Consider the following 127,996-nt stretch of genomic DNA (forward strand, 5'->3'; position numbering starts at 1 on the left):
AAAAGTGTTTAAATATTTTAATAGCCATAGAGTACCTTACCCCATGAAATTCCATGGCACATTCTTAACTTGTTGCCAACGTTGTAGACTTTTACAATAAACAGGTAGAGGTAGATTCCCTCGACCAGCATCCAGCAGAAGGCGGCCATCAAAAAGTACTGCATAAGGGCCGCCACTATAACGCAACTTTCCTGGAGAAAATAGAAAACGAAAACGGATTTTTGCAATCTGCCTGAATGATACATAAAATGACACATGATTGATTTGCTTCGTAAATATTAATAATGCTGTCGTCCTGACTAATTTTCGACAAAAATAAAAATGTAAAAAAAAGAAAAAAAAATCGAAATATTTAAAACTGCCCAGTTTTGGACTGTAAACACTTCAATTTCCACGGAATTCTTGCCTTGCTCCCAGTCGCTCTAATCCCGGCAAGAAACATGATTTGTCCTGCTCCAAGAGAAGCGACGAGACTCACTCGAATCTGGGATAAAGGTCGTCTCATGTCTCTGGCACGCAAAGAAAAACGAGAAAAAAAATAGACCAGAGAAGAAAAGAAAAAAACATTAAAAAGAAATAAAAGAGACTTTCGTTATTTACGATGTAGGTGATTGTTTTTTCCCTTTATTTTATGAATATAACTCTTTCTTTCTTTTTAAGAAGTTAGGACTAGGATATTGTTAGTGATACGGGTTCCCCCTTTTTTTTTTTTTTTCGTATCATTATTTTTTTTTCGAGGAATACAGTAGATGGCTCCAGGTCTTCTCGTCATCATGGAACTTAAAGAAATGAGGAAACAAGGAGCAAAATACGATTAGTACGGTCTGAGTATCACTCGTGTCTGTCCTTTGACAGAACCCAGCATACTTGGAAACATTTTTGCGATCAATTGTCCACTTTGTCCATTTTGACTTACACACATTTCTAATATCTAACTACTTAACTCACGTGAGGGTAACATAGCTGATTATCGTCAATGAGATCCCAATTACAGAGAGGGTCAGCCCGACGTATGTGAGAATTTCCAAGTTCTTTTCATCATTCTTTATGGGTGAAAATATAAATGATAACAATACTTTAAAAGACTTACAAATCTTAATACATCGACTTAACCAAGTTTTATTCTACCTTAACAACTAAATGTTAAATTAATAGGTATTTGTTTGAATGTACCAGCAAATACCATCGTACAGGGGAGTTGCAGGCGTTGTGGTGACACTTACCGCTGATATATCGGCAGTCTGTTCCAGAAGATGTGCCCAGAAGAACAGCAAAATGAGTCAAATGATTGCAGGTGCACTCTGTTTGGTATGCATCAGTAGATTTGACATAGCGCCCTTCTCCTGACCAGCCAATGGAACTGAAACGTAAGATAGATCATTTATCGATCAAGTGAGATTTTAGTGCACAAGTCATGCGAACGGTACCCCATATCTTTTAATGAATGTAACTTATCAAAGTGTGAAAATCCGGTTGTTAGACGATGATTCCTGTGAGAACTTTCATGTATTTCACTAGTTCTCAAAACTTTGCTCTTCACGCATGGAGAGCTTTACGTGAAAAAAATTTGAACAAAGGGCAACACAATTTAGCTGACTGGATAATTTTCGCGACTTCACTTAATTTAGATATAAGTGTCCGCATCAACCTGAGACGACGCCGGTAAGCATGAATCATACATTATTCCCACTTAATTAGCCCAACGCTAGCCTCATGATAAGAGTTGAATAGAAAAAAAGAAAAAAAAAAGGAAAAAAAAAAGAGGGACATCCGAATAATATTTACCTATCATCCAACATGTTCCAGAACATACACTTTTTCTTGTTATTTGAACTCTAAAATAATGAAACAATAATAAATTATACAATGAAACACAATTTGCACCATAAATCGAAATCTAGCGAAATTGGAATTCATAAACAATACATCCATACTGAAAAAAGGCGAATTTCATTTCGGACAGCTAATAGAGTCACTTAATCTCAACCAGAAATGACAAGGTATAACAAAGTCGGCAGGAAAGAACAGCGTAAGTCTCGCTACCTTAATGTTTTTGAACTTCAAAGTTATATTTTCCTGTAGTTTCTTGGGTAGAGGAGTTATTGTGGCAGCCATAATAATGGAGGTGACTTCCCTATTTCGGAGCGATGAAAGTAAGAATCACTAACTTCAAATGCACCGTTTCAAGTATACAGAAGAGAAGTAGATATAAATTATCTAACGTAAAAAACCCTTCAGTTTCTAGCGTGAAGGAAATTTATCAGTCGTTTATGCATACAAAGATGGAAAATAAACGTATAGTTATAATTGCCGGGTGACCTGGAATTGTTCAGAGTACTGTTCTCTGTCTGGTTAGTGATGAATAGTTGATGGAGGTCTTTGTATATCATTCCGAGTACTACTGAACCTGAGAAAACGATAAAGGTGAAACGATTTCATGAATTTCGCTATATCGACTAACAAAATTAAAATGAAAACATAGCTAAATGCATCAATAAGTAAATAATATTGGAACACGAGATATTGAAATAAACTTTTTTAACCATTGTCCAAGTTTCCCGATGGAATGCTTAGGGAATTTTCCCCGTTAGGTTCTTCCAGACGAAAGTGGTGGCTTTCATTTTGGTAGAAAGTTTTCCTGACCAGAACATCTAACGGAAAGGTGTAAAAATGATATCAATAATAACAATTAGTAATATCAACAATAAAAATGATCAGTTTGACTCGATAGGGGAAAAAGGTTACCTAAGCCTTTTTAAGGGAAAAAAATTATCAGGTTTTAATTGAAACAGATAGAACAGTAAGAACTAGTTTATTGCATGCTTAGTATAATTATGTTGTCCTTAAATGTTATTGCGAGGCTATTTCATGTAATGAACATCTCTTCATGGCCAGCCCTTGAATCGGAACGACAATGACGTTCAACATACTTATTATATTAAAAAAAATGCCTTACCTGCATAAATGCTGCTCATATTGAATTCGCTTGTTGTGTGATTGAATTTGAGTTGTGCAGTTTCCAGCAAGGATGTTTCTAACGCGGTCAATTCAAAAAACATTTCCTCTATCTTTTCCTTCTTATCTTCACTTTTGTTGCGTTTCTCATCGGAATAATACTCAGTAACGGACTTCAAAGAGCTGAGCAAGTACTATCAGTAAAATGGTTTAATTTTAAAAAGGGCAACGGACTTCAAAGAGCCGAGCAAATCCTCCAAAAAACGGTAAAATGGTTTAATTTTAAAAAGGGAACGATAAACCTTATCACACTAAAGTTTGCATCTAGTTTAAGTTTCGTGTTGAAAAACAAAACAAAACAAAACGGAATTGTGAAAAATATAGCCAAACTGGCATAACTGTTAATATTCATACAAATCAAGCCGGTGCCAGAGCGAAAGCGGTCATGCTGAGGTCTATCGCGGCAGTCTCCGCTCATCGCAGTGAAGCAAGCATCAGAAATTACATAGGCCGCCTAAATTATTCCAGGTTGTGATCTATTGCAGAACTTTGGTATTTTATGAATTTGGATGGTTTTACATTTATTAAACCTTGTCCAACCAATCAGATTGTTTGAACCTTTCTGATAAGGATTCTGATTGGCTTATTGTAGCAAGTGTATTGGAGGGAGGGGGGGGGGTGAGAGGGGGATAGGAGATAACTTCTCGTGCCTTACTGCTTCCTGCATGCGTTACAACAGAAAAGAGCAAACTCAAGGCTTCTCCATTTGTAAATAGATCCCATGATGTTTTTTATCATCCATCATATCTATTACGGTCTGCGTGTGCGTTAATATCAACATTCGCATTGCTTCCGTGTTATAAACACAGCAGCGTCCTTTTCATGTCAATTGTGGGGATGCAGACAGTTCTGCGTAAAGGAGTTTCACGATGAAAAGTGACGTAATCTATGCAGGCTTATCAAGAAGCGAGAATTAACTTCCTACCCAAAAAATTAAAAGCGATATATATGTTTTTTCAAAAACATAAATAAAGTACCTCTTTGCGTAAGTTTTCCCCTTCTTGCAGATCACCTATGTAGAAAGGACATATAAGTAGCACTCATCATAATCCCGAAAGATGGTTTATTGATTTGAATAAACGAGGGGTCAATAAAAAAAATAATAATAATAAATAAATGAATAAGTAAACTGATGAGTAAGGAAAACACGAGATTGATAGATGACTGACTGAGATCGAAAAAGCGAAGGAGCGATCGAGAGATCGGACGGCCGGATGGATTTATGAATAAACAAATTAATGAAATTCTTAATGAGGAATGATCTCATGTTTAAAACAAAAGGAACCTTATACATACCATTTTCTTGCGATACGCTATCAAGCAACTTAATGGTGTAAACTTTGTAACGACTCTTCCATCCACAAAATTTGACGTCAATGTTATATGATGACTGGTTTCCTCTGGCATTCACCTTGATCTTTGTCCGGCGATGTCCCCTATAGAGTTTTTTAAACTTCTGTGCGCATTTTTCCCGCCACTCAAAGGATTGCTGGAGACAATCACCGAAGGTTTCGCACCATTCAGCACAATTCCCTCTGCGGCATTTGATTTTTAACGGAGGCTCCTTAGTTATGTCATCAACCCGCAGACAGTTGTCTTTTATCCTCGGAAGTTTCATTTCTGCGTGTTTTCTGGAGCACTGGTTACTATGACCTGAAAAACAAACATGTATTAAATTTGAGAGAAAATACCTGACTGTACCTAACTCTCAATGACGACTTAAACATTTCTTTTTTAGCTTAAATTTCCTGTTAGATTATTACTAGGGGGCAGAACATTCGTTGGTGACTGTCACAATTTCCATTATTCATTTCAGTTACTTGCTCGATAAAGACGATGCGATAGTCACTAAAAAGAGTACAGAAATACATATCCATGCGATAGCCTGTTTCAAGTATCGTTGGGCATACCCTTTGGTATCCTTGGGTTCAGTGCGTAAATTTCAACAGAAAAAAATCACACAGCTGTACCTAAACACAAGAGGCCATCGTCCACGTCTATACGTATATTGCCAAAGTACAGAACAGGTAATCGGTACTTGACGGTAATACTTTGCTAAAACATAAGGTTTCTTTTTGTATCATACAAAGTTGTTTGCAAGCTAGTCTGATGCAAACCGGAGAAAAAACAAAAAAAACAAAAAAAAAAACAGTGGCAGTTTATTGTCAGCCTTTTTATTAAAAGTGGTGTTGTAATCTTTTGACCCAAGGGTGAACTTCACCGCAATATTTATAATGGTAATGATGAGTGGAGTCCAATTCGGTCTGTAATCATACAATTGATTAAGAAAATCGGACGACCACGAAGCGGGAGTCCGATTTGTTAATTACGAGTATGATTGCAGACAGAATTGGACGACACAGTCCTGTTACCAATTAATCAAAACTATAACAAAACTCGAGAAAGAAACTAGACATCGGATATACGTTTTTATATTAGAAAAAAAAAACAACAAAAGAAAAAAAAAACATTAGTTAACTCGGGGAAATGCGAGACAATAGCACGCGGATATGACGCGTTCTGTCCACTTACACAGGCATGACGCGTAAACCGTCCTATTACACTGTCCAATTACAAGCATGACGCGTACACTGTCCTATTAGTGCTCAAATCGGGCTCATGATAACCAATCACGTTCGAGAATTTTGTTATAGTTTTGATTAAACTGTAAATAGACCTTAATAGCTTGTATGCTTTGCTTGCCTAACGTAGGTCATAAGACCAAGGAAATTCACTCTTTTGCTTTTGAAAATTATGACTAAATATGGAAGTAAACAAGATAAAATTGAAAGTAAGAGTACTTTAGAGAATTACCACATAACCTACTTTGGGAAAATTTAATATAGGAGGTCTCCTATTCCAAGTTTGTTTGATATATATAAACAGAGCCTCATGTTACATGGAGAGCGTCAGGAAGTCTCCCGTTGTCGAACATTGTTAGCTTAGGATATCAATTTTACCACAAATGACGTCTCAGTGCTTGGCGAATTGGAATTTGTTTGTTTCAACTGCATTTGTGTGGGTTCCGTTCCGAACTGGACAAAACGGGAATTATTTTCGGATTCCTAAGGAAGAGTTCTTTCACTAGAATTAAAATTTTCTATACCGTACTTTTCCTTTAAAGAGCGTCTAAGAGAGCTTTAAAGGGCTCCGTAGAAAAACAAGCGAAATTGAAAGTACAACATAGAACCAATAGCCTACTTAACATATGGACTTTTTTAAGAGTTTACATATATAAAGGTTACCATTTTACTTTTTCATACTCACCAACCATTAGTGCAAGAAAAACCGTTATCCGGAACATTTTGACTAGAGTTTCTTTTCTAACTTTCAGATATGAATTCGGCATTGTTGAGATCACCGTCTCGTGAAATAGTGATGAAGGTATTAATTTTTTTTAATGGCTTTGGGTAGACACAGAGATACGTTCGACCTTGAGCGAACAAGGAATAGAGCAGAGACCAAACTAGGTGTGAGTTTCTAACACATTATTCCTTAGGTTTGTTGGCTCTAAATTGACTAGCTGGGTCTGCATTTACTTTATAAATTGAGACAATAGCAAGACATGACAAGAATAATTATTTCTCCTACCCAAAAGTGTCATGGAAAATAGCAGGTGGATGTTTTTTTTTCATTGTGTTCGTTATAGAGGAAACGAAAATTTTCTCACCCTAGCTACTTTTTTCCAATAAAATTCCTCACCAACAAAATAGTTTTCAAACTTGCTATGAAATAGCTAATGACAAGTCAATTAGTCGCACCACTGTTTTTTTCCGGTATTTTTTAAAATTCTAATTCACCCATAGTTTAGGCCCAGATTGGTGTATTTGTGTTAACAAAATCGCCAATGAGAGATGTGTAATGAATGAGGATTAAAACAAAACAAAGAGTGTTCAACTCAATAGGTGTCCTTATTGAAAACTGGGCTGAATTTCCTAGTTTGCATGACAAACTGTCATGAGGTTGAGCACATTTTTGGATGAATATTTTATCATTTCTACCAGGGGAAATTCTCTTATCACAATATATTTCCCTTCTTTTTGTATCCCTAAATGAAAGAACAAAAAAATTATATTTTTCCTTTGACAATTTGAAACGTAAAAACCTTTTTTAAGATTTAACTCCTCAAACTATTTGATTGGCGTTATTACGAATATAGACATTTTTAAAGACAAAAAATTAACTAAGTTGACAGCAGAGAGCAATTGAAGGATATCAAATAAGGATTTTAAATCTTATTCTATTGGTATTAGAAGGAAATAAAATATTTCATTTTAATATCGACAAAACGAGAATTATTAGGTCAAGGATATAGAGGAAAAGGAGAAAACGAAAAATTAAGAGGGACTCAAGGATGTGATAATCATTGCGATTTTTTTTCCTAACGTCATCAAACGTCTGCGAGGCCATCAATTATAAACATACTAATGAAAAATTCTCGCATATTTTAGCATTTAAATAAATTGTTATTTCTTCTTTCGCTCACAACTCTATTTTTAGCTTTAGTTTTCTCGAAATATTGCTTATTCAGACTGCTTCACCTAGGCCCTACGCAGCGATGTAAAATGATTTGATGCAAGTCTCACTTAGTGCGGAGTGAGACTGTAAACGGTTTGAGTCCGAATCTTTTCCACTTATGGCCTAAAAGGAACTTAGCTTTTAAGCTCGTAGGTTCATTATAACATGTCCAAGGTCAAATTGTCATAATTACGTACATAAACAGGTGGATGACGGGTAGATCAATATCGCCTTACACACTGGTGGCAAAGGCTTTATAAAAAGATGAGGTTTTCCATAATAGAGCATTCCATTTAGGTTCAATATTTTTTTCGGTTTTCGCATGCATATCAAATTAGAATTTGTGGTTATGACCAACGGATCTCCGACAATTAATCAAACAGAAAACAATACAGACACGGTACAGAAAACATACCTGATATTCTAATTCTACCATTCTTTTATTTTTAAACGCTCGTAACGCTAACACGTAGTGTCTCAAGGACGATTGATTTTATCGCCGTTATCGGCTCACATTTAATGGAGGAAATATATGCAGCACGGTAAATAATCACAATTGCCAAATCACTATCTTGACTAGAAAAGCATTTGGTTCTTTGTGTGCTTTTTGTATGGATTTTTTTTGTTTGTTTTTGTTTTGTTGAAAGGTGACAACAAGACAGACGGTCTATAACGTGCACATAAAAGAAGGGAGCAAAATTGGTTGGGGTTAAACTTCTTCATTCAGCCACGCCACGTCCAGTACTTTGATGACCCACGCATGCGTAAGCCACGATAAGTCATAACACTCCATCATTTATCTTATCCTTGTAGTGTTTTGCGGAGCGAAGGCAGTACAGTAACCCCTAAAGTGGTGATAAGAGACTATATCGACCAAATTACAAAGCCTAAACTTTGCTTCGTTTTCCTTAAGGGGGGGGGGGGGGGGGAAGGGGCACCGAAGGTGTTTTTTAATAGAGGAGAACAGACCTACGCTGTAAAGAGACATGCTAAGATCAATATGGTCTCAATCTCCACGGAGAGCTTTTATTACTAGCTTTATATGTTGGCCGTTTCCATCTTTTTGAAAGCAGCTGCAAATGTCATACCATGGATTCATCAATTAAATAAACATTCTTAGAACACGAAATGCTCTACGTTTGATAATTATCAGTTAGCAGAAGTAAATTCAAAATGCATATGCATCTACAAAAAGCAGATCAAAATTTAAACGTACAATAGTTTCTTGTATAGAAACAGAGCTCTGGTCACCGACAATGCACTGGCAAGCCAACTTAAGGTTCGGCATAAGCAGCTTAAAAAACTTGAAACAAATTAGGACTTTCGTCACAAGAGATAACGACTTTCTTCCCCTATTATTTATTTATTTTTTTGTTTTGGTTTTTTTTTCGTGGCTTTTCTGTAAGAGTTCTATTCTGATATTGTATTAAATAATTAGCTGCCGGATTCCTAACTTACAATATTTTCCTTGTATATGCCGCACTACGAAGTTATAGTTGTTATGTACAATGTAACAAATTGACAACTACACAGAGGTTTTGCTCGGAACTTTTGTAGTTTTTTCGCCGTTACTCAGTGGCTGAACCTTTATTTTTCTGGGCGCAGCAATGGCTGTGGAATCCTCATTTACTTCCGAGGGCACAACGGATGTTCGTTTTGTACTAGTCCCATCATCTACAGCTGGGAAGATGGCCTGAATCCTTCTTTTAAAACGAGCCCTTACCTATAGAGTGCAAGTTAAATTAGCCACATTATTGCATTCAAGGAGTTTGTAAGTCGTACTCTTTGTTTCTTTGACTTTATGATGTATGGGCTTTCAACAACAGCCAGTTTTTACAAGTTACAACTAAATTTGACGTCATTCAGCTATCTGGAGTTAATCTAGACAAGTATCGATATAAAATGAAAAAAAAAATGGTGTATAATTCTTCCTTTTTTGCGCTTAGGAAATATTATCAACATTAACCTTATATTCTAACATTTTACGCCGTAAAAGAGACTGATCTGAAACCCATGTCTTTTCTCCATTCTTCCCACACCCCCATCCTCGGACACGGGAATTTGAGCGGAGCTCCTGTGCACGTGTGGAGCTCCAAGCCCATCAGAACAAGTGAAAATAATGATAATTTTGGTCCTACATTGCTTCCTTTTGTCATGTTGCTTTTGCTTTTCCAGGTAGTCCGGATCTAAGGACGAGCCCTTGGAACTAGGGCTTAATTTCTTTGATATGACATCGAAATTAAATAGAACTTTCTGGTTTCCACTGTAATTAAAAAAAAAATCGATATAATACCAGACATTGTGATGCAATTTTTAACGATAAATCACTGACCTTGCTGTTCCTCACGCAGTGAAGAAGAAAGATCAAGAAACCCTGTTGAAATAAATAGAAGTGAGGCAATTTTTAAACCACTGAGCTGGCAGAGTAATGAATTCAACATAACACCATCCCAAGGTTCCCGGGATTGTGCATCTGACAGAATATAACATTTATGGATCTCCACCGACCTTTATCTACATGTTACCTGTGTAGAGTTGAGGATCGTGAAGATGTAGGCGAAAGCTTTATGTGATGGTGCCAATAACCCAAATAACCACGAGATCCCCAGCAGAGGAATCATAACTATGCATGCCTTGACACCAAGTCTGGAAAAGAACAAAACAAAACAAAATAAAAAACAACAACAACAATAAAGCAAAAAAAAACAAAACAAAGCAAAACATTGGGTTGTTGATGATGTGATTGCTGATGATAAAGCACTATTAGGTAGCAATTCTATCAAGATGGTTTCTCGTTGTTACTGTTCCGGATTTCGGACTCTTCCTCAGTAGATTTGTGAAAAGGTTAGATTCCAGAAATTCGTTATAAGAGAAGGAGCTGATTCAAAGACCCAATATTCCTGAAACCGGATTTCCTTTTATGGAGGAGACCATACCTTATTTGCTCGCTATGTTTGTCCTTCTCTTGTTGCATAGTCACCATCTCCTTGATAACCCGCCCGAGGATCAGAATGTTGAACTTAAAGAAGGAAATAAACCTATATGAGCCCCATGAAAGATTTTTTTAGTTTCGATAATGATAATCTTGGTTATTTTCACTCACAAATTCAATCAGCACAATAAATACTATAAATATCCAGATCAAGCTATTGGCAGAAGACATCCAGCAGCTTTAATGAAAAAGAAATAAAAGATGATAGTAAATAAACAAAGTAAAACAAAAAACGAAAAGAAAACAAAACTATAAATAGATGCTTTGTTTGTCAATGACTACTTGACATACCAATATGGATTTTCCACACATTGAAAGCGTTGATCGCGCCTTTTCTGTATAATATTGACTGATGGAATCCATAATTGCAGCCTGAACAATCCGATTTAAAACCGATTTTCAGACTCAGAATTTTTAGGTTTTCTATCTCGAAACACAATAACAGTAAGCCAATACATAAAAACGGAAAATAATTATTTTTTAATCCACACGTGTATTTGGTTCAGCTCTAACAAGATAGTTGCTCGTTTTCCAAAATACTTGCGTCAGATCACTTCTTGGAAAGCTGGGTGGGATGACACTAGACCAGTACAATGAAATTCTCCTCACTATTTATCAGCCACAAAACTTTCGATCCCATCTCTTCCAGCTGCAATACTTAGTGATATGGCAACGATGAGCGCGGGAAGGCCTACAGGATTAAAAAAAATCAGACATGAAACTTAGCTTATTCCCACCCGTTAAGGGTAGAATTTTCCTTTCGACATTGGATATTAATCTTAAGCACCGCTATTCAGGGATATTTAGGACTGAAGTATGCAATATAAGTGACAGATTATGTTCCTGGCCCCGTATTCTTGAATTCGGAGAGGGGTCCTTACGGAACAAGGACGCACAAAAAATATGGTGTGAACGAGAACCGAAGACAAATCGTTCGAAGAAACTGCTACTTAAATTAGTTGGACTTATGAGACATAGGCAACTATATCGTAAAAACACAAAGGGGTGGTAATTAAAAGTGTTTAAGTATTTTAATAGCCACAGAGTACCTTACCCCATGAAATTCCATGGCACATTCTTAATTTGTCGCCAACGTTGTAAACTTTCACAACAAACAGGTAGAGGTAAATTCCCTCGACCAGCATCCAACAAAAGGCAGCCATCAAAAAATACTGCATAAGGGCTGCCACTGTAAGGCAACCTCCCTGGGAAAATGGAAGGCGAAAGAGGAAAGTTCTTTTAATTTGCAATTTGCCTTAATGATACATACGCCATGATTGATTTGTATCGTAAATATTGATAAGGCGTGTCGTCTTGACTCCTGTTGCAAACTGACCGATCCAAAAGCCATTTTCACTAAAATACAAGAAAAATAATATTCGACCAAAAAACACGATCAAAGTACTTAAAACTGTTCGAAAAGCCTTTAAATCGCGTTAGTTTCATTTTCTTCGAAGTTGATATTCATCGCAGTCTTCTGCGTGTCAATTGGCCTCTTCGTTTCTGGACAGTAAATATTTCAATTTCCACAGAATTCTTGCCTTGTTCCCAGTCGCTCCAATCCCGGCGAGAAACATGATTTGTCCTGCACCAAGAGAAGTGACGAGACTCACTCGAATCTGGGATAAAGGTCCTCTCATGTCTCTGGCACGCCAACAAAAACGAAAGGAAAAAAAAGAAGGAAAAGAAAAGAAAAGGAAAAACATTTAAAAAGACATAAAAGAGATATTCTTTATTAACAATGGAGGTGATTGTTGGTTCCCTTTATTTTCCAAAATTTTACCCTTTCTTTCTTTTGTAGAAGTTAAGATAGGTATGTTGTTAAGGATAATGATTCTAGGTCTTCTCGTCATCATAGAACTTGAAAAGTAAGCAAACAATGGGCAAATCGGTTAGTACTACACGATTATCACTTCTGTTTGTCCGTTGACAGAACTCAGCGTATGTGCAAACTTTTTTCGATCAGTTATTTACTGTTCTGACTGACATACATTTCTAATTTCTAATCACTTTACTCACGTGAGAGTAAGATAGCTGATTATCGTCAATGTGATACCAATAACAGAAAGGGTCAGCCCGACGTATGTGAGAATTTCCAAGTTCTTTTCGTCTTTCTTTAACGAGAAAATATAACCAATAACAATACTTCAAAAGATTTACAAATCTAAATACATCAATTTAATCACGTTTTATTCTACTTTAAAAACTAAAATGTTAAAATAATACGTATTTGTTTGAATATACAAGCAGATATTATCGTACAGGGGAGTTGCAGGCGTTGTGGTGACACTTACCTCTGATATATCGGCAGTCTCTGTACCAGATGATGTGTCCAGAAGAACAGCAAAATGAGTCAAATGATTGCATGTGCATTCTGTTTGGTGTGCATCAGTAGATTTGACGTAGCATCCTTCTCCTGACCAGCCAATGGAACTGAAACGTAAAATAGATAAGTTATCGATCAGCAAGACTCTAGTGCAAGTCATGGGGACGGAGCCCCATATCCAATAATATTGATAACTACTCGAGGTGACAAACTTTGACTGTTAGACGATGATCCTTTTAACCCTTTAACTCCCACGAGTGACCAATACAGAATTTCTCCTTACAATATCAATACAATTTCAAGCAGAAAAGTGATGAGAATAAAGAAGATTATCAGTGAGGGGATTTTGAGTTGATGCAATACAAAATTCTACAAACTAACACCACAAGAACTGTATGGCACACATTTAGGAGAATTACTAGTGAGATCTTGGGAGTTAAAGGGTTAAGTACTTGCATGCATTCACTATTTCTCAAAACTTTGTTCTTCACGCGTGGAGAGCTTCATGTGAAAAATTTGAACAAAGGGCACCACAATTTATCTTACTGGAACTCTTTCGCAGCTTGACTTCATTTAGATATAAGTGATCGCATCAGACCGAGAAGAAACTGGTAAGCATAAATCATACATTATTCCAACTTAATCAACCCAATGCTAGCTACATGACTTGAATAAGAAAAAAAATGCTAGAGAGACAATCAAGCTATATTTACCTCTCATCGAACATGTTCCAGAACATACATTTTTTCTCGTTAGTTGCATTCTAAAATAATGGAAATAATAGCAAAACACATAGTTCATGAAAGATACATAACATAACGCATTGTGGACTATATATCAAAATCTAACGAATTCTGAACTCATAAGCAACGCAGCTGGGCTAAAAATAAGCGAGTTTCATTCCAGACAGCGACTCAATCTCAACCAGAAAAGACACGGTATAGTAAAACTTTTCATGAAAAGAAAATCATATGTCATACTTCCTTCATGTTTTTGAACTTCAAAGTTATATTTTCCTTTAGTTTCGTGGGCGAAGGAATTATTGTGGCAGCCATAATAATGGAGTTGACTTCCCTATTTCGGAACATTAAAAAGTCAGAATTATTAAACTTCAAATGCACACCTCCACGTATACATAAAAGAAATAAATATAAATTGTTAAGCGTAAAACGTTCCAGTTTTTAGCTTGAGGAAATTAATTAAGCATTTATGCATACAAATATGTGAGATACACGTATAGTTTAAATAGCTGGGAGACCTGGAATTGTTCAGGGTACTGTTCTCTGGTTTATTTCTAATAAATAGTTGATGGAGGTCTCTGTATACCACTCCAAGTACCACTGAACCTGGGAAAAGGATAAAAATGAAACAATTTCACGAATTTTGGAAAATTTTAATATATCAACTAGAAAATCTAAATTAACATATAAATAAATGGATCGCGAAAAAAACAAAACGTTTAAACACGGATATTAAAAATAAAATTTTCAAACCATTATCCAAATTTTCCGAGGGAATGATTAGGAAATTTTCTCCGGTAGGTTCCTCTAGACGAAAGTGGTGGCTGTGATTTTGGTAGAAGGTTTTCCTGACGAGAACATCTTGGAGAAAAGAATAAAAATGTTATTATGATGATGATAATGATAATGATAATGATAAAAAATAATTACAATGATAGTAAGGATAGTAATACTACCACTAATAATAATAACAACAATAAAAATAAAAAGATCGATTTAAAAGAATGTGGGTAATGTCAATGGGCGATAAAGGTTCCTTACAAGAGAGTTGTGAGAATTAACTTAATATGTATTATGCACCTCATGCGATGAACGCTTTTCCATCGCCATGCCTTGAACCGGTAGGACCATGACGTCGAATGTACTTATTATATTAAGAAAGTGCCCTACCCATGTGTATACTGTTCATATTAAATTCACTTGTTGTGCGATTGAGGTTATATTGTCCGTATTCCAACAGGGATGTCTCCAAAGACGTCAATTCAAGAAAGACTTCTTCTATCTTTTCCTGTTTTTGTTGACTTTTGTTACGCATTTCTTCTGTAAAGCGCTGAGGAATGGTGTTCAAAGAATTGAAGATATCCTACACATACAGCGAAGTGGTTTAAATCAAAGAAAGAAATGATAAAACATACTAATCTCATGATTTTATTTTATCACCTATCATAAATATTAGGTCAGCATGTGCGATGAGCCATAAATATCAATTTTCATTGCCCCAATAAAATTAACAAAGCAACATACTCTTTTTTAAATGGAATTTCACGTGTTTTTTTTGGAAATACGTTTAATAATCAAACAATGGTTTAATTTATAAATACATATCATGGAGCAGGAACTAACAGTGGCAACTTAGTAATGTATTACAAAAAACAAACACAAAAACGAAAAAAAGATGAATAGAAGAAGAATACCTCTCTACGGAGACCTTGCGCTCCTGACTTAGCACCTATGTGGAAAGGACACATACCTATTACTTATTATACTCCAAAAGATAATAAGTCACTAATTTGAATAAATAACGGCAATAAATAGCTGAATAAATGTATGAATAAATGAGTCAATGGCTGAGTGAGGAAAACGCTTAATTGTTAAATAATTAATTCTCACAGAACAAAGGAACGAAGGAATTATAGGGTGAACAGAGAGACTGATGGATTTAATGATAGACATATGGATGAGAAAATAAATGATAAATGGCTCCATAATTAAATTAAAAGGAATCTTATACATACCATTTCCTTGCAGTGAGCTATTAAATGGCGTTATCTTTATTACGGTGTAAACTCTGTAGATTCTCTTCCAGAGGTTTTCATAACAGTATTGGACGTCAAAGCGATATGATAAGCCATTTGCTATAGAGTCCACGATTATGTTTGTAAGACGACGGTTATAAATTCTCCGTGCGCATTCTTTTTGCCAATCAAAGGATTGCTTGAGACAAAAAGCGAAGTCTCTGCACCATGTCAGGATACAGCACCCACGAGATAGATGATGGCAGTCGATTCTTAACCAAGGCGGATCAGTTCCGTTTCCTATTCGCAGACAGGTGTCTTGTACCCCTTTAAGTTCCAAATCTCCGTAATTCTCAGGACACTGATAACTATAACCTGAAAATGATTACGCGGGTAAAAACGTTAAATTCCAAAGAATATGCTTGACCGTACCCAACTTCCGATGATAAAATTAATTCTGTAACAGAGATTTTAACTGCTATAGACTACTTTAGGTATCTTTTAGCAAGAGACCACTCACCAATCATTAGTGCAAGGAAGAGAATATTCCGGAACATTTTGGCTGGAGTTCCCTTTGAACCTTCAAATATTAATTCGGCCTTTTTGTATCTTAAGATCACTGTCTCGTTAAACAGTGATGAAGGTGGTGGTTTTAGTCCGATGGCTTTACGTAGAGGCTATATCAAGAGGCTAAATCTTGAGAGAGCAAAGAAGAAAGCGATGGCAAGCTCGGCGTGAGTTTTTAACACTTAATTCCTTGACTTTGATGGCACTAAACTGACTATCTGGGTCCGTATTTACTTTATGAATTAAAATGCGAGGACAGGACATAAATACTTATTCTTTTCATTAGGAAAGTGTCATGGAAACCCACGGGCAGCAGCAGGTGGCGGTTGAGTGAAAAATTGCTCCAAGTAGAGTTAATAATAGAAGAACCGACATTTTTGTCGCCCATATCACTTTCCTCTACTTATCCTCCCCTTGACACCAACGTAATAGTATTTAAATTTTACATTTCCCTAATATAAAATAACGGATGACAAGTCATAGATTTTCATAATATTTTTCCGGTGTGTTTCAAAATTAAAATTCACCTGTATGTCAAGGCACACTTTTTTAATTTCAGCTGACTTTGTGTTAATGACATCGCCTTGACAGATGTGTAATGAATGAGGATTGAAGCAAAACAAAGAGTGTTTAACTCAGTTGGCGCCGTTATTGAAAACTGAGACGAATATCCTAGTTTGCATGACGACGTGAGGTTGAGCACGTTTTACCTGTGTAAAGAGCAAATTTTCTAATGAATATTTTATCATGTTTGCAAGGGGAAATTTTCGGGTGATGCTTCCATCTAATTACATTATTATTTTTTTTCTGTTTTGTTAGCACCCCTAAATGAAAGACCAAAAAAAATTTTTACCTCGACTATTTGAAACAAATATGCATTTTGAAGACCTCGGTCACAGTTTTTCACCATACGGACCGACCCTTAGCCGGTAAATAACATATATATATATATCATGTTATATTTAAAAAACTATGTATCAGCTAGGAATTGGAGGAATAAAAAAGTTACGTATTCAGTGGCTTTGATAATAGCATTTCTTGCGGGTGAGAACGAAAATCGACAACCGGTAGATTTATCACAGGCCAATTTTTCCGTTTATCTGAAATTTTTCTTCTATCAGTAAGGACAGTTTCAATGAATGAGAATTCTGTAATCATGATTCAAAGCATTTTTCCATCTTGAGCCTTAGCGCCAACCCACTGTGTGATTTTCATGCGGGAATTGTTGATTCCTCTATTTTTAGTCTTTAATATAATCGGCTTTTCTTGTCTGTAAAGGGCTATTGTATTTATATAATAGACAAAATAATACATGGTTGCTTGTAGATATGGAATATCTGTTCTCGTGTTTGACTCGACATCTCACTCGTTCACTGCACTCACTCGCGAGCTACCAATTTAAACAGCCGAAGTGAAATTCCATATCTACGCGTGCCATGGATTATTCTCTCCATTTATGATGATAATAATTATAATAGTAAAAAATCGATGTAATGAATAGTCTCCTTATACGACTATCTCTATGTGTCACAATCATGGCTCGAATCTTTCTGCTTCAACAATTAAACTCAAGGATGACACGAAAAGCCAAAATCATTTCGCTTGATTGAAGTGGGTAGTACTTCAAATTCAAGAAAGAAAAAAAAAGCGTGTGAACATTTGAAAACCAACAGAACTAGTTTGGCAAGGACTATCACGACAATGTTTTCTTCAAAATCAGTCAATGATCTAACGGAAAGTATTATTCACTCTCATCGACCATTCATTCATGTACGGAGATTTACCTCTGTTCATTAAGTAAACGGCGAGGAAAGTAACTGTGAGTAAATTAATTTTTTTTTTAATTTTGAAGTTTAGAGAGTTTACTCGTTTGTTTGCTGTAATGGCGTGTTTAACTCTGGTCTTTCTTTCACAAAAAGTAAATTCGAACGGCACACTCCAACAAGACACAAGGGAATTTAATGCAGCCTATTCTGAAAAAATTCCTTCAATTTCTGTTGTGCAATTTACGGTACAAATGTCCAAATTGAACGGAATTGGAAAGACTCACCGGGAGCGTATATTTGTTGTAGAACTTAAATTAAAACTTCGCTCGCTCTTTCACTAGGAACAAATTGCTCGAGAAAATTCAGATATTAAATGAATGAAAGTTCCATCGTTCAGTTTAACTGTAACCAAATACCTCACGTTTCAACTTTCTGGGTACTGTTTGTGAACGATTAAAATTTATTCCAGACGGTTTTTAGGCTGCTTGTCAACCAACGTAATGACACTATTGTTTATACAAATTCATTCTGAAACCAATATTTTTCTGTCAACCAAGTGATTTGATAGAGAGAAAAGAGAGGATTCATAAGTTATTTATCGGCTTGAAGTAGTGACCGACGTGTTTGCTTAAAAATACTGCCCAACCGGAAAACGAGGTATATTTATAAAAAATGACAACGAAAGTTGGGATGTACTCGGCGACTCACGAAAGCGTTACCGTGGCCCGTGGGCAGAGATAGGAAAATACTGACCGGGTAAAGAACCAATCAGATTGCAAGATTCGTTACCGTGCCCTCTAAAAAAACAATAAAACATAATACCAGATAAAGATTTACAAAGGAAAAAATGCGTAGAACAGAAATTACAACACTTAAATTGAATTACATTGTATATTGAAGGAGAGAAGAGGGGCACATCTAGATAAACTAATATTGTGCCCCTTAAAGTTATGTATAACAAAGGACTTGAGATTTTTAATAAAAAGTAAAGGAAAAATGACAAAATAGCTCAGAAAATTATAAAAGAGATAATGTTTCGTTAGTATTGAGCAGGGTACCAGCGCAAAAGTGCTTGTCTAAATATTTTTTTAGATGGTTTGTCTCTAATGGATTGCGGAATATCGTTCCAAAAGAAACTTCCAATAATGCTGGGGCAAAATCTCCTAAGATAAGTGTGAAATAAAGGTATTGTAACTTGATTGAATAATGCACTGCGGGTACTGTAATTATGTAGTTCAGATACTAAAGAAACAGGTATATTAAGGAACTTTTCATGGTGGAAATAATCATAAAAATGTATACATGTGTTTAGTTTAACAATATTAGGAAATTTCATTTATAACACGAACCGCTTTGTTTTGTAACTTTTCGATTTGAGACAATGGAGCGTTATAATTATTTCCCCAAAGTGCACAAGTATAATTAAGGTAAGGATAAATAAGAGACTAATACACAATGATAAGTGTTGCTTTTGATACATAATGCTTCAACTTAACCATTATATTTATGTTTTTGCTAATTTTGCCACATATGTAGTCAATATGTTCATGCCAAGTAAGGTGACAATCAATATATACACCAAGATATGTTACAGAAAAGGACTTTTCTAAATGAACATTTGCTACAGTTAATGGTGGATAAAGATGGTAGCTTTCCTTTTGACGAGGCATAAAAATAAGAAATTTAGTTTTGTCAAATTTAAGGTCAATTTATTACTGCATAACCATTCGTAGACAGCTGGTAAATTATTGTTAATTTCACGCAATAAACTATCAAAATCATTTCCAGAAGCAGTTAAAGATGTATCGTCAGCATATAATCTAGTAGAAAAGAAGGTGGAAGACTTTGGAAGGTCATTAATGAAAATAGTAAACAGCAAAGGTCCTAGTATCGATCCTCGAGGCACACTAGTGGGGATAAAACGGGTATCAGAAGCAACAGCATTTGCATGCACCTGCTGCTTCCTGTTACTTAAGTAAGATTGAAACCCGTTGTATTCACTTTGTTGTAATCCATAGTACCTAAGTTTATTTAGTAATATTTGATGGTTTACTGTATCGAATGCTTTACTTAGATCTAAGAATAAAGAAATCACATAAAGTCCTTTATCAAGAGAAAAAGTTATTTCTACAATAAGGTCAATTAGACAACCAGAGGTTGTAAAACCTGGTCTAAATCATATTGTTTTGAGGAAATCATGTTATTATTTGTAAAATAGAACATCGGCTGATTAAAAATACATCTCTCAAATATTTTACTTATGGGAAAGAGAACTGAGATAGGTCGATAATTACTACATGCAAAACGAGAGCCTCGTTTAAAAACTGGAACAACTTTGTATTTAGACTTTCCAGTAATAAGAATACCTCTATTTCAGAGACTTATTTGAAACGAAATTGTTTATGAGAGAGATAAGAGGTTGCACTCTTATCAGATTTAGGAAGTTGTGCTGCTTGGTCGCTTCTTAATATATAAAATATATAAACAATGATATCATGACCTTACCATTCATTTGGGCCAAGCTTAAAATACTGAAAGGCGAATGAATTCTGGATCAAAACGGATTTGGAAACACGCAACACGCAAACAATCATTTAAACCCACCATACACTACAAAAAATAACCGAGGCCCTTAAAAAAATGGTGTGAAATTGAATTTATCAAAACTGGCCTGAGATTTGTGGGAACTGCTCCATGTAATGAAATAAGGAAGGAAAGGAATTTAGCGCATCGTGATTGGAATGAATCGAAAGTTGTGAATGATTTATTAGCCTTAAGGTCCAATCAGATGTGTAAACCAAAAATACAAGCTATGCCATGAGCAATATTAATCCTAAATATCTTTTTTAAATATTTTAGAAAAATACAAATCCCTAAAGATCTATGTAACACTTCCAATTCGCAAGACCTTGTCCCTTTCTCTTTAACAGAATCTTTAGCGAACGATGTAAAGGGTTACCCTCAATCTTTAGAGGTGGGGCGGCGAAGGGGGGTGGGGAGGTGTTCTGTCTATGTCCATTTGTTCATTTCTATCCAAACTTTATCAGTATTAGTTTAAAATAAAGGACTGACATATATAAGTTAAAGTACTCGACAATCAATCCCACTAATGGAACAAAATTAAATGGGTTGGGCTGTTCATTTCTTTATTGCTTCCGCCCCTTCCCCCTCCCCCTCTCCCCAGTTGCTATAAACGTGCTGGTTATCACTTTTTTCTTTTAGTATTTCGAAACTCGATTTTCCCTCACGAAATGGAAAGGTCTCTGCGAGTAAAGATGTTTCACTTTGATCCTTTTGGGAGGTTTTCATTTGCAGCAGGCAAATACACTGGTCATTCTGAGCAAGATGTCGCGCGAGTGCCAACGCTCAGTCGGTTTGCTCTTTGCTGTCTTTGTTGTCATCTTCGTTTCTCCAGCAAGTGATGTTATGTCGATACGGTTTTCATCTATATAGCCATAAAATGGCTGAAAGGGGATTATTGACGTGAAATATCTATTTTACACTGATAACAACGCGGGTTAGAAGAAAATAAAGAGGGAGAGGAACGAGGGAGGGGCGCACTCAGAAGCAATAAAACAGTTTACCGGATCGCAAATAGAGGTTCCATTATAATTCTTGGACAACTGCAAATGATAATATCTAGTATTTGAACGCGTCTTTATTTATTTCTTAACAGCTCTTGGTTTCAAGGTCGGAAAGAAAATTAGTTACTACTACCACACCAGGTCTGTTCACTTGCAAGAAATCTCCTTTCAGTATCATTTCTATGGTCGACAGAAAGTAAAGGTATCTTTACTCCGTTGGCCATACAGAGAGGAGCCAAAATCCTCGTAATGGTTGCGCGATCTGGGTTGACAATGTTATTGAAAGTGGATTCACAGTTTGCGTTGTGGAGTTTGGCGACAGCTCGAACAGTATTGGATTGCTGTTTAATCCATAGCCTCACAGAACCCCATTTAGTTTATTCATACATTTACTTAGTTTAAAATTTATTATTATTATTATTATTATCATTATTTTATCGTCATTATTATTACTATTATCGTTTGTCGTGATGTTTCCTACAAATGTTTAAATATGGTTTGATTTATTCCTTTTGAACTTCTTACCCTTAAGTCTGTCGGCAAGGCCTTAAGATGTGCAACGCATCCTCTTATGTTTCAGCGTTTTTCATCTCCTCCAACCATTTTCGTGACTGTCGCTCATGGTGTTACTAACCGAACTCAGGATGCCATGGCCTTGTGGGTCGAGGACTTGAAAGCAGAAAGCTTTAAGATTTGTTTGAGAGAAGCCAAGATCTTCGATGGTCCAAACAAAAACTTAAAAATAGTAGGCGACCCCGAGTTTTATAAGGGCTGTTCATGGAAAATTTTTGAGCAGTATACAACTTGCCATCTCCGCAGCATATTTACGCCCTCTGTCAAGTAAGTCATATTTATCCGGATTGAATGAAAGCTCAGATTTGTGTCAAAACGTTTAACAGCGATTCCAACAATAAGGACGTCATCACCGTTGACTACATGGTGACTGGAGGTGAGCAGAAAGTGTCATGGTTATTTTCATGCTAATTTTCATGCTAATTTCAAGAAGACTAAGTTTTCACTGTTTTGAAAAACGAGGTATTTGCACAAGTTTTAGCTACTGCACGTCAATCAAATTATAACTCTGTGGAGCGTAGCTGTAATTCTTAACTTAAGGCTAATATCTTATTCTCTGATCGTTTTTTTCTTCCGACTTGATACCTAACGGCAATGCCGTTAGGATGCTGGTTACAAAACGCAGTTAGCTACAAACAGGGCTCAGGTAAATTCATTGACATAGTTAAAATCATGTTTAAAATACTTAAGTCAAACGCTGAATACAACATTTGGATACCTTTTTCCAAAACACTTATACTCTCTTAGTACTTGAACAAGTGGGACGGGAGTTGCCAATATAGGTTGCCATTATTACTGTTTGTGCAAAGCTTTCGGGCCTCATGATGTTAGATGCGTCTCTGTAAAGAGTTCTCGTTCATACCAAGAACCTTTCTGCTCATCAAACGGTTCAACATGTTGGCTTCAAGCAGAACACTTTAGGACAGCTTAAATACACTAAGCCGCTGGTCTCGTTGTCTGTTTTCTGTATTTTGAGATGCTGTGTTTGATAAAAGCACATGGCATTTTTTTTTTCATTTGTGTTTTCGAGCTTATTCGGTTTCTCCATGATCCAGGCACGAAAAACTTGTAAGTACATCGTATATCTATCTATTTTGTTTGTTAGTTTCTTTGTTCGCCGTATTATTTCCTAATTTTAGGGAATCGTTCGTTGGTTAATCGTTGGTTAGCTAGTTTATTTGTTCGTTCTAGTTCATTCGCTCGGCGTGATGGAAGTTTGCTTGCCAATTTACATGGAATAATAATACAGTTCAACGCATATCAAAATATTCAGTTGTCCTTGATCACGCAGTAGAGACACTGGCTCTCTACACAACATATACATACAGTGTATGTCTGTTTCAACAGGAAATGTGTATTCTTCGACTTAACTACACTGTACAGCACCCTGGTAACTGTGAAGGTGAGTTATTTTGAATAAATACTTCCTTCCTAGAACTTTCTTTGTCAGAAAATCCGTCTTCAAACACCTGCAGAGAAAATAAGAGCGAAAGTGTCACTGTTATTGTCAGTGTCAGTGCTAATGGCACCATCGGTGTTCAAAGCAAATCTTGGTTTTCATGGTTATCATGCTGCTGGTTGTCATTTCGACTGGTGTCAGCAATAATGTCCGATTTTCGTTTTGGTGTCTGTGGTACAGAAGCAGTTTTAGCGCCAGCAGAAGTGACATTGTCCTCTTGTTAACAACGCTTTACGTTATAGGGGCGCTTTTGGAAACAATGGCCTTATCTTGTGATTTCAGTAAGTGATAGAGATGGTTGGTACAATAGCTTTAAATTAGACAAAAGTGAATTCAGATTACGCGAAGTATTTTTGAATTCATTTTTTCTAGGATTTCCTTTTTAGAGAGGTCGTCAACACATGCCGCAAATCCTCTCCCTTGGTTATTTCCATTGTGAAGTCATTTGCCTCAGGCCATTTGTGTTTTATCCTGACAAAGCCCTCGGAGTTCAGGTCACGGTTAATCATATTGAAACTAGTGACAAATCTTATGTATACGATGCCGTTGTGTCCTGGGTTGAAAATGTCAACTACGATAGATTTACTGCACGTATGATGGCGGCCGTTTACAACGAAAGACACGCAAATGCTAATGTGACAGTTGATTGGATGGTTTACCAAGGGACACCAGTGGGTGGAGTTGCTGATGAAGTGCGGTTGTCGCGATTGTGGACTGGAACGACTTGTAAATCTCTCAGTTTTCTCTCGGTCGGTAAAATGAATAATCTTATTATAAATGTTCTAAAAACGAAGAGAAGTTTCTCCGAAAAACTGGAGCCGTGCTCAGCTCGCAGTTACGACCTTGCATGATTCATCCATTCATTATATATGCCTAAAGAGATGAAGTCGTTTAACTTAAGTGTTTCAGAAGCCACAAATGTTTTCACACATAAATGCTATTGACTACAATAGTGTCGGCCTCATACCAAAATCTTCAAAAGAAAATGGCTGGCAAAAAAATTTCTCAGGCAAATTTCACCGTCACGAAAGACTCACGCGTTGTTATCAACATTTCGAACGACATTATTACGAACGGGACCTTAGGTCCGAGATGCTTCGAACACCCGGGAAGTACAAGTTGGAGGAGGATGTTGTCCCAAAAATCCCGGGCTATTTATGGTGAAACACTCGATCGACCTTGGTATCAGTTATCAGGGGAATCAAATTCGCCAATAAAATATAAACAATTCTCCATAATTTGTTGCAGGAATATCTGTATCTTGTGTTTCAGTATGGATCTGCGTGTGAAGAGATAGCATTACCTTTTTGCCAGTTTTCTTCCTTCTGAAAGCCATTCAACTCTGGACAACTTCAAATAACCAGAAGCGAAAGAAAATAAATACCAAGAATTTATCTTATTCCTCTAAGGCTACCTAGAAGTAAATGATAATAAAATGACGATTTTACGCTTCAGTTTCTGTTCCTCTGAGAATTGCTACAAGGTAGCACTGTTGTTGCTTTTGTTGGTATTTTAACATGTAAAATTAAGACCACAAGAATATAAAAAGTAAGGAGGGTTGATTGCTCATTTATTGACAACAAAAGGCTTACACCGAGATTATTTGAAGTTTCTCTCTGTTATACCGCGAAAAGATTCGATCGAGACATTACATGCTCCTCATTAAAATGTTATTAGTTATGTACTTTTGAATGAAGTTTTGGACATATGACAAATTGAGAAAGCTTTTTGAATGGATTAAGTTCCATTTCTTAACCGCCACTCTCAGGGGAAAAATTCTGAAACAATAACACGAGTAAAAACGAGACTGCCTAGAGAAAACACTATGAATAGTTTTTATTTGTTTTTGTTTTTATTTGTTTCTTGGTTTGTTATTGATTAATTCTTGCCTCTATTGACAGTAATAATATCTTGATTACCATTACTGGTCTCCATAATGTTTTTTTCCTCTCGGTTGTGGGTTATGTTTCTTTCCTCTCATGGTGGGTTATGATGTTTCATTATTCTGTAAACTGATGTCTTGGATGTAGACCTTCTTAACATTAGTGTATCCAATGCCCTTTTCTTTCCACAAGGAGGAGACCTTAAATCATGATTACTTGAGATGTTCTTTTCTAACTTTTCGTATCGATACAAAGCTGTCAGAGCCTTCTTAAGCTGGTTATCCATACCTTCTCTAGAATTTTCTTATCGAACTTAATTCAAGATATACACAAATCTGAGCTAAGGAACAACACTACTTGGACTACTCAGATTTCATATATTTCAATGCCACTTTCATGGTTATTGCGAGGCTGGACATTCATTTTTCTTGGCAATTCACGTTGATACTTTCATTTACTTGCGAAGCTCGCTTAGCACCCGTTACTTCATCTGCAGTTGGGGTGACACCAGTGATCCTTCTTTTGAAGCGAGATCTAATCTGCATGAATAAGTTGATATCAAAACGATCTCAAGAACTGTACAACTCTATGTGCTTTGCATTTATACAGTCATAGAATTTAACTTCTTATTTCAAAGTGGAAGCCTTGCCAGGTAAAAATCTGAGCAAAAAATCTAAAGCTTATAAAGAGACTTTAAAATAAAATTTAATAACATACCTCTGAGTTTCTCACACAGTGAAGGAGGAATATTATGAAGCCCTGTTAAATGGCAATTTCAGAAATCACATTAACGCCTTTAGTAGATTCAAAGTGCTTCCATACAAGCTCCCTTAACCCTAAACCTCTTAGTATTAAATATTGCTGGGCAGCAAAAATGTCCAAACCTATACTGCTATTAATTATAGGTTCTCTACTTTGTCTCTGAATTACACTAAGTTTACCACCTGGTAAACTTGTAAGGAAGGGTTAGTACAACTTCTTGCTTTTACGCGGTACTTTTCACACGATTCAGGAATATCGAGAGGAATACAATTAGATGAAGAAAACTTTTGTCATCTCGGGTATTCGATTGTGAGGCCTTTAATGTCATGTCCTAAATCGACTTAGTCTCAATAAGCAAAATTGTGATCAGTGATGCAAAATAGATATGTGTTTTGTTATATTAAGGTTTGGTTTTTACTCCGGAAAACTCAGTTGCACTTTTTTATATAATTGTAAAGAGGGTCTTTGTTTTTATGAACAAATCTTAGAATCATGACCTGATTCCCTTTTTTGTGTCTTTTTCAACCCTTTAATTCCCATGAGTGACCAGGACAGAAATTCTTACAATATCAATACAAAATCAGGAAGACGAGTGACGAGAACCAAGAAAAGTATCAATAAGGGGATTAAAAGCTGATCTTATAACAAATTCTCGGAAGTAAAATCAGAAGAATTGTAGAAGAGACAGTAAGGAGAATTACTAATAATATCTTGGGAGTTAAAGGGTTCAACACTCTTTACTAAAGAACGCTGTAACTGTTAAAAGTTGATCAGCCACGTAGCGTGTGTTTTCCAAGTATGTCTTAATGGGATAATTCGAAAGTTGTTTTTATGTCAGGAGAGACAAATTCTTAGCAGACATGGGCTGAGTAAACTTGTACCCTGAAATGAGGTGCACTTTCAGCACCGACTTTTACCTTTGTCAAGATTCATTCTTAAATCAGAGGTGAATCCACCAACCGCCCGTTCACCTTCATACTGTATGAGCACGGATTTCATTCACTAAAAGGTGTATTTAGTTTACCTGAATGGAGTTGAACATTATGAAAATGTAGGCAAACGCTTTCTGCAGGGGCGACAGAAGACCAAATAGCCACGTGATCCCAAGCAAAGGAATCATCAACACGCATGCCCTGAAATCAAGTCTATAAAATCATGAAAAAAAGAGAAAATCAACTTGTTGTGAATTGGCATTATTCGTGTAACATAACAAAGTAAGAGGCTAAGGGCTTAGATGCATCTTCTACTGACGCCACAAAAATACTTACCTTATTTGTTCACTGATTTTGTCTTTTGCATGCTGCATGTTTGTCATCTCCTTGATAACTCGCACCAGTATCGATGTGTTTAACTGAGAACAGAAGAAAACGAGAGAAAACAAAAAACAATCTAACTATACAAAGGAAAAGAGAAGTTTGCACTTGAGCTAAGTTCTCCTAGTGGCCTCATTGGATGTTCGTCAAAAGTTGAACCCTTCCCTTCCTCGTCATTCCATCAGACATTTCCCAGGTTTCCTTGACCATTGTTTGGTAAATATCCATAAAGCTTGGAGGAGAGGGAGAGAAGCATTGTGAACGCAAAATGTTTCGCCTAACAACACAAAACAACAACCCAGGAGAGACTCGAGCCAGGACTACTCGACCTGAAAATCTTTCGCGGTAACCGCTGACGGGATCTTCCTACAATAGGGTCACTTCAAGCAAAATTTATATTTCATACATATTTCAGCTTTCGTTGGCAACTATTGATTAGAGTCTACTATTAGAGTCTAGATTAAAAAACCGGCGAGCGAAAAAAATGCTCACGATAACCGAAGGCAAAGCGTGAAAGAGGGGAACGAAAAAATTTTAAGAATTTAACCTACCAACTCGATCAGTACCACGAATACAACAAATATCCAGATCATGCCGTTAGAGGATGACATCCAGCAGCTGAATAAAAAATGAAGCATCCGAAACTTTGATAAATTATCAATTAATTAATAATTTTTTGCGCATGCATGTACGCAGTACCCTCCATATCGGGTTTGATGACTAGTAATAAAAGGCAACAAAGAAATAACAAAACAACAACAACAGCAGCCACAAACCAATCAATTAAACCAAAAAAACAAACAAACAAACAAACAAAGTACAACATAAAACGAGGATTCGTGACAGGGAAATCACACGAGGAAAAAATTATTCACTTCTTACAAATTTTCACTGATATAGCTTTTAATCCCTGGCCCGGTTCCTGCTGCAATGCCCAGCGATATGGAAACAACGACGACGGGTAGACCTGTGGATTCGAAATTCGAAGTAACAACAGAGTCAAATCATGATGTCTAAGATGATAATGGCGATGGTAATGTTCATGGTAATTAATGTCTTTCTTTTCAAAAGATTATCAAATAGAGAATGGGTTTTTAATTCATAGTTACCCCATGAAAATCCATGTGAAACCTTCATCTTGTCGTTGATATTGTAAACTTTTACAACAGACAGGTAGAAATAAACTCCCTCCATCAACATCCAGCAGAAAGCGGCCATTAGGAAATATTGCACAAAAGCTGCTACTGTAACACAGGCAGACTGCACAGGAATGAAAAAGTTGAGTTAAGATTTGGATTAAGGTCATAAAGATTTACTGAAAGAAATTCTTCTCTTCTTACCTTGTTCTCAACAGCACCACTTCCAGCTAGGAAGGTAATTTGACCTGCACCAAGTGAAGCGACTAGACTCACTCGAATCTGAGATAAAGGTCCCCTCATGTCTCTGATCAAAAATAAACAACTGATTTTATTCTACATCAGTTCAATTCTCATTTTATACAAAGTCTGATTATATTTTTATGATTCTACTTGGCTGCTTAAATAAATCTAAACTTTACACATTTAAACTGATATAATCTCTTGTTGGTCTACATGCTCAGCTTGCTTTGGAATTCTTGGGTGGAACTATGTCATGTACTTACGTAAGAACAGCATAACTGATGATTGTTAAAGTGATTCCAACCAGAGAAAAAGATAAGCCCACATATGTAAGAATTTCCAGCGCTGTTTCGTCAGTCTTAAAAATGAATGCAAAAACAGTGATTCAATACCGGTAACGGAAGAGGGCTACACACCATTTAACCCAATGCTGTGTAGTCTAAGTTCCTTCTGAAATCAATGCATGTATATGCTTATCAATATTCCTACCTTACTTATAAAGTTAATGCTGGTTCCCCGGTCAAACTGCATAAGAACTGCAAAGTGAGTCAAATGATTGCAGCTGCACTCGGTATAAAATTCGTTCCTCGATGTTAGGAGACACCCTTGTCCTGACCAACTAGAATGAGAGCAGAAAGATTTTAGAATCAGAAGGAAATAATGAAATTAGTTCATTAATACCAAATGTCTCGATAGATGGATGATCTTGAGATAAATAAGATACTGTTCGCAAGAAAAAGGAAGGAATCCACGTAACATGTGGTGTAATGGCACAGAAAGTTGAGATAATGAAGGTTGACTGATGATACAAAATTTTCTCTGATCTTTAGATTCCAAATGAATAAAACTAAAACCAAAAAAAACTGCCAGCTTTATAGACCGCTGAGCACACGGAAGCCTGAGAAGGAGAAAAAAAAGGAGTAAGAGGTGACCACACAATGTGATGTACCAGAAAATAGGACCTGAAAAAAAAGTTAGGACCGCAAGGGATTTGAACCCATTACCTCTGCGATACCGGTGCAGCGCTCTACCAACAATTTTCAACTAACAGTTCAGTAGTGTTCTTAGCTGCGAGGATCTCTTAATTTCCGTTCTTGATCGCAGTGCAAATATATGAATTTCATATATCTAAAATCATCATTCATCACTTGGATGGTTTATTTGGATCCAACACATTGACAAGCTCTCAGTTGGCTAGTTAGCTCAGTTGGTAGAGCGCTGCACCGGTATCGCAGAGGTCATGGGTTCAAATCCCATGGGGGCCTGAATTCTTTTCAGGTCCTATTTTCAACTACTAGTATAGTAGTGTTCGTAGCTGCTATGATATCTTAATTTTATTCAAAGCTGTTTACCTGTTTTTTGAAGTATTCCAAAACACGCAGCTTCTGTTTGGTGCATCCTAAAACCGTAAAGTACCGTTATTATTACCTAGTACAGCGACTCGATGGCTGATGTGGAGGTGAGAGTGCTCTCGCCGGAATTTTTCAGAGCCCTCCTTATCACTTTAGATACATGTAAATATTGTTTACAAAGGACCTTGACTTGATACGATGATAATGTTATTAATAATAATAGCAATAGAAATGATAATAGTAAAGATAATAGTGATGATGATAATATTTATAATGATAATAATGATAATGATAATAAGAAGAAGAAGAAGAAGAAGAATTAGAAGAAGAAGAAGAAGAAGAAGAAGAAGAAAAGAAGAAACAAATTAGATCAAATCAAAACAAAAGATAAAGTTACGAATTCAGATGCAACTCTTTCTTGATGAATTGTAACTTACCGCTAGGTTTCGAAATCTCAACGTAACATTCTTCCTGAGAGTGTGGTTCTTCGGCCATATCGTTGCAGACAGGATATTACTGTTGATAGACAAACGAGAAAAAAAAAAAAAAAAAAAGAAAGAAAAATAATTTAACCAACAAACAGACCGACAAAATAAACAAAGAAAATTTAATAAAAAGACAGGAAAACAGAATCAAGACGAAAGAAACTAAAATAAACGAGAAACCCAAGTCGAGGTCGAGGAAACTTATGAACATGGCCTATAACGTAGGTTATTAGCACACCAAAGCAGATTTATTTGAGATGAAAGATACTAAATGTAATACTAAGTTTTAGCAAACCTGTTTGGCTGGCCTGTTTGGAATACCTCATGGAGATCTTTGTAAATGACACAAAGTACAACTGATCCTAAGATGTAATAATGAGAACAATTTTAATGCTAATTGCGAAAAAAGGACAAGTTATCACGGTTTAAAGACCCTGCAAGTTTACCGGTGTGTTTCATTGGCATGCCCAACTTTGTAATAAGAGTGAAATATTTCGAACAAAGGACACATAAACAGGTAAAAGAAAACGAAAGCAACTGGATTAAGATATCAGCTATTCGGTTTGAATGTTTGTTATAACTTGAAACCCAGTCCCCCTCTAACCAATAACAGTGATAATCGCAAGAATAATTTGAGTAATACGACAAAAATATATTATTTTCTATGCTTAAAAAAAAAACAAACAAAGAAAAGATATAGCTCTCTAACCGTTATCCAAGCCTGTAACAGGGACACTGACATAGTTTTCTCCTTTATCATCCTCAAATTGTACTCCAGTCTCATTTTTGTGGAAAATCTTCCTGACCAAAACATCTAAATTCAAAACCGCGACTTATATTAAGTTAGGGCCGAAATAAATGCAGATGCTTTCGTAGCAGTCTCAAGTCATCGTCCTCAAAAGTTTTAAGACTAAAATGCTGGAAACCATCACTTAGAAATATATTAACTGCAAGTAGTTTGCAAGGATCCTCAGTCAAAGGAGTGTTCTCTGTTCAGTTGTCAATGTCTCAGCGACTGCGCACCTACCCCTCCCGTTACCCAAAACAGTCAACTGATAACAAGTTAGGATTAAAGTTGGGTTAGAGGTGGAGTAGGTGCACATTTGCTTAGATACTGACATTGATTCCAAACATACCATTTAGTTTTGATTCAGAGTTGCACCGAATCACATTAACAGCAAAGGTGTAACGACCGCTACAAACGTAATTGACCTGGATCCGTGTGTGAGGTAAATAACTGAGTATTTCTACTGTAAAAGTTGGTGGAAGTCGAAAGTAGAAGTCAAAATCCCGACGGCATCAATTTCTGAGATCGTTAGACCCATAACAGTTCCGAAATGCATCGCACCATCTCAGTGAAGAATGATAACCCAAACCAACTGTGTACCAGATGTTGTTTGTTCCATTTTTCAGGTAATTGCAGGTATTGGAACTCTTTTTCCATAACGCGGTGTTCAAACATGGGGGCACTAAATATCAGAATAAAATGTTTTTTTAATGATTTTATAAGATTTTAAACATGAATCAATGATATATACACATAAATTCAAATAATAAACAAGTTTGGCACAAACCTTTTCCTGTTTTTCTCGATTGGCATTCTATGGAGGTAATCCTGATGGCGAATGTCTTCAAAAAGTAGTTTCTTCCGTATTTTGGTATACCGCAATACTTGAAGTAAACGTGTTTGAAGTGAGAGACGTCATTCACTCCTACCCCTGTACTTACATCGAAGAAAGATGAACGGAGTCTATAAAACTTTAAGGAGCAATAGCTTTTCCATTCGGTTGTTTGATGAAGGCATATTGAAAAGTAATCACACCACAACTGTAAACATTGAGCAAAGTCACGTTTCCGGTATCCCCCAGAACTTCTTATTTTACAGTCAGCTTTTAACCAATGTTGAGAAGTGGCGTTCTTGATTTGCTGGCAGTTACCTCGCTTTAGCTCTGCGATGTTAAGTGATTCATAAGAATAACAATATTTTCCTGTTTCAGAGAAAAAAACAAAAAAGGACCCCTTAGTCCAAATAATACACACCCAGTGATATAATCTTAAGAGGCAGATTATATTTTAGCAAAGGGACTTCGAAAAAGTAAGGTGAAAAAAATAAATAGTCTTTTTCTGAGCCTAGTGGCCCAGACAGCCTTTCCCTCCCCTGGATGAGACGCTACTTCATCACAAGGTAACCCCCAGAATCTCATCAATCTTCCCTGGAAATTTGCCAGTAACCATTTATACTCTCAGGGGGAGAGACACACTGTGAAAGTAACGCGCCCTACCAACGAACACAAGACAAGGTCTAGAACCCAGACCACTCGACACGGAATCCAGTGTTCTGAGTATCAAAGAGGAAGAAGAAAGAGCGAAGAAGCTCACAGCAGGCAATATTTAAATTGCCAGGACTAAAACAGTCTAGATGCTCTTCTAACTAAGACTGTCAAAATCATTTTTAGATTTTTAAGTTTCGAGGCTCTTGGAGAGTTTTTTTTTTTCGTTTTTTTTCCCAATATTTCACGATTTTGACACATTTTTAATCCACCATTAATTTCCTCGTGATTTCGTTGGCCACCTTACGTCACGAATGACCCCGCGTAGGTCGACATTTGCCCTACGATTATTTGCGTCGAAACAAAGCAAGGAGGAAAAAAATATCATCACATTTCTACTATTTTATATGGAAAAAAAACCAAACTTGATCCGTAGAGTCTAATGATAACGTTATTAAAAAGCTGGTCGCCAATAAGCAACACTGGCTTTTTAACTAGCGGTTTTTGCGCGATATGAGGATTAATTTTATTATATAAATAAACCCCTTTTTTCCTTGCCAGTAGGTCGGCTGTTATTTTATTCGGCTGAGAGATTGCCCTCCAAATTTCACCATTTCTCTTGAAGCTTTGCTTCCTGGCCAAGTATTCAGTTTATTTCACTTTCAAATCCGCGAACAATATCAATTGCGATACCCACTGCCCGAAGTGGGTCTAACTACTGAATAATTTTAAACTTCTTTAAATTTAGAAGCGTTCGGTCTTCCTCACCTCTTGAACGAAAAAAAAATGGCATTCGCAAAGAAGATACATTGCCAAATGGATCTTTTTTGAATAAACTAAATTCATGCAAAATGAATGTTAAGTTGAACAAAAAAAGCTAATTTTTTCCTGCTCCTGGCTTATACTCGGTTGACAGAGAACTAAAACGTATTCAAAATGTCTTTCAAGGCACGAAATAGAAAGCAAATACATTTCCCAGTATTGGTCATTTTCCTCTTCTTTCATATCGTCTGTCACTAAAACTGACTTACCTTGAGCTATATTCCGAACATTCCAAATAACTGCAAAAGAAAGGAAACACAACCGCGGCAAAACATGACAAAAGTAAACCATTCTTTTTAATAACACGGCAGTGTTGCACTCGAGTCGTTGAGGCATTGCTCAAGTGGAAAAGAACAGGTGGAATTTTAAGCAAACAAACGATTTGATCTGAATATTGGGCCACGGCCGAATTTATTGTTCAGTGCTACCTGTCACCCTGACATGTTTTTCGTCACAGTCAATATCGATTCCCTTCACGGTTAATTCTTGAGGTAAATAATTTGGTATGCTTGAGAGACTGTGGTCTTATTTCCTCAAACTGCAATCACAGAAACACATTTTGTTAACCTTTCCATATATTATCAGTAGAGTATTCGTTTCTGTTTGGACCTGTTATAACTAACGCATTTTTCCTGGTGTAAGAAAAATAATTAGGTTGAATAGGAGATATAAGCATGATAAAGCGATGGAAGAAAACCAATATTAAGGTGTATTAGAAAGCACGTTTTAAATTGGTATTAATACTGGCAGTTATATGAATAAGTTAGTTTAAACAGCTATTTTAATTTTTAATTAAACCTTCGCCTTGAGGTAAATAATTTTATCTCCTAAAATCACCAAGATAGAGCAGTCCATCAATTCCAACTGACCTGAAAGTTCAGTATTGGTTGAGTACTAAACGGAAACATTACCTTATCATAATGAAAAAAAAAATATGGGTAATATAAGGGGCATAATGCATATTTGATAATGAAAAGAATGGCATATACCATATATAATTTAAACGTAGTCGAAATTGGCTTTATATTCGTCTAAGCGTTTTACGTTAGTTTTGCAGAATTTATCAGACGATTTATGCAACAATAAACTTTTTACGCTGTCAGTTAGAAACTCACTCTACGACCATTCTAATCCAAATGAATAATAGAGGACTACATTGTATTTTTATTACCTCATGTGCTATGAAAAATTTTAAAGAAATAATGATTAAAAAAAGCAAAATCTTTACCAAATCAAAATTAGTTGAAGCAAAAAGGCTTCTTGAGCTATTGTATAGAAAGGAATCATTTTGCCGTAAGCGGCAGCTATCAAGCGTTCCCTGTAACCAGTATATTTAAGATTATTAGCTTTGTTGTAGAGGAAAGGTCCAATCGTTTTATATGTCTTGGTTCTTTCTACACAGAATTCGAAAATCGTGGCGTTCAAGAATCATTTCGCGTCGTTACCGGGTTGGATGAATACCTTATGGCGGCTGATTTTCATTTGTTTTCACTCAATCATTACGCGACTGTATTGTTGTATTGATTCCGTGTATTCGTCCTTGGAAACTCGACATATTCAGCCAGCAATTATTCACAATTAGCCGGTTATTTACTTTTTGTTTCCACAATGCTGATAAATAAATGCTAAATGCTCATCACATTTTCCAGATTAATTGCATTTATGCGGTTTTATCCGGAGGTAAATCTGCAGTATTATGTTTACATCTAAATTGGCTTTCATTTGGTATGAAAGCAGCGACTCTTGGATCACGTAGCTTTTGATCGGTTGATTTTTATTGAAGTTTTCACCCTACGGAGAAAAATCTTAGAGCGGTGGAAATTTGGTTCAAATTACAACGTAGTTTTATATTTAGTCTGGTGAGAGAATTTTTTTCTTTTTTTTTTTTTTATTATTCTTAACTTTTATACACGAGTTTAAAAATCAGCCACTCAGTATCTATTTATGGTGCTCCTAGAAGCAGACGAAGGTTTCGCTCATCAGTTGTTAAATAAGAAGAGAAAAATTAATAAAGGCAATTCATAAAGATGCGGTAATATTTACAGGAGTTGATTTAAGTGCTTCGAGACGTCAACAGAATCCATAAGCAAAATCAATAACTACAGCTTCAGAAGTCTGTAAATAATTTAGTGAGATCAAAGAAAACCTTATCAGTTGAATTAAAGTTTTTTGTTAATATTTAGATGAATGGAATTTAGCTCTTTTGAACTACTTCTGACCTTGTACACAATTTTAAATCTACCACAAAAATTAGAGCAAAATCAAATGATAATTATTTTGGATTAAAGAAGTTTTTTTACACTGTCAAATCATAAGTGCATGGCTTATTCAAATTTCTTACTTAAGTGTTATCAGCCACCCCAATGGAGACTCCATTGGGCGATTGCCCCTCGCCCGATAGCATTGTTATCATCCTGGGCCCGGTTGTATAAAGGTTGGATAACACTATCCAAAGGATTAATCGCTATCAAGCGGATAAGTGATCGCAAAACTTATGGCATTATCCACCGGAAAGAGATTTATTTAGCGGATAGTGTTATCCGACCTTCGCACAACAAGTGCCTGATGCATATCAGCCGTGCTAAAATTATTCTCGCTCATAAGCCATTGGACCGAGCCCCGTTAACCCATAATGTTTTGTATTAATCTAATTATGATCAAATAAAAAGGAAGTACACTTCAGGTATGTAAAGTAGAGAGTGATGCCATACTCTCGAGAAAGTGAAAAAAGAAAAGAAAAACAAACACCCAAATAAGCAGGATATTCATTCTGTTTCTTGCCTTTAGCTCTCAGGCCAGGTCTTTGTTTATTATTACTGGTTTTTTTTTTTTTGCCTTTTTTCACTTAGGAAGTGAAAATAGATTGCATCAAGAAGTGAGGTGCATTTATTCTAACAATCTACGCAATGTGATAATCCTTTATTCAGAGAGCGAAACACACGGCTCGAGACTCACGTTTTACGCATATGATACGCCACACACCTCACGATAGACTCAGCACGCATGACGCATGACGCACGTTTTTTAGTGTTTCTTGTTTTACGTGAAGAATCATAATAGATAATTACTATTTCCGCGACGAGCTGACTAACAAACTTGTAAACTCTATCTCTTAGACTCTGCCATTCCATTAGGCTCTATGGCTTGGCGCTTGTTGATTTTGAATCTGGAATAAACTAGTTGGCTGCATTTGAATTTTTGTTTCTTTTTTGTTTTACTCCATCGGCATCACTTTTGGCTGGTTTCTCTCTTCCGTGGCAGGGTAAATCATGCCAATTCTTTGTTGCAGTCGATCTCGAATCTGCAGGTGAAGAAAAATAGAAAAATCAAGCAAATAATTGATTATAATAAATTCCCTTGGCAGATAACCCTGTTCATGCATGTAGTGTTCAAGAATGAAGTTTACGAGAGGTACCATTAATACATCGCATCATAATGATAATTAGCAGGTAATTTAGTCTTAAAAACTGAGTTGAAAACGCAAATTAGCCACCGTAAATGTTAAAAAAGCTGACGTTTCGAGTTTGCTACACTCTCCCACCGACGCAGCACCACAGTTTCTTTAGAAACTTATCCCTTTATTCATAATGATAATTAAGTTGATAGATTAATGATGATAACAAAACCAAGAGCAGTTAAATTCGGTCTGTAATCATACGAGTTATCAACAAAATCGGATCCGGACGAACGCGAAGCGGGATATGGACACTCGTATACAGAAGGCAGTAGTAATATACTTACTCAGCTACAATAAGAGATATTTTTTTTGGTAGCTTAGTTTTTCATTTCATGGATTCATGTATAGGGAAATATTGCATCATTTCTTGGAAAATCTCACTTGAATGTTCCCAACGCAGTGCAGATACATTTTTTTTGCTACCTTAGTTTTTTTCGGTCAAATACACGACCTTTATACATTATACACTAAGACTACCTTGTTTAGATAATTATCTTAATGACGTGGATTCATTTATAGAGAAATATTGCATCATTTCTTGGAAAATCTCAGCTGACTGTTCCTAACGCAATGAAGAAGAAAAATCAAGAAACCCTAATAAAGAAGAACGAACCTTAAATTATACGTCGTCATTTGGGAATATAACGCACCGATCAAAAGCTGAAATTTTTTATGTGATCGTGCTCTTCGGGATATACTTAAAAAACATTTATTATTACCCGCAAGGAATCAAAAGGTTGGGAAACTAACAAGCACAATTTTCAGTAAATAGCGAAAGTTTTGCTCAAGCCCAACCTTAGCCGTTGTCCCTAACACTTTCTCTCTCTTGCCAGGGATGGGTGATGGCTAAATGCCACGGAGACATTAGGAAAAAAACAAACAATAAAAAAAATAACAACAACAACAAAACATAACAAAACAGAAAAAAACAAACAAACAAAAAAATAACAAATGGATGATTGTCTCTACCATATGAGCGTTTAATGCACATAACGATATTCGTTAATCATGTCAGAGAAACAAGTATGAGCAATACACAAGATCTTCTTGGTCTGAATTGTGCCAACTTTACAAGCTTCAAGAAAACATGAATTGCAAAAATTTAAAAATGTAACATAAACAAACATAGCTACACAATGGTTTCAAACCTGAGTAGAGTTAAGGATGATAAAAATGTAGGTGAATGCTCTAGGCACTGGTGACAAAAGGCCAAACAACCAAGTGAATCCCAGAAGAGGAAGCAAAATAACACATGTCCTTATACCAAGTCTGAAAGTAGGAAGGAAATATGAAATGAGCCTATAAGAAAGCTTGTTTAACTAGATCAATTTTATTAACCGGTCGCTGTGTTTAGCTAGATACGTAGTTTCTTCACATTAAGCCTTAGCTGTGTGATTTGTTTTGTTAACTTCCAAAGTGGCTGTCTCCAACCAAGAGCATAACTGGGTATTGACAAACTGTCAGAGAAAACTGAGAAAACGCTAAGAGCTTACTTGAGATGGAAAGTTGACTCAAGGAAAGTTGCAATTTACTTAATACTACAAAATCCCTTTAAAATCTCGGCCGTGTGAGCCACTATGCTCGAGAGTAGACATTACCTGGTTTAATAAGTGAATTCAAAATCGCATGCTACATTATTCCTAAAGAAAGATGTTTTAATAGAAATTTGATTTTGATAGACCTCGCTTACCGTGGAGTGACAGAACGAAAAACATCTTTCTTTATTTCTTTACCGAGCTCAAAACTTACCATCTCTCTAATTCCTATCTACATACATTATTCTTGGTTAACAACGTTGCTCACCGTACGTGTTGAATAGTTCCCCTTTTTTGCTGCATTTTGGTCATTTCTCTGATGACTCGCACAAGAATCAGTATGTTCAGCTTAAAATGAAAACATCTCAATGACTGACAACGAACGAATTGGTGGGATACAGATAGGTAGAAAGAGGAACACAAGCAAACACTAGGACACAAACATGCAGAATGACAGCCCATAGTAAATAGTGCTCAGTAGAAAAACAACGATGATAAATTGTAGTCCATTGATTGTAGTAGAGAACACTCCTTATCAAGTATGGTTTTACTTACCACTTCAACTATTATCACAAACGCAATAAAAATCCAAATAAGATTGTTTGCAGAAGACATCCAGCAGCTATTCAAAAAAATGAAAATGTCTTATAAAAAACCACAATTGGAGAGAAAATGGCAAAGGAATTTCAGGGTTTTTTTATATCTCTAAAGATTTCTCATTAACTGTTCATCGTCGACAAAGCTCTTGATTCCGTCTTTTCCTGCAGCGATACTCAAAGAAATAATGACCATTACTGCAGGAAAAACTGCAAGAGAAAAACAATAAGTAACTCGGAGTTGTGACAAGATACAACTGCAGACACTGAACACAGAGATGTGAGTATTGCTACTGAAACTTACCCCATGAAAAAGCATGATAGATAGCCATCCGGTTTTTAATGTTGTAAACTTTCACAATAAACAAGTAAAGGTAAATTCCCTCCACCATCATCCAACAAAAAGCGGCCGTAAAAAAGTATTGCATCAGAGCCGCCATAGCGACACAGGTAGACTAAAGAATTGCCGATACAAAAACGCAGTTAAGAGCTTTGTGCTGCAATGGCAATAAACATCCGTGTTTGTCACTATATCGAGTAATTCAGGAAGTCCAGATTATGAGAAAATCATGATTGAAAGTGAGTGCCCGCCGAATGCTTGCCACCCGTTAGGAGAGTCGTGAAAGTGCTTCGCTATATTTTGTTATAGAACTGCAGGTCAGGGAACCATGATGAGTAATTTCTTGATCTCATGTAATAGATGACATCAGGACTAGCAAATATGAAAATGGTTGCATTATGAAATTGCTGCGTGGTTACACAGTTGTGCCGATTTTGAAGCATTCGTGGTTTCAGCCCGCTAAATTTGACAAGGCCGTCCATTGTATAAGTAGCAGAATATCTAGAATTGTGGCCAAACAACAACTGGATGATGATCATGATGAAAACAATGATAGAATGTAAAGAAGTGAACGAAAGAGGAGATGAGACATGAGTCCATCAGCCATATTATTTCTAAAAAAAAAGTCTTGCACCGCATAAATAGCGCATTGTCGTCTTTAGCAAACAGATCTTACGAATTCTTTTCATCAATGTTCTCATATTTAGCATCGTAAAACAAAAGATCATTTTTTTTTTGCCAAAAAATTATAATGGGTAAGTAAATGCTTGGTTAGTTAAGTATAAAAGAGCACAAACCGTGATTGTTGATTTGTTAATTCCAGCAAGAAAAATGACTTGCCCAGCTCCAAGAGATCCAGTCAGACTCACTCTTATTTGAGAGAGAGGTTGGTGCATATCACTGTAACAAGAAAAAGCGCTCAACGACGGAATAAGTTATCACTTAAATAATTATTAGGAAACATTGAAAAACAGCCCCTAATTTAAGTGGTGTTACACTTGTCTGTATTTTGACTTACCTCAGGATAATGTAGGAGAACACAGTAATTGTTATTCCAATGAGGGAGAGAGCTAAGCCCACGTACGTAAGATTGTTCAATGTTTTTTTATGTGTTCCTGTTATCTGCTTTGCATGTGAATAGAATACGAAAAAACAAACCAAAAAACAGCAATAACAAATAAAAAAGTTATAATGAAAGAAAATAAAAAAGTACTATTTAAAAGTTGCATGAACGTAGTAGACACGAGAGACGCTCTCTCTTTGAACTCGATCACTGAAAGATTAAGTTCGTTTAGTTCTTAATTTTGCAAAGCAGAGCTTGTTTCAAAGTAGTTACCAGATAAACATCATTCTCTTAGTGTTATGACTTGAAAAGATGTCCAAACATTTTGAAAGTATGCGTCATTACTGGTGTTCTTTGCCTTTGTTACAGATACAGCCGAGTGTTTCGTTAATTAGATTATGAAATTATGAGATCGAAAACATAGCAACAAACAAACAAACAAACAAACAAAAAACAAGTTAATATGTTTTCACATTATCATTACCGTTTGAGTACCATCGTACTCGAATAAAACCGCGAAGTGAGTCAAATGATTACAACTACACTCTGTTTCTTCTGAATTGCTCTCTAACGTTACCACATGGCAGCCCTCCCCAGACCAGCCGTCTGGACTGAAAAAGGTATGGTGAATGATCAATGCTGATTAACAAAAGAAGAGCTAAATATTCGATAGAACAAACCTGTTCTGTTCCGCTCTAGGATGGTCAGCCAATGAGAGTTAGGGTTAAAAATTTACTTTCAGCAGGTTTGATAAATTTTAAGTTTATAAAGGAAAGAGTTAAAACTTCATTTGGACTGTTACCTCTCTTCATTAAATTCATTCCAAAACACACACTGCCTTTTAGTATCAGTAGCCTGAAAAAGATAGCATATGGAAGTGAAAAGAGAATGTTTTATATGCGTATACAAAACCATTATTGATTGAAAAATAACAATAAAATACAGTTAAAAAAAAAACTTGATATTTCTGAATCTCATGATGACATTCTATTCCAATTGTTTCGGCATTGGATCCATCATCGTTGCTATTAGTTTTGAGTTAAGGCTCCTAAGTGCGAAGTAATTGTGAGGGTAAATTTACTTTGAAATGACTCGTTTGGAGTTCATATTTGCATCAAATGGTTCAATTATCGTACCTTGTATTGTTGTCGATTCGAGTTGGTTTGAAGAGCGCATGTAGATCTGTGTATATGATACCCACCAGCAATGAACCTTAGTTAGAAGAAAAAGGAAAAACTCGGTTCAGTATTTATCTTTAATTTTTTAAACTTACTAATTCCAGTGAAACAAAATTTCGACTTTTTGTGGTTCCACGAGGTAGAAATCTTGATTATTTCCGTGTGAAGCTCTCTGGAGAAGCAGAACTATTCACAAAATAATAAAAAAAATTAGATTGTGTTCATGAAATGTTACCTAGATTAGACAAACAAAGATACATCTAAGGTTAACATAGCTAGTGTTTCGTAAACCCTGTAGATTTGTGCCATTGATTTACTGAGATGATGTTGCACATACTTGAGAACAAAATCCTCAAAAGCCTTTGCAGTTTCAGATATCGATTTCACACGCTCCTCCCTTTTTTTTTAATTCACTTGCGTTTCAAGGTTGTGAATTCTCCTATACTCTTCGATAGTGTCTTGGAACAAATTGACTGCCTCCTAACAGTGAGAATGGAAGCAAGGGAATGAATAAATTAAGGAAAGTATCAGTGGCGGATTCACAGATAGATGAGTAGGTGTTGAAACGGTCACTCTTTTATTTTTATTTGTCTTCCAAAACTACTGAGAGAGTCAGTAAAGAATGTTCAACTAACCTTCAAGCTGCTATTTTGCTGGACATCTACTTTGTTTAAGGTAGAAACAAAATCCTTAGCCTACCATCAAGAAAACTGATGTTAAGCACGTGATCTTAATCTAATAACACCTTTGTTTCCTTTTGCAGAAATAACTGAAATTATACTCTCGCAATACATACTGAAGTTAAGCCCATGATCTTAATTTAATAACAGTTTGTTTCCTTTTGTGGAAATGCTCTCTTGATACAGCTCGTAAAAGGTTAATTCATATTACTATTAGTTTATTTATTAAACGCGCCGTCGAATTTAGATATTTATCTACAGGGCTAAGTCTTTTAGACCCAAAGGGAAAATAGAGTTTTATACAGATGAAACATTTTTAATCCTTCAGCTTTCAAATAAGATTTATGTATAGGTTTAAACCAAAAATATCAAAAACGACAAAAATGAAATTAAAAAAGGCATAAAAAAGGAAAAAAATTAAAAGACATAAACAATTAATAAATAATTTAATAATGAAGTGTGTACCAATTTTTCTGTCTTAGAGCTGATCTTTGGTGCCTCTGGTGTAACTGCCGTGGATGAATCTGATGACTTATCAAAACCTGTTTATAAAATGCCAGCAGAAGCAAATAGTTTGAATTCATTTAGAGGCTACCCTTAGACAGCAGCCATAGAATATCAATAGGCATGCAGAAATAGGTGAGCTACGTTACTTACTCTCTGTGGTCTTAACTAGAATATGAGAAGTTGTAGAACCTTGGATAAATTCTCCTTGAGGAGTAGTGACATCAGTTGCTACAGCTTATTTGGTAGATCCATCAGTTGAAGAGGCCTCGGTTTTCGCCGCCTGTGTAGTAGGCTGATATAGGATACAAACATTTAATTTGGCACTCTTTTGCGTTGCATATTTGCCTGCAGCTTGTTCCAATGCACGTAAGACGGCATGAACTCTGAGCATTGCAAAACTGTGTACAACTTCGCCCACTGCAAATTAGATTACAAGCGCCTGAATTGCAATTCTGTTGACATGTCTGTCCACTGCATGTCAAATTGCAAAACTTGGCAGCTCTGGAAGCAGGTGCCTTTGTCTTTTTGAACACAATTCTGGTTGCATCTGTTTTTTTCTTCGTAGTCACATGTCATGCTTTTTACATTCGTAGCTCTTATGACAATTACTGCAATAAAGAAGTGAGATAAAGTTAACAGATAAAAACTGATTAAAAAATCGTTTCCAACGTATTTTGATCTAATATTAGACTTGCTGATTATTTATTTGGAATCCCTCGGTACCAAAAATAAGTATTTTCTTCGGGTACTTGCAGCTTGCAGGTTAGTTGAACATTCTTTACTGGCTCTCGGTAGTTTTGGTAATATTACTGCGAGGATCGCTTTCATATTCATATCATATTATTGTCTATCAACTTTTGCGGCAATCAACTGATAAAAGTAAAGATGAGATACGTAAGACGCGCACGAGACGGTCAAACAACGAGTCCCGCTATTAGTGCAATAGTTTATCAGACCGATTTTCGCTTTTATTGGCCTCACTCCAGATCAAAGTTACAATTCCTGTACTTATATCAATATCCAAAATTTTACCTATCGGATTTGTAATACAGCATTATTTTACGTGCCCATTCTAGGATCCATTTTAATATGATTTCCTAATATGTTTTGTGGCTCAAGGGTTTCTAGAAGTCAAGTGCGAAAAGAGCGTTTAAGAATACATATTTTAAAGCAAATGGGGTAACCCACCAAGCACATAAAATGCTAAACTTCCGTTTCTATTCCCTTGTAGAGTAAATCAATCCAGATGGCGAGGATCCGAAATTAAGAGAACAGATGATGAAATGAGCAATGTTAAAGGGCCAAGCTCAACCAGGATGCATTGCAGGGGTTGTGGCCATCTTCAGTATTTTCTGTATTATTCGCCTGAGCCTTTGCATTCGTGATCAAGAACCGGCTCTTTTAAACCTCAAAAAGTGTCTTTAATTGTCTATTATCTATTTGCTACGAAAATAAGGAATTTTGGAGACAAGTCAAACAGCACTTGAGCACTTGGGAGACCAACAGACGGAGAAACGTAAACAATCGATTGCAAGCCTAATACCATGTAAGTTTTTGAGTGACATTTCTCTCCCAGTGAGATCAAATTTAGCAATACATTTATGTAAAATTCCATCTTGGTATCCTATAATCTTTAAGCGTATTTTGAACCACTTTATGCTTTGATTAAATTTGAAGCGTGACGAATTTAATTATAGAGAGACGTCACACTTCTCTTTCAACGAATCCTTTCTTTGCACCTGAGGTATGATACGAATAAACATTTAAGTATTGAAAGATCTTCGTCTCTCTGTGATGCGTTAGAAGTCAACTGTCGATTCCCTGATAAACATCCTGTTTCCGTGCACTTTTGCGTCCAAGAATATAAATTCTGATTCTGATATTTCAAGCGTGGATAATTTTCGTATCGTGGTACAATGTACAGAATGTAGCTGTTTATTCGCATTAAAAATTTTACCACTTTGTTTTTGGTTCTGTTCCACAGACGAAAAAAATCGTTATCATACCTCTTTCTAAGTAGGGGTTTAGTTTACCTCCCTCTGTGTAATTATTATTTGTTTTTATTTCTTTTCTCTACTTTCTTTTGCCACAGCAAAAATTTGGACTTACACTGTGCGAAAATATGCTTAACAGCTAAGATGATTTTACGGAAGCAAACAGGCCTTAATAACAAACACAACTTTATTGCACGAAACTCACAAACACTACTTAAAGCACTTTGTTAATAAGCTTTCACATTAGAATTACAATCAAAGGCAAATTTGCGGAGAAATTGAATCTATTAAAATTGATAGGCGAATACTACTTCACTATTACGTAATTAAACAATTTAGAAAAAAAAATTTAAATGTCTAGTACGCAATAATACCATGACCTCACTTTTCCTTTGGGCAAAGCTTAAAATACTGAAAGGCGAATGAATTCTGGATCAAGACGGATTTAGAAACACGCAACACACAAACAATCCTTTATATTCACCATACACTACAGAAAATAACCGAGGCCCCTAAAAAAATAGCGAGAAATGGAATCTTTCAAAACTGGCCAAAAAATTTGTGGGAACTATTCCATGTACTGAAATAAGAAAAGAACGGAAGTTAGCACATCGTGATTGCAATGAATCGAAAATTGTAAAGGATTTAATAGTCTTAAGGTCTAATCAGCCGTGAAGACCAAAAATTCAAGCTATACCACGTACAATATTAATCCTAAATTTCTTTTTTTCTATTTTAGACATATTCAAATCCCGAAAGATCTGTATAAGAACACTTCCAATTCGCACGAGCTTGTCCCTTGCTCTTTAAGAGAATCTACCTTTATGAAAACATTGCGAATCATTTCGTCCCATTTCTAAAGAGTGATCAGTTACCGTAAATCTTTTGGTAAAGAATATCAAGGGTGCCCCTTACTCTTCACAGGTGGGGCAGTAAAGCAGGAGGAGGGGGATGATCTGTTTATGTCCATATGTCACGCAAACTTTATCAATATTAGGTTAAGAGAAAGGACTGACAAATATAAGTGAAAGTACCATGAATCCCGCCAATTGATCAAAATTAAATGGGTAAGGCTTTTAAGTCTTTATTGCTTCCCCCCCCCCCCCTCCCCCTCTCCCAAGTTGCTAAAACCGTGCTGGTTATCACTTTTTTTTAAGTATTTCGTAACTCGACTTGCCCTCACGCGATGTACAGATCTCTGCGGGTGAAGATGTTTGAAATTGATCCTCCTGGGAGGTTTTAATTTGCAGCAGGCAAATGCACTGCTCATTTTGAGCAAGATGTCGCGCAAGTGCCAACACTCAGTCGGTTTGCTTTATGCTTTTTTTGTTGTCATCTTCGTTTCTCCAGCAAGAGGAGGTATGTCGATACGGGTTTCCTTTATATGGTCATAAAATGGCTGAAAGGGATTATTGACGTGAAACATCTATTTTATACTGATAACAACGTGGACTAGAAAGAAAATAAATAAAGATAGAAACGGGGGGGGGGGTACTTAGATGCAATAGAACAATTTACCGGATCGCAAAATAGAGTGTGCATCATAAGTTCTGGACAACTGCAAACAAGAATAACTAGTATTTCAATGCGTCTTTATTTATTTCTTAAGAGCTCTTGGTCTCAAGGCCGAAAAGGAAAACATTACTACTACCACACCAGGTCTGTTCGCATGCAAGAAGATCTCCTTTCAGTATCATTTCTATGGCGGAAAGCAAGTAAAAGTCTTTGCCTCCGTTGGCCATACAAAGAAGAGCCATGTCCTCGTAATGGTGGCGCGATCTGGGTTGACGATGTCATTGAAAGTGGATTCACAGCATGCGTTGAAGACAGCTCGAACGGTACTAAGGAAGTGAACTGGATTGCTGTTCGGACCGCACCGTCGGGATCGCAAATAAGCACCAAATTGCTGAGCTCTTGGACAACTGGGACGGAGTGTGAGAGGATGGATTTCCAACAGGTAGAGTTGTGTTAATCAACGATTGATTAAACAAGCGTGCTTTCGAAAACAAAGGCACTTGACCTTCCATTAAACTCGCAGTATGCAATGTTATTAAATATATTAACTCAATTTACAATTTCTTATCTTTAATATCATTATTTTTATCGTAATTATGATTATTATTACCGCTTGTCGTGATGTTTCCTGCAAATATTTAGATATGGTTTGATTTATTTCCCTTTGAACTTCTCGCCCTTAAGTCTGTCGGCAAGGCCTTAAAAATGTGTAACGGATCCTCTGGTGTTTCAGCGTTGTATTTTCATATTGTGGGCTCACCCAAATCTTATAGTGGCACAAAGAAACCAACATCCTACACACCCATCCATCACCTCCTTACCCTGACGAGAAACGATGATCGGTTCCTGGTTCTTGTATGTTTGTCTTTATGTTCCTTTCATTAGTAAAGTTTTCACTAAATAGTTAATCGTTATATACCGCCAAATTTATTTGTGTACCTAATAAATATTAGTTGCACCAAAATTGATTTATACGGTTCAGGCCTGATTACCGGTTAAATGATCAATCAGTATATCATATACTCGTGTTCTCGGGCAACTTGATTCTAAGACAAATAATTTTTCCATAGAATAACAATGATGCCAGAAATGTTTCGTTAAATATCATTAATCAAGCTAAGTCTGTGATTTAGAAAATTACTTAACAGCTGGACGAAGAAAAAAGCATAAATACAAATTGAATTAATTTGAATCAGCTACAGTCTAAGCAACATAAGTGAAGCTGTTTACAAATTCATATAGTATTTTCCCATTTTATAGGCAAGAGAAAAGTTCAAGGTCCACTGATTACTCTCGATCCTGCGCAGGAATCCTAGTATCATTGTGACTTTGACGGGCTTGAGAGTTTCCTCTACTGTCACCTGGCCTTTGATTAAATGCATCTGGAAGGAGTTTTTGGACTCTTCTTTTGAAACGCCCCCTTATCTAGATACGAATAAGGTCAAATTAGGGGCACTTATTATTTGTAACCAGTTTTCTTGATATGAATTACAGAGACTCAAAATTTATATTTACCTCACTATTTCCCAAGCAGTGAAAGAAGAAAATGAATAATCCCTTTAAAGAAATAAAATATGACTTTATTGGTTGATAAATAAACAAATAGGCAAATATATGCAGAAAACAAGTAGCTTTACCCTTTTTGTCTGCTTTGTTTTTTTTTTCTGTCGTGAATGTAGGGCTGTGTTTTCTAGAACAACTCCGCTGGAGATCTCCTTTCCTTATCATCTATGATCGATTACTTATTTGAGGCTTATTTTTCCGAAAACAACTCTATCCGTCAGAAGTAATCGATTCATGGTGACTTAGGCAGAGCTTTGGAGATAAAAATGCAATTTCAAAAGGAAGGTTTAAATGGTCTTGAGTCGGCTTTTATTCGGAGAGTCACGGGTCTGGCGTCTAAAAGAAAATCTGAATTATCTTTCGATATGGAGACGCTTTTCAGTATTTCTGACACGCATCACGCCGTAAGTACGCCCTTATTTCTACCCATGAGCAAACGGTTGTTGATGACTTTACCTGAGTGGAATTAAGGATTACAAAAATGTAGGAGAAGGCGATGTGTAACGGCGCAAGGAAGCCAATCAGCCACGTAACACCCAACAATGGAGCTAACACCACGCATGCACGGATACCAAGCCTGGAAGATGAATATTCGCCATGAAAACACGAGCTTTTTATCTGAATTCTGGATCTTTTTCCCCTCCAGTAGAAGTAAAGAAAGATTGAAAACTCTTGGCTTAAATTAAACGCAATGAATAGCCAAGATATAACGTTTGGAGTGACATACCAACAAGTTGGAAGGTCCTTCATCGAAAACAAACTATCCTTTATGTGCCAGGGCGTCTTTTAAAGCACGTCCTTTTGAAGTCTAAGCTTTCCACCAAAAACAAAGAAACAAACAAAAATATTGACATTATGTACCCCATTTAGGGGAGAAGCAATTCTTATCATCCCACCTGATCTGCTCAGTCTGGCTATCTTTCACCTGTTGGATTGTTGTCACTTCCTTGATAACTCGCACGAGGATCATCACGTTAATCTTCAGGTATTAAAAAGGAAAACAAAAGAAGAGAGAGAACATGAAAAGACAAAAATGAAATATAACACAAGCTTCTGTTGAAAGTTTTTCTAGATGACTTTCAAAGGCTCATCACGAGAATAGAAACGATTGAAAAAACGTTTTCTAATCAACGTTGAAATAAATATGTTTAGATGACTAAACTCCTATCTGTAAAACTTCAATATGTTGCCACTTACAATTGCGATCAATCCAACAAAGGAAACAAATATCCAAATGATATTGTTAGAGGAAGACATCCAGCAGCTTAGAAAAATAAAAGGCACAGGGGAACAAACTTTTAATTTTTAGACTTTAAGAGCAGCATTTAAGTGGGTTTCGTGGCAGAAGGTCAAATCAAAACCCATTCTTAATGCAGTATGTTGCCTTTTTATTACTTTTCAAAATTACGAAGAGACGTCATGTTGTAAAGTAGCTTATAAATTCTTACTCTCCTATAATAATACATAGAGAAATCCCCAGTCTGAAAGAAGGGGGTGCCTTGTGGGTAACAAGTCCTTGCACTCCCTGGAGTCCTGGTTTAAAAAATTTAGGAGTCAGGGAAAGGGGAAGGTGACACGAGGGCACCAAAGTCCTTCCCCCGTCCGCCGTTTTTTTTTTTTTTTTTTTTTCTTTTTTCTGTCCAGGTTCATGCTTTCAGGCTTCCACCATTTTGTATACAGTCTATAAAATAAACAAACTTTCAAACTTTCAAACTTACCTTTCATCATTAACAAAAGTTTCGATTCCATCATTTCCTGTAGCGATACCCAGACATACAACAACTATGATTGCAGGCAGTCCTAAAGAAAGTAATAACGAAAATAGGTTATAACGCGATTATGTAAATTTCCAATCTGTATTTTATGTTGTTAGTCATGAAACCTTTTGATTGTGAATATGAAATTACTAATAAACCGTGAATTACAAAAGCTGAGTGATTTCAGTCAACTACATCTGCAAGCATGTTTAGGTCTAGTGAGCACCAGAAATATTTTAAGATTGACTAAGGTACACCTCAAGACGATCCAACGGTTTTCAAAAACTGCGCATGTTCATTTGACGAATTAAAAAATGAAGCCATTTTAAGAAAGTTTATTCGTATCGGTTTAAGCCAATCACAATCAAGATATTTTGTCGAGTACATTTTTTAAGACCTATCCCGTTTTTTAACATATTCCTCACCCCAACAAAAGCCATGATAGCGATACATTTTGTCGGTAATGTTGTAAACCTTTACAACAAATAAATAGATATAAATCCCCTCGACAAGCATCCAGCAAAAACCGGCCATCAGGAAATACTGCATAAGAGCTGCCACAGCTACACAGGCAGCCTGCAAGGAAAAGGTTATCCGTAAAAATGTAATAATTCGCCTGTCAAATAGTATTTGTCAAAACAGTAATCCAAAAAACAGAAAGAAACAAAACCAAACAAAACAGAACGAAAATTGTAAGAAAACAGACAAAAATTGCAACATATAAAGAGAATATGCCAACAAAAAAAAGAGCAAAAATATCCAAGCAAAAAGAATCATTCTATGGATCAGTCAGTATTTAAATCAATAAGAAGCTAGATCTATTAAAAAAACAAGCAAACAAACAAATAAACTAACAAATCAGAAGAACAGCAGCATCAACTAAGCAACACGAAAATAGGAGTTCAAAGAGTCACATGGTTTCCCGTGGAGTCAATTCCAGCGAAAAAGATTATATGTCCTGCTCCAATGCAGTAAGTCAGACTAACCCGTATGTGACACAAAGCTGAATTTCTGTCTCTGCAAACAAGCCAATAAATAGTAACGAAATGAAATTCATTTAGCAGTCAGAAAAAAAAAACAAAGCTAAGGTCAATGAATGGCAAAGGAAACCATCTAAAAGATAATTGTAAATCATCCACCAAATGGAGGAATAAATACGCTGACATAATACATGTTTACATTAATTGATTAGTGAATAACGAATGGATAAAAGAATAGTGACTTAAAAGTTTCCATTTTACGGTCACGTTCATTTGAAGCAATTTCCACTCCTTGGCGAAATATCATTTTTAAAGAAAGATCATCTCAGAACGTTTGATTTCTTTTCCAGGTATGAGCAGTCCGTTTTGACATCGATGTAGAACTGATCTAATTCCATTCTTCTAAATATAGTTAATCTCCTACAATTCAGTAATATAGCAGTGTTAGTCAAATGTACTAACGTAAGCTGAAGATAGCTGATAACCGTGAGTATAACTCCAGTGAGAGATAAGGCCATCCCTACTCGAGTGAGGAGTGTCAGAATTTTGTCATGCTCATCTGACGAACGAGTTTTATCCTGATTGAAAAACTGTAAACGTCATAATTATTTTATTTGTATTAAAGGAAATGTACATTTTAATGAACATAAATGAATGCGATACTTTTCATGCCTCTCTGTACCTTTTCAGATCTATATGACATTATTTTGTAGTAAAAAATAATATCCACCTTCCTGTCATCAGCATCGTCGATGAAATCCATGAGTACAGCGAAGTGAGTGAGATGATTGCAAACGCATTCCGTATGGTGATCGGATATCATCTTTGTTTGACATCCTTTACTTGACCAACACCCAAAGCTTTAAAAAAGAGTGTAATAAGGAGAAAGGAGTCAAAGTAGCTAATTGGATTGGAAACGCCTTCCTCCCTCCACCTGAGTAGACTTCAATTCACTCCACTAAATGTTAAGAAATATTTCAGTTACTTTTATATTCCACTCAGATAGTTTTAGCCCGGATGAAAAACTGGAAGAATTCACGCCACAGTGGTGCTTAGTTTTCTTCAGAGAAGCTCTAGAATACACATGTTCTTTTTTTACGATTCACCTAAAGGAAAAAAAATCGAGTGATGTAATTCAAGGAGTAATATAGCGAGGCTCGGCGATGCATTACTAGTAATTGACTCGTAAGGCGTCATAGCTATAGAATGTTAACGTAACACTCAAGTAAAATAGTAACTCTTAATATGATAGTCCCTGGGACCACCCATTAATGAAATCTAACATCCATTTTGTAGTGACTTCAAGGTGACGAAATTTGAAAATTGGTGGGGAGCCTAATGGGGTGTAATGCTAATTTACTAATCAAGTATCGGGCAGTCTTCAAATCGTTAGCCAGTCATTAAATCCCAGTTTGAATTGAGGCAAAAAATGACAACATTATCACCTATATGTGGGATGCATGAACTGTTGGTATTCCCCAAGAAGCAACGCCAATTAAATTAAATTTTAAAAAATAATAACAGATAACGAAAGAGTAGCGTATATACCTGCGCGTTCTTAAAAACCAATGTGATGTTTTCTGCTAGAACGTTGAGCGGAGAGTCTATTACAGCGGACATAACTACACTGTCTAGTATCCTGAAATAAAGCAAATTGAATGATCACAAAACAGTAAATTAATTTCTTTCTATTGTTCTTCAGTTGTCAAATAAATTATACATACTTTGTTTTGTTATCTCCCTCAGTGTCAGCTGAATAGTTTGAAAAAAGCTTAGCAAGGTTGCTGTATTCGATCCCAAGTACTGTGGAGTCTGTTAAAAAGGTAAATGAGAACTGCATTGATTTCGGCCTCCAGAGATGTAATTTTTTTGAAAAATGACGATGGTCTTTAAATGCTCTGGGCACTAATGTCATTACAGACAGCTAAATCATGAAAAAGGGCAATATGCATTTTTTTTTTTAAAGCATAAAGTTTCTTCGTAATGAAGCCTAAAAAAGAGAAGCAAAAACAACAAAAAGAAAAAGAAAAAGAAAGAGACTTGTGAAATTTTAAAACAGAAACCGATTTGGTCCAAGATGAAGGGAAAAGCTCACTGCAGTAAATGCACACTGCATGTGTATTACATATTTGGTAATGCACGTCGGAATGAAATCATTTCCACAGAAGAGTTGGCCAAAAAGTTATGGGCAATCGTCTGGTAAGAAACTGACTCAAAACAAAGAAGGCTTTTTACTTCGATCCAGATTAGCTGACGGAACCTTAATAAAGTTCCCGCGATTACTTCCATGGAACAGAAAGTCATCCCCTCTCTGTAGGACATTGCGTCTAACTCGAAAGTCTATATTGATAAAAAAAAAAAACAACAAAAAAAAAAAAAATGGTACAGCTTCGACGTATATTTTCACTTGTCTACAAAGTACGACTGCATAGAGGTGATGAGCATAATTAGGCAATGACCCACATGACTAGAGTGTGTTCAGTTGCATAACCTCCAACCAATGATTTCGCATGCAATTATTTCTCTTGAGAATTGAAAGCCACAGTTAATGCTTCTGATCCAGCACAGGGAAAAATAATTTTTTCTTCAGTTTTAGCTAATGTAAACGATAGTGGTACTGGCTCTTAATGTACACGTAATGCTTTCCCGAACTCACAAATGAAAAATTTCTTCTCCAAAAAGAAAAGAGAGGAAAGACTATTTTGCACTTACTCAGATCTTTATCGACATCAATAAGTTCGGGACTTGTAACGCCCAGCCGCTTTCTGGCAAAGCTTACTATAAAGCTTTCAAAACGGAACGAAGCAAAAACAGTATCCTCCACTTTTTTATCCTCTGATGACTTGTCTCTCTGTAGTGAATACTCGGACCATATACTTTGGATTGAAGTTCTGAACTGCTGTTTTGCAATCTTCATGTAAAGAGATACAGTTAGCAGATTTCAGGAGTTTTAACAAGTAACTAGGCTATTCTTTTGCTAAACGATATTTCAGGTTAACTTGAGTATACATCGTGGCCTTTAGCTCTCGTCGCACTTAACACAAACAAAGTATGAGAGAAACGGCTGGTGAGCAAGCATTCAAACAGTCAAACACTAAATACAGCGAACTTGCAAGTTGCAAGCCTACCATGAGGAACAAAACTAAGTAAGTTTGAAACCAGCCAATCAAGCCGCAAAAACAAAAACACAAAACAAAACAACAACAACAACAAAAAAAAGCCAATCAACTCATTAACTGATCACTAAGCGATCAATAAAAAGTAAACTGAAACATAAGCTAAAAAAAATAATGTTAGGTGAGATGAACATTGAAACTGCTGCTACACCATCATCTCCTGTGCGTCGAAGGTGTTTTCGGTGTTTTTAGAGCCTCCATTCTGTAGTAAAACAAAACAACAACAACAACAACAAAAAACCAATCAATCAATTAACTTATCACTAACCGATCAATAAAAAGTAAACTAAAATACATGCTAGGTAAACATAACGTAAGGTGAGATACACATTGTGAACATTTTAAACATTGCAACAAGGAACTTATTAACTCATCACTAACCGATCAATGAAAAGTAAACTAAACTAAAATACAAGCTAACAAACAGAATGCAAGGTGAGATAAACATTGAAACTGCTGCTATACCATCATCTACCTGTGAGTCTTCGGTGTTTTCGGGACCAATGACATCACTGTTAATGCCTCTATTCTGTAGCAAAACAAAACAAAACAAAACAAGGAAAAAAACCAATCAACCAATTAACTTATCACTAACCGATCAATAAAAAGAAAACTAAAATAAATGCTAGGTAAACATAACGTAAGGTGAGATATACGTTGTGAACATTGTAACAATGAACTAATTAACTCATCACTAACCGATCAATGAAAAGTAAACTAAACTAAAATACAAGCTAAGAAACAGAATGTAAGGTGAGATAAACATTGAGATAAACATGAGATAAACAATGCTACACCACCATCTACCTGTGAGTCTTCGGTGTTTTCGGGATGAGTGACATCACTGTTATTGTTTCCACCCTTTAGCAAAAAAGCAAATAAACAACAACAACAACAACAATCAACTAATAATTAACTTATCACTAGCTGATCAATCAAGAGTAAACTAAAATAAAAGCTAAATAAACAGAACATGAGTTGAGATACACATTGTAAACTTTTAAACATTACAGCAATTAATTAATTAACTTATCACTAACCAATCAGTCACAAGTAAACTAAATTAAAATACAAATAGATAAACAGAATGTAAGGTGAGATAAACATTGGAACTGCTGCTACACCATCATCTACCTGTAAGTCCTTTAGCGAAAACATAATGATTTGAACTGGAGTGGTTACGTGTTGTGAAGCCCTTAATTAACTTTCTATGCCACCACAACCTTGTAAAACTTAATTGAAACCCAGAATCTTATAGAAAACAATCGATCCAACAGCTTACCTTAGTATTATGGGTTGGATGAGTTGTAGGGAGTGTTGCTCCAGTTGCTTATGAAAAAGTCAAGGGGATAAAAAGCTGCAAATCAAAATTGTATCATACGAAAGGACTAACGGAAGGTGATACTTGTATTTTTATTAGGAATTTTTAATAGGGGTTGACCACTTCTACTCAATTGCAAATTACATTCTTTTGTTGTAGAATTTTGAGCAGCTTATAGAAACTGGGCGGAAGCAAAACTTAGCGCCTTCCATAAGATAGGTTGCAGTATTCCTGACTTCTTTTGACTGATAAGGTGTTGCAAATAGCTGATCGCATGATGCGCTAATCTTAAAGTTTCTGCAAATTACAGTTATCAATTTGCATTTGATATGCTCGCCATCTTGGCTCGAATGGAATCATAAATTGCCTAGTCTCGCATATTTAAATCGCAAGTTAAATTACAATTGCAGTTTCTCGCCATTCTAATATCTTTCGCCAGTTCTTTTTTTATTTATTTTATTTTATTTATCTATTTACTTTTTTACCTCGATTTTCTTACCAGGCGCAACTCGTGTATTTATTCCAAACATCTGGTTGGTGCAGTTCAAGGAGCTGTCTTACATTGTATTAGCATTCTAAAAATAAAGCGAATGAACTTAGATCGACCGCCTCTGAAATTTTCATCGAGTAATTTTTCAATTTTCCTCTAATACATGTAATTCCGTGTTTCAAAGCGATTTCCTGGCCTCAAGAACTTCATTATCAGAAGACAAGAGTATATGCTGTCAAGAAATGAATTTAATTGGTGATCGACTCGATCTGGAATCGAGGATAAATGATTCTTCTCAAATAAAATCTTTGTTTCTAAAGTGACAATATTTTAGTTTTTACTAAAAACCCGCGCAGAGCCCGCGACGGATTTATTTCACATTGCTAATTGAGTGATGTAAATTATCATTGAAACTGTAGGGACCAGGCTTCGGCGTATTACTGAGCACAGATCATTTGGACCCGTGTGTTTACCAGCCAATGCTTTCAAAACAGCCCTTGTTAGCATGCACCAAGAGAGAAATGAGAGACTTGAAGATTATCCTTCAAATGAGTGGGCAACGACAGAATAAAAATCAAAACTCAAAGTCAACTAAGGGTCAACTTCACAGTAGTAAATAGACCTGTATAGTTTGTATGCTTTGTTTTTCTAATGGAGGTCACTAGACCAAGAAAATTCACTCTTTTACTTTTGTAAATTATGAGTAAATATGGAAGTGAACAAGGCAAAATTGAATGTACGAGCACTTAAAAGAATTACCACACAATCTACTTTGGGAAAATAAATATAAGAATATATAAATATATATAAGAAAAAATAAATATAAGAATATAAAATATAAGAAAAAATAAATATAAGAATATATATATATATATATATATATATATATAATTTGCACTATCGAGAATGTGCTTCCGTTTTCAACGCTTTATTCAAGACCCGACGCGTTTCGGCATTTGCCTTCCTCAGGGGCCTTAACATGCAATTGTTACAGAGTCGTAATTGGTTAATTGTGTGACGTAGTACAGTGCATGTTGCTTAATTAAATGCTGAGTCAAATCTCTCGTAAACAATTAGTGTTTCTAATTGGTTAACAGTTTTAAAACCTTTTTAACGTATGTTATAAACAATTTATGTACCTAAAACTTTATAAAGGTTTTCGCGTAAAAGCTTTATCCAGTTCTTTTGTTTAGTCCATATGGCTGAAAGGAGTTTAATGTTCTTTGCCAAAAAATCTCTCTTTCTCTAAGGACTTCTTTCTTTTTGTCAGTCTCTAAATGATCTTTTCGGATTTGCTCTATAATGGTTATGGTAACATTATTGTTGAAGTCGTGAGTTCGTTTGTTATGTAAAAAGTGTTCCGTGAGTTCGCAGCTACTCACTCCCTTTTTAATATGGTTTCTGTGATTGTTTAACCGTAGGTTATATATATATATATATAAACAACGCCTCGTGTTACATGAAGAGCGTTAGGAAGTCTCCCGTTGTCGAACAATGTTAGCTTATGATATCGATCTTATTAAAAATAGCGCCTCAGCGCTTGGCGAAGAAGAATTTGTTTGTTTTAACTGCATTTCTCTGGGTTCCGTTCCGAATCGAACAAAACGACAATTATTTTCGAATTCCTGTCGAAAAATTCTTTCAACAGAAATAAAATTTTCAAGACCATATTTTCCCTTTAAAGAGCTCTTAAGAGAGCTTTAAAGAGCTCCGTCAAAAGACAAAAAGCGAAATTGAAAGTACCACATGCAGCCAAAAGCCTCCTTAACACATCGAGTTTTTTAATAGCTTACATATTTAAAGGTCACCATACTACTTTTTAATACTCACCAACCACTAGTGCAAGAAAAACCATTCTCCAGACCAATTTAGCTAGAGTTTTCTTTGGAACTTTTAGATATGAATTCGGCATTTTTAGGATCACCGTCTCGTGAAACAATGACGAAGGTATTGGTGTGTGTTCAGTGACGTTGGGCAGACGTTAGACACATAGATACGTTAGATCTTGAGCGATCAAGGAAATAAGCATAGACCAAACTAGGGGTGAGTTTCTAAACTCATTATTCCTTGAGTTTGGTGGCAATAAATTGACCAGCTGGGTCCTTATTTTCTTTATAAATTCAGACAATATTAATACTAAGACATGACTAGAATTATATCTCAGATACGAAGTGTCACGGAAATCGCTAGGAAGTGGCAGGTGGCTGTGAATTAAAAACTTCTCAAAGCGGACGTTTTTTTTTAATTTTTAATTTTTTTTTATTATTATTATTGTGTTCGTTATAGAGGAACCGAAATTTTCCTCATCCTAATTAATTTTTTACACTTTACTTCCCCCCTAACACCAACAAAATAGTTTTCAAACTTGCTTTGAAATAGCAGATGACAAGACAATGAATCGCAGTACTGCTTTTTCGCGGTATTTTTTTAAATTCTAATTCACCCATACGTTGGGCACACACTGACGTATTTGTGTAAATGATATGGCAACTGCGAGATGTGCAATGAATGATCATTAAAACAAAACAAAGAGTGTTCAACTCAATAGGTGTCTTTATTGAAAACTGGGCCGAATTTCCTAGTTTGCATGACGAACTAAAACGAGATTGAGAAAGCTTTATCTGTTTAAAGAGGAAATTTTCAAATGAATAATTAATCATGTCTACCAAGGGAAATTTTCGTGTTAAGCCTCCATCTCATCACAATATTTTCCTTTTTTTGGCAACACAAATAAAGGCCCAAAAAACTGTTTTTACTTCGACAATTTGAAACAAATACACCTTTAAGAATTTTAACTCCTCCGCTATTTAAGTAGCATTTTACGAATACAGACTTTCTTAAGAGACTAAAAATTAGCTAAGCTGACAGCGGATAGCAATTGAAGGGTTTTAAACAAGGATTTTAAACATTACTCTACTGGTATCAAAGGAAAATATAACATTTCATTTTAATGCCGACAAAACGAGAATTATTAGTTCAAGGATACAGAGGAAAACGAGAAAACGAAAAATTAAGACGGACTCAAGGATGTGATAGTCATTGCTACTTCTTTTACTAGCGTCATCAAACGTCTGAAAGGCCTTCAATCATAAACCTACTGATGGAAAATTCTGGCATATTTCAGCATTGCAATAAGGCGCCTTGGCCTCATACTTCCAAAGAAAACTTCATAATTTCCACTTGACGTGCGGCGCTTATCAAATTTACATAAAATAACGGTTAAATAAGTCATTTTGTACAAAAAAATTGAAATACAACCCACTTCAATCATACGGAGAAGTGTTTCTGTCATCCTTGTGTGTAATTATTAAAGTAGATGTATCCGAACCATGCTTGCGGTGCATAAATATAGTCTTAAAAAGCCAAATATTCCTCTATTGGATGTATTACCATTATCGTTATCATTTTAATGAAAAAAAAAAAAAAAATATATATATATATATATATATATATCTATATATTTATATAAATGTGGGGGTAGAGTCTACCTTGGCATAAAGTGCTCAATACTGTGGTAGCAGAGCTAAGTATACATAAGTTAAAGAATTAAGAGGACGCATCGATTCTATGACTCTGATTTTCGCGCCTCAGCGCTCGTCATACAGATCTTTCTCGTCATACTTGTTTTAAATAAACGATAGTTTCAGATATGGAAGATATTTATAAGCCTTATCAGCTCAGTAGTACGCGGGCAAACACAGTGTGAGCTTGTTGTGGGATTGTATGAATTTCATTTTGAGAGGGAGTTGGTGTTTTTAGGCTTTCTTTAACGTCAACCGTGTGGACATTCACAATGCTTCCCACGAAATACCACGGAAGGAATAGAATGATACTTTTTACCTACCTAATTTAGTTTCTAATCGTCATTAATTTATTTTTAGTGTATTGCACAGCATAATTTTTAAGTAGGTACCAATTTTTATGAGTAAAGTTGAAACACAGATTAACCAACCACATACCAAAATGACTTTCACCGTCACGAAAGACCTACGCGTTTGTTATCAACATTTCGAACCACATTCACGACCTTAGGTCCGAAATGCTTCGAACATCCCCGAAGTACAAGTTGGAGGAGGATGGTATCCCAAAAATCCCTGGCTATCACCTGAGAAGCATCGCCGTGAACAAGCGAAAAACGAGGTTCTATTAAGCAAACATTCGATTAACCTTACTGTCAGCTATCGGGGACTCAAATTTGCAAATGAAATATATAAATTCTCCATAAACTTTCACTATGTTGCGGGAATATTTGTATTTTGTGTGTTTCAAAATGGATCTGCATGTGAATAAATATGGATCTGCAATGCCTTTTTGCCAGTTTTTTCTTTCTGAATGCCCTTGGACAACTTCAAATAACAAGAAGCGAACGAAAATAACTACCAAAACTTTTTCTCATTCCTCTAAACCTTCCTTGAAGTAAAGTGACGATTACGTTTCAGTTCCTCATTAAGAGTTATGCCCCTACTCATTCAATTTCAGAATCTTCATAAAAAACCCACAAGTCCTCTTTGGCTCTTACGAGCTAGTTTTTATCCATAGCTTGGGGGTAGAGGGCTGGAATTTTGGGTGGTAACATGGTTTTCAGGAGGACCAGTCGTCATCGGCAACACCAACAGACTACTCCTATTGAGTAAATGGCTTTTGAGCCCTGCGGGACTGTTCCGACATTTCACTCAATAATTTCGCTGTTTACCTCTGGATATTTTTTCTTTTTGATTCAGTGCATGGAATTCGCACTTTTCTGGCAAAAGGTCGACAAGTGCACCCTGGTTTAGGGAGTGGAGCACTTGTATTGAAGTTTTTCCCGTTCAGATAAGCCGTTTATGGTTGGTTACTTGTCATATCCTTACGCAAAAGTAGGTGGATAAATGAGTCGTAATTTGATTATCATAATTGGTGCAAACTTATCTTTCTCTGAGAATTGCCACAAGTTAGCACTGTTGTTGCTTTTGTTGATATTTTAACATGTAAAATTAAAACCACGAGAATAACAAACGTAAAGAGGGTTGATTGTTCATTTGTTAACAACAAAAGGCTTAAATCGAGATTATTTGAAATTTCTTTCTGTTATTCCGCGAAAAGATTCGATCGAGGCATTACACGCTCCTCATTAAAATGTTATTAATCATGTATTTTTAAATGAGGAAGTAAATAAAGTTTTTTTTTTTGACATGTGACAAATTGAGAAAGCTTTTTGAATGGATTAAGTTGCAAGTCCGATGCTCAACTCTCAAGCTATCGTGCGTGTTTCAGGAGGAACGGACTTATCAGAGTGGAGACTCATAGAGTTAATGAGGAGATATTTCTCAACCGCCACTCCCAAGGGAAAAATTCTCAAGCAATTACACAGGTAAAAGAGAGACTGCCAAGAGAAAAAACTATTCATAGTTTTTTTGTTTGTTTGTTTGTTTTCTTTTTTTTAAACCCTTGCCTCTATCGAGAGTAATAATATCTTGATTACCATTGATATGCATAACGTGTTTTCCTTTTGGTGAGGGCCGTACAATTTGTGGTGGCTTATGATAGTTTCATTGCTCTGTAAACTGATGTCTTGGATGTAGACCTTCTAAACACAACTATATCTGATTTGCATTTCTCAAGCCGTTTGTCATTTTTTTTGTGAATATTTAATTATCTTAGCGCAACGCGGCAAAAATAGATCAGGTGACTAATTATTTAAAAACCTAGAAGTTCGTTACGCAACTTACATTTCAAAAGTGTCACCACAGATCGCACTTCGAAGCTTACTAGCCGCATATGGAACACAAATTGTAAGTATAATATTTTTCCCGTCGCTTCAACCGAAATCGACATGTGTAATAACCTTCTTTGTCATATTAATTTAATTTTTCAGTTGACTATATTACTACAAGTGCAAATAAATTCCATGTACGGTCATGTACGCAAAAATCAGTTAGTGGTGAAATCTTCAACGTAAAGTAGCCCTTCAATCACAGGAGCGAATCAGTCAAAATTTGTTGCAGAAGATTACGCCGAGTTACTAACTACCGCCAAGCTTCGCATTTAAATTCCGCTCACAATGCCGCCGAAGGTAGACGTGAAAACTCTCGCGGGAAAACTGGACAATGCCGTCAAACTCTTGTACGAATTAATGGAAGAATTCGAAACAATTTTCTCCGTAAAACCGAAACTAAAAACACTTGAAGCAGCATTCAGTTTAGTAGAAACCAAGTACAGGCTGGTCAAGAAACAGCAGGAAACAATTCTGGATAGACTGGTCGACGAAGGCACTGGCCCAGAAGACGAACTCGTGTTAGCAACAAAGAAAGCTGGAGACAAAACCAAAGCTGATTTCCTTCAAATCACTTTAAAGTTTGCTGCATATCAAAAGGAACAAAACTCCTCAGAAAATTCTAATAATGCGACAACTCTGGAAGCGCTAACATTATCAATGTCGTCCATGACGTCGGCGGTGCAGAAAATGGCCGATAACATCGCATCAAAACCGTCAAACTCAAGTTTACAACGATTACCTGTACCAGTATGGGACGGAACTCGCAGAACCTATGCCACGTGGAAAAAGGAGTTCAGCCATTGGATGAAGAAATACGGTCAGGATAAAGATGAACAATTGCAACGTTTTCGAAATGCAATGCCAAAAGGATCGTTCTGGACCGACCAAGTAAAAACTTGTAAAACCATTGACAGCGCGTGGATCATTTTGGATACAGAGTTCGCAGACAGACGAAAATTAATGGACGAACTGCACACCGAGATTAATAATCTTAAAGCAGTCAAACGAGATTCTAAGTCCCTAATGCATTTCGCTACGACAATAGCCTGTTATGTAAGTGACATGGAAGATGATATTGGGTTTCCTGTGCTGGAGTCAGTTGAAGCGCCGTTCCTCATGTCCCAGCTTCTGTCCAAACTCGATCCAAGTGACAATTCAGATTTTGGTAGAGAAATGAAAAGAGAAGGAAAAGAAGAAACCGTGAGCAATCTAATCACCTGGTTACATCAAGAAGCGAGTATTCGTTCCCGAGGGAAAGCGAACACCAACACAGTGGAAAGAAACGAAATTCGCCGAGACAAAAGTCCCAAAAAGACAGAAAATAACGCCGCTAACAGCGAGGATTCTGACGATGAAACATGTCCTCTTGGCTGTAAGACCAAACATCACCTGGCTGCATGTCCTAAGTTTCAGATTCTAACAGTCAATCAAAGGTGGGAGGTTGTAAAGCAACATTGGCGATGTCGCAAGTGTCTGAGAGCGCATCACACAAACGATTGCAAGAAACCAGACGGCTCAACCTGCGACAAATGCAGAAAAAACCATCACCGGTGCCTACATAATGAGAAGACTGGAGAAACTAACACAAGTTTGAATCCCAAAGCACCACCGTTTCAAAGTCAGTTCCAAGGGCCCACACCCACATCGAATGGTAACATCCAGGGGAATGCTGTGTACCAGAAAAGCAAGTTGAAACCTGTTACTGGACTTTGCCTTGTGCAAAAAGTTAAAGTCATGGACAAAAATGAAAACTTTGTCGAAGTTCTCGCCATGTTGGACTCCGGGTCTAACACAAGCCTACTCTCCAAAAGTGCAGCTGGTCGACTTGGCTTAAATGGAGCAGCAACACGTCTCACTATGAATCTGGCCGGTGGAAAGAAGAAAAGCGAACCTTCTGAGATAATCGATATCACGGTTGCCTCGCCCTCTGACGAAGATATTACGAAGACCCATCAAGTGTATACCGTAACTAGACCTTGCAGTAGTGCCAAAACAAGTTCTAAGGAGTCAGTGAGACAATACAGCCATTTGAAGAACGTTTCCGATAAAATACATCTCTCGGGTGGTGCCATAGATCTCCTTATTGGCACAGACTTCGTAGAGGCCTTCATTGATATTCACACAGTGTCCAGAGAACCTGGAGAGCCCATCGGGAAAAGAAACTGTTTTGGATGGTACGTTCTGGGACAGTTCGAGTCAAGCGGCTCCACTCTATCTGAAATTCAGTCAATAGAAGTAGGGACAGTGAGTGTCGAGGAAGATATCAAAAAACTTCTGCACCAAGACCTCCTTGGAGTCAAACCAACCAAACTCTGTACTTGCACTGAAAACGTGTTACGTGAGAGCAAGTTCGTGAAGTCCCTCGCAGCTTCAACTACCTTGGTCGACGGGAGAATACAAGTGAAGATGCCCTGGAGAGAAGGAGGGCCTCCAAAACGAAGCAACTACGACATCGCTCTGAAGAGGATGCTCTCCGCTGAAAGGGGGTTTATGAAAAAGGGTTGCTTCGAGGTCGTAAAAGAGGAAGCGCAAAAGTTGTTAGACCAGGCTGCCGAGACCCATCTTCTGAAGTGGAGTCAATTTCACGTCAACGAAGACAGCTTGGATAAGAAACTGGTAGCAAAGAAGGATGAAGATAGCCTTTTTCGTGCGCATGGTCGACTTGAAGATGTCAGATGTCTCCCGGAAGAGTTGAGAAAACCTATCATCTGGCCAAAAGACCACCCCTCTGTGATCTTGCTTCTGCGTGACCTCCACGAACGACGTGGGCATTGTGGCTATAAGAGTTTAATCCACGAGGCCAGAAAAAGATTCTGGATCATTGGACTCCGCAGGATGGCTAAGACCGTCACCTCAAAGTGTGTCATATGCAGAAAACTACGGAAAAGGCCTCTCAACCAGCTCATGGGACAGATTCCAAACCTAAGAGTAGCAGCTGGCTTCCCGGCATTCTCAAACACTGCTATGGACATGTTTGGGCCAGTACAGATCAAGCTCGGCCGCAAAACTCTGAAAGAGGCACAAGTGATCATCTTCGCTTGCATGACATCACGTGCGATTCATCTTGAGCTGGTCACCGATAAAACTTCAGACGCATTCTTAATGGCCTTTTGACGGTTTGCCTGCCTACGCGGACACCCAAATGTTTGCTGGTCAGACCGTGGTACAAATTTCGTGGGTGCCCAAGGCTACCTAAAGGAAATCACGCAGAACTGGGATATTCCTGGGGTAAAGAGTGTCCTCTCTGATAAATTTAGCTGCGAGCTCAGATGGGAATGGAATACACCACATGCGAGTCACCAAAACGGAGTTGTTGAAACCCTAATTAAGTCAGTCAGACAAGCATTTAACGCCACTTGCAAGAACCAAGCCTACTCCGAGGAACAATGGAGAACAATTCTGTCAGAAATCACCTACATGGTCAACGGACGACCACTGTACCCCAGTTCCGACGATATCTGGGAGGCCCCACCGATCACTCCGAACGACCTTCTTCTAGGCCACTACAATCCACCACCACAACCAGAACCAGAGGAAAGAACCAATCCGCGACAATTACTCAGGAGCGCCCAAAACAGAGTTGCTGATTTCTGGAGGAGCTGGATGAAGTATTTCGCCCCAAACTTGTTACCAAGGAACAAGTGGTTTCGCGTGCGAGATAACATCCAGATCGGTGATCTTGTATTGGAGCTGGACCCCAAACACAAAAGATGTGGATGGAAAATGGCGCGTATTGTAGGCACATATCCTGGAAACGACGGACTTGTCCGAAAAGTGAGAATCAAGACAAGAGACGGAGAGTATGACAGACCAATTCACAAGTTATGTCTCATAGCCACTCAAGACGAACTGAATGCGGATTGCTCAAGCTAGTCGATAGTAGAAATGGACTCTAACACCATTTTCTGACACTTCTTTATTGAACATTGAACACTTAAGCCATTATAGTCGTTGCTCAATTAGAACTAATTATTTAGACCTAATTTCCGCACTGGGGCGGAGTGATTTGCATTTCTCAAGCCGTTTGTCATTTTTTTTGTGAATATTTAATTATCTTAGCGCAACGCGGCAAAAATAGATCAGGTGACTAATTATTTAAAAACCTAGAAGTTCGTTACGCAACTTACATTTCAAAAGTGTCACCACAGATCGCACTTCGAAGCTTACTAGCCGCATATGGAACACAAATTGTAAGTACAATATTTTTCCCGTCGCTTCAACCGAAATCGACATGTGTAATAACCTTCTTTGTCATATTAATTTAATTTTTCAGTTGACTATATTACTACAAGTGCAAATAAATTCCATGTACGGTCATGTACGCAAAAATCAGTTAGTGGTGAAATCTTCAACGTAAAGTAGCCCTTCAATCACAGGAGCGAATCAATATCCAATGTCCTTTTTTCCACAGGGAGGAAACCGTAAATACCGATTACTAGAGACGTTCTTTTATTACTTTTCGGATCGATACAAATCTGTCAGAGCATTCTGAAGCTGGTTATCCTTACCTAAAATTTTCTTAATTTAAGATATACACAGATTTAAGCTAAGGAACAACACCACGATGACGAATCAGATCTCAGAGATTCCAATGCCACTTTCATGGTTATTAGGAGGCTGGACATTCAATTTCCTTGGCAGTATCACGCTGATTGTTTCATTTACTTGCGAAGCTCGCTTAACACCTGTCACTTCATCTGCAGTTGGGTTGACAGCGTTTATCCTTCTTTTGAAGCGAGATATAATCTGCATGAATAAGTTGATATCAAAACGATCTCAAGAACTGTACAACTCTATGTGCTTCGCATATATACAACCATCGAATTTAATTTCTTATTTCAAAGTGGAAGCCTTGCCAGGTAAAACTCTCAGCAAAAAACTAAAGTTTACAAAGAGACTTAAAATAACATTTGATAACATACCTCTGAATTTCTCACACAGTGAAGGAGGAATATTAAGAGGCCCTGTTAAATCGCAATTTCAGAAGTCCCATTAACGCCTTTAGTAGATTCAAAGTGCTTTCATACGAGTCCCCCCCTAACCCTAAACCTCTCAGTATTAAACGTTACTGGGCAGCAAAAATGTCCCAATCTTTACTGCTATTAATCACAAGTTCTGTACTTTGTCTTTGTATTACACTAAGTTTACCACCTGGTAAACTTGTAAGGAAGGGGTAGTACAACTTGCTGTAGAGTTTGCTTTTACGTTGGTATCGTATGACCACGGATTTCATCCCTAAAAGCTGTATTAATTTTACCTGAGTAGAGTTGAAAATTGTGAAAATGTACACGAACGCTTTATGCAGGGGCGAAAGAAGACCAAATAGCCACGTGATCCCTAGCAAAGGAATCATCACCACGCATGCCCTGACACCAAGCCTATAAAATCAGGAAAAAAAAAGAAAATCAAGATAATTTGCTTTTACCATTGTTGTGAGTTGACATTAGTCGTATAAGGCAGCAAAGTATGAGGCTAATGACTTATATGAATCTACCACTGGCGCCGCTGAAATACTTACCTTATTTGTTCGCTGACTTTGTCTTTTACATGCTGCATTATCGTCATTTCCTTGATAACTCGCACCAGTATCAATGTGTTTAACTGAAAAAAGTGATAAGAATGAAAAAAAAAACAAAAAACAAAATCTAAAAACAATCAAACTTTATAAAGGAAACAGGAGTTTGCACTTGAGCTAAGTGGTCCTATTTGCCTTAGCGGATGGTCGTCAAAATTTTAAGCCTTCCCCTTCCCCAGCACTCCGCAAGACATTTTTCAGGTGTCCTTGACCATTCGATAGTAAATATTTATACAGCTGGGAGGAGATGGCTAAAATCATTGTGAACGCAAAACGTTTCGCCCAACAAAACAACACAATAACCCGGTAGAGACTCGAACCAGGACTTTCAACCTAAAAACCTTGCACAGTAACCGCTGACGGCATCTCTCAACGATAGGGTCACCTCAAGCAAAATGTATCCTTCATATATTTCATGCTTTGTTGAAAACTATTGAACACAGTCAAAGAGGTTAAAAAGAGCGGCGGGGAAAATGCTCACGATGCAAAGAGACCTGAAAGCAAAGCGTGAAAGATGAAAATGAAAAAAAAAAAATTTAGGAATTTAACTTACCAACTCAATCAGCACAACGAATACAACAAATATCCAGATCATACCGTTAGAGGATGACATCCAGCAGCTGAATAAAAATTAATTATGCGAAACTTTGATAATTTATGAATTAATTACTTTTTTGCCCATGCATGTACGCAGTACTTTCCATGTTTGATTACAACTGAAAACAACAAAGAAATAACAAAACAACAAAAAGAAGCCAACCTTTAAACAAAAACAAAAATTTAAAACAATGCAAACAAGCAAACAAAAAAACAACAAAAAAAACAAAAAACAAAAAAAAAAAAACAGGATTCGTGACAGAAATCGCTTGACAAAAAAATCATTTATTTCTTACAATTTCTCACTGACATAGCTTTTAATCCCCGGCCCGGTTCCTGCTGCAATGCCCAGCGATATGGAAACGACGAGAGCGGGTAGACCTGTGGATTCGAAATTCGAAGGGACAACAGAGTCAACTGATGATGATGATGTCTAAGATGCTGATGGCAATCTTCATATTTTACTTTTCAAAAGATTATCAAAGAGAGAATGGGTTTTTAATTAATAGTTACGCCATGAAAATCCATGTGAAACCTTCATCTTGTCGTTGATGTTGTAAACTTTTACAACAAACAGGTAGAGATAAACTCCCTCAATCAACATCCAGCAGAAAGCGGCCATTAGGAAATATTGAACAAAAGCTGCTACTGTAACACAGGCAGACTGCATAGGAATGAAAAATTTGAGCTAAGAGTCTGTTGAAAGTCATAAAGATTTACCGAAAGAGATTCTTGTCTTCTTGTTTGATATAATATCTCACCTTGTTCTCAACAGCACCACTTCCGGCTAGGAAGAAAAGTTGACCTGCGCCAAGTGAAGCAACTAGACTCACTCGAATCTGAGTTAAGGGCCCCCTCATGTCTCTAATCAAAAGCAAATGACTGATTTTATTCTACATCAGTTCTATCCTCATTTTATACAAAGCCTGGTTATATTTTTATGATTCGACTCGGCTGCTTAAAGGAATCTTAGCTATGCACATTTAAACTGATATCATTTCTTGTTGAGTCTATATTCTCGGCTTGCTTTGGAATGCTTGCGTGTAACTGTGTCATGTACTTACGTAAGAACAGCATAACTGATGATTGTTAAAGTGATTCCAACCAGAGAAAAAGACAAGCCCACATATGTGAGAATTTCCAGCGCTTTTTCGTCCGTCTTAGAAATGAATACAAAAACAGTGATTCAATACTTGTAACGGAAGAGTGCCACACATCATATACCTGGATTAATGCAAATTTATGAAAAAGCGCCACACCAATGCTATCTATTGTTAGTGCCTTCTGAAATAAATGCATGTATGCATAGCAATATTCTTACCTTAGTTAAACCGTTATCGCTAGTTCCCTGGTCAAACTGCATAAGAACGGCAAAGTGAGTCAAATGATTGCAACTACACTCGGTGTAAGACTCGTTCTTCGATAGCAGGAGACACCCTTGTCCGGACCAGCTAGAATTACATCAGAAAACAGTTAGAAAAGCAGTCAAAAGCAGTCAGTCAATGAACATAAGAAACAAACAATAGCCAGTTTTATAGACATTAACACGCGGAAGCCTGAGAAGGAGAAAAAGAATGAGTAAGAGAAAGAAGGAGTAAGAGGTGAACACACAATGTGATGTACCAGTGCATAAAAGCAAAGTCCTTAAGCAAATTTATTATTTGAAGTGAACGATGTCATCAATTCATTCAAAGCTGTTTACCTGTTTGCCGAAGTATTCCAAAACACGCAACTTCCATCCGGCGCGTCCTGAAACCGTAAAGTACTGTTTGTATTACGTAGTGCAGCGACTTGGTGGCTAATGTGGAGATGGGAGTGCTCTCACTGGCGTTTTTTAAAACCCTTTCCCTACCCCCCCAACACTAATAATGATAATAATAGTAACGATAATAATAATAGTAATAATAATAATAATAAAAAGAATAGCGATGATGATGATGATAACATTGATAATAATGATAGTAATAATAAGAAAAAAAGACAAATCTAATCAAATCAAAACAAAACAAAAAGAAAAAAGGAAAAAAAAAACGGAATAACAAAAGTAAAGCAAAACCAAACAAACGAAATCAACAACATACACGATAACAAGCAACAAACAACAGCAACAAAATATGTAGCGAGACAAAAATGGATCAAAGGGATGCAAAAGGAAGTATAAATTTTGGCTTGAATTTTCCAGAAATATCAGCGCTGTGTACATTTCTTTATAGTGTTACGAATGCAGATGGAGCTCTCTCTTGATTAATTGTATCTTACCGCTAGGTTTTTAAATTTCAGTGTAACATTCTTTCTGAAAGTGTTGTTCCTCGGCCATATCGTTGCAGACAAGACATTACTGTTGAATAACCAAAAGACAAATAAACAAGAAAAAAAAGGAAAAAAAAAATGAAAAGAAAACCAATCAAACAAACAAACGGACCGACAAAGGACAAAAAGAGAAGTTAATAAAAAGATAGCAAAAGAGAATCAAGACGAAAGAAACAAAAACAAAGGGGAAATTCAAACTGAGGTCGAAGATGTTTCTTTTTTATCATTAACATTCCCTTCGTAGGTTATCAGCAAACCAAAATAGATTAATTTGAAATATAAGATACCAAATGCAATACTAAGTTTTAGCAAACCTGAATCTATTGAGAGGAGTAGAGTCGGTTTGTTTTTTCAGGAATACTTCATGGAGATCTTTGTAAATGACACAAAGTACCACTGATCCTAAGATGAAAATAATAGAAACAATTGTATTACTTCGAGAGTTTTTTAGAAAAAAGTACAAGTTATCACGGTTTAAAACCTTGCGTGTTTATTGGCATGTTTCATTGGTATGCCCAGCCTTGTTATGAGAGTAAAACATTTCGACCAAAGGAGAAATGAACTGAAATTGAAATAAAAGAAAACCAAAACAACCAGCTTAAGATATCAGCCATTCACCTTCAATGTCTTTAGTATTTGAAACCCAGTCCCCCTTTTAACCAAGAACACAGATAATCGCTAAAAAATAATTTAAATAATACCAGAAAAATATATAATTTTCTATGCTAAAAAAGTGAAAAAGATAGTTCTCAAACCGTTATCGAAGCCTGTAACAGGAAGGCTGACGTAGTTTTCTCCTTTATCATCCTCAAGTTGTACTCCAGTCTCATTTTCGTGGAAAATCTTCGTGACCAAAATATCTAATTGCAAAACAGCGACTTATTTAACGTGAGGGCCAAAATAAACAAGTTATCGTCCTCAAAAGTTTTAGGACTTAAAGACTGAAGAACCATCACTTAGAAGTAGTAAATGCAAGTAGTTTGCAGGGATCATCAGTCGAAGGAGCGTTCTCCATTAAATTGTCAGATAAAGTGCTGGTGATCATTTTTAAATCCATAAACATATCACTGGAATGAATTCGAATGGTTTCTTATTTTTATATTCTTAATTTATTTATTCATTTTTCCCCTGTTTATGACTTCATATGTATGACGATATTGAAGAACATATATAAAATAGAACGAATTCTTGGAATCAGAGACAACTGATGAGCCATAGGAATTCGCTGTTATAAACTGCCTTAAAAGAGGTCCAACACGTTTCAGGTGTCGCGAAAATGATTCGATGGAGGGTTGCTACAGACAAAGCTTATACCAAAAACGTCGAATAAGTAGTAGCGTTAGCAAACGTTTCTAAAATCTGCCACGAATGATGCATGTATTCATCCTAAACTCTGAATTAGAAATCAAGAGCTGACTTCCAAATCAGCTTTTAAGATCCACTTACCTGCATGTTCACTACTGATTTTCATCTTAGGTAGGGTTTGATTTAGGTGATTTTGAGCATAATTCCCAATGAACTCCTCCAAATTAGTGACAGTGAGGAAAGTGCGCTCCATCTTTTCTTGATTTACTTCATTTCCAGAAGAGCCATTCAATTCCTTTAGGATGGTTTCAACAAGTTTCTTGTTTGAAAACTGAGAAGGCGAAAAAAAGTCTCAATAAGGTAACATTGGTTGGTTTAGATATATCCCTCCAAATTAGTGACAGTGAGGAAAGTGCGCTCCATCTTTTCTTGATTTATATCATTTCCAGAAGAGCCAATCAATTCCTTTAGGATGGTGTCAACAAGTTTCTTGTTTGAAAACTGAGAAGGCGAAAAAAGTCTCAATAAGGTAATATTGGTTGGTTTAGATATATCCTTCAGTAGCCTAACTGTTAAAGGAATTGATAAACTCTAGGCGACACAGTCTGTGGAAAAGCTTTCTTTAACCAAGGCACCAGCAATAGTTTTAATTTCCTGACGTCGAAGTCTTTTATTTACACGTTATTGCCGTGGTTTCTAAGCAAAGTATTACGAACATAATGCATTAAGAATGGAATAACCGATTAAAAGATTATGAATAGGAAATACGAATAACTGGAAAACGTACTCGCCACGGCATTTATTTCTACTAGAGCTCACTCCTCTTATTTGCTTGAAAGTCGAACTTGTATTGATGCCTGCGCCGACTGGGGCTAAGAGTGGGATTGGTTTCTACACTCTCTAAAGGGTGAAATTAAAGTAACAACAACAACAACAATGTTACAAGAAAATCAAATACACGTACTTCGCTTGATGGTGTTATCTTAATGGCAGGAAAATTCAGTTTCCAGCACTGTTTCACTTTGATTCTGCCCAAATACGACGAGTCTGTTGTATTTGTCAATATAATAGAAATCCGTTTGCGAGGTTTTCCATTTTTCCTGCACCTCCACATTCTAACACAGTCTTCTTTCCAAAAAGGCAACTGACTGAAACAGGAAGTCAACTGCTCACACCAAGAGCGACAACAGGTTTTGTCAATGGATGTAGGTGTTTTATTGCCACATTTCATCCTATGCCATTGCTGAGACATTTTTCTAACATACTGCTGACAGACTGAACGGTTCAGCTCTGAGGGTCCGAGTGTATCATTAGGGCGGGAGCAATGCCCATCTGTGTTAGATACGAAAACATTAAATGGAGACATTTTTAAATGTCAATGCTGTTCCTCGTTCGTTCACATACTTTTTATATTTTTGTTAAATTAGTATTTTTCCGTGAGTAAATTTACTTGATTGAACTTTCTTTTCACTTGATTTTTTTTTCCTTTTACTACTCGAATTCCACCCCAGCTAGAGATAACTAGGGTTTTCAGAACCCTCAGCTTTTTCTGAATTTTCTCTGAATTGTGTAAGATGGGCCTGCTTTGAGTTTGATGCCACTTTTTAAAGTTTATTGACCGAAACCTCCCTTTGTTTACTTGTCCCCCCTATTTTGTAGGAATAATTACCAGCAATGACAAATCAGTGATCTTTCGGACTAGGTCACATTTTATGATTTATCTGGCAAGATATAATATAGTGTATAACCTCTGACGACAGAGGATAATAAGTTGAACAATGTTGAACCTTAATGATAATTTTCTAATTTTCTTTTTCTTTTTTTTTTAAGCAAAACAATACATACCTCGTGCTGAAGTTGGCACAGTCGTAGCACCTGAAATAAAGACAAAGCCAAAAGAAATGATTGAGGGGTGGAGACGGGAGGGGGTCAGGGGAATCAATAGAAAAACAAGTACTTAGATAGTAAGATACCAGAAGGAGACGTAAGACTACCTAGTCAACCATATAGGGGCAACTGCTGATAAAATCGTTCGCATTTCACTCAACGCCTTGCAAGTGTCGTGCTTTACCAGTCGTAGAGGGAGGATTTGTAGAGGGAGGAGCGTTACGCACCTTAAAAACAAATCTGATACCCTTCACTTGTGGTGGAAACGTACAGAGTTTCAAAATATGCTTAAAGAAGGGAATGGAAGATATTTGTCGCCAATGTGGAGAAAATGACACATTAAAAACCAACGCACTTAATCACATTGGAAAGGAAAGTCGTTAAAACATATCCTGGTCGGAGCTACCCTGAGGGCAGAAGTTTAAAATGGCTTGCAAATGGCAGTAGTAATACTTTTTTGACTCGTCATTTGCTTCTTGTGTCCCGCACCTCGCGCGGAGTTTGTCGACGCTTTGATGCAATAAAATCTCTACAAATTGGCTCTTATTTGAACCTTTTAGCCAAGTCTTCCCGCCATTCCACAGGTAGAATGTGGTCTTTGAAGTAAAATCCATTTCGTTCTCTCTGTGGCTTTAAGCCTTTCAAGTGAAGGAACGCGAGAAGCCATCGACGGTTCCAGATACAAGAAGTTTCCTCGAGGAAATTGCGAGAAACTAAAATATGTGTCTAGAATAAACAACTCATAATTTCAGAAGACTGCCACAACCATCTAAGACCTTAATATATCTAAATCGCTCTGATGCGGTTGGATGATAGACCACAATTAAAATTTCACGAGTTTAGATAGCATAGAAAATAGCAGAATAAGCGCGCAATGTTTGTGGTCGAAGGATCCTTTAAAACGAACATGAAGTGAGAGATTAACTAGTAAAAGGAATTGTGCCGAGTTTGAATCCTCATGTCAAAATAAAAAAAATTGGAAATATTTAAATTTTTTAATTATTATTATTATTATTTATTTTTTGTATATTAAACAAAGCATTTATAGCAAGGGACGCAAGGTGGAATTTTTAGAGATTGCCTCTAACTAGATAACTAAAAGAAAATTTAACGGTATCGTAAGCTTTACCCAGTGAAGCATGAGACCCTGAAGAGGCCTTGATGACTTATAGGGCCCTGTGATGCCTATTTTTCCGTCAGAATTCAGTGTTCCTGTTATGTAAACTATACCGGGACATCGGTAAAGTTTTTCTTGAGAGTCGAATTGCCCAGAAAAAAAAAAAAACAAAACAAACAAAAAAAACCTAGCACAATTCTCGTAACTTATTACTATAATGACTCATATATTTGAAACATTTCAGATCGATTTCTGTTTTCTGGTCTAATTATTGCTTGAAAGGCTTCCGTCGTAAGAGAGTGCTTAAATCAATAGAACGGTCTAGAAAGTACATCTGCTTAAATAGAGAAAGCCGTTCCATTGTCACCTCGCTCTAACGAACGACTACGTTTACTGCAAGAAAGGAAATGAATATAAGACGGTCGTGCTCAATGTCCACGTGGAAAATAAAAATAAGTCAGAGAAAATCAAAAACGTTTGGGAAAGAATTTTAGGAAAGGGGGTATCTCTTGTGTTCCGGTTTCGCCACCTAAATTACATCGTGTTTGTCTTTCGATTTAGCTATAGCTATGATATGACAAAGGGAACAATCTGGAGAAATTAAAAAAAAAAGCTCTCGGCTTTCAAAATTGTTTTCATCTCCTCCTTTTTCTTTTTTCGTACCAGACTTCACGTCGATCAATTGCATCAAAAAATTTGGGAAACATACTGTGATGGTATATCAGGAAGAAAACATAACAGGAAGCTAGTTAAACTGCTTGACTACAGCGAATTGGTTTCATATAAGTACTTACCAAAAATGATTAAGATTCCATGCAAAAGCATTTCGTCGAAAGGTTTCGTCCAGAAGAGGGGGTTCTTCTTTAACATTCAAGGATCCAAATTATCGATGAGAATATTGAGAGCGGCGAATTTGCCTCGCGAAGAGCACTTATTCAGACTGCTTTACTTAGGGCCCTACACAGCGATGTTAAAACGATTTGGTGAAAATTTCACTTAGTGCAGAGTGAGACTACAAACGATTTGAGTGCGAATCCTTTCCCCTCATGGCCTAATAGGAATTAACTTTTCAGCTCGTAGATTCATAATAACATCTCTACTGTCACATTGTCATAATTACAGACAAAAACAGGTGGATGATTATGATTATGGATAGACTAATATCGCCCCGTACACTAATAATGAAATAGTTTTAAAAAGATATGGTTTTCCATAATATGGCATTTAATTTAGATTCAGTGTTATTTTCAGTTTTCTCATGCAAATCAAACTGGAACTTGTTCTTGTGACTATCGGGTATCCGGCGATAAATCAAACAGAATACAATACAGACGCGGTGAAGAAAAGATACCTAATATTCTAATTCTACCATTCTGTGTTTTGTTTTCAGTTGAAAGCTGTCAGGGTCTTTATGTCAATGACCTGAGGCAGTATGATTGAAATAGTAATTAAAATGCTAAATGCTTGTCACGCAAACACATAATGTTTTTTTGGAAGATTAATTTACTTGCCGTTATCAGCTTATGTTCAGCGGAAGCAAAATGTGTAGTACAGTAGATAATTGGTATTGCTTTATCAGTCTCTCGAGTGGAAAAGTATTGGGTTCTTTGAATGTCTTTCGTCCAAATTTCTTTCGTTTTTGTTTTATTAAAAGGTGATAACAAGAGACAGACAGTCCAAAATGCACGAAAAAAAAAAAAAAGAAGGAAACAAAATGGGTTGGAGCTAAACTGCTTTAGGCAGCCAGGCTACGCCAAGTCCTTAAATGGCCCAGGCATGCGTATGCCACGGGAAGTCTTAACACTCTGTCCTTTATCCTATCCCTGTAGTGCTTTGCAGAGCGAAGGCAGTACAGTAACCCCTAAGGCGATGTTAAGAGACTATATCGACCAAATTACAAAGCCTCAACTTTGCTTGGTTTTTTAAGGGGGGGGGGATGCCAAAAGTGTTTTTTTTTTCTTTTTTCTTTTTACACAGATCTACGCTGTAAAGAGACATGCTAAGATTAATATGGTCTCAATCTCCACTGAGAGCTTTAATTACAAGCTTTAAATGTTGGCCGTTTCCATCTTTTTAAAAGCAGATGCAAATGTCATACCATGGATTCATCAATTAAATTAACTTTCTAAGAACATGAAATGCTTTACGTTTGGTAATCATGAGTTAGCAGAAATTAATTCAAAATGCATATGCATCTACAAATAGCAGATCAAAACCTCAACGTTCAATAGTTTCTTGTATAGAAACCGGGCTCTGGTCTCAAATCACAGACAATGCACTAACAAACCAACTTAAGGTTTAGTATTAGCAGCTGAAAAAACTTGAAACAAATTAGGACTCTCGTCACTAGAGAGAGCGACTTACTTACTTCCCTGACTATCGTTTTGTTTTGTTTTGGTTTTTTTTTTTTTTTTCGTGGCCTTTATGTCAGAGTTCTATTCTGATATTATATTAAATAATTAGCTGACGGATTCCTTACTTACAATACCTTGCTTGTATATACCGCACTACGAAGTTATAGTTGTTATGTACAATGTAACATATCGGCAACTACATAGAGGTTTTGTTCGAGACTCTTTTAGTTTTTTCGCCGTCACTCAGTGGGTGAACCTTTATTTTTCTCGGCGCAGCAATGGCTGTGGAATCCTCATTTACTTCTGAGGGCATTACGGATGTTCGTTTAGTGCTAGTTCCAACATCCATTGCTGGAAAGATGGCCTGAATCCTTCTTCTCAAACGAGCTCTTACCTGTAAATTGCAAGTTAAATTAGCCAAATTTTTGCATTCAAGGAGTTTGTAAGTCGTACTCTTTTTTCCTTGACTTTATGATGTACAGGCTTTCAACAACAGCCAATTCTCACAAGTCACAACTAAATTAGACGTCATTCAGCCACCTGGAGTTAATCTGCACGTGTATCGACATAAAATGTAAAAAATGTCGTATAATTTCTTTTTATTTTCTATCTCTAGGAAATATAATCAACATTAAATTTATATTCTGACTCTTGATCTGGAATCCATGTCCTTTCTTCTTTCTTCCCCCACCCTCATCCTCAGCCACGAAAATTTGTTTAACAGCGGAGCTCCTGCGCACTTGTGGAGCTCCATACCCTAGAGAACATGTGAGTACAATGATAATTTTGGTCCTATAGTTCTTCCGTTTGTCCTGTTGCTTTTGCTTTCCAGTTAGTCTGTTTTTATGCACGAGCCCTTTGAACTAGGGCTTAATTTCTTTGAAATGACATTTAAATTAAATAGAACTTCCTAGTCTCCACTGTAATTTCAAAAACCGATGTAAGGCCGGACCTTGTGATGCAATTTTAAGCGATAAATCACTGACCTCGCTGTTCCTCACGCAGTGAAGAAGAAAGATCACGAAACCCTGTTGAATTAATGGGATGTGAGAAGTTTTTTTTTTTTAAATCATGACGATGATGATTTGATTATGATTTTCACGAGATTTACACAGTTTTTAAACCATTGAGTTGGCAAAGTAATGAGTTCAACATAACACCATCCCAAGGTTCCCGGGACTGTGCATCTGACAGAATATAACGTCTTTTGATCTCCACAGACATTTATCTACATCTCACCTGTGAAGAGTTGAGAATCGTGAAGATGTAGGCGAAAGCTTTGTGTAAGGGTGCCAATAACCCAAATAACCACGAGATTCCCAGCAGAGGAATCATAACTATGCATGCCTTCACACCAAGTCTGGATAAAACAAAACAAATAAAAAACAACAACAATAACAAAAAAAGAGCAAAATAAGGGACTTTTGATGATGTGATTTGTGATGAAAAAGCTCTATTAGGTAGAAATTCTATCAAGATGGTTTCTCATTGTTCCTTTTCGGACTTCGGACTCTTACTCGGTAGATTTTTGAAAAGGTTGGATCCCAGATTGTTGTTTTCTAGAGAAGGAGCTGATTCCAAGACCCAACATTCCGGAAGCCGGATTTCCTTCTATGGAGAAGACCATACCTTATTTGTTCGCTACGTTTGTCCTTCTCTTGTTGCATAGTCACCATCTCCTTGATAACCCGCCCGAGGATCAGAATGTTAAACTTAAAGAAGAAAATAGACCCATGTGAACCCCTTGAAAGTTTTTCTTAGTTTCGATAATGATTATCCTGGTTATTTTCACTTACAAATTCAATCAGCACGACAAATACTATAAATATCCAGATCAGACCATTGGCAGAAGACATCCAGCAGCTTTAATGAAAACACAAAACAAAACAAAAACAGGTTAAGCTATAAATAGATGATGTGATTGTAAATGATTACTTGAAATACCAATATGGACTTTCCACACATTGAATGCCTTTTCTACAGAATATAGACTGATGGAATCCATAATTACAACCTAAACAATCCGATTCAAAACCGATCTTAAGGCTCAGAACTTTTGTCTTCCATCTTAAAACACAATAACAATAAGCCGGTACATAAAAAAAAAAAAACGAAAAAGGATCATTTTTTTTTAATTATACGTGCATTTTTTTCAGCTGTAACAAGTTCGTTGTTCGTTTTCTAAAATACTTGTGTTACATCAGTTCCTGGAAACTTGAGTGTGATGACATTAGATCAGTACAATGAAACTCTCCTAACTATTTATTAGCCAAAAAACTTCCGATCCCATCTTTTCCAGCTGCAATACTCAGTGATATGGCAACGACGAGCGCGGGAAGGCCTACAGAATTGAAACAAAAATCAGATTTGAAACTTATTCTCACCTGTCAAGGGCATAATTTACCTTTCCACATTAGATATTTACCTTTTGAACCCCCTAGTCAGAGCTATATAGGAATGTACTGCGCAATATAAGTGATAGAGTATGTTCCTTGCAGCGTATTCTTGAATTCGAAGGAACTGTTTCTAAAATTAGTTGGACTTCTGGGACATAGGTTACTAGATCAACATAAAAGTATGGTAATAAAAGTGTTTAAATATTTTAATAGCCATAGAGTACCTTACCCCATGAAATTCCATGGCACATTCTTAACTTGTTGCCAACGTTGTAGACCTTTACAATAAACAGGTAGAGGTAGATTCCCTCGACCAGCATCCAGCAGAAGGCGGCCATCAAAAAGTACTGCATAAGGGCCGCCACTGTAACGCAACTTCCCTGGAGAAAATAGAAAACGAAAACGGATTTTTGCAATCTGCCTGAATGATATATACAATGACACATGATTGATTTGCTTCGTAAATATTGATAATGCTGTCGTCCTGACTCTTTTTGGAGACTGACCGATCGAAAAGAAAGATTTAGAGGAAGCACAGCTCATAATAAACCCCGTTTTTAACTGAAGTACAAGAAAACTAATTTTCGACAAAAGTAAAAATGTAAAAAAAAGAAAAAAAACCGAAATATTTAAAACTGCCCAGTTTTGGACTGTAAAAACTTCAATTTCCACGGAATTCTTGCCTTGTTCCCAGTCGCTCTAATCCCGGCAAGAAACATGATTTGTCCTGCTCCAAGAGAAGCGACGAGACTCACTCGAATCTGGGATAAAGGTCGTCTCATGTCTCTGGCACGCAAAGAAAACCGAGAAAAAAAAATAGACCAGAGAAGAAAAGAAAAAAAACATTAAAAAGAAATAAAAGAGACATTCGTTATTTACGATGTAGGTGATTGTTTTTTCCCTTTATTTTATAAATATAACTCTTTCTTTCTTTTTAAGAAGCTAGGGCTAGGATATTGTTAGTGATACGGGTTCCCCCCCCCCTTTTTTTTTTTCGTATCATTATTTTTTTTTTCGAGGAATACAGTAGATGGCTCCAGGTCTTCTCGTCATCATGAAACTCAAAGAAATGAGGAAACAAGGAGCAAAGGACGGTTAGTACGGTCTGAGTATCACTCGTGTCTGTCCTTTGACAGAACCCAGCATACTTGGAAACATTTTTGCGATCAATTGTCCACTTTTTTGACTAACACAAATTTCTAATTTCTAACTACTTAACTCACGTGAGAGTAACATAGCTGATTATCGTCAATGAGATCCCAATTACAGAGAGGGTCAGCCCGATGTATGTGAGAATTTCCAAGTTCTTTTCATCATTCTTTATGGGTGAAAATATAAATGAAAACAATACTTTAAAAGACTTACAAATCTTAATACATCGACTTAACCAAGTTTTATTCTACCTTAAGAACTAAAATGTTAAATCAATAGGTATCTGTTTGAATGTACCAGCAAATACTATCGTACAGGGGAGTTGCAGGCGTTGTGGTGACACTTACCGCCGATATATCGGCAGTCTCTGTTCCAGAAGATGTGTCCAGAAGAACAGCAAAATGAGTCAAATGATTGCAGGTGCACTCTGTTTGGTATGCATCAGTAGATTTGACATAGCACCCTTCTCCTGACCAGCCAATGGAACTGAAACGTAAGATAGATAATTTATCGATCTAATGAGATTTTAGTGCACAAGACATGCGAACGGAACCCCATATCTTTTAATGAATGTAACTTATCAAAGTGTGAAAATCCGTTTGTTAGACGATGATTCCTGTGAGAACTTGCATGTATTCACTAGTTCTCAAAATTTTGCCCTTCACGCATGGAGAGCTTTACGTGAAAAAAATTTGAACAAATGGCAACACAATTTAGCTAAATGGATAATTTTCGCGACTTGACTTAATTTAGATATAAGTGTCCGCATCAACCTGAGACGACGCCGGTAAGCATGAATCGTACATTATTCCCACTTAATTAGCCCAACGCTAGCCTCATGATTAGAGTTGAGTAGAAAAAAAGAAAAAAAAAAAGAAAAAAAAAAGAGGGACATTCGAATGATATTTACCTATCATCCAACATGTTCCAGAACATACACTTTTTGTTGTTATTTGAATTCTAAAATAATGAAACAATAATAAATTAAACAATGAAACACAATTTGCACCATAAATCGAAATCTAGCGAAATTAGAATTCGTAAACAATACATCCATACTGAAAATAGGCGAATTTCATTTCAGATTGCTCAACCAGAAATGACAGGGTATAACAAAATCGGCAGGAAAGAACAGCGTAAGTCTCGTTACCTTAATGTTTTTGAACGTCAAAGTTATATTTTCCTGAAGTTTCTTGGGTGGAGGAGTTATTGTGGCAGCCATAATAATGGAGGTGACTTCCCTATTTCAGAGCGATGAAAGTAAGAATCACTAAACTTCAAATGCACCGTTTCAAGTATACAGAAGAGAAATAGATATAAATTGTCTAACGTAAAAAACTCTTCAGTTTCTAGTCTGAAGAAAATTTATCAGTCTTTGTGCATACAAAGATGGAAAATAAACGTATAGTTATAATTGCCGGGTGACCTGGAATTGTTCAGAGTACTGTTCTCTGTCTGGTTAGTGATGAATAATTGATGGAGGTCTTTGTATATCATTCCAAGTACTACTGAACCTGAGAAAACGATAAAGATGAAATGATTTCGTGAATTTCGCTATATCTACTAACAAAATTAAAATGAAAACATAGCTAAATACATCTACAAGTAAATAATATTGGAACACGAAATATTTAAATAAAGTTTTTTAACCATTGTCCAAGTTTCCCGATGGAATGCTCAGGAAATTTTCCCCGTTAGGTTCTTCCAGACGAAAGTGGTGGCTTTCATTTTGGTAGAAAGTTTTCCTGACCAGAACATCTAACGGAAAGGTGTAAAAATGATATCAATAATAACAATTAGTAATATCAACAATAAAAATGATCAGTTTGACTTGATAGGGGAAAAAGGTTACCTAAGCCTTTTAAGAGAAAACAAAATTATCAGGTTTTAATCGAAACAGATAGAACAGTAAGAACTAGTTTATTCATGCTTAGTATAATTATGTTGTCCTTAAATGTTATTGCGAGGCTATTTCATGTAATGGACATCTCTTCATGGCCTGCCCTTGAATCGGAACGACAGTGACGTTCAACATACTTATTATATTAAAAAAAATGCCTTACCTGCATAAATGCTGCTCATATTAAATTCGCTTGTTGTGTGATTGAATTTGAGTTGTGCAGTTTCCAGCAAGGATGTTTCCAACGTGGTCAATTCAAAAAACATTTCCTCTATCTTTTCCTTCTTATCTTCACTTTTGTTGCGTATCTCATCGGAATAATACTCAGTGACGGACTTCAAAGAGCTGAGCAAGTACTAAAAAAACAGTAAAATGGTTTAATTTTAAAAAGGGCAACGGACTTCAAAGAGCTGAGCAAATCCTCAAAAAACGGTAAAATGGTTTAATTTTAAAAAGGGAATTATAAACCTTATCACACAAAAGTTCGCATCTAGTTTAAGTTTCGTGTTGAAAAACAAAACAAACGGAATTGTGAGAAATATAGCCAAACTGGCATAACTGTTAAAATTCATACAAATCAAGCCGGTGCCAGAGCGAAAGCGATCATGCTGAGGTCCATCGCGGCTAGATCGTCAAGGCAGTCTCCGGTCATCGCAGTGAAGCAAGCATCAGAAATTACATCAGCCGCCTAAATTATTCCAGGTTGTGATCTATTGCAGAACTTTGATATTTTATGAATTTTGATGGTTTGACATTTATGACACCTTGTCCAACCAATCAGACTGTTTGAACCTTTCTGACAAGGATTCTGATTGGCTTATTGTAGCAAGTATATTGGAGGGAGGAAGGGGGGGGGGGGGAGAGGGGGATAGGAGATCACTTCTCGTGCCTTACTGCTTCCTGCATGCGTTACAACAGAAAAGAGCAAACTCATGGCTTCTCTATTTGTAAATAGATCCCATGATGTTTTTTTATCATCCATCATATCTATTACGGTCTGCGTGTGCGTTAATATCAACATTCGCATTGCCTCTGTGTTATAAACACAGCAACGTCCTTTTCATGTCAATTGTGGGGATGCAGACAGTTCTGCATAAAGGAGTTTCACGATGAAAAGTGACGTAATCTGTGCAGGCATATCAAGAAGCGAGAACTAAATTCTTACCCGAAAAATTAAAAGCGATATACATGTTTTTTCAAAAACATAAATAGAGTACCTCTTTGCGTAAGTTTTCACCTTCTTGCAGATCACCTATGTAGAAAGGACGTATATGTAGCACTCATCATAATCCCGAAAAATGGTTTAGTAATTTGAATAAACAAGGGGGGAATAAAAAAATAATAATAAATTAATTAAAAGGTAAACTGATGATTAAGGAAAACACGAGATTGATAGATGACTGACTGGGATCGAAAAAGCGAAGGAGCGATCGAGAGATCGGACGGCCGGATGGATTTATCAATAAACAAATTAATGAAATTCTTAATGAGGAATGATCTCATGTTTAAAACAAAAGGAACCTTATACATACCATTTTCTTGCGATGCGCTATCAGATAACTTGTAAACTTGATAACGACCCTTCCATCCACAAAATTTCACGCCAATGTTATATGATGACTGGTTTCCTCTGGCATTCACCTTGATCTTTGTCCGGCGATGTCCCCTATACAGTTTTTTAAACTTTTGTGCGCATTTTTTCCGCCACTCAAAGGATTGCTGGAGACAATCACCGAAGGTTTCGCACCACTCAGTACAATTCCCTCTGCGGCATTTGATTTTTAACGGAGGCTCCTTAGTTATGTCATCAACCCGCGGACAGTTGTCTTTTATCCTCGGAAGTTTCATTTCTGCGTGTTTTCTGGAGCACTGGTTACTATGACCTGAAAAACAAACATGGATTAAATTTGAGAGAAAATACCTGACTGTACCTAACTCTCAATGACGACTTAAACATTTCTTTTTCAGCTTAAATTTCCTGTTAGATTATTACTAGAGAGCAGAACATTCGTTGGTGACTGTCACAATTTCCATTATTCATTTCAGTTACTTGCTCGATAAAGACGATGCGATAGTCACTAAAAAGAGCACAGAAATACATATCCATGCGATAGCCTGTTTCAAGTATCGTTGGGCATACCCTTTGGTATCCTTGGGTTCAGTGCGTAAATTTCAACGGAAATTATACAAAGTTGTTTGCAAGCTAGTCTGATGCAAACCGGAGAAAAAAACAAAAACAAAAAAAAAATGGTAATGATGAGTGGAGTCCAATTCGTTCTGTAATCATACAACTGATTAAGAAGATCGGACGACCACGAAGCGGGAGTCCGATTTGTTAATTACGAGTATGATTGCAGACAGAATTGGACGACACAAAGTCCTGTTACCAATTAATCAAAACTATAAAAAATTGTTCGAGAAAGAAACTAGACATCGGATATACGTTTTTATATTAGAAAAAAAAAACAACAAAAGAAAAAAAAACATTAGTTAACTCGGGGAAATGCGAGACAATAGCGCGCGGATATGACGCGTTCTGTCCACTTACACAGGCATGACGCGTAAACCGTCCTATTACACCGTCCAATTACAAGCATGACGCGTACACTGTCCTATTAGTGCTCAAATCGGGCTCATGATAACCAATCACGTTCGAGAATTTTGTTATAGTTTTGATTAAATTGTAAATAGACCTTAATAGCTTCTAGACCAAGGAAATTCACTCTTTTGCTTTTGAAAATTATGACTAAATATGGAAGTGAACAAGATAAAATTGAAAGTAAGAGTACTTTGGAGAATTACCACATGACCTACCTTGGGAAAATTTAATTTAGGAGGTCTCCTATTCCAAGTTTGTTTTATATATATATATAAATAGAGCCTCGTGTTACATGGAGAGCGTCAGGAAGTCTCCCGTTGTCGAACATTGTTAGCTTAGGATATCAATTTTACCACAAATGACGTCTCAGTGCTTGGCGAATTGGAATTTGTTTGTTTCAATTGCATTTGTGTGGGTTCCGTTCCGAACTGGACAAAACGGGAATTATTTTCGGATTCCTAAGGAAGAGTTCTTTCACTAGAATTAAAATTTTCTATACCGTACTTTTCCTTTAAAGAGCGTCTAATAGAGCTTTAAAGGGCTCCGTCGAAAAACAAGCGAAATTGAAAGTACAACATAGAACCAATAGCCCACTTAACATATCGACTTTTTTAAAAGTTTACATATATAAAGGTTACCATTTTACTTTTTCGTACTCACCAACCATTAGTGCAAGAAAAACCGTTATCCGGATCATTTTGACTAGAGTTCCCTTTCTAACTTTCAGATATGAATTCGGCATTGTTGAGATCACCGTCTCGTGAAATAGTGATGAAGGTATTAATTTTTTTTTTCAATGGCTATTGGTAGACGTTAGACACAGAGATACCTTCGACCTTGAGCGAACAAGGAATAGAGCAGAGACCAAACTAGGTGTGAGTTTCCAACACATTATTCCTTAGGTTTGTTGGCTCTAAATTGACTAGCTGGGTCCGTATTTACTTTATAAATTGAGACAATAGCAAGACATGACAAGAATAATTATTTCTCATACCCAAAAGTGTCATGGAAAATAGCAGGTGGACGTTTTTTTTTCATTGTGTTCGTTGTAGAGGAAACGAAAATTTTCTCACCCTAGCTACTTTTTTCCAATAAAATTCCTCACCAACAAAATAGTTTTCAAACTTGCTATTTTCTTAATATGAAATAGCAAATGACAAGTCAATGAGTCGCACTACTGTTTTTTTCCGTTATTTTTTAAAATTCTAATTGACCCATAGTTTAGGCGCAGACTGGCGTATTTGTGTTAACAAAATCGCAAATGAGAGATGTGTAATGAATGAGGATTAAAACAAAACAAAGAGTGTTCAACTCAATAGGTGTCCTTATTGAAAACTGGGCTGAATTTCCTAGTTTGCATGACAAACTGTCATGAGGTTGAGCACATTTTTGGATGAATATTTTATCATTTCTACCAGGGGAAATTCTCTTATCACAATATATTTCCCTTCTTTTTGTACCCCTAAATGAAAGACCAAAAAAATTATATTTTTCCTTTGACAATTTGAAACGTAAAAACCTTTTTTAAGATTTACTCCTCAAACTATTTAATTGGCGTTATTACGAATATAGACATTTTTAAAGACCACAAATTAACTAAGTTGACAGCAGATAGCAATTGAAGGATATAAAATACGGATTTTAAATCTTATTCTATTGGTATTAGAAGGAAATAAAATATTTCATTTTAATGTCGGCAAAACGAGAATTATCAGGTCAAGGATATAGAGGAAAAGGAGAAAACGAAAAATTAAGACGGACTCAAGGATGTGATAATCATTGCTATTTCTTTTCCTAACGTCATCAAACGTCTGCGAGGCCTTCAATTATAAACCTACTAATGAACAATTCTCGCATATTTTAGCATTTAAGTAAATTCTTATTTCTTCTTTCGCTCACAACTCTACTTTTAGCTTTAGTTTTCTCGAAATATTGCTTATTCAGACTGCTTCACCCAGGCCCTACACAGCGATGTAAAATGATTTGATGCAAGTCTCACTTAGTGCGGAGTGAGACTGTAAACGGTTTGAGTCCGAATCTTTTCCACTTATGGCCTAAAAGGAACTTAGCTTTTAAGCTCGTGGGTTCGTTATAACATCTCCAATGTCAAATTGTCATAATTACGTACATAAACAGGTGGATGACGGGCAGATCAATATCGCCTTACACACTGGTGGCAAAGGCTTTATAAAAAGATGAGGTTTTCCATAATAGAACATTCCATTTAGGTTCAATATTATTTTCAGTTTTCACATGCATATCAAACTAGAATTTGTGGTTATGACCATCGGATCTCCGACAATCAATCAAACAGAAAACAATACAGACGCGGTACAGAAAACATACCTGATATTCTAATTCTCCCATTTTTTTTTTTTTTTTTTTTTTTTTTTTTGCGATGAAAGCTTACAAAGTCTTTATGTCTTTATATCAATTCCCTGTGGCAGTATGATTGAAATTGCAATTAAGATGCCAAACGCTCGTAACGCTAACACGTAGTGTCTCAAGGACGATTGATTTTATCGCCGTTATCGGCTCAAATTCAACGGAGGAAAAATATGCAGCACAGTAAATAATCACAATTGCCCAATCACTATCTTGACTAGAAAGCATTTGGTTCTTTGTGTGCTTTTTGTATAGATTTTTTTGTTTGTTTTTGTTTTGTTGAAAGGTAACAACAAGACAGACGGTTTATAACATGCACATAAAAGAAGGGAGCAAAATTGGTCGGGGTTAAACTTCTGCATTCAGCCACGCCACATCCAGTTCTTTGATGGCCCACGCATGCGTAAGCCACGATAAGTCATAACACTACGTCATTTATCCTATTCTTGTACGGTTTTGTAGGGCGAAGGCAGTACAGTAACCCCTAAAGTGGTGATAAGAGACTATATCGACCAAATTACAAAGCCTAAACTTTGCTTCGTTTCCCTTAAGGGGGGGGGGGGGGGGGGAGGGGCGCCGAAGGTGTTTTTTTATAGAGGAGAACAGACCTACGCTGTAAAGAGACATGCTAAGATTAATATGGTCTCAATCTCCACGGAGAGCTTTTATTACTAGCTTTATATGTTGGCCGTTTCCATCTTTTTGAAAGCAGATGCAAATGTCATACCATGGATTCATCAATTAAATAAACATTCTAAGAACACGAAATGCTCTACGTTTGGTAATTATCAGTTAGCAGAAGTAAATTCAAAATGCATATGCATCTACAAATAGCAGATCAAAATCTAAACGTACAATAGTTTCTTGTATAGAAACGGGGGTCTGGTCACCGACAATGCACTGATAAGCCAACTTAAGGTTCGGCATAAGCAGGTCAAAAGACTTGAAACAAATTAGGACTTTCGTCAATAGAGATAACGACTTTCTTCCCCTTATATTTATTTTTTTTTTGTTTTGGTTTTTTTTTTCGTGGCTTTTCTGTAAGAGTTCTATTCTGATATTGTATTAAATAATTAGCTGCCAGATTCCTAACTTACAATATTTTTCCTTGTATATGCCGCACTACGAAGTTATAGTTGTTATGTTCAATGTAACAAATTGACAACTACACAGAGGTTTTGCTCGGAACTTTTTTAGTTTTTTCGCCGTTACTCAGTGGCTGAACCTTTATTTTTCTGGGCGCAGCAATGGCTGTGGAATCCTCATTTACTTCCGAGGGCACAACGGATGTTCGTTTTGTACTAGTCCCATCATCCACAGCTGGGAAGATGGCCTGAATCCTTCTTTTCAAACGAGCCCTTACCTATAAAGTGCAAGTTAAATCAGCCACATTATTGCATTCAAGGAGTTTGTAAGTCGTACTCTTTTTTCCTTTGACTTTATGATGTATGGGCTTTCAACAACAGCCAGTTTTTACAAGTCAACTAAATTTGACGTCATTCAGCTATCTGGAGTTAATCTAGACAGGTATCGATATAAAATGAAAAAAAAATGGCGTATAATTCTTCCTTTTTTGCGCTTAGGAAATATTATCAACATTAACTTTATATTCTAACATTTTACGCCGTAAAAGAGACCGATCTGAAACCCATGTCTTTTCTCCATTCTTCCCACACCCCCATCCTCAGACACGGGAATTTGAGCGGAGCTCCTGTGCACGTGTGAAGCTCCAAACCCTTCAGAACAAGTGAATATAATGATAATTTTGGTCCTACATTGCTTCCTTTTGTCATGTTGCTTTTGCTTGTCCAGGTAGTCCGGATCTAAGGACGAGCCCTTCGAACTAGGGCTTAATTTCTTTGATGTGACATCGAAATTAAATAGAACTTCCTGGTCTCCACTGTAGTTTAAAAAAATCGATATAATACCAGACATTGGGATGCAATTTTTAACGATAAATCACTGACCTCGCTGTTCCTCACGCAGTGAAGAAGAAAGATCAAGAAACCCTGTTGAATTAAATAGAAGTGAGAAGTTTTTTCATTATGACGATGATAAGTTGGTTATGATTTCACCAGATTTAAACAATTTTTAAACCACTGAGCTGGCAGAGTAATGAATTCAACATAACACCATCCCAAGGTTCCCGGGATTGTGCATCTGACAGAATATAACATCTTTTGATCTCCACCAACCTTTATCTACATCTTACCTGTGTAGAGTTGAGGATCGTGAAGATGTAGGCGAAAGCCTTATGTAATGGTGCCAATAACCCAAATAACCACGAGATCCCCAGCAGAGGAATCATAACTATGCATGCCTTGACACCAAGTCTGGAAAAGAACAAAACAAAACAAAATAAAAAACAACAACAACAATAAAGCAAAAAAAAAAAACAAAGCAAAACATGGGGTTGTTGATGATGTGATTGTTGATGATAAAGCACTATTAGGTAGCAATTCTATCAAGATGCTTTCTCGTTGTTACTGTTCCGGATTTCGGACTCTTCCTCAGTAGATTTGTGAAAAGGTTAGATTCCAGATTGTCGTTTTAAGAGAAGGAGCTGATTCAAAGATCCAATATTCCTGAAACCGGATTTCCTTTTATGGAGGAGACCATACCTTATTTGCTCGCTATGTTTGTCCTTCTCTTGTTGCATAGTCACCATCTCCCTGATAACCCGCCCGAGGATAAGAATGTTGAACTTAAAGAAGGAAATAAACCTATATGAGCCCCATGAAAGATTTTTTTTTAGTTTCGATAATGATAATCTTGGTTATTTTCACTCACAAATTCAATCAGCACAACAAATACTATAAATATCCAGATCAGGCCATTGGCAGAAGACATCCAGCAGCTTTAATGAAAAAAAATAAATAAAAGATAATAGTAAATAAACAAAGTAAAACAAAAAACGAAAAGAAAACAAAACTATAAATAGATGCTTTGTTTGTCAAGGACTACTTGACATACCAATATGGATTTTCCACACATTGAAAGCGTTGATCGCGCCTTTTCTGTAGAATATTGACTGATGGAATCCATAATTGCAGCCTGAACAATCCGATTTAAAACCGATTTTCAGACTCAGAATTTTTAGGTTTTCTATCTCGAAACACAATAACAGTAAGCCAATACATAAAAACGGAAAATAATTATTTTTTAATCCACACGTGTATTTGGTTCAGCTCTAACAAGATAGTTGCTCGTTTTCCAAAATACTTGCGTCAGATCACTTCTTGGAAAGCTGGGTGGGATGACACTAGACCAGTACAATGAAATTCTCCTCACTATTTATCAGCCACAAAACTTTCGATCCCATCTTTTCCAGCTGCAATACTTAGTGATATGGCAACGATGAGCGCGGGAAGGCCTACAGGATTAAAAAGAATCAGACATGAAACTTAGCTTATTCCCACCCGTCAAGGGTAGAATTTCCCTTTCGACATTGGATATTAATCTTAAGCACCGCTATTCAGGGATATTTAGGACTGAAGTATGCAATATAAGTGACAGATTATGTTCCTGGCCCCGTATTCTTGAATTCGGAGAGGGGTCCTTACGGAACAAGGACGCACAGATAATATGGTGTGAACGAGAATCGAAGACAAATCGTTCGAAGAAACTGCTACCTAAATTAGTTGGACTTATGAGACATAGGTAACTATATTGTAAAAACACAAAGGGGTGGTAATTAAAAGTGTTTAAGTATTTTAATAGCCACAGAGTACCTTACCCCATGAAATTCCATGGCACATTCTTAATTTGTCGCCAACGTTGTAAACTTTCACAACAAACAGGTAGAGGTAAATTCCCTCGACCAGCATCCAACAAAAGGCAGCCATCAAAAAATACTGCATAAGAGCTGCCACTGTAAGGCAACCTCCCTGGGAAAATGGAAAGCGAAAGAGGAAATTTCTGTTAATTTGCAATTTGCCTTAATGATACATACGCCATGATTGATTTGTATCGTAAATATTGATAAGGCGTGTCGTCTTGACTCCTGTTGCAAACTGACCGATCCAAAATCCTAGAGAGATTTCGGGGACGCACCGCTCACCATAAAAGCCATTTTCACTAAAATACAAGAAAAATAATATTCGACCAAAAAAACACGATCAAAGTATTTAAAACTGTTCGAAAAGCATTTAAATCGCGTTAGTTTCATTTTATTCGAAGTTGATATTTATCGCAGTCTTCTGCGTGTCAATTGGCCTCTTCGTTTCTGGACAGTAAATATTTCAATTTCCACAGAATTCTTGCCTTGTTCCCAGTCGCTCCAATCCCGGCGAGAAACATGATTTGTCCTGCACCAAGAGAAGTGACGAGACTCACTCGAATCTGGGATAAAGGTCCTCTCATGTCTCTGGCACGCCAACAAAAACGAAAGAAAAAAATAGAAGGAAAAGAAAAGAAAAGAAAAAAAAATTTTAAAAGACATAAAAGAGATATTCTTTATTAAAATATTTTACCCTTTCTTTCTTTTGTAGAAGTTAAGATAGGTATGTTGTTAAGGGTAATGATTCTAGGTCTTCTCGTCATCATAGAACTCAAAGAAGTAAGCAAACAATGGGCAAATCGGTTAGTACTGCACGATTATCACTTCTGTTTGTCCATTGACAGAACTCAGCGTATGTGCAAACTTTTTTCGATCAGTTATTTACTGTTCTGGCTGACATACATTTCTAATTTCTAACCACTTTACTCACGTGAGAGTAAGATAGCTGATTATCGTCAATGTGATACCAATAACAGAAAGGGTCAGCCCGACGTATGTGAGAATTTCCAAGTTCTTTTCGTCTTTCTTTAACGAGGGGAAATATAAACAATAACAATACTTCAAAATATTTACAAATCTAAATACATCAATTTAATCAAGTTTTATTCTACTTTAAAAACTAAAATGTTAAACTAATACGTTTTTGTTTGAATATACAAGCAGATCTTATCGTACAAGGGAGTTGCAGGCGTTATGGTGACACTTACCTCTGATATATCGGCAGTCTCTGTACTAGATGATGTGTCCAGAAGAACAGCAAAATGAGTCAAATGATTGCATGTGCATTCTGTTTGGTATGCATCAGTAGATTTGACGTAGCACCCTTCTCCTGACCAGCCAATGGAACTGAAACGTAAAATAGATAATTTATCGATCAAGCAAGACTCTAGTGCAAGTCATGGGGATGGAGCCCCATATCCAATAATATTGATAAGTACTCGAGGTGACAAAGGTTAGACGATGATCCTTTTAACCCTTTAACTCCCACGAGTGACCAACACAGAATTTCTCCTTACAATATCAAAACAATTTCAAGAAGACAAGTGATGAGAATAAAGAAGATTATCAGTGAGGGGATTTTGAGTTGATCCAATACAAAATTATCCAAACTAACACCTGTATGGAACTGTATGGCACACATTTAGGAGAATTACTAGTGAGATCTTGGGAGTTAAAGGGTTAAGTATTTGCATGCATTCACTAGCTCTCAAAACTTGTTCTTCACGCGTGGAGAGCTTCATGTGACAAATTTGAACCTAGGGCACCACAATTTAGCTTACTGGAACTCTTTCGCAGCTTGACTTCATTCAGATATAAGTGATCGCATCAGACCGAGAAGAAACTGGTAAGCATAAATCATACCTTATTCCCACTTAATCAACCCAATGCTAGCCTCATGATATGTCTTGAACCAGAAGAAAAAAAAAAGGTAGAGAGACAATCAAGCTATATTTACCTCTCATTGATCATGTTCCAGAACATACATTTTTTCTCGTTAGTTGCATCCTAAAATAATGGAAATAATAGCGAAAAAGCATAATTCATGAAAGATACATAACATAACGCATTGTGGACTATATATCGAAATCTAACGAAATCCGAATTCATAAAGCAACGCAGGTAGGCTAAAAATAAGCGAGTTCCATTTCAGACAGTGACTCGATCTCAACCAGAAAAGACACGGTATGGTAAAAATTATCATGAAAAGAAAATCATATCTCATGCTACCTTCATGTTTTTGAACTTCAAAGTTATATTTTCCTGTAGTCTGGTGGGCGAAGGAATTATTGTAGCAGCCAAAATAATGGAGTTGACTTCCCTATTTCGGAGCAGTTAAAGTCAGAATTATTAAACTTCAAATGCACATTTCCAAGCATAAATAAAATAAATAAATATACATTGTTTAGCTTAAAACCGCCCAGTTTTTGGCTTGAAGAAACTAACAAAGCATATATGTATACAAAGATGCGAAAAGTAAGTATAATTCAGATCTGGGAGACCTTGGATTGTTCAGGGTACTGTTCTCTGGTTGGTTTCTGGTAAATAGTTGATGGAGGTCTTTATATATCACTCCGAGTATCACTGAACCTGGGAAAGAAATAAAAATGTAACAATTTCACGAATTGTGGAAAATTATGCTAAATCAACAAAAAAATCGAAATGAACACATGAATATATGGATTGATAAAAGAACAAAACGTCTAAACACCGCATATTAAAAAAATTAAATTTTCAAACCATTGTCCAAATTTGCCGATGGAATGATTAGGAGATTTTCTCCCGTAGGTTCCTCCAGACGAAAGTGGTGGCTGTGGTTTCGGTAGGAGATTTTCCTGACAAGAACATCTTGGAGAAAAGAAGAAAAGAAAATGGTACGAGTATAATGAAGATGATAATGATAATAATTACGATAATAATATATAGTAAAAATAGTAATACTACCACTAATAATAAGAACAATAATAAAAATAGAAAGATCGATTTAAAAACAAAGTATAATGGGTAATAATGTCAATGAGCGAGAAAAGTTCCTTAAAGTGTTTAAGGAGGATCAGTTTTTCTATCAAAATTCGAGGAGGTTTAGCGATAGAACAGTGATAATTAGTTTAGTGAATTACAGATTTATTGCCTCAGAATGCTGTGGTAAGGCTATCTTGTGCAATGAACGCTTTTCCATCGCCATCTCTTGAACCGGAGGGACCATGATGTCGAATGTACTTATCATATTAGAAAGTGCCTTACCCATGTGTATGCTGCTCATATTCAATTCACTTGTTGTGCGATTAAGGTTATACTGTCCGTATTCCAACAGGGATGTCTCCAAAGAGGTCAATTCAAGAAAGACGTCCTCTATCTCTTCCTGCGTTAGTTGACTTTTGTTACGTATCTCTTTTGTAAGACGCTGAAGAATGGTGTTTGAAGAATTGAAGATATCCTACGCAAACAGTGAAGTGATTTAATTCAAAGAAAGCATTGATAAACCATACTAAAATCATAATGTCAGGATACGCAACAAGCCATTAACATCAATTCTTCTTTGACCCAATGAAATCAACAAAGCAAATACTCTTTTTTATGCGTGAAATTTCAATCGGTTTGTCGGAAATACGTTTGATGATCAAATAATGATGTGATTTATAAATACATAGAGCAGGAACTAAGTTAGTAGTCACAAAAGTGATGTATTGTAAAACATGAACAAAACAAAAAAAAAAGGGAATATAAATAGAATACCTCCTTACGGAGGCTTTCCGCTCCTGGCTTAGTACCTGTGTGGAAAGGACACATATTAATATACGCTTAAAGGTAATAAGTCATTAATTTGAATAAATAAGAGCAATAAATGGCTGAGTAAAATAATTGAATAAATGAGTCAATTGCTGAGTGAGGAAAACACGAAATTGTTAAATGAGTGGTTCAAACAATTAATTCTCACATGAACGAAGAAATGAAGGAATTATCGGGTGACCAGAGAGACTGATACATTTAATGATAAAATGGATGAAAAAATAGATAATAAATGATTTTAATTCATCAAAAAAACCTCTATACATACCATTTCCTTGCATTGTGCCATTGAATAATCTTATATTTATGTAGATTTGCCCATAACATCTCTGGAAGTCAAAACTATATGATGGGCCACCGTTTACAGACTCCATCTTTATATTTTTAGAACGACTTCTCCAAATGAATTTATCAATCCTCCTAGTGCATTCTCCTTGCCAATGAACGGATTGCTTGAGACAAAAAGCGAAGTCTCTGCACCACGTCAGGATACAATACCAACGATACCAACTATACCAAAGATGACAGGTGATTCTTAACCAAGGCGGATCGGTTCCGTTTTCGATTCGCTGACAGGTATCTTTTACCCCTTTAAGTTCCAACTTTCCGTAATTCTTGGGACACTGGTAACTATGACCTGAAAGTAATCACGCAGGTAAAAACGTTAAATTCATAAGAAAATGCTTCCCTGTACCCAACTTCCGATGATAAAATTAATTTTGTGACAGAGACTTTAACCGCAATAGCCTGCTTCAGGTACCTCTTTGCAAGAGACCACGGAAATCTTTGGCTACAGCGAGAATATTTTCAGCGGCAAGTACTTAGTAATAAAACCATCATTTTGATGCCGACATCGATTAAAACAAGTTGATAAGCATATATAAATAAGATATGGAACATTTCCCTCCCTCCCCCTTCCAAAAAAAAAAGAAAAAACAAAACAAACAAATTCATACTCGACGGATGAACAAATAATGTCTTAAGTAGGTAGGATATGTTCCTGAAGTACAAAAAGAATTGGATGAACGACAAACTGACCCTGTGGCTAAATATATAAATTAAAATACAATGCGTAGTACATCATGGCGCCACTGGCCTTCTTCATACGTCAAGTTTCCTAAAAACAAGCAACTCAGAAGGTTACCATACTGCTTGGTCGTACTCACCAATCAAGAATGCAAGGAAGAGAATCCTCCAGAACATTTTGGCTAGAGATCCCTTTGAACCTTCAAATATGAATCCGGCCTTTTGTGTCTTAAAGATCACTGTCTCGTTAAACAGCGATGAAAGTACTTTTTTTTTTTGTCGATGACTTTGGGTAGAGGCTATATCCAAAGGCTAAACCTTGAAAGACCAAAGAAGAAGGCAGTGACCAAGCTCGGCGTGAGCTTTTAACACTTAATTCCTCGAGTTTGATGGCACTAAACTGACTAACTGTGTCCTTATTTACTTTATGAATTTAGAAAGTACCGGGATATGACACGAATACTTATTTTTCATATGGGAAAGTGTCATGGAAACCGACGGGCAACCGCAGGTGGCAATTGAGTAAGAAATTGCTCAAAGCAGAGTTCATAATAAAGGAACCGATATTTTTGTCGCCCACAACACTTTTTGCGACTTAACCTCCCCTTAACACGAACATAATGGTTTTCAAATTTGCTACCCTCTTAATATAAAATAACGGACGACAAGTCATAGGTTTTCAAAATATTTTTCCGGAATATTTCAAAATTAAAATTCACCTTTAAGTTAGGTACACTTTTTGAATTGCAGCTGTTTTTCTGTTAATGACATTGCCATGGACAGATGAGTAATAACTGAGAATTGAAAGAAGACAAAGAGTGTTCAACACAGTCGGCATCCTATTGAAAACAAAGCCGAATTTCCAACTTTGCATAACGAACTGTCATGAGGTTGAGCACGTTTTACCTGCGGAAAAGATAAATTTTCAAATGAATATTTTATCATATCTGCTAGGGGAAGTTTTAAGGTTAAACTTCCTTCTGGCCACAAGATTTTTTCCTTGTTTTTTCGGTACCCTTAACTGAAAGACCAAAAATATATATATCAACCTCGACAATTTGAAACAAATACATCTTTTAAAATTTTAATTCTTCCTCAAGCTATTGAAGCTATTAGCGTTTTACAAATTGAGAGGAAAGCAATTAGCTAGGCGGCGAATGATGTTTGTCACAATTGGTAGGACGAAACACCAAAAAAATAACACTTAACTACAATTGAGACCCTTCGGATCGGTTCTAAACTCAAAGTTATCTCGAAATTCTTCGGTACGGCTACGGAACTCGAGAGCCAAGAAACATTCTGCTACTGAATTATGTAACACTTTACAATGACTACTAACTGCACACGGAGATATTTCGGCAACGAATGTCACTAGATTGCATACGTTACGCGACAAAAACAAAAGATGTTTCGTGATTGTCTCGGTTCGTTTTCTTTTTTAAAGTTCTTGAACACCTTCGAAACAGTCTTTTTGTAATCAAAGTCTTTTCAACAACAATAATAATGATAAATTACAAATAAGGATTTTACTTAACTTTATCAGTATGAAAATAAATATGTACTTTTCACTTGACCAGCGGCGCCCATTAAAAGGCACATAACATTAATTAAGGTCATTCATTAAATGGTTTGAACCCGGGGGTAACATGTAACAGTGTAGTTTGATCGTCTGGGTGAGTGTAGTGCTGAGAAGGACTGTTGTCGGTTATGGTGACTGACGTTTCGACAACCTGAGCGGAAGTCATCATCAGAGTCAAGTGAAAGGTTGCTGTCAGCCGAATGCACTTGGTCCGGTTTGTGTAAACTGATTGGTCAGTTTTGCCGTGATGTTGACATCGCCTAAAGACTCAAGTGGCGTGGGTCAGTCGTGATTGGTCTGTTTCGATCCGTTAGTGAAGTTAGGTCGTTCTGTTCGGTTCGTTTGTAGTGTTAATGCCGTGAATGAGTCGTTTGTATGGTGCCGGTAGTGGTTGACACCTATTGAGGGTAGTCTGTTCCAGTTTAGTAAACCAGCTTTCCAGGGTCAGTCACTGAAAGTAGTTGGTGCTGTAGGTTAGGCACTGCGCAGTGCCAGTCCATAGTGTGGTTCGTAAGTCGGTGATGTTCAGCAATGTGATTGTCTACATCGCCTTTCCTCGTCGCTCGTTTGTGTTCGGTCGGTCTAGTTGTGAGGTTTCTGCCAGTCTCACCGATGTAGGGGGCGCGGCAGTCGGAGCAATTATCTTTTATACCGCTCCCTTTCTGTTCCTCGGTTCGTCTTTGTCTTTGACGTTAGTCAGTATCTGACTTATATACACAGTTTATGTCAAAGACAAAGGCGAATCGAGGAATTATTATTATCATCTGCTATTATATGATTTAAGTTGATAATGATTTGACGAGAATATCTCGGGAATCATCCTCTCGATTCCTAACCATAGTAAACTAACCAGTGTCCTCTTCTAGTGTTCGTATCCAAATTCATTCATAAACAAAAGGTTTCTCTGAACTGTCATTTCTTCTTTCGGTTACAACACTATGTTTAGCTTTAGTTTTTCTCGAAATATTTCCGGAGGCAGTTTCATTTTCTTGAGAGCTTCTATTAATACTTTTTCCATTGTCTACTGATGGGAAAATGGAATGGAGCTTTCTTCTGAGTCGACTTCTTATCTGCAAGAATAAAGCAACAAAAAATGTCAAAACCAACTCACGTCCATTTATTTGAAAGAATTAGCTGTAGAGAGCTGAGTCAAGTTAATGAGAAAAAAGGTGAAATTAATCATCGGATTCATTTTCAGTTGGCAATAAAATTGGCCCAGGACGATTAAAAAGAGGAAAAGATAAGAAAAAAAACAGCTAAAGAAATCTAATGAGGAGTGATAAAAAAGGAATTGCCTATCGATAGGAAGAAAATAAAATTGATTTAACCTGGAGACACTACAAGCTTGAAACGAAAAAGTGATATTATACCTCCGTGTTTCTCACGCAGTGCAAGACGAAAATCATAAAACCCTGTTGAAAAAAAAACATTGATCTCGTTGAGTCAAGATTCTATCTCGTCAGTTTTTCTTACAAGTACAGAGATATACATTTTCTTTCAAACTTACTTGGTTTGAGTTGAAAATCGTGAGAATATAGGCAAAAGCTTTGTGCAATGGCAATAAAACGCCAAACAGCCACGTGACACCCAAGAGAGGAATCATTACCACGCATGCTCTGATGCCAAGCCTACAAAGGAATGTTTTTCTTCCTCTTTAAGACATCAAATCACCGAAGAATAAGATCATCATTATCATCGTCATTGTCGTATATTTGTTTGTTTTTTGTGCATGTGGGTGTGTGCGCGTGCAAAGACTACCGATGAACTCTTGTTTATTTGTTCTCTTTTGGATTCCTTACGTTAAAGATTTCATTCTCTACCTGATTTGTTCAGTCTGATTGTCTTTTGTTTGTTGCATCGTCGTCATCTCCCTGATAACTCGCATAAGGATCACAATGTTAAGCTAAAAGTATAAAAAATAGTGATTACACCGAGATACTATTGATGTAATGATAAATTAAAGACGAAAATAGCTCAGTAATTGTTTTTTCAATTCTTGCCCTAATTCCTTCTACTTTGTTCATTGCCGTCGATGCCGTTTTCATCACTGCCACTGTTAACAACGTTGTCTTGACACGCAGTTACACGTAAGCCTATAATCAATAGATGTTCAAAATCAAGTTAGTGATAAATATAAGGGGGACTCACCGATCCAATCAGCAATACGAAGACAATGAATATCCAGATCAGACCATTTTCGTGAGAAAGCCAGCAGCTTGACAGACGAAAAACAAACAAACCAAAAGAATAAATAATAATTTAACGGCAGTATTAACAAATAATAGATTAGATACATCATTACATTTTTCGAAGCTTTGCTTAAAGATCTTTTACGAACAAGAGAAACATTATTATTACTTTCCTCACTGAAAGGTACATGTTTTACTTACTATTTCTCGCCGACAAAACTCTCGATTCCCGCAATGCCTGCTGTGATGCTCAAGGATAAGGTGACCACAAGTGCAGAAAAACCTGTGACAGAAAAGCCGAAAACATTCACTCCTGGTTTGCAAGAAAATATGTTTGAAACGGAATCTAAAATGCACCAAGGAGTTGAGTAGGGGTGTCCTAATGGTGCAAGAGGTTTAAGGTTGACTTCCGGAAGAGTTATTGCCGGGTGTGCTGTTGGGTAAGACAGCTCATTATCTTTAATTAGATTTTAGTCCACCAAAATTAAGATTTTTTTTCAGATTTACTAGCAGTGAACTAACTTCCACATGCATTTCAGGATGAGATTTAATGCTCCTATTCTTTTATGCCGCTAGAGCCGGAAAGGAGCCAGTCATTTCTTAGGTTTTACGCTTTCATATCAGCTTTTACTTTAACCTCTTTTAATCCATTTATTCACACACAAGCAAAGGAACTGAAATATGGCCTTACCCCACGTAACTCCGTGGCATATCTTCATCTTGTTTGTAACGTTGTAGACTTTTACAACAAACAAGTAAAGGTAAACTCCCTCGATGAACATCCAACAGAAAGCGGCCATTAAAAAGAACTGCTCAAGGGCTGCTACCATAACACACACTTTCTGGAAAGAAGAAACAGCTCAGCTATCTGTTGCTGCAGTTAAGTAAAACCCTTCGTGAGCAAAGAAGTAAAGCCCAGCCTTCATATAGCATGGATGATCATTTAGCTTTTGCTTATGCTAAGACGTCTAGAATAAATATATATTTCTGGCAAAATCGTGGTTTAATCGAAAACTTAGGGCATTGCCTCATATCCAAATGAGAAAAGACAGAAAAATCTGAAGAAACCTACAGTAACCTGGTTTATTGTTCCTTACTTTGTTCTCAGTCGCACCAATCCCACCAAGAAATATGATTTGAGCTGCGCCAAGCGAAGCAACCAAACTAACACGGATCTGAGACAAAGGACCTCTCATCTCCCTGGGGCAAAGAATTCAAAGGATTGCCGAGAGGAACAGAGCCGTCTGTGAGGATGAAAATTGTCTTCGAAAGAATAAACACTCTTGAGTAGTAGTGTCAGTGTATGATATTGAATAATGTGTGTCTTTCAATGTTAAACAACTTTCTTATAAAGTACTTACGTGAGAAAAACGTAGCCGAGAATTGTCATGGTAATTCCAATCAGAGATAATGTCAAACCCATGTAGGTAAGAATCTCCAGAATTTTGTTGTCGGTCTGTGTAAAATATGTAAGATAGCACAAAACTAGGTACATATGCTTTTAGTATAAACAAAGTCAGATAAGGCCCTTCTAAAGTTTTTAAATGCATTCAATTTTTGTCTTTTTTTTATAAATTATGATACCCATGATCTAGCACACCTCAGATACGTCTTTATCGTAAGGTTCCGTGCGAAACTGCATCAGGACAGCAAAATGGGTCAAATGATTGCAGCTGCATTCCGTTTGAGATTCGTCCATAGATTTTACAGAACAACCTTGTTCTGACCAGCCTACCGAGCTGCAGGAGAAAGCATGATTTGAAAAGGCTGCTAAGAGATGGGATTGATTAAATTTATCGAAAAATCAAACTGATAAATAGATGCGATCGCGATGTTTTTGAATAACTAAGTAAAGTCGCTAATAACTAAGCTAAAATCGCAGCCTATATTGTGCCAAAACCAAATGCAGAGCAAGTAGACAACTTAAAGCACGTCGCCACTAAATGATTGCAACCACTAAGAATATCAGCTACGAATTTCATACATTTTTATTATTTGGCTCAGTTGAGTGAAAGAAGTAACCTCTTGCTGCTGCAGTAATTAACAAAGGAAATAACTGTATTCTCTCACCTGCTGTCTGCTGTGTTCCAAAACACGCAGTCTCGTTTCCTTTTTGCGGCCTGTAGTTAACAAAATCGTATGATCCTAACAAGTTAAATCTCTCAAAGGAAATAAAGACCCAAATAAGATGGGGAAGAGGGTGGAGAAGATTCAACTCAACTTTTGAAAGGGCTCTTTCCCTTTCTGTGTTTAACTATGCTGTCTCCTTGGCTAATGATTAATTTTATTAATTCTCATATTCTCGCCCAGACACATACTCGTTTACGTTCTGAAGAAAAAATGGTAATCGAAAAATCTGGTCCAGTTGCGGATACCGACACCAGGAAGGGTTCACTTAATTTATTTCCTAATACACGTTTGGTTAGTGTCAATTTCGTACTGATCCAGTAGTCCTCTCTTAAGGTGATGTGAGGAGCTTCAACAAGATGTGTTATTTCCTGCACTTGCCTGAAAATTCCTGAACATTAACGTAACATTATGCGTCAGCCTCGTGGGAGGTGGAATGATTGTAGCAGATATTACGATCGTGTTGAGATGCCTACGGTGGAAGTCGATGGAGCAAGTTAGTCACAAAATCTGAATTTGCGATAGAAAAAAAGAAAATAACACATGTAAAGATGAATCGTAGATTGCGGTGGATCATTGAACTAGTCAGTTTTCTCTTTGTTTTATTTTGTTGTTGCTTTTGTTGTTGATGTTGTTTTTTTGGAAATATTTCTTAGTTGATTCATCATTCATTTCCTCTTTTAAAGCATAGGGAGGACTAGAAGCATGGGAGACATAAAGGGACGAGAAAACATACAGAAAAACTAGAAAAAAAAAAACACACGCACACACACAAACCTGCTTTTGTTAGTCGTCTCTTTGGTGTAAATATCATCAATCAAAAGCATTTTAGAAAGACTTTTGTATAAAACTCCCATAACTACTTCTGAACCTGAAAATGAACAAGAACGGTAATATAAGGTGCTGGAAGATGAATGTTATAAAGAAGATGTTCCAGGAACTCCTGTTATAGATATGATAAATGTTGAATTTAGCTCACATTGAATACGCACTAATGGATGGACTTAGTATAGAACGTATTTGATAGAAGAATCCTTTACCAACCGTTCTGAAAGTTTCCCGATGGAATTTTAACGAAGTTCTGTCCTTCAGGCCCCTGGAGACCAAAATCACTCTCATTTTGATGGTAAACACGTCTGATTTCCAAATCTAGACACACAACGAAACAAACTTAAAATCAATCGGAAGGAATACGAACAAAGAGAAAAAATACACCAGTCAACTTAAAGCCAAACTTAATGACCCTAAGACTGATAAGAAGACAAAGTTTGATTCTTTGGGGCCTTTTTGCCCTTTGACGTCAAAGTAGAAGATGACCTGCATAAGCAGGTCTTACCTTGGCCTGGAAAAAAAATATGTTCCTAAACTGCAAAGTCGTCTCTTTTGATAAGAAAGTTTTAATGAACTCACATTAAAAACAAAATGAAACAAAAAACAAAATTACACAAATGGTACAGGCTAAAATGCCCTTTCTCCTTTTATTTATGTACCCAGATTGGTCGCTCACGCCGTTCATCGTATTCTGTAGTGATAAAAATATTATCAATGTAATTTATTTCATTTTTTTAATTTTAATTTTTTTTTTCGACACAGAAACATTTTAGGGTTTTTTTCTACAAAACGATCACGACGTGAAAGTCGACACTACGACACTAGAGGTAATAAATAATTTTTCTTTTTTTTTTCCCTTACCGATTTCTTGGCTGTTAATGCTAAGGTTGGGTGTTGTTTTATTAAGGTGATACTGAGCATACTCCAACACAAATTGTTCTAAAGTGTATGTAGCTTGAAAAACCGCCTCCATTTTTTCCTCCTCTGTTTGATTCCCAAACGTGCCATTAGAAAATTTGGAGAGTGTCTCCTCAAACGCATCCAAAGCGCTCTAAAAAGGATTGATTCAGTAAATAAGCCAACGAAATCGTTGGAACAACACAAGAAAATTGGTCATCAGTTCCTAAAGCACGGTGTTAATTTATATCAACGAAACTTATATTAGTACCAAATATTTCGAGTTGCATGCTTATCGATTCTTTTGAAAACTATAACATGGTGAGCTAATACCTCAAAAGGTTTTAGGACACTTATTGTAGGACAATTTCTTGAAGGAAAATATCTCCAAAAAAGGAATATGCAGAATACCTGGATGGATCCCTCTCTTTCAATGTCAAGGAGGCCAATGGCGTTCAGTACCTGATAAGTAATAAACTTCCGAAAGCCAAGTATCAGTATTTCTAAGAACCAGAGGCATGCCTTACTCCACTGCATAACTTACTCCGTTTCTTGCCTGGCCAAGTTGTTTCATATCAGAATTTTTTTTTACTATATTGGCGCGCGATATTGCTTATACATGTTTTGAGATCATCGTTTTCATCAATCAATTCAAGCACGTACCTGAGAGTTCAAAGTCTGTGGAGCTTCAGCATTGTCATCATCACTATCATCGTTATCATTCTTTACTACTAAACTGTCTAAAAAAACAAAAACAAACAAACAAACAAACAAACAAATCGAGTATCTAGGTAGGCGATAAATGTAATTACTTCCGTTGGACGACCAAAGAGGAATCTATACGTCACCCTGTCACTGTGTCATTTGTTGCATTTTCCTTAATCAGATGTTTAAGGAACTCTGTCTGCAGATGAAAAAATTTTCTATCTACCCGCTAAAGTATTTCTATTCTCAGACACCTCACCTCCCCTAATGCTGATGTTTTGCAATCTCCTTAAGTTTGCACGCATGTTTTACATTAATCACAAACACAAAATCACAGCAGAGATGCGTGACTACTTTTTAAACATGGGAAATATGGCCACAATATACAGGGGAAATATGATCTATGTCAATGTCTCAGCAACTGCGCACCTACCCCTCCCATTACCCAAAACAGTCAACTGATAACAAGTTAAGATTAAAATTGGGTTAAGGGTGGAGTACGTGCGAATTTGCTTAGATACTGACATTGATCCCAAACATACCATTTAGTTTTGATTCAGAGTTGCACCGAATCACTTTAACAGCAAAGATGTAACGACCGCTACAAACGTAATTGACCTGGATCCGTGTGTGAGGTAAATAACTGAATATTTCTACTGTAAAAGTTGGTGGAAATCGAAAGTAAAAGTCAAAATCACGACGGCACCGATTTCTGAGATCGTTAGACCCATAACAGTTCCGAAATGCATCGCACCATCTCAGTGAAGAATGATAACCCAAACCAACTGTGTACCAGATGTTGTTTGTTCCATTTTTCAGGTAATTGCAGGTATTGGAACTCTTTTTCCATAACGCGGTGTTCAAACATGGGGGCACTAAATATCAGAATAAAATGTTTTTTTAATGATTTTATAAGATTTTAAACATGAATCAATGATATATACACATAAATTCAAATAATAAACAAGTTCAATGATATGTACACATAAATTCAAATAATAAACAAGTTTGGCAAAATAATAAACAAGTTTGGCACAAACCTTTTCCTGTTTTTCTCGATTGGCATTCTATGGAGGTAATCCTGATGGCGAATGTCTTCAAAAAGTAGTTTCTTCCGTATTTTTGTATACCGCAATACTTGAAGTAAACGTGTTTGAAGTGAGAGACGTCATTCACTCCTACCCCTGTACTTACATCGAAGAAAGATGAACGGAGTCTATAAAACTTTAAGGAGCAATAGCTTTTCCATTCGGTTGTTTGATGAAGGCATATTGAAAAGTAATCACACCACAACTGTAAACATTGAGCAAAGTCACGTTTCCGGTATCCCCCAGAACTTCTTATTTTACAGTCAGCTTTTATCCAATGTTGAGAAGTGGCGTTCTTGATTTGCTGGCAGTTACCTCGCTTTAGCTCTGCGATGTTAAGCGATTCATAAGAATAACAATCTTTTCCTGTTTCAAAGAAAAAAACAAAAAGGACCCCTTAGTCCAAATAATACACACCCAGTGATATAATCTTAAGAGGCAGATTATATTTTAGCAAAGGGACTTCGAAAAAGTAAGGTGAAAAAAAAATAGTCTTTTTCTGAGCCTAGTGGCCCAGACAGCCTTTCCCTCCCCTGGATGAGACGCTACTTCATCACAAGGTAACCCCCAGAATCTCATCAATCTTCCCTGGAAATTTGCCAGTAACCATTTATACTCTCAGGGGGAGAGACACACTGTGAAAGTAACGCGCCCTTCCAACGAACACAAGACAAGGTCTGGAACCCAGACCACTCGACACGGAATCCAGTGTTCTGAGTATCAAAGAGGAAGAAGAAAGAGCCAAGAAGCTCACAGCAGGCAATATTTAAATTGCCAGGACCAAAACAGTCTAGATGCTCTTCTAACTAAGACTGTCAAAATCATTTTTAGATTTTTAAGTTTCGAGGCTCTTGGAGAGTTTTTTTTTTCGTTTTTTTTCCCAATATTTCACGATTTTGACACATTTTTAATCCACCATTAATTTCCTCGTGATTTCGTTGGCCACCTTACGTCACGAATGACCCCGCGTAGGTCGACATTTGCCCTACGATTATTTGCGTCGAAACAAAGCAAGGAGGAAAAAATATCATTACATTTCTACTATTTTATATGGAAAAAAAAAACCAATTTGATCTGTAGAGTCTAATGATAACGTTATTAAAAAGCTGGTCGCCAATAAGCAACACTGGCTTTTTAACTAGCGGTTTTTGCGCGATATGAGCATTAATTTTATTAAATAAATAAACCCCTTTTTTCCTTGCCAGTAGGTCGGCTGTTATTTTCTTCGGCTGAGAGATTGCCCTCCAAATTTCACCATTTCTCTTGAAGCTTTGCTTCCCGGCCAAGTATTCAGTTTATTTCACTTTCAAATCCGTGAACAATATCAATTGCGATACCCACTGCCCGAAGTGGGTCTAACTACTGAATAATTTTAAACTTCTTTAAATTTAGAAGCGTTCGGTCTTCCTCACCTCTTGAACGAAAAAAAAAATGGCATTCGCAAAGAAGATACATTGCCAAATGGATCTTTTTTGAATAAACTAAATTCATGCAAAATGAATGTTAAGTTGAACAAAAAAAGCTAATTTTTTCCTGCTCCTGGCTTAGACTCGGTTGACAGAGAACTAAAACGTATTCAAAATGTCTTTCAAGCCACGAAATAGAAAGCAAATACATTTCCCAGTATTGGTCATTTTCCTCTTCTTTCATATCGTCTGTCACTAAAACTGACTTACCTTGAGCTATATTCCGAACATTCCAAATAACTGCAAAAGAAAGGAAACACAACCGCGGCAAAACATGACAAAAGTAAACCATTCTTTTTAATAACACGGCAGTGTTGCACTCGAGTCGTTGAGGCATTGCTCAAGTGGAAAAGAACAGGTGGAATTTTAAGCAAACAAACGATTTGATCTGAATATTGGGCCACGGCCGAATTTATTGTTCAGTGCTACCTGTCACCCTGACATGTTTTTCGTCACAGTCAATATCGATTCCCTTCACGGTTAATTCTTGAGGTAAATAATTTGGTATGCTTAAGAGACTGTGGTCTTATTTCCTCAAACTGCAATCACAGAAACATATTTTGTTAACCTTTCCATATTATTAGTAGAGTATTCGTTTTCGTTTGGACCTGTTATAATTAACGCATTTTTCCTGGTGTAAGAAAAATAATTAGGTTGAATAGGAGATATAAGCATGATAAAGCGATGGAAGAAAACCAATATTAAGGTGTATTAGAAAGCACGTTTCAAATTGGTATTAATACTGGCAGTTATATGAATAAGTTAGTTTAAACAGCTATTTTAATTTTTAATTAAACCTTCGCCTTGAGGTAAATAATTTTATCTCCTAAAATCACCAAGATAGAGCAGTCCATCAATTCCAACTGACCTGAAAGTTCAGTATTGGCTGAGTACTAAACGGAAACATTACCCTATCATAATGAAAAAAATATATATATGGGTAATATAAGGGGCTTTATGCATATTTGATAATGAAAAGAATGGCATATACCATAATTTAAACGTAGTCGAAATTGGCTCTATATTCGTCTAAGCGTGTTACGTTAGTTTTGCAGAATTTATCAGACGATTTATGCGAAAATAAACCTTTACACGGTCAGTTAGAAACTCTCATGATGTGGAATGGTGAAAAAAAAAATTAGGACCATTCTAATCCAAATGAATAATATAGGACCACATTGTATTTTTATTACCTCATGTGCTATGAAAAATTTTAAAGAAATAATGATTAAAAAAAGCAAAATCTTTACCAAATCAAAATTAGTTGAAGCAAAAAGGCTTCTTGAGCTATTGTATACAAAGGAATCATTTTGCCGTAAGCGGCAGCTATCAAGCGTTCCCTGTAACCAGTATATTTAAGATTATTAGCTTTGTTGTAGAGGAAAGGTCCAATCGTTTTATATGTCTTGGTTCTTTCTACACAGAATTCGAAAATCGTGGCGTTCAAGAATCATTTCGCGTCGTTACCGGGTTGGATGAATACCTTATGGCGGCTGATTTTCATTTGTTTTCACTCAATCATTACGCGACTGTATTGTTGTATTGATTCCGTGTATTCGTCCTTGGAAACTCGACATATTCAGCCAGCAATTATTCACAATTAGCCGATTATTTACTTTTTGTTTCCACAATGCTGATAAATAAATGCTAAATGCTCATCACATTTTCCAGATTAATTGCATTTATGCGGTCTTATCCGGAGGTAAATCTGCAGTATTATGTTTACATCTAAATTGGCTTTCATTTGGTATGAAAGCAGCGACTCTTGGATCACGTAGCTTTTGATCGGTTGATTTTTATTGAAGTTTTCACCCTACGGAGAAAAATCTTAGAGCGGTGGAAATTTGGTTCAAATTACAACGTAGTTTTATATTTAGTCTGGTGAGAGAATTTTTTTTCTTTTTTTTTTTTTATTATTCTTAACTTTTATACACGAGTTTAAAAATCAGCCACTCAGTATCTATTTATGGTGCTCCTAGAAGCAGACGAAGGTTCCGCTCATCAGGTGTTAAATAAGAAGAGAAAAATTAATAAAGGCAATTCATAAAGATGCGGTAATATTTACAGGAGTTGATTTAAGTGCTTCGAGACGTCAACAGAATCCATAAGCAAAATCAATAACTACAGCTTCAGAAGTCTGTAAATAATTTAGTGAGATCAAAGAAAACCTTATCAGTTGAATTAAAGTTTTTTGTTAATATTTAGATGAATGGAATTTAGCTCTTTTGAACTACTTCTGACCTTGTACACAATTTTAAATCTACCACAAATATTAGAGCAAAATCAAATGATAATTATTTTGAATTAAAGAAGTTTTTTTACACTGTCAAATCATAAGTGCATGGCTTATTCAAATTTCTTACTTAAGTGTTATCAGCCACCCCAATGGAGACTCCATTGGGCGATTGCCCCTCGCCCGATAGCATTTTTATCATCCTGGGCCCGGTTGTATAAAGGTTGGATAACACTATCCAAAGGATTAATCGCTATCAAGCGGATAAGTGATCGCAAAACTTATGGCATTATCCACCGGAAAGAGATTTATTTAGCGGATAGTGTTATCCGACCTTCGCACAACAAGTGCCTGATGCATATCAGCCGTGCTAAAATTATTCTCGCTCATTGGCCATTGGACCGAGCCCCGTTAACCCATAATGTTTTGTATTAATCTAATTATGATCAAATAAAAAGGAAGTACACTTTAGGTATGTAAAGTAGAGAGTGATGCCATACTCTCGAGAAAGTGAAAAAAGAAAAGAAAAACAAACACCCAAATAAGCATGATATTCATTCTGTTTCTTGCCTTTAGCTCTCAGGCCAGGTCTTTGTTTATTATTACTGTTTTTTTTTTTTCCTTTTTTCACTTAGGAAGTGAAAATAAATTGCATCAAGAAGTGAGGTGCATTTATTCTAACAATCTACGCAATGTGATAATCCTTTATTCAGAGAGCGAAACACACGGCTCGAGACTCACGTTTTACGCATATGATACGCCACACACCTCACGATAGACTCAGCACGCATGACGCATGACGCATGACGCACGTTTTTTAGTGTTTCTTGTTTTACGTGAAGAATCATAATAGATAATTACTATTCCCGCGACGAGCTGACTAACAAACTTGTAAACTCTATCTCTTAGACTGTGCCATTCCATTAGGCTCTATGGCTTGGCGCTTGTTGATTTTGAATCTGGAATAAACTAGTTGGCTGCATTTGAATTTTTGTTTCTTTTTTGTTTTACTCCATCGGCATCACTTTTGGCTGGTTTCTCTCTTCCGTGGAAGGGAAAATCATGCCAATTCTTTGTTGCAGTCGATCTCGAATCTGCAGGTGAAGGAAAATAGAAAAATCAAGCAAATAATTGATTATAATAAATTCCCTTGGCAGATAACCCTGTTCATGCATGTAGTGTTCAAGAATGAAGTTTACGAGAGGTACCATTAATACATCGCATCATAATGATAATTAGCAGGTAATTTAGTCTTAAAAACTGAGTTGAAAACGCAAATTAGCCACCGTAAATGGTAAAAAAGCTGACGTTTCGAGTTTGCTACACTCTCCCACCGACGCAGCACCACAGTTTCTTTAGAAACTTATCCCTTTATTCATAATGATAATTAAGTTGATAGATTAATGATGATAACAAAACCAAGAGCAGTTAAATTCGGTCTGTAATCATACGAGTTATCAACAAAATCGGATCCGGACGAACGCGAAGCGGGATATGGACACTCGTATACAGAAGGCAGTAGTAATATACTAACTCAGCTACAATAAGAGATATTTTTTTTGGTAGCTTAGTTTTTCATTTCATGGATTCATGTATAGGGAAATATTGCATCATTTCTTGGAAAATCTCACTTGAATGTTCCCAACGCAGTGCAGATACATTTTTTTTTGCTACCTTAGTTTTTTTCGGTCAAATACACGACCTTTATACATTATACACTAAGACTACCTTGTTTAGATAATTATCTTGATGACGTGGATTCATTTATAGAGAAATATTGCATCATTTCTTGGAAAATCTCACCTGACTGTTCCTAACGCAATGAAGAAGAAAAATCAAGAAACCCTAATAAAGAAGAACGAACCTTAAATTATACGTCGTCATTTGGGAATATAACGCACCGATCAAAAGCTGAAATTTTTTATGTGATCGTGCTCTTCGGGATATACTTAAAAAACATTTATTATTACCCGCAAGGAATCAAAAGGTTGGGAAACTAACAAGCACAATTTTCAGTAAATAGCGAAAGTTTTGCTCAAGCCCAACCTTAGCCGTTGTCCCTAACACTTTCTCTTTCTTGCCAGGGATGGGTGATGGCTAAATGCCACGGAGACATTAGGAAAAAAACAAACAATAAAAAAAATAACAACAACAACAAAACATGACAAAACAGAAAAAAACAAACAAACAAAAATAATAACAAATGGATGATTGTCTCTACCATATGAGCGTTTAATGCACATAACGATATTCGTTAATCATGTCAGAGAAATAAGTATGAGCAATACAGGAGATCTTCTTGGTCTGAATTGTGCCAACTTTACAAGCTTCAAGAAAATATGAATTGCAAAAATTTAAAAATGTAACATAAACAAACATAGCTACACAATGGTTTCAAACCTGAGTAGAGTTAAGGATGATAAAAATGTAGGTGAATGCTCTATGAACTGGTGACAAAAGGCCAAACAACCAAGTGAATCCCAGAAGAGGAAGCAAAATAACACATGTCCTTATCCCAAGTCTGAAAGTAGGAAGGAAATATGAAATGAGCCTATAAGAAAGCTTGTTTAACTAGATCAAGTTTATTAATCGGTCGCTGTGTTTAGCTAGATACGTAGTTTCTTCACATTAAGCCTTAGCTGTGTGATTTGTTTTGTTAACTTCCAAAGTGGCTGTCTCCAACCAAGAGCATAACTGGGTATTGACAAACTGTCAGAGAAAACTGAGAAAACGCTAAGAGCTTACTTGAGATGGAAAGTTGTCTCAAGGAAAGTTGCAATTTACTTAATACTACAAAATCCCTTTAAAATCTCGGCCGTGTGAGCCACTATGCTCGAGAGTAGACATTACCTGGTTTAATAAGTGAATTCAAAATCGCATACTACATTATTCCTAAAGAAAGATGTTTTAATAGAATTTTGATTTTGATAGACCTCGCTTACCGTGGAGTGACAGAACGAAAAACATCTTTCTTTATTTCTTTACCGAGCTCAAAACTTACCATCTCTCTAATTCCTATCTACATACATTATTCTTGGTTAACAACGTTGCTCACCGTACGTGTTGAATAGTTCCCCTTTTTTGCTGCATTTTGGTCATTTCTCTGATGACTCGCACAAGAATCAGTATGTTCAGCTTAAAATGAAAACATCTCAATGACTGACAACGAACGAATTGGTGGGATACAGATAGGTAGAAAGAGGAACACAAGCAAACACTAGGACACAAACATGCAGAATGACAGCCCATAGTAAATAGTGCTCAGTAGAAAAACAACGATGATAAATTGTAGTCCATTGATTGTAGTAGAGAACACTCCTTATCAAGTATGGTTTTACTTACCACTTCAACTATTATCACAAACGCAATAAAAATCCAAATAAGATTGTTTGCAGAAGACATCCAGCAGCTATTCAAAAAAATGAAAATGTCTTATAAAAAACCACAATTGGAGAGAAAATGGCAAAGGAATTTCAGGGTTTTTTATATCTATAAATATTTCTCATTAACTGTTCATCGTCGACAAAGCTCTTGATTCCGTCTTTTCCTGCAGCGATACTCAAAGAAATAATGACCATTACTGCAGGAAAAACTGCAAGAGAAAAACAATAAGTAACTCGGAGTTGTGACAAGATACAACTGCAGACACTGAACACAGAGATGTGAGTATTGCTACTGAAACTTACCCCATGAAAAAGCATGATAGATAGCCATCCGGTTTTTAATGTTGTAAACTTTCACAATAAACAAGTAAAGGTAAATTCCCTCCACCATCATCCAACAAAAAGCGGCCGTAAAAAAGTATTGCATCAGAGCCGCCATAGCGACACAGGTAGCCTAAAGAATTGCCGATACAAAAACGCAGTTAAGAGCTTTGTGCTGCAATGGCAATAAGCATCCGTGTTTGTCACTATATCGAGTAATTCAGGAAGTCCTGATTATGAGAAAATCATGATTGAAAGTGAGTGCCCGCCGAATGCTTGCCACCCGTTAGGAGAGTCGTGAAAGTGCTTCGCTATATTTTGTTATAGAACTGCAGGTCAGGGAACCATGATGAGTAATTTCTTGATCTCATGTAATAGATGACATCAGGACTAGCAAATATGAAAATGGTTGCATTATGAAATTGCTGCGTGGTTACACAGTTGTGCCGATTTTGAAGCATTCGTGGTTTCAGCCCGCTAAATTTGACAAGGCCGTCCATTGTATAAGTAGCAGAATATCTAGAATTGTGGCCAAACAACAACTGGATGATGATCATGATGAAAACAATGATAGAATGTAAAGAAGTGAACGAAAGAGGAGATCAGACATGAGTCCATCAGCCATATTATTTCTAAAAAAAGAAGTCTTGCACCACATAAATAGCGCATTGTCGTCTTTAGCAAACAGATCTTACGAATTCTTTTCATCAATGTTCTCATATTTAGCATCGTAAAACAAAAGATCCTTTTTTTGCCAAAAAAATTATAATGGGTAAGTAAGTGCTTGGTTAGTTAAGTATAAAAGAGCACAAACCGTGATTGTTGATTTGTTAATACCAGCAAGAAAAATGACTTGCCCAGCTCCAAGAGATCCAGTCAGACTCACTCTTATTTGAGAGAGAGGTTGATGCATATCACTGTAACAAGAAAAAGCGCTCAACGACGGAATAAGTTATCACCTAAATAATTATTAGGAAACATTGAAAAACAGCCCCCAATTTAAGTGGTGTTACACTTGTCTGTATTTTGACTTACCTCAGGAAAATGTAGGAGAACACAGTAATTATTATTCCAATGAGGGAGAGAGCTAAGCCCATGTACGTAAGGATGTTCAATGTTTTTTGATGTGTTCCTGTTATCTGCTTTGCAGGTGAATAGAATACGAAAAAACAAACCAAGAAACAGCAATAACAAAGAAAAAAATTATAATGAAAGAAAAGAAAAAAGTACCATTTAAAAGTTGCATGAACGTAGTAGACACGAGAGATGCTCTCTCTTTGAACTCGATCACTGAAAGATTAAGTTCGTTTAGTTCTTAATTTTGCAAAGCAGAGCTTGTTTCAAAGTAGGTATCAGATAAACATCATTCTCTTAGTGTTATGACTTGAAAAGATGTCCAAACATTTTGAAAGTATGCGTCATTACTGGTGTTCTTTGCCTTTGTTACAGATGTAGCCGAGTGTTTTGTAAATTAAATTATGAAATTATGAGATCGAAAACATAGCAACAAACACACAAACAAAAAACAAGTTAATATGTTTTCACATTTTCATTACCGTTTGAGTACCATCGTACTCGAATAAAACCGCGAAGTGAGTCAAATGATTACAACTACACTCTGTTTCTTCTGAATTGCTCTCTGACGTTACCACATGGCAGCCCTCCCCAGACCAGCCGTCTGGACTGAAAAAGGTATGGTGAATGATCAATGCTGATTAACAGAAGAAGAGCTAAATATTCGATAGAACGAACCTGTTCTGTTCCGCTCTAGGATGGTCAGCCAATGAGAGTTAGGGTTAAAAATTTACTTTCAGCAGGTTTGATAAATTTTAAGTTTATAAAGGAAAGAGTTAAAACTTCATTTGGACTGTTACCTCTCTTCATTAAATTCATTCCAAAACACACACTGCCTTTTAGTATCAGTAGCCTGAAAAAGATAGCATATGGAAGTGAAAAGAGAATGTTTTATATGCGTATATAAAACCATTATTGATTGAAAAATAACAATAAAATACAATTTTTAAAAAAAACCTTGATATTTCTGAATCTCAGGATGACATTCTGTTCCAATTGTTTCGGCATTGGATCCATCGTCGCTGCTATTAGTTTTGAATTAAGGCTCCTAAGTGCGAAGTAATTGTGAGGGTAAATTTACTTTCAAATGACTCATTTGGAGTTCATATTTGCATCAAATGGTTCAATTATCGTACCTTGTATTGTTATCGATTCGAGTTGGTTTGAAGAGCGGATGTAGATCTGTGTATATGATACCCACCAGCAATGAACCTTAGTTAGAAGAAAAAAGAAAAACTTGGTTCAGTATTTATCTTTAATTTTTCAAACTTACTAATTCCAGTGAAACAAAAGTTAACGATTATTAAGTAGACAAAAGTGACCGAAAATCCATAACCAACTGTTATATATGTTTCTAATGAAAGTACGATCGAAAAAAAAAGATCCTTTTTTTCGGTAAGCGTGCCTTGTTATTGATGCAAACGTTGACGGTTTTTACAAATAAAGGGAAAGGTGGAGATGAAACATTAGTGCAGCAACTGTGGCTTGTGTTTTGGAAACAAAGCAGTTGCCATACAAATGCCATGGAATTAGAGACTGGGAAACAAAATTGAGACCAACCGTTTCTTCCAACGATTCTTGAAGGTATTCTAATATATTCGACTTTTTGTGGTTCCACGAGGTAGAAATCTTGATTATTTCCGTGTGAAGCTCTCTGGAGAAGCAGAACTATTCACAAAATAATAAAAAAAAATTAGATTGTGTTCATGAAATGTTACCTAGATTAGACAAACAAAGATACATCTAAGGTTAACATACCTAGTGTTTCGTAAACCCTGTAGATTTGTGGCATTGATTCACTGAGATGTTGTTGCGCATACTCGAGAACAAAATCCTCAAAAGCCTTTGCAGTTTCAGATATCGATTTCACACGCTCCTCCTTTTTTTTAAATTCACTTGCGTTTCAAGGTTGTGAATTCTCCTATACTCTTCGATAGTGTCTTGGAACAAATTGACTGCCTCCTAACAGTGAGAATGGAAGCAAGGGAATGAATAAATTAAGGAAAGAATCAGTGGCGGATTCACAGATAGATGAATAGGTGTTGAAACGGTCACTCTTTTATTTTTATTTGTCTTCCAAAACTACTGAGAGAGTCAGTAAAGAATGTTCAACTAACCTTCAAGCTGCTATTTTGCTGGACATCTACTTTGTTTAAGGTAGAAACAAAATCCTTAGCCTACCATGAAGAAAACTGATGTTAAGCACGTGATCTTAATCTAATAACACCTTTATTTCCTTTTTCGGAAATGACTGAAATTATGCTCTCACAATACATACTGAAGTTAAGCCCATGATCTTAATTTAATAACAGTTTGTTTCCTTTTGAGGAAATGCTCTCTTGATACAGCTCGTAAAAGGTTAATTTATATTATTATTAGTTTATTTATTATACGCGCCGTCGAATTTCGATATTTATCTACAGGGCTAAGTCTTTTAGACCCAAAGGGAAAATAGAGTTTTCTGCAGATGAAACCTTTTTAATCCTACAGCTTCCAAATAAGATTTATGTATAGATTTAAACCAATAAATGTCAGAAACGACAAAAATGAAATTAAAAAAGGCATAAACAAAAGCAAAAAAATTAAAAGACGAAAACAATTAATAAATAATTTAATAATGAAGCACATACCAATTTTTCTGTCCTAGAGCTGATCTTTGGTGCCTCTGGTGTAACTGCCGTGGATGAATCTGATGACTTATTAAAACCTGTTTATAAAATGCCAACAGAAGCAAATAGTTTAAATTCATTTAGAGGCTACCCCTAGACAGCAGCCATAGAACATTAGTAGGCATGCAGAAATAGGTGAGCTCCGTTACTTACTCTCTGTAGTCTTAACTAGAATATGAGAAGTTGTAGAACCTTGGATAAGTTCTCCTTGAGTAGTAGTGACATCAGTTGCTACAGCTTTTTTGGTAGATCCATCAGTTGAAGAGGCCTCGGTTTTCGCCGCCTGTGTAGTAGGCTGATATAGGATACAACTAGAACTACAAATGGTATTGCATCCCCCTTTACTCAAACATTTAATTTGGCACTCTTTTGCGTTGCATATTTGCCTGCAGCTTGTTCCATTGCAAGTAAGACGGCATGAACTCTGAGCATTGCAAAACTGTGTACAACTTCGCCCACTGCAAATTAGATTACATGCGCCAGAATTGCAATTCTGTTGACATGTCTGTCCACTGCATGTCAAATTGCAAAACTTTGCAGAGTTGCAGCTCTGGGAGCATGTGCTTTTGTGGCATACTCTACTGCATTCATCTTTTTGAACACAATTCTGGGTGCATCTGTTTTTTTCTTCGTTGTCACATGTCATGCTTTTTACATTCGTAGCTCTTATGACGATTACTGCAATAAAAAAGTGAGATAAAGTTAACAGATAAAAACTGATTAAAAAAATCATTTTCAACGTATTTTGATCTAATATTAGACTTGCTGATTACTTGTTTGGAATCCTTCGGTACCAAAAATAAGTATTTTCTTCGGGTTACTTTTTCCTTTAGCAAAGATTCCTTAACGTGAGAAGCACATGGTTTAACCGTAAATAAATAGCATTCAGCCGGATTTTAAAACTCCGTTTTGCTGCATATGGAAATATGCTCCTGGTAGAAGAATGGCGGGTCAATTTCGTCAGCTGTTAGAAAGCGATTCCTTAACTAAATAATCATGATCATCTCACCATTAAAACTGCGGTATTAAACGGTAATAATGAGCTAGAGTTTTTCCAAATGAATTTGCGCGAAATTAATGATATAAAATTGACTTTCCTCTTACTTTAGTCTTTGGAGACAGAAAATTGTTGCTTTTGTTTTGTTGTTGCTGTTGTCGTTATTGTTTTTTTTTTAGTCTTGGATATTACAGTAGCTGCAAAGTTTGGCAGCAGTTAACTGAATGCAAAAACCTCGTGGGGAGAAGAAGTTCCCCTGTGGTCTACACTCCTTCATTAACACTCCTTTAGCAGCCCTTATATAAAGAAAAACAAAATCGATATTATAATTTTTTTTTCCTATGGAGTGTTTTTCAAATATAGAATTATTCAGAACTTATGGAATAGTGTTAAACCGAGTTATCAGTTGAAAATACGGCTTTCTTTTCCCAGGTGAATGCAAAATTGAAAACAAATCTTTTCTGGCTAAATGACAGAAATATTTAATTGACGGTAAAGCTTTCGATGCAGGAGTCCTATGTTTACTTTTTAAAAGTGAATTTAAATTATCCATCGAAGTAGCTTCTAAGCCATGACGTCTTTTTTTTTTTCATCTCAGAAACGAAAAGAAAATATCCCGATCAATATTTTTCCACTAAAAATTGAAATATCTGTAAAAATTATCTTCTGCGTTTGTTTTTTTCCTCTCTGAGTTATAGTGTGACTAGATTGCTCAAAAACTGAGCACTTTCGAAACCAGGTGGTCGTTTATTTTGCTCCTCGAAGTGAAATAGGTCGTTGGTCTCAGACATACAGAGAAATTTACGAAATATTTCGTGAAAAATAACGGAAACAAGAAAAAATGCGTTATTTCATACTCAATGCCTACATCCTAACTTTGGCTCAAAATGATTTAAAGAAAGACGAAAACCGTTAATGTTTCGCTCGCATCAACGCAGCTTAGCAAGCTCGAAAAAAAAATTTTTGCTCAAACCCAGGTCGTAGCATTCACTCTAGGCATGAAGTGATAGAATTTATAACACTTACAACGTATAATCACGCTTAACACTTACCTAGTGTGACGAGAAACATAATGGCTCCCATCGATTTTCTGACATCAGTTTTCATAATTGTTAAATCCCTTACCGCTTCAATGGTTATTTGTTTATATATCGGCGACGTCGCTGGTTTCTTTGCTTTCAATGATTCCCCGAAATCGCTACTTTTTTGTTTTTGTTTTCCTTTTTTTGAGCCTCTTTAACATTTATATGACAAAATTCAAATGCTATTTTGAACGCGTGGAAAAAGACATGCTCGGAATATGTCGCCGAAGGCGGAAAATGTAGGAACTGTATTAAATTAATATTCACGAAACTTCAATGTCAATTGACATCATGCCATTAGGTGAAGGAACTGACAAAAATTAAAGAAGAGATTGAAAAAAAGAATTTGTCTTTAATAAACCGCTTTTGTCTTTTGAGTTTAGCAAGTAGATCTCCTTTAAACTGATTTTTTTGTGTTTTGTTTTTTGTTTTTTTACTTTTTTCGTTTTTTGTTTCAAATAAACCAGGGATTCTAGTATGCAGTATAATAAGACAATCAGGAACAAAAATTTCAAGGTCACATTGTGAATCTATATCAAATATAATTCCTAGACTGATTTAAAAAAAGAGAGTGTAAGTTTTCCTCTTTTTATAAGCCGAAAATAAATTGCTTGGACATAAGAATTGGATGAAGAAAAACGTCTAGTACAATAATTAAAAAAAAAAAAAGGAAGCCTTCGTTGATGAACATGTTTGGCTTTACCATATCATTGCTGTCATATATTATTGTCAAACTATTAAATGACTGTGAATATATAAAAATCATATATGTGAACTGCGGTCAAGGACGTGGATATGAAAGCGATCTTCGCAGTAATGGACACTTCTTGAGCAGTAGTGAAAATAAGTCCTAAAAAAAATCAGACTTGTACTGCTAAAATAATGTTTAATAAACTAATATTAATATGAATTAACCTTTTACGAGCGGTGTTACGAAAAATTGTCTAAGTAAAGTCCCAGAACATTCTAATAGAACATTTTAGAACCCGAAGTCATCTAGACGTGATCTTCTGGTAAAAAGAACATTCTGGAACGTTATATTTATATACCCTGTTAATCTACTAAATTTAGTTCTTTAGAGAAGTTTCTAGATCCTTATACTTTATGTATATAAGAGCGACAGTTCCATCGAATAGAGAGAGAAATTTGTGAAGAAGCTTAGTGCTATAAAAACAAGAAGTCAACTACGCGGAAATAAAACAGTTTGTTGTTGTTACCGACGATCCTGAGTTTTGTCTAGGAACAACCCTGCTCTACATCGACACTCGTAACAAGCAGTATCAAGAGAGCATTTCCACAAAAGGAAACAAACTGTTATTAAATGAAAATCATGTGCTTAACTTCATTATGTATTGTGAGAGCATAATTTAAGTCATTTCCGCAAAAGGAAACAAACTGTGTTATAATATTAAGGTCACTTGCTTAACATAAATTTTCTTCATGGTAGGCTAAGGATTTTGTTTCCACCTTAAACAAAGTAGATGTCCAGCAAAATAGCAGCTTGCAGTTTAGTTGAACATTCTTTACTGACTCTCGGTAGTTTTGGTAATATTACTGCGAGGATCGCTTTCATATTCATATCATATTATTGTCTATCAACTTTTGCGGCAATGAACCGATAAAAGTAAAGATGAGATACGTAAGACGCGCGCGAGACGGCCAAACAACGAGTCCCGCTATTAGTGCAATAGTTTATCTGACCGATTTTCGCTTTTATTGGCCTCACTCCAGATCAAAGTTACAATTCCTGTACTTATATCAATATCCAAAATTTTACCTATCGGATTTGTAATACAACATTATTTTACGTGCCCATTCTAGGATCCATTTTATGATGATTTCCTAATATTTTTTTTGGCTCAAGGGTTTCTAGAAGTCAAGTGCAAAAAGAGCGTTTAAGAATACATATTTTAAAACCAAATGAGGTAACCCACCATGCACATAAAATGCTAAACTTCCGTTTCTATTCCCTTGTAGAGTAAATCAATCCAGGTGGCGAGGATCCGGAATTAAGAGAATACATGATGAAATGAGCAATGTTAAAGGACCAAGCTCAACCAGGATGCATTGCAGGGGTTAAGACCATCTTCAGCATTTTATGTATTATTCGCCTGAGCCTTTGCATTCGTGATCAAGAACCGGCTCTTTTAAACCTCAAAAAGTGTCTTTAATTGTCTATTATCTATTTGCTACGAAAATAAGGAATTTTGGAGACAAGTCAAACAGCACTTGAGCACTTGGGAGACCAACAGACGGAGAAACGTAAACAATCGATTGCAAGCCTAATACCATGTAAGTTTTTGAGTGACATTTCTCTCCCAGTGAGATCAAATGTAGCAGTACATTTATGTAAAATTCCATCTTGGTATCTTATAATCTTATAAATTTGAAGCGTGACGAATTTAATCATAGAGTGACGTCACACTTCTCTTTCAACGAATCCTTTCTTTGCACCTGAGGTATGATACGAATAAACATTTAAGTATTGAAAGATCTTCGTCTCTCTGTGATGCGGTTAGAAGTCAACTGTCGATTCCCTGATAAACATCCTGCTTCCGTGCACTTTTGCGTCCAAGAATATCAATTCTGATTCTGATATTTCAAGCGTGGATAATGTTCGTATCGTGGTACAATGTACAGAATGTAGCTGTTTACTCGCATTAAAAATGTTACTACTTTGTCTTTGGTTCTGTTCCACAGACGAAAAAAGTCGTTATCATACCTCTTTCTAAGTAGGGGTTTAGTTTTGCTCTGAGTGTTATTACCCTTTTTCTATTTTTGCAATTAAAAAATTTAAAAAAAAAAAAATATATATATATATATTATTATGATAATAATAATAATAATTATTATTATGAGAATGATAAATCCATTGGCGCCCTAATTGTCAGTTACCTGAGTGTTTCGCACACAGTGAAAAAGAAACATCAGGAATCCCTGTAAAACAAAATTTGTAAACGTGAGCTGTAATTGCAGTTGATATCTTAAATATATTTTTTTGTGCTTTTCCTTTGCTAGGGTAACACTTTTCAACGCCTACTTGATGGAAAATAGAGATGGTTGTGTTTACCTGAGTCGAACTTAAGACCTTATGTATGTAGGCGCAAATTTTGTCTTCTGAGGAAAGGAGACCAAAAAGCCACGTAAAGCCTAATAAGGGAGTCATCATCGCGCATGTCTTGATGCAAAGTCTGCAGAACAAACGTGAAACAACTCAATTCTTTAAAAACTAGGTGAATAGAATACTCAATCAGAAATCGATGAAAAACGTAAATTCTAAATATAATTTGTTTGTTTCTTTTTTCGTTTGGCTGTTTGCTTAATTCTTGTTTAACCTTCTGATAATTTCATCTCATACCGACTACGTCACTTTGTTAGCATTTAGTTGGACCCCTTGCCATTTTTTCGGGAATGTGTAGACATTTGTTACTGACAAGCTTAATAACTATCACGAGACTGTTATCGGCATCGACGTTTCTTCCTTTTGCGCGGACTTCATCCTTAGATTCAGGGGAGTTTGCAAGAATAAGAAATGCCCACTTACGAGAGCTAATTGGTTAGTTTCCACCTGTTAGTATCGGTTAAAAAAGGTTAAAGAATACAAGGTTTTTGAATATATCTACAAATATTTAATACAAATTCCTTTGATATTCATAAACATGCTACTTACGATTTCCACCGCCAAAACAAAGGAAGCAAAAATCAAAATCAGATGGTTAGCCTGGGACAACCAACTGCTTGCAAGTAACAAATTTGAGCATTAGTCATAAAAGCTTCAGTCTATGCTCGGCTTCGTTGAGCCGGCGACGTATTCTATGTCATGAATAATCACCTAGAGTAGTTGAAATAAAGATTTTCAGAAGTTCAATGCTTACTATTTCTCGCTGACAAAGCTATGAATACCATCTTTTGCTGAGGCAATTATCAGGGAGATGCTGACCATAAATGCATAATAAAAGATATCACTCAAATTAAACTTTCGTTTGATAGTGGAAAGGAACTTAAAAAAACTCACTCCAGGAAAAAAAGTGATAGATAACCGTTCTTCCATCGAAATTGTACACCTTCACAACGAAGAAGTAGAGAAAAATTCCCTCGATCAGCATCCAACAGAAAGCTGCCATAAGGAAGTAAAGCATCAAGGCAGCTACTGCAACACATACACCCTATGGATCGAGAAGTACCTGGGTTTTTAGGAACTAACTAACTTTTAACGACAAAGTGCAGAAACAAATAAGATCAACCATCAAGATAATATACATCTATAACGATGATACAAATAAAAAAAGAAATGAAATAATAATTTTAAAAAACTTTCTCGCGTTGTGCAACCGCATTGTTTTCTTCATGCTGAGGCAATCATTTGCAGGGAATGGATAATGCAGTGGCGATTTTAGTTGGTCTTAAAACGAAGTGCTTACCTCGTCTCCTTTAGCATTAATACCAGCCAGAAAAATAATCTGACCAGTTCCCAGAGAAGCAGCGAGACTCAGCCTTACTTGGGAGAGGGGTTGACGCACTTCGCTGTAGATAAAAGAAATGCAAAAAAAGCAACCGCTGATACATTTTTTTAGAAAAAAAGGCAATGAAACAGTCTATTTTTGGAAGGATTCGGAGCAATATGTCAGGAATGCTATAAAACAAATTCCCCTACGTGAAAAGAGCGTAGGAAATTATTGTAAGAATTATTCCGATTATGGACAGGGTCAGTCCAACGTAGGTAAGAGTCGTCAGAATCTTCTCATCAGTTTTTGTGATCGGTGACATAGCCTGCAAATAGACAAAAATGCAATGGCAACAATGATGACCACAGTGGTGGCAATTGAGTGGGTTGTGGCCTCACAGATTCGGATTGTAAAGATTTGTCTGCAGTTGTGGTTAAGGACAATGATGATGCAGCTGACATCGATGCAAATAACGCCAAAAACAAAAAAAAACATTACTGAAGAAATGTTCTCAGAAACAACTTTTTTCCCATACGGTTTATTTATACTACATTTTAATTTCAATTTAGATTCATTAAAATAAATTAGTTCAATTGTTTTCTTATCTCTAAAATTGTCTTCCTGCGTCTTACAATTTTATCCTGATTGTCAGAAACTCCATAAGTTCCGCTATGAGAGCAGTTTTAAGTGTACCAAACGTGAACACATAGGTAACATTCGCATCACGGTTAATGAGCGCTTTTTGCGTGCCTTTTACCTAGTTCAATTTTAAAAATAAAGACTACTTTTGTTTTTCCTTTGGGAATTTCGCAAATGTAAGCCAATTTCTCAGAGCCATTGGTGCCACAAAATAGGCCCTGGTCGCCATTTATAAACGGCTTGCATATATGAGCCACAGTTCCCTTACACTTTGGCTCTCCTGCCCATTTAGACATGTTCACCAGTTTTCCATTCACCCAAGTCCAATTTTCGCCTTTTTTTTCTAAGCCAAGTACCATGCATCACAATGATGATAATTTTGATGAGCCCAATCACGTGGAGAACAGCAGGACTCAATGCTGCGATTTTGAATCTCGCTAAGGACGAAGTTCCCTTCTTCTTCGGTTTCAATGGAAACTAGGTCTCATCCTTGACTTTGGGAGATGTCTCTGTCCGTTGTCAAATTGCTCCTTTATTCGTAAATATATACCAAAAGTTTCGAAAAGAAATATTTGGGCATTCTATGAAATAAAAACAATGATGATAAAAATAAAAATGACCACAATGATGGTAGAAAAAGGAAAATCACAAGGATAATCAAGGATACAATGGCCAATAGATCGGCGTGTCTTTATTGATGTTATAATTATTGGCGTTATGATCATCAATATTAATTTCTCACTGGTATTATAATTGGCATTATCATTGTTATTGTAAATTCTTTAGCGTTTGTTTATCAGTGTCATTTAAGAACGCGTTTACACTTATGTGTACTCGTTTAAAAACGGATGCTTTTCAATGCGTTTTGGCCTTCCGTTTGCAATAAAATACTTAAAAACGGAGGCGTTATCAAATGAAAGAATGAATCCGAAACTCTATCAAAAGTGGAAACGACAGTCAAAAACAGAGCCTTTGAAAACAAAGACGTCATAGTGTCATGCCACCTCTTTTTCACGCATCCTGTCTTAAATTCAAAACAAATGTGGCGCACGGACATATGGATATGTGGAGCTTGATATTGTGTTCGATCAAGCATGCAGAGATTGACAGCTAAGTACGTCAAAAACGCTATAAACCTGCTAGCCTGGACCCAAAGAAAACGATGCATTTTTTATAAGACGAAAGCGGAGCGTTTTGAAATGCATCAGTTTGGACGGGGTCTAATACATTCTTCTTCATTTCTGCGTCCGCGATATCTGATCTACTGTTTTGAATTATTCACTCTAAATCAGGTTATACGATTTTTGAGTTCATGTTTTTTTTTTGCTTTTTTGTTTTGTTTGGTTTGTTTATTTGTTTGTTTGTTTTAACATTGTTAGGGTCAAGGTTGACTAAAAGCCTGTACTACCCTCGTTACCTTTCTGAAAAGGGTTCAAAAAAATTAATTCAGAGACAATGTAAGTTATCATAATTTTTAATCACGTGTTCATCACAAAATTAGTCATCGTCTGCGTAAAAGTTGCGTGAAGTTGTGCATATTGTGCAAGCAGTATCTTAATTTTTGGAAAATTAATCTACAAGAGAAATTTTCTTCAAATTGGTTGTAGGAACGTACGCGCCAGCATGCGATGTATTTTATCGGTTGGAAGTTTTTTTACCTTGCGCCATTTCACAAATGAAGGCCCTGCTATCTCCCCTAGCGATAACGTCAAGGCTTCCATTCTTAGTTATTTCCGCATGACTCTCGCTAACTGTTGCAACAAAGTCTCGCCTTTTCAAAGTATCTAGTTGTTTTCCACTTTTCCAAGTCCAAGCCCTGCCTTTCTTCTCTAAACCAATGTGCCACGCACCAGTATTCCAAAAAGAACGTTTTTTAATTTCATGATTGATAAACTGCCATTCTTCTTCGATTTCGATAGAAACAAAGTCACCTCCCTGATGTTTGCAGACTTTCCTACTATTCTGCTAACTTCTTCCCCATTTCAAAAATATGTACCAGGAATTATTGAAGCATGTGTCCTGGCATTCTACGACAAAATAAATAAATACACAAAAATATTTATATTATATTGATGATAAAAATAGTGTTAGTGTTATGATAATTAACTTTGATGTTTTGTCTCAACTCGCGTTTAAAATCACAAGCTGATTGATGTATTTTCAATTGGCAGTCAATAACTAATAATTCTTATAGATCAGTCGGAATTTCCCCTTTTCTAAGTTCTGGCTCAGGTACGTAAATGTTCAAATTGGCGCTGTCTCACCTGTTCCTTCCCATTGCATCATTAGAGTGACAACGACTGCAGAAGAGAAATAAATTAAACATGTGCATTGACCTTTTGTGGCAATAATATCATTTGAAACAAATAGAAAAAAGGTTTCTCGATTTCAAGTCAAACCATTACTGATAAATTAATTAAAGTGAGCGGATGGACTCTTACAAGTCTGGCAAGACAGGCTCATCTCTCCTGCTCGGGTAGCCAATTAGAACACAGGATTCGCTTTGTATCGTCTTAGGGCGCTGCGGGCTGTATAATAAGCTGCGATGTTATTCATTGTTTACCTAAGCGCTAATTCAAAAGTTATTTATTATTTTTGCCTCGTTGGAGAAAAAGAAATAAACTTTACTGCTAATAGTCTTGTAATTCTTAGAGGCTCAAAATGTTGAAAGGATCCTCTGATGTCTAGCCCGTACAAAGAAATTGCGATAAGAGAAGCCTGAAAAAAAATGTCCGGCTTCAAGGTGGTTCAGTTGAATAGTAGTAAGAATTGGAGTGCATCAGAGCCAGTTTGGCCCCAAAACATTTTCAATGGATTAAAAGGTCAATTAAACGTTTTTAAGCTGAACTGAATTCAAAGTTTATCAATTAAAATTTTGAAGCCATACATTAATTCATTGAAAAATTAAATTATCGCATTCGACGAATGATGGCATACTGCTGCAGCCATGAGATCGATGTAAAATATAAACATTGTAATGTACATTTTTTCTTTTTCTAAGTAGAGTGGAATTTGTTTATTTCTACGAGGTCTTGATGTCCGCTTTGGAAAAACCTATTTTACAAAGCAAGAAAAGTAACAAAAAATAAAGGCTATTAATCAAAAAGAAAACTAATCGACAAACAATGTCTATATCTACAGCTGACGGTATTCATTGTGAAAATTCCTCATGCAAAACTTTCTTTTGTATATCACACTCAATGTTTTCTTTGAAACATGGCTCTCTAAATGAGCTCGAACAAAACTTCCTTTTTGTTTAGCAAAATACTTTTCTTTTCGTCTGGTGAAATTTCTTTCGTATTTTATTCATCGAACAACGAATTTTGTTTGGCGCTCAGTAGATTTTTTTGTATTTCCCCGGTGACATCCTGTGAAGGTAACTTCAGAGGATAGTGACTGGGCTTTTGTGTTTCTTCGAAGCCAAATATCGGTACTATAAACTGTTTTGCTGACCGTCGGGACAGAGCACCAATTATGGGTAACAATGACGACTTCATTTTTAAAACTGCATAATTATTTTTATAAAAGTCATCATGCCAAATTCTTTCACATCATTTGCACCGTATTGAGGCTAAAATGAAATTAAAACACACTTACACACGTCACCTGCATAATTTTTTTACTTTATACCTTACTTATTTATTCATTTGTTCTCAATTTAAACGTGTTTTGTTATCAAGAAGCTGAATAAGCTCCAACTGACATATCCCTTTCAGGTTTAATTTTGGCATGGGCCGCTGGCTGTCCCGCTACCTCAATTTCTCCATCATAGCATTTACTACTAATTTTACATTCACGTAGCATAACCGAGCGATGTAATAAGGCTTGCACTTACTCAGCGAACAAAGAGCTGTGACCATTTTTACCGGATTGAAGCCCTTTCATCGCATCATTCAACATGAGATTCCGTTAGCGGCTGTCAGTTTGTTTTGATTCGCGACTCACTGGCATCTCTTCTGCTTCAGATGTGTCGATGTACTTCAAACCCCTTTGTAGGAGGCCGAGCGTAGTGCACATCAAAACACTTGATCGTTTCTCGCTGACGTAAGTAAAATTTACTTTTCCTTCATAAACGCACCAATGAGTCTTAAGGATTTTTGCGTCAGATACGGAAAGATCTTTTGCGCAATAAAAACAAAAAAATTGCAACGAGAAAAAACTTTCTTACTGATTTTACCTTTCGTAATAGTGCAGGTGATGTAGATTTAGACTCTAAGGAGTATTTCATGAGTCAAGTTCGGCGATAGCTGCCGTCTGTAAACTAATTGCTCGAACTAAACTCCTCTTTCTTTTGTACATTGGTTTTTTTGTTTTTTTTTTTTTGTTTTTCTTTTAATTTTCATGAATGGGATGTATGACTTAGTATTAAACGA

At 36.4% G+C, this 127,996-nt stretch overlaps 14 protein-coding genes and 2 long non-coding RNA genes across 18 annotated transcripts in view; 1 reads left to right on the forward strand and 15 right to left on the reverse strand.

The window, feature by feature from the left end:
* Positions 1 to 1,229, reverse strand: part of LOC149051519 (uncharacterized) — a 4,742-nt gene extending 3,513 nt beyond the window's left edge. Inside the window, exons 1-2 of the long non-coding RNA XR_016181005.1 lie at positions 949 to 1,229; positions 1 to 509 (exon numbers count right to left, since the gene is read on the reverse strand). The exon at positions 1 to 509 is cut by the window's left edge and continues 3,513 nt beyond it. This is a non-coding gene — a long non-coding RNA (uncharacterized LOC149051519). The remainder of the gene's footprint in view (positions 510 to 948) is intronic.
* A 552-nt stretch (positions 1,230 to 1,781) lies between these two features.
* On the reverse strand, positions 1,782 to 7,291 carry LOC149051520 (uncharacterized). Its single transcript, XM_089214416.1, has 8 exons — positions 6,283 to 7,291; positions 4,312 to 4,668; positions 3,993 to 4,027; positions 2,957 to 3,149; positions 2,544 to 2,651; positions 2,320 to 2,407; positions 2,044 to 2,134; positions 1,782 to 1,835 (listed from the first exon to the last, which is right to left on the reverse strand). Exons 1-8 carry the CDS (start codon positions 6,362 to 6,364, stop codon positions 1,782 to 1,784), a joined length of 1,008 nt encoding a protein of 335 aa, XP_089070542.1. The 5' UTR covers positions 6,365 to 7,291.
* Positions 7,292 to 8,532: 1,241 nt separating this feature from the next.
* Positions 8,533 to 16,606, reverse strand: LOC149051521 (adhesion G protein-coupled receptor L4-like). Its single transcript, XM_089186645.1, has 18 exons — positions 16,127 to 16,606; positions 15,607 to 15,981; positions 15,286 to 15,320; positions 14,762 to 14,954; positions 14,345 to 14,452; positions 14,110 to 14,197; positions 13,832 to 13,925; positions 13,565 to 13,614; positions 12,820 to 12,958; positions 12,545 to 12,639; positions 12,067 to 12,169; positions 11,580 to 11,730; positions 11,135 to 11,216; positions 10,637 to 10,703; positions 10,470 to 10,552; positions 10,059 to 10,179; positions 9,866 to 9,907; positions 8,533 to 9,256 (listed from the first exon to the last, which is right to left on the reverse strand). Exons 1-18 carry the CDS (start codon positions 16,161 to 16,163, stop codon positions 9,059 to 9,061), a joined length of 2,061 nt encoding a protein of 686 aa, XP_089042771.1. The 5' UTR covers positions 16,164 to 16,606; the 3' UTR covers positions 8,533 to 9,058.
* An 8,782-nt stretch (positions 16,607 to 25,388) lies between these two features.
* LOC149051522 (adhesion G protein-coupled receptor D1-like) lies at positions 25,389 to 28,475 on the reverse strand. The gene is made up of 5 exons (XM_089185787.1): positions 28,065 to 28,475; positions 27,469 to 27,551; positions 27,225 to 27,345; positions 26,156 to 26,197; positions 25,389 to 25,977 (listed from the first exon to the last, which is right to left on the reverse strand). Exons 1-5 carry the CDS (start codon positions 28,149 to 28,151, stop codon positions 25,858 to 25,860), a joined length of 453 nt encoding a protein of 150 aa, XP_089041913.1. The 5' UTR covers positions 28,152 to 28,475; the 3' UTR covers positions 25,389 to 25,857.
* Positions 28,476 to 28,622: 147 nt separating this feature from the next.
* On the reverse strand, positions 28,623 to 34,414 carry LOC149051523 (uncharacterized). The gene is made up of 5 exons (XM_089185098.1): positions 34,031 to 34,414; positions 32,304 to 32,717; positions 30,682 to 32,198; positions 29,382 to 30,291; positions 28,623 to 29,250 (listed from the first exon to the last, which is right to left on the reverse strand). Exons 1-3 carry the CDS (start codon positions 34,155 to 34,157, stop codon positions 32,029 to 32,031), a joined length of 711 nt encoding a protein of 236 aa, XP_089041224.1. The 5' UTR covers positions 34,158 to 34,414; the 3' UTR covers positions 28,623 to 29,250; positions 29,382 to 30,291; positions 30,682 to 32,028.
* A 3,395-nt stretch (positions 34,415 to 37,809) lies between these two features.
* LOC149051524 (adhesion G protein-coupled receptor D1-like) lies at positions 37,810 to 42,299 on the reverse strand. Its single transcript, XM_089214424.1, has 12 exons — positions 42,241 to 42,299; positions 41,949 to 42,024; positions 41,615 to 41,667; positions 41,297 to 41,423; positions 40,768 to 40,871; positions 40,547 to 40,649; positions 39,714 to 39,864; positions 39,538 to 39,619; positions 39,369 to 39,435; positions 39,082 to 39,161; positions 38,427 to 38,547; positions 37,810 to 37,872 (listed from the first exon to the last, which is right to left on the reverse strand). Exons 1-12 carry the CDS (start codon positions 42,297 to 42,299, stop codon positions 37,810 to 37,812), a joined length of 1,086 nt encoding a protein of 361 aa, XP_089070550.1.
* Positions 42,300 to 42,303: 4 nt separating this feature from the next.
* Positions 42,304 to 43,479, reverse strand: LOC149051525 (uncharacterized). Its single transcript, XR_016180996.1, has 4 exons — positions 43,328 to 43,479; positions 43,136 to 43,212; positions 42,626 to 42,685; positions 42,304 to 42,470 (listed from the first exon to the last, which is right to left on the reverse strand). It is a non-coding gene; the product is annotated as an uncharacterized LOC149051525 (long non-coding RNA).
* Positions 43,480 to 47,590: 4,111 nt separating this feature from the next.
* LOC149051526 (adhesion G protein-coupled receptor D1-like) lies at positions 47,591 to 49,593 on the reverse strand. The gene is made up of 5 exons (XM_089185890.1): positions 49,447 to 49,593; positions 49,146 to 49,228; positions 48,706 to 48,826; positions 48,202 to 48,243; positions 47,591 to 48,111 (listed from the first exon to the last, which is right to left on the reverse strand). The coding sequence occupies exons 1-5, from the start codon at positions 49,504 to 49,506 to the stop codon at positions 47,974 to 47,976; spliced, it is 444 nt and encodes a 147-aa protein (XP_089042016.1). The 5' UTR covers positions 49,507 to 49,593; the 3' UTR covers positions 47,591 to 47,973.
* A 2,447-nt stretch (positions 49,594 to 52,040) lies between these two features.
* On the reverse strand, positions 52,041 to 55,611 carry LOC149051527 (uncharacterized). Its single transcript, XM_089185586.1, has 7 exons — positions 55,445 to 55,611; positions 54,970 to 55,023; positions 53,699 to 54,691; positions 53,222 to 53,326; positions 52,711 to 52,798; positions 52,535 to 52,625; positions 52,041 to 52,092 (listed from the first exon to the last, which is right to left on the reverse strand). Exons 3-7 carry the CDS (start codon positions 53,901 to 53,903, stop codon positions 52,060 to 52,062), a joined length of 522 nt encoding a protein of 173 aa, XP_089041712.1. The 5' UTR covers positions 53,904 to 54,691; positions 54,970 to 55,023; positions 55,445 to 55,611; the 3' UTR covers positions 52,041 to 52,059.
* A 7,209-nt stretch (positions 55,612 to 62,820) lies between these two features.
* LOC149051528 (uncharacterized) lies at positions 62,821 to 64,879 on the forward strand. Its single transcript, XM_089184097.1, has one exon. It carries the CDS (start codon positions 62,845 to 62,847, stop codon positions 64,840 to 64,842), a length of 1,998 nt encoding a protein of 665 aa, XP_089040223.1. The 5' UTR covers positions 62,821 to 62,844; the 3' UTR covers positions 64,843 to 64,879.
* A 1,277-nt stretch (positions 64,880 to 66,156) lies between these two features.
* On the reverse strand, positions 66,157 to 75,729 carry LOC149051529 (adhesion G protein-coupled receptor D1-like). Its single transcript, XM_089186711.1, has 18 exons — positions 75,314 to 75,729; positions 73,361 to 73,390; positions 72,480 to 72,847; positions 71,657 to 71,846; positions 70,966 to 71,070; positions 70,525 to 70,612; positions 70,160 to 70,238; positions 69,603 to 69,649; positions 69,222 to 69,351; positions 68,965 to 69,059; positions 68,662 to 68,764; positions 68,414 to 68,564; positions 68,197 to 68,281; positions 67,857 to 67,923; positions 67,247 to 67,329; positions 66,986 to 67,106; positions 66,651 to 66,692; positions 66,157 to 66,474 (listed from the first exon to the last, which is right to left on the reverse strand). Exons 1-18 carry the CDS (start codon positions 75,387 to 75,389, stop codon positions 66,301 to 66,303), a joined length of 2,034 nt encoding a protein of 677 aa, XP_089042837.1. The 5' UTR covers positions 75,390 to 75,729; the 3' UTR covers positions 66,157 to 66,300.
* A 799-nt stretch (positions 75,730 to 76,528) lies between these two features.
* Positions 76,529 to 85,883, reverse strand: LOC149051530 (adhesion G protein-coupled receptor D1-like). Its single transcript, XM_089186626.1, has 18 exons — positions 85,581 to 85,883; positions 83,854 to 84,204; positions 83,539 to 83,573; positions 82,485 to 82,677; positions 82,072 to 82,179; positions 81,848 to 81,935; positions 81,572 to 81,662; positions 81,332 to 81,381; positions 80,769 to 80,907; positions 80,493 to 80,587; positions 79,953 to 80,055; positions 79,499 to 79,649; positions 79,133 to 79,214; positions 78,670 to 78,736; positions 78,503 to 78,585; positions 78,113 to 78,233; positions 77,860 to 77,901; positions 76,529 to 77,267 (listed from the first exon to the last, which is right to left on the reverse strand). Exons 1-18 carry the CDS (start codon positions 85,660 to 85,662, stop codon positions 77,070 to 77,072), a joined length of 2,079 nt encoding a protein of 692 aa, XP_089042752.1. The 5' UTR covers positions 85,663 to 85,883; the 3' UTR covers positions 76,529 to 77,069.
* Positions 85,884 to 87,945: 2,062 nt separating this feature from the next.
* Positions 87,946 to 90,350, reverse strand: LOC149051531 (adhesion G protein-coupled receptor D1-like). The gene is made up of 5 exons (XM_089199793.1): positions 90,279 to 90,350; positions 89,927 to 90,009; positions 89,518 to 89,638; positions 89,273 to 89,314; positions 87,946 to 88,668 (listed from the first exon to the last, which is right to left on the reverse strand). Exons 1-5 carry the CDS (start codon positions 90,348 to 90,350, stop codon positions 88,471 to 88,473), a joined length of 516 nt encoding a protein of 171 aa, XP_089055919.1. The 3' UTR covers positions 87,946 to 88,470.
* LOC149051532 (uncharacterized) lies at positions 90,005 to 107,673 on the reverse strand. 2 transcript variants are annotated; one of them, XM_089183908.1, is made up of 30 exons: positions 106,991 to 107,673; positions 105,267 to 105,680; positions 104,769 to 105,101; positions 104,185 to 104,261; positions 103,933 to 103,983; positions 103,486 to 103,675; positions 102,838 to 102,942; positions 102,571 to 102,664; positions 102,175 to 102,265; positions 101,737 to 101,786; positions 101,267 to 101,405; positions 101,028 to 101,122; positions 100,764 to 100,866; positions 100,358 to 100,508; positions 99,868 to 99,949; positions 99,626 to 99,692; positions 98,985 to 99,105; positions 98,848 to 98,889; positions 95,141 to 95,509; positions 94,819 to 94,853; positions 94,327 to 94,519; positions 93,823 to 93,930; positions 93,585 to 93,672; positions 93,313 to 93,403; positions 93,041 to 93,090; positions 92,292 to 92,430; positions 92,015 to 92,109; positions 91,569 to 91,671; positions 91,042 to 91,192; positions 90,005 to 90,678 (listed from the first exon to the last, which is right to left on the reverse strand). In XM_089183908.1, exons 1-30 carry the CDS (start codon positions 107,115 to 107,117, stop codon positions 90,596 to 90,598), a joined length of 3,837 nt encoding a protein of 1,278 aa, XP_089040034.1. In that variant the 5' UTR covers positions 107,118 to 107,673; the 3' UTR covers positions 90,005 to 90,595. The 2 variants fall into 2 exon arrangements, with proteins under 2 accessions (XP_089040034.1, XP_089040038.1); XM_089183912.1 differs by lacking the exons at positions 90,005 to 90,678; positions 91,042 to 91,192; positions 91,569 to 91,671; positions 92,015 to 92,109; positions 93,313 to 93,403 and having other exon boundaries at positions 106,991 to 107,672.
* A 1,979-nt stretch (positions 107,674 to 109,652) lies between these two features.
* On the reverse strand, positions 109,653 to 115,718 carry LOC149051533 (adhesion G protein-coupled receptor L4-like). 2 transcript variants are annotated; one of them, XM_089184365.1, is made up of 15 exons: positions 115,550 to 115,718; positions 115,352 to 115,459; positions 114,928 to 115,003; positions 114,749 to 114,839; positions 114,592 to 114,644; positions 114,274 to 114,400; positions 113,753 to 113,859; positions 113,532 to 113,634; positions 112,700 to 112,850; positions 112,524 to 112,605; positions 112,356 to 112,422; positions 112,069 to 112,148; positions 111,414 to 111,534; positions 110,817 to 110,858; positions 109,653 to 110,107 (listed from the first exon to the last, which is right to left on the reverse strand). In XM_089184365.1, the coding sequence occupies exons 1-15, from the start codon at positions 115,581 to 115,583 to the stop codon at positions 110,021 to 110,023; spliced, it is 1,329 nt and encodes a 442-aa protein (XP_089040491.1). In that variant the 5' UTR covers positions 115,584 to 115,718; the 3' UTR covers positions 109,653 to 110,020. The 2 variants fall into 2 exon arrangements, with proteins under 2 accessions (XP_089040491.1, XP_089040496.1); XM_089184370.1 differs by having other exon boundaries at positions 113,753 to 113,856; positions 115,550 to 115,714.
* Positions 115,719 to 115,781: 63 nt separating this feature from the next.
* LOC149051534 (uncharacterized) lies at positions 115,782 to 118,830 on the reverse strand. The gene is made up of 4 exons (XM_089185023.1): positions 118,510 to 118,830; positions 116,614 to 117,138; positions 116,422 to 116,498; positions 115,782 to 115,968 (listed from the first exon to the last, which is right to left on the reverse strand). The coding sequence occupies exons 1-4, from the start codon at positions 118,562 to 118,564 to the stop codon at positions 115,900 to 115,902; spliced, it is 726 nt and encodes a 241-aa protein (XP_089041149.1). The 5' UTR covers positions 118,565 to 118,830; the 3' UTR covers positions 115,782 to 115,899.
* Positions 118,831 to 127,996: the final 9,166 nt, after the last annotated feature.

The sequence above is a fragment of the Pocillopora damicornis genome, chromosome 1 (genome assembly GCF_964200805.1).
Source record: "Pocillopora damicornis chromosome 1, jaPocDami1.2, whole genome shotgun sequence".
Classification (NCBI taxonomy): domain Eukaryota; kingdom Metazoa; phylum Cnidaria; class Anthozoa; order Scleractinia; family Pocilloporidae; genus Pocillopora; species Pocillopora damicornis.

What these genes read in the sequence shown, in the direction of transcription:
- LOC149051520 (XM_089214416.1), bottom strand. Translation starts at nt 6,364, where the DNA reads ATGCCGAATTCATATCTGAAAGTTAGAAAAGAAACTCTAGTCAAAATG. An exon ending in GGGAAAACTTACGCAAAGAG is followed by an intron (nt 3,150 to 3,992) that starts GTACTTTATTTA and finishes TTTTACTGATAG; the next exon opens with TACTTGCTCAGCTCTTTGAA. An exon ending in TATGAGCAGCATTTATGCAG is followed by an intron (nt 2,652 to 2,956) that starts GTAAGGCATTTT and finishes CCTTTCCGTTAG; the next exon opens with ATGTTCTGGTCAGGAAAACT.
- LOC149051521 (XM_089186645.1), bottom strand. Translation starts at nt 16,163, where the DNA reads ATGTTCCGGAATATTCTCTTCCTTGCACTAATGATTG. An exon ending in CTCGGAAAATTTGGATAATG is followed by an intron (nt 14,198 to 14,344) that starts GTTTGAAAATTT and finishes TCCTTTTCCCAG; the next exon opens with GTTCAGTGGTACTTGGAGTG. An exon ending in GTGCCATGGAATTTCATGGG is followed by an intron (nt 11,217 to 11,579) that starts GTAAGGTACTCT and finishes TTAATCCTGTAG; the next exon opens with GCCTTCCCGCGCTCATCGTT.
- LOC149051522 (XM_089185787.1), bottom strand. Translation starts at nt 28,151, where the DNA reads ATGCTTCATTTTTTATTCAGCTGCTGGATGTCATCCTCTAACGGCATG. An exon ending in TCGTGGTACTGATCGAGTTG is followed by an intron (nt 27,552 to 28,064) that starts GTAGGTTAAATT and finishes TTCTGTTCTCAG; the next exon opens with TTAAACACATCGATACTGGT. An exon ending in ACTGTGTGAGAAACTCAGAG is followed by an intron (nt 25,978 to 26,155) that starts GTATGTTATTAA and finishes TTATTCATGCAG; the next exon opens with ATTAGATCTCGCTTCAAAAG.
- LOC149051523 (XM_089185098.1), bottom strand. Translation starts at nt 34,157, where the DNA reads ATGCCTCAACGACTCGAGTGCAACACTGCCGTGTTATTAAAAAGAATG. An exon ending in TGTTCGGAATATAGCTCAAG is followed by an intron (nt 32,718 to 34,030) that starts GTAAGTCAGTTT and finishes TCTCTGAAACAG; the next exon opens with GAAAATATTGTTATTCTTAT. An exon ending in ATCGAGAAAAACAGGAAAAG is followed by an intron (nt 32,199 to 32,303) that starts GTTTGTGCCAAA and finishes TCTGATATTTAG; the next exon opens with TGCCCCCATGTTTGAACACC.
- LOC149051524 (XM_089214424.1), bottom strand. Translation starts at nt 42,299, where the DNA reads ATGGCACAAATCTACAGGGTTTACGAAACACTAGCTATGTTAACCTTA. An exon ending in TTAACCTTAGATGTATCTTT is followed by an intron (nt 42,025 to 42,240) that starts GTTTGTCTAATC and finishes CTTCTAACTAAG; the next exon opens with GTTCATTGCTGGTGGGTATC. An exon ending in TTCTCCTACATTATCCTGAG is followed by an intron (nt 40,650 to 40,767) that starts GTAAGTCAAAAT and finishes TTCTTGTTACAG; the next exon opens with TGATATGCACCAACCTCTCT.
- LOC149051526 (XM_089185890.1), bottom strand. Translation starts at nt 49,506, where the DNA reads ATGTCTTCCTCTAACAATATCATTTGGATATTTGTTTCCTTTGTTGGA. An exon ending in TAATCCTTAATTCCACTCAG is followed by an intron (nt 48,244 to 48,705) that starts GTAAAGTCATCA and finishes ATTTCTTTAAAG; the next exon opens with GGATTATTCATTTTCTTCTT. An exon ending in ACTGCTTGGGAAATAGTGAG is followed by an intron (nt 48,112 to 48,201) that starts GTAAATATAAAT and finishes ATTCGTATCTAG; the next exon opens with ATAAGGGGGCGTTTCAAAAG.
- LOC149051527 (XM_089185586.1), bottom strand. Translation starts at nt 53,903, where the DNA reads ATGAAGATTGCAAAACAGCAGTTCAGAACTTCAATCCAAAGTATATGG. An exon ending in GTCAGCTAATCTGGATCGAA is followed by an intron (nt 52,799 to 53,221) that starts GTAAAAAGCCTT and finishes CCTTTTTAACAG; the next exon opens with ACTCCACAGTACTTGGGATC. An exon ending in GAGGGAGATAACAAAACAAA is followed by an intron (nt 52,626 to 52,710) that starts GTATGTATAATT and finishes GCTTTATTTCAG; the next exon opens with GATACTAGACAGTGTAGTTA.
- LOC149051528 (XM_089184097.1), top strand. Translation starts at nt 62,845, where the DNA reads ATGTCCCAGCTTCTGTCCAAACTCGATCCAAGTGACAATTCAGATTTT.
- LOC149051529 (XM_089186711.1), bottom strand. Translation starts at nt 75,389, where the DNA reads ATGTTAAAGAAGAACCCCCTCTTCTGGACGAAACCTTTCGACGAAATG. An exon ending in AAAGTCAGCGAACAAATAAG is followed by an intron (nt 67,107 to 67,246) that starts GTAAGTATTTCA and finishes CTGATTTTATAG; the next exon opens with GCTTGGTGTCAGGGCATGCG. An exon ending in ACTGTGTGAGAAATTCAGAG is followed by an intron (nt 66,475 to 66,650) that starts GTATGTTATCAA and finishes TTATTCATGCAG; the next exon opens with ATTATATCTCGCTTCAAAAG.
- LOC149051530 (XM_089186626.1), bottom strand. Translation starts at nt 85,662, where the DNA reads ATGCCGAATTCATATCTGAAAGTTAGAAAGGGAACTCTAGTCAAAATG. An exon ending in AGTACTCTGAACAATTCCAG is followed by an intron (nt 81,663 to 81,847) that starts GTCACCCGGCAA and finishes GCTCTGAAATAG; the next exon opens with GGAAGTCACCTCCATTATTA. An exon ending in AGACTGCCGATATATCGGCG is followed by an intron (nt 80,588 to 80,768) that starts GTAAGTGTCACC and finishes TCACCCATAAAG; the next exon opens with AATGATGAAAAGAACTTGGA.
- LOC149051531 (XM_089199793.1), bottom strand. Translation starts at nt 90,350, where the DNA reads ATGGATTCCATCAGTCAATATTCTACAGAAAAGGCGCGATCAACGCTT. An exon ending in AAACATAGCGAGCAAATAAG is followed by an intron (nt 89,639 to 89,926) that starts GTATGGTCTCCT and finishes GTTCTTTTCCAG; the next exon opens with ACTTGGTGTCAAGGCATGCA. An exon ending in ACTGCGTGAGGAACAGCGAG is followed by an intron (nt 88,669 to 89,272) that starts GTCAGTGATTTA and finishes TGCACTTTATAG; the next exon opens with GTAAGGGCTCGTTTGAAAAG.
- LOC149051532 (XM_089183908.1), bottom strand. Translation starts at nt 107,117, where the DNA reads ATGCCTCAACGACTCGAGTGCAACACTGCCGTGTTATTAAAAAGAATG. An exon ending in CGATTTTCAACTCAAACCAA is followed by an intron (nt 98,890 to 98,984) that starts GTAAGTTTGAAA and finishes TTTTTTCAACAG; the next exon opens with GGTTTTATGATTTTCGTCTT. An exon ending in ATCGGCAAATTTGGACAATG is followed by an intron (nt 93,673 to 93,822) that starts GTTTGAAAATTT and finishes TTTCTTTCCCAG; the next exon opens with GTTCAGTGATACTCGGAGTG.
- LOC149051533 (XM_089184365.1), bottom strand. Translation starts at nt 115,583, where the DNA reads ATGCCACAAATCTACAGGGTTTACGAAACACTAG. An exon ending in TTGTGATAATAGTTGAAGTG is followed by an intron (nt 112,149 to 112,355) that starts GTAAGTAAAACC and finishes TTTCATTTTAAG; the next exon opens with CTGAACATACTGATTCTTGT. An exon ending in TCATCCTTAACTCTACTCAG is followed by an intron (nt 110,859 to 111,413) that starts GTTTGAAACCAT and finishes CTTCTTTATTAG; the next exon opens with GGTTTCTTGATTTTTCTTCT.
- LOC149051534 (XM_089185023.1), bottom strand. Translation starts at nt 118,564, where the DNA reads ATGAAAACTGATGTCAGAAAATCGATGGGAGCCATTATGTTTCTCGTC. An exon ending in TATGTTTCTCGTCACACTAG is followed by an intron (nt 117,139 to 118,509) that starts GTAAGTGTTAAG and finishes TTTTTATTGCAG; the next exon opens with TAATCGTCATAAGAGCTACG. An exon ending in GCTCTAGGACAGAAAAATTG is followed by an intron (nt 115,969 to 116,421) that starts GTATGTGCTTCA and finishes TCTTCATGGTAG; the next exon opens with GCTAAGGATTTTGTTTCTAC.